Source organism: Pseudorca crassidens, chromosome 4, assembly GCF_039906515.1.
Source record: "Pseudorca crassidens isolate mPseCra1 chromosome 4, mPseCra1.hap1, whole genome shotgun sequence".
In the NCBI taxonomy this organism is placed as follows: Eukaryota; Metazoa; Chordata; class Mammalia; order Artiodactyla; family Delphinidae; genus Pseudorca; species Pseudorca crassidens.
Genome location: NC_090299.1, coordinates 4,164,799 through 4,287,935, shown reverse-complemented (window position 1 = coordinate 4,287,935; position 123,137 = coordinate 4,164,799). Strand labels below are relative to the sequence as shown.

General features: G+C 52.9%; 3 protein-coding genes and 2 long non-coding RNA genes across 7 annotated transcripts; 1 reads left to right on the top strand and 4 right to left on the bottom strand.

The window, feature by feature from the left end:
- Window positions 1–2,559: 2,559 nt before the first annotated feature.
- Window positions 2,560–5,541, bottom strand: CFAP184 (cilia and flagella associated protein 184). Its single transcript, XM_067735028.1, has one exon. The coding sequence runs from the start codon at window positions 5,446–5,448 to the stop codon at window positions 3,814–3,816; it is 1,635 nt and encodes a 544-aa protein (XP_067591129.1). The 5' UTR covers window positions 5,449–5,541; the 3' UTR covers window positions 2,560–3,813.
- A 494-nt stretch (window positions 5,542–6,035) lies between these two features.
- Window positions 6,036–21,236, top strand: TADA2B (transcriptional adaptor 2B). Of its 2 annotated transcripts, XM_067735024.1 has the most exons (3): window positions 6,036–6,339; window positions 17,904–18,898; window positions 20,190–21,236. In XM_067735024.1, exons 1-2 carry the CDS (start codon window positions 6,070–6,072, stop codon window positions 18,894–18,896), a joined length of 1,263 nt encoding a protein of 420 aa, XP_067591125.1. In that variant the 5' UTR covers window positions 6,036–6,069; the 3' UTR covers window positions 18,897–18,898; window positions 20,190–21,236. The 2 variants fall into 2 exon arrangements, with proteins under 2 accessions (XP_067591125.1, XP_067591127.1); XM_067735026.1 differs by having other exon boundaries at window positions 6,055–6,339; window positions 17,904–21,236.
- Window positions 21,237–21,785: 549 nt separating this feature from the next.
- On the bottom strand, window positions 21,786–34,372 carry GRPEL1 (GrpE like 1, mitochondrial). The gene is made up of 4 exons (XM_067735027.1): window positions 34,223–34,372; window positions 32,063–32,225; window positions 30,637–30,718; window positions 21,786–23,869 (listed from the first exon to the last, which is right to left on the bottom strand). The coding sequence occupies exons 1-4, from the start codon at window positions 34,315–34,317 to the stop codon at window positions 23,523–23,525; spliced, it is 687 nt and encodes a 228-aa protein (XP_067591128.1). The 5' UTR covers window positions 34,318–34,372; the 3' UTR covers window positions 21,786–23,522.
- A 20,025-nt stretch (window positions 34,373–54,397) lies between these two features.
- On the bottom strand, window positions 54,398–56,910 carry LOC137223370 (uncharacterized). Its single transcript, XR_010942837.1, has 2 exons — window positions 54,780–56,910; window positions 54,398–54,556 (listed from the first exon to the last, which is right to left on the bottom strand). It is a non-coding gene; the product is annotated as an uncharacterized lncRNA (long non-coding RNA).
- A 1,159-nt stretch (window positions 56,911–58,069) lies between these two features.
- Window positions 58,070–65,333, bottom strand: LOC137223371 (uncharacterized). Of its 2 annotated transcripts, none has more exons than XR_010942838.1 (2): window positions 64,222–65,333; window positions 58,070–63,627 (listed from the first exon to the last, which is right to left on the bottom strand). It is a non-coding gene; the product is annotated as an uncharacterized lncRNA (long non-coding RNA). The 2 variants fall into 2 exon arrangements; XR_010942839.1 differs by having other exon boundaries at window positions 58,070–63,588.
- Window positions 65,334–123,137: the final 57,804 nt, after the last annotated feature.

Here is a 123,137-nt window from a genome sequence, read left to right as displayed (position 1 = left end):
GACCAGAGGAAGGGCGCGGCCAGCGGAGGGAACTTAGAGCTAAGGGAGTCCTCAGATGGGAAGCGGCGGAGGTACGCTCCTGGAGTCCTTTTCACTCATAGCATTTGCATGCTTCATCACTCTGACTTAAGACTTACCTGAAAGATTAAAACATAAACAGTACCAAATTGGGGTGCATTAACTCTTTTTATAGACAGGCATCCCTGTTGAGTGGCAAAAATCTAAATTATAGCTGCAGATGAACATGTATTTCCACTTATGTAGTACAAAATTTCCAATGTGATGTCACCAAAAAATGATTTTCATTTACCAATAAAAAAGCGTTTCTTTTTCAGATGCCTGGAGCTCTATCCAGATAGTGCCTGCTTCACTCCTGCCAACTGCTGCCCAAAACAAACAAAAAACCCTCTGTAACAGTGGACACGTCCGACTCAGACCAATGTTTTCAAAAAGGCTAGTTTACCCTGAACGTTCCTGGCCCAGTAGGCTGCTCTCTGGCATGTCCACATCTACGAGTTGAGTGTAAGTCACTGTGATTCTTGTTCCAAAGTTTGTTTATGCCAATGGTAGTAGTTACTGTATTTACATAATTTAATGTTATGTGAACCGATGGTGCAAAAAGAAATTGTTGTTTCTAAGAACACTAAAAGCTTTGAAAAGTCTCAATAAAGGCAGATCTCTTTAAAATGCTATTGAATTGGGTGTGGGTGACACAACTGGAAAATAGTTAACATCTGTTGGGTGTTTACTGTGTGTCAGGCACTACGTTAAGCCTTTATATAAAATATCTGTTTGATCCTCACAGTAACTCTGAAATGGGTACTGAGAAAACCAAGGTACAAAGAGGCTGAGCAACTTGCCTGATTTAGGAAGTGGTGTGGCCAGGATTTTGAAAGAAAATAATAATGGAGTCTGTGCTGAGATTATTTTACAAGAAATTTAAGTTTCTGAAATCCATAGACAATTCAAAATGGGTGCAGTCATTCGAGAATCAAAGAATCTACCCTTAAGGGAAGGCCTTGGCTGTCTACCTGAAGATTAGAAGCGGTTGTACATTTGTATTTCGAAATTAGAATAAAGTGTTGAAAACAAAAAAAACCCAGAAGGCTAGTTTCATGTAACACCTCATTCAAATTTTCTCGTGCCTGCATTTTTAGGCCCTGTACTTTATTTTATTTTATTTATTTTTGGCTGTGTTGGGTCTTCATTGCTGCGCGTGTAGGCTTTCTCTAGTTGCGGAGAGCGGGGGCTATTCTTCGTTGAGGTGCTTGCGGGCTCTAGAGCGCAGGCGCACGGGCTTAGTTGCTCCGCGGCATGTGGGATCTTCCCGGACCAGGGCTCGAACCCATGTCCCCTGCATTGGCAGGCAGATTCTTAACCACTGCGCCACCAGGGAAGCCCCAAGCCCTGTACTTTTTGACACAGAGATGAAAAAAAAACTTTAGCCTTTTAGTGTTCATAAAAATAATCTTAGTTTTAGGGATTTCTAGTCCAAACTCAGGCACTACTCTCTATAACTTTCCCCTCATGGAAGGCAGGGTCTCTGCTTGAATGGACAACTCTGTGCATGTCCTTCTTCCGTGGCTGCAAGCCTGCTCCCCTGTCATTTTCCTCAGTGGTTCTACTTCGTGAGAAATCCTCTTTTCTGCCTGTAGTTGTTTCTGAATCTGACGTAGAACTTGGTGCCTGACATATAATAGGCATTCAAGTAACCCTTATTTTCAGAAAATGAGACTGACATCATGCATTAATCCAACACATTTATTCAACATTGATTGTGTGCTTGGCACTGTGCTTGGCCATTAAGGAGGATGGTAAGCCAACAGTCCTTGTCTTCCGGGGCCTTTGTCTCGGGGGCACAGAGGATGAAGCAGACATTCACAAAGCGGTGGGTCAAAGGCTGGCATGGGGCTAAACGCAGGCTGCTGTGGGGTGCAGAGGGCTGTAAGACGGGGGAGAGGATGCTTTAGGGTCCTGGCTTCTATAATCAACAGATTATTTATCTAGTCAGTTGGAACATCTCCAGCACAGGTCATGTAATTTGAGAGACCATCGGCAGCTTTGCTGCTTAAAGCAAGGCCAGCCTCATCAGTCTGTTTTGTGTCTTTGTGCTCGCAGAGACCTGCTAGTCACTGGGTTGAAGGCTTATGAGGAAAGGTTTGGATCCACCTGGGTAACTGCCAGTGGTTCAGAGTCAGCTGAAAATACCTGTTCTCTCTAGTGAACCAAGGGGCTGGATACTGATAATGAAAGCTGCTCGCTTGGTGAAGGCACCGAGCCTGTTGCCAGTTTGACTTTCAAGCCTCCTCAGCCACAACAGAACCTAGTGCGCCTGTGTCGCTTTCAGTTTGAGACACCGGGAAAACCAAGTTCTATTTGTCAGTGATTCACTACTTCACTTTGGTCTTGATGAATAGGGTGGAGAGAAGACAGAAATTAGAGGTAGTAGAGGTTGAGGAGAAGGGAAGTAGGAAGGCAAAGCTTTTTACTCCCCTCCTTGTTACATTTGTGTGCTCTGATAAGTACAGTGTTATAAAAAAGTGTGTAAGTGTGCTGAAGGAATTTTAATCAACCTTTATTGGCTTTAAAGGGAACACACTTCAGAAAACAAAATCATGTCATCAAAAGATGAAAGTTATTGTGATTTTCTCACGACCAACTGAGTCATCTGCCTAGAGAAGGGTTTCTAAAGGTGTTTAGCACCAAAAAAGAGATCACCCTCCTTATGATCTTTCTTATTCTTAAGTTTAGCGATGGGAGAATACTGTTAATCCCAAATCTGGACATCTCAAAATTCAAGCTAAGGTTAAGAAGAAATAAAACCAAGCCCCTAGCTCCCCAAAGTGTCAAAGAAACCGGAAAACATTCATCACTGATTCCAGGTTAAGGAGATAGACCTATCAGGTGTTTCTTACATGAACTCAAGGAATGAGAGACATTTTAATATTTGATACAGAGTGAAATCATGTGCACAGTGAGGGTCCAAGATCTGAAAATATCTCGCTGAAAACAAAAGGCTTACAGACAGTCGGCAGTCACCAGTCTATATATTTTGCACCTGGCAAAATACACAATACAGTCACCACTCTGTCTTCACTGGAAGACAAAATTTCATTTTTTGGTACAGATCAATGCATTTCTTTCGTGGATCCAAGAAAACGTTTCATTAGAATTGAAGACTCGTTGAGCCAGAAACAAACATTCACAGTTAAGCAGACAGACTGAGCCTCCTTTCACTGGAAAAGGAGAGACGAAGGAACGTCAGCTCCTTTCCCTGGTTCTCATTCCTCCTGTTCCTGGGTATTTTTTTATTACCCCAGAAGCTAGTGCTACTTACATGCAAAACAATTTTAGACTAAGGGAATTAGTGAGGTTCGAACCGAGCCGGGAGACTCAGGACCACACAGTTCAATGCATTCAAGGGGCATTTCACACAGCTTAATGCACAGGAATGTTGTTGGCACCCTGCCCCTTTGTCGAACCCTGTCACACATGGAGGAAGGAGTTCTCCTCAGTGTCAGGACACTGAAATTATGGAATTGCTCAGATAGAAAAGGGCTTTTGACAGCTTTTTATGAGGAGTAAGTCATCCCTGTTCGTTCCTCTGTACCTGTTTTACTTAACCCTGTATGAACTGAGTGCTAACTCAATTTTGTGCGCAGCACTAATTGGGAAGCTGAAAAATTAAGAAGACAAAACACAGTTCCATCCCAGACATCATAGGCTGCCTTAAGAATGGCAAGAAATGGAGAATAAGCGTTAACAAAGGATGAAGTTTGCTGAGATCGAAGACGCTCTGCCGACTCTTTCCCGTCAAGGAGGCAGAAAGGCTTTGGCTTCCCTGATCTTCTGCTTCACGCCTCTGCAGGACAGAATAAGCCCAGCGTGATGGTGCTTCAGGGCTTCCAAGTGCTGGCTGAGTTCTTCAGTCCTGTCCACCTTCTCTTCCATGTCCCGAAGGAGTGCTTCCTTGCCCAGAAGCCCGCACTTCTGATTCAGCTTGATGTTGTCAGTCCGCAGGCTGTCCCGGGCTTGCTTAGTCTTGGTCAAGATGTCCCTCTTTAGGGCCACCTGAGCCTCAGTCTGCATAAGCTCTGACTTCTTACACGCATTTTCTATGTCCACAAAGTGTAACTTTTCCTTCACATGGGTTATGATTTGCACATGGTTGGTCACCTTGCTGCGCAGTTTCAAAAGCTCCTCATTTCTCTCCTCGACTTTCTCATGCAGGGTCTGGTTCTCAGTCTTAAGCTGTTCAAAATCTATCAGGAGCAGGCCCTCTGTCTGGTCCTCCTGGGCCCTCAGCTTGTTTTCAAAGTGCACCAAACTCTGCTTCAGCTGCACGTTCTCTAGCCTCACAGCGCTTATCGCCTTCTCCTTCTTATCCTCCAACGCCTGGATCCGCTCCACCTCTCGCAGAGCGGCCTGGCGACCACCCCTCATCCAGCAGCTGCCCATGGCCTGCATCACCACCTGCTTCTTGAGTGCCTGCAAGCGTCGCCATTCCTCCTCCACCCGGGAGAGCTTCTCTTCGCACTGCCGCTTCAGCTGGTCCAGCTCGCGGTGGTACCAGCGCAGGTCATCTGACTCCTGCTTCTTCAGATCCTCCAGCATGGCCAGATGGCGTAGGTACGCTTGCTGTTTCTCGGGGTCCTCAGGCTCCGCGCCCTTCTCGGGCACCTCGGCTGCATCCAGGCCCTTCTTGCGCAGCGCCTCGAGGATCCTGTGCTGCAGGTAGATGCTGTAACGCTGTTGGCGCTCTCGCTCCGCCGTCAGGGAGCGGAACTGTGCCAGGAGCTCGGCGCGCAGCTGCTGCTCCTGCTGCTTCTGCACCTCCTCAGTCCAGTCGCAGCTCTCAAGCTCGGGTCCCTCGTCCAAATCCCCCAGCTCGTCCTCGGTTTTGCCCAGGCCTCCTTGCACAAGCTGCTTCTCGCTCTCCTCGCTCTCTTCTCCTTCCTCCGCCAGCTGTCCTTCCCGCTCAGCCTCTCGGTCTGGCGCAGCCTCTTCCTTGCCGGCCGTGGCCTGCTGCAGACAGACCTGCGACAGGATTTCCTTCCTCCTCGGCTCCGCCGCCACCTCCGCCTCGTCCTCCTCCTTCCACTCCTCCTCTGGTTCCTCGGGGCCGCCTTCGGGCTCCGGCTTCGCTGGTTCCTCAGGCCCCGCCTCCGCCAGGTCCCGTGGCTCGGCCTCCGCCTCGGCCTCGGCCGGCCACTCCGGCTCTCCGGGCCCCTTCTCGCCAGCAACCTCGGTGGCCGCCGGCTGTTCCTGGGACTCGGCCGGCTCGGCGCCTTCCTCTGAAGCCTCTACTGCCTCCGCCTCCGGCTCCGCGGGTTCGGCCGCGGACTGGGGGCCAGAGCTGGTTTTGATCCCGGACAGCCGTGAGGCCAGGCTCTCCACAGCTCCAGCTTCCTTCTCGGGGTCCCCATTGTGGTCGGAGCGGTCGTCCATCTCCCTCCCGCCGGGCCGGCGCCACGGACCCCGGCTGTAGGCTGTTAAGTTTCCAGGGGCAACCAGGGGCGCGCGCGGTGGGCCCGGCGATTGGCTGGACGTCCTCCTGACGCCCTGCCCCTTTCCCCCGCCTCCTGGCAAGAGCAGGCCAATGGGAGGTCGCGAGCGGACGACGGGTAGCGTTGATTGGGGGAGGCCGTAGGCTCGCTCCAGGAGGGGCGTGGCGCGTGTGCCGCGCTTCCTTTCCGCCCTTTTCCCCGCGCCCGGCCTGGGGCGGGGCGTCGGGGAGACTCTGGGAGCGGCGGGCGGCCGGCGCTAAGGACGCGCAGGCGCAGCGCGGCGGGCCGGGCCCCCGCGCGGTGGCGCGCGCGGGGCGCCTGCGCGGTGCAGCGGGGCGACGGCGGCGGCGGCGGCGGCGGCGGCCGGGCCGGCCCGAGGGCGCCTGCGTGTTGAGGCGGGACACGGCCCGGCAGGCCGGCTCCGGCGGCGCCTGGGCGGGGCGGCGCGGTGGCGGCGGCCGCGGCGGCGGGCGACGGTTGCTGGAGCGCGGCGGCGGGCCCGGGCGGCGGCGCGCTGACGGCGGGCGCGGCGGCGGCGGGCGCGGGCGGCGGGCGGGGGAAGATGGCGGAGCTCGGTAAGAAGTACTGCGTGTACTGCCTGGCCGAGGTGAGCCCGCTGCGTTTCCGCTGCACCGAGTGCCAGGACATCGAGCTGTGCCCCGAGTGCTTCTCAGCCGGCGCCGAGATCGGCCACCACCGCCGCTACCACGGCTACCAGCTGGTGGACGGCGGGCGCTTCACGCTGTGGGGGCCCGAGGCCGAGGGCGGCTGGACCAGCCGCGAGGAGCAGCTTTTGCTGGATGCCATCGAGCAGTTCGGCTTCGGAAACTGGGTGAGCAGCGGGCCGGGAGGCCGGCGCACCTGCGGGTTCGGCGCGGCCGCGGAGGGCCGGGGGGACAGGGCCAGTTCACGCCCCAGACCCGGCGCAGAGAGGTTAAGCCACCCGCCCAAGGTCACACAGCAGGAAGTAGCGGAGCGGGGATTCGGACCGTGGCTGTCTTGACACCAGGGCCGTTTTCCCCGCCTTTGGGATTCCTTCCGTAGGTGTCTGCCGAATGCATCCCTTGGGCGAGACACCGGACGGAGTGGGAGTCGGGGGACACAGGCAGGTCCGCAGACTTGACAGCAGTAGGCGCCCGAGGAAGGAGTTGGTTTTGCCTGGAGGACAGTGGTGGTGAAGGCCAGACGAGCTCCTCACGGGCCCGCGGCCTCTCCCACCGCCTCGCAGGCGCTCACCTTGCCTTCATGGCCCCGCTCGCTTTGTGGCCTGTGTCCCCTGCCAGGCACTTGTTCATCCTGGCGTCTCTTCGACACCAGGACCTCGTGTGAGGAGGACTCAGTGGGTTCCGCCACAGGAACGTCCCGTCCTGGGTTTTGGTCTCTTCCTCTGTCAGGAGGTTTCTATAGGGACACTTATCTGAGAGGAAAAGGCGAGAGCTGGACTGGATTCGTTTACAGCGGGCTCCTTGAGAGAGAGAGACGTGGCGGTGCTTCTCTAGGTGGTCCCTGAGGAGCGCTCTTTTCACTCTGCAAGAGGAAGCTCTCATCCCTATTAGAAGGGAAAAAGCCTGGCTGTACTCTGGGCCGCAACCGCCAAGGATGTGCGGCCACCTCCAGGCATTGTGAGAAGTAGGGAGGAGAGACCCGACCCCAGCTCCCCATCTTTCCAGACCCTTCCACTTGATGGTCCCCTAGCTTCCCCGAACCAGTATTTCATCTTGCTGCCACTTCTCCAGCAGTACAGCCGGCCCTCAGTATCCATGGGGAATGCGTTTCAGAACCCTCCCAGGCCACCAGAGTCCTCCAGTACTCAGTCCCTTGTATAAAATGGCGAAGCGGGGTTGAACCCACGGGTACCAAGAGCCGACCGTACACCCCTCCTCCTGGGCTTACTGGAAGACATTCCACACTTCTCCCCACATTCCCAAACACACCCTGCCTTTATTTATGTTTGCTTTTCTTTCTGTAAAGTGAGCCAGTCTTCAGGGACCAGTACCCGTTCCACAGCCCTGGAATCTTTACTCTTCTCCCCAACTCCTTAGAGACACTGCTGTACAAATTCTCACCTAGGCACCAGCGTCATGATTGCCACCCGCCAAAACCTTCCTTCTCACTTTGTCCTGAAATGCCGTTTATTGATGTGTGTGGAGCATCTGCTCTGAGCGTGTTACAGAGAGGCTTCACGCGGGTCTTCAGGGGCTTACAGTGCTGTGAGCAGCTGGCCCCGAGCCTGGAGTTCTGCCCTGAGCTCCGGCCTTCGATCGCGAACCCGTCCCAGACATCCTCGTGCTTGTCTCCCGGACACCTCGACGTTCCCTGACCCAGATCTCACACCTCGAGCAGTTGCTCGGGCTGCACATGAAGAGCCATCCTCAGGGCCTTCTGGGTCCAGTTCAGCAGTAGGCCTGTCTTCAGAATATTTCCAGAATCTAACCTCTTGTCACAGCCTTAGTCCGGGCTGATGTTTACCTCTCGCCCGAGCACTTCGGGAGCCTCCTTACTGGCCTCTCTGCTTCATGCTTGTGCCCTGCAGCCCATTCCAGGCAACAGGATCAGAGTGATCTTTGAGGACACGTCACGTCACACCAGCTTTCAGTGGCGTCCAGTTCTCTGCCGATGAAACTTCAGGGCCTGCAGGCCTTATATTTCCTGCCTACTCCTGGGATCCCCGCTGCTATCCTCCTTGATCATTTTTTAGTTCTTCTGCTTAGAGAGTTCTTCCCCCAGATCATGGCTCGTGACTAGTCTTTCTTCCTGTATATCAGTGCCTTAGAGAGCCTTCCCTTCCCCACTTCATTCTTGCAGCTCTTATCTCTACAGTAGCAGCTCAGAATAGCTAGCGTGGACCGAGAGCCTAGCTGGGTGCCAGGCACCGTGCTGAGCTCTCCTGTGTTGCTTGTGAGATCTTCCCGGCAGCCCAGTGCAGCAGGTTTTAAACTGAATAGTTTGACTTCAGAGGCTGTGCTCCTAGCTGCACTGTCTACACTGCCTGCCCTGCAGCACTGTGGAAAATGCTCGAAAAACGAGCCGGGGACTAAAACATTTGTAGTGTATCGGAGGTTCTGGAAAGCAGGACTTTTCAAACTTTAACTTGCACATGAATCACCTGGGGAGCTTGTTAAAAATGCAGATTCCGGCTCCCGGCCGGCAGCAGGCTCCGCTGTTACGAGAGACAAAGCCGGGTGCTTCTCCCTGCCGAACCGGGGGTGGGTTTCTGGGGTAGGCTAACCAGGCCTGGAGGGCCACAGGCCACGCCGAGGCGCCGGCTCCAGTGTCTGTAGCTGTGCTCTCTGGGGCTGCTTTACCCTGAGCTTCACTGTGTGTCATCAGAAGCTCCTCTGCTGCTCTGAGATGTGTGTCGTTTCCAGGTGTGCGCTCGGTGTGCGCTCGTAAGCGGTGTGTCCCACGCTTGCCGTCGTTGGCAAGCGCCGGTTCTGGGTGACGCTCCTCCCAGCGGCCCTGTGGGGTTGCTCTTAGTTTACAGCTGAAGAGCAACGACTCTGAGAACTTAAAGTGCTCGTGCAGGATGCCCCAGCTTTCCACGCGGTGGAGCCAGGGTTTAGACAGGCCTGACCCCGGAGCCTGGGCCTTAGCCTCCCCGGGGTAACGAGCGACGTGAGGAGCCAGGTCTGGACCCGGCTCGGTGGGAGGTGAGTGGGTGGGACGGGGCGGGGTGCAGGAACCGGCTTTCACGGGCTGAGTGCGAAGTGTGGAGAAAGGCAGTGGGGACGGTGGCGCGGAGGCAGGTGACAGCCTTCATTCCGATTTCTCCGATGGTTCGTGTGAGCGCGGGGTCGTGGGGACTTTGTGGGGACAGGCTGCCGTGAAGCCCGGGCCATCTGCTCACGCCGTGTCCCAGCGCTGCGGGCCCGGCCGAGGGGTACTGGCAGTAAGGCCGGGAGGGTTTGGGGACGAGCCGCGGGGGCCCGGGGGACACACAGCTGTGACGGCGAGACCGGGGAAGGGCTGGCGGGTGGGCCCACAGGGTCTCATCACCGTGGGTATTGAGACCTCCTCCCCCAAGGGCAGCCGGTTGTGTTGTGGACGCTGTGCAGATTCAGAATGAGACACGGATCCTGCAGGAATGCAGATACAGATGTAAACACAAGGGTGAAATATTGTACGTTTGTTGATTGGTTGCTGGAGCACTGAACAGTTTGAGGGAGGCCCGGGCTCCTGCAGACGGTGGTCAGGAGGACTCTAGGGGGAGGTGGGGTTCAAGCTGGCCTTGAAGCTAGATTTCAAATTGAAAAAGGATGCGAAGCTCTCTGTGGACTCTGCGGGGGCTTGTGCTTGTGCACATACATTCGGCCTGATTATTGGAGGCAGGTGGAATGTCCTGAACAAGGAGTTTTACGCTTGTAGATGACAGTAGGCGTCCGGCAGCCTGGGTGATGCCGGATATGTAGGTGATCGCTGTGCTGTGCAGTCGTTGGTTCATTTGTTCATCTGGCACTTACTTGGGGCCCGTTTTTTTTTTTTTTTTTTTTTGCGGTACGCAGGCCTCTCACTGTTGTGGCCCCTCCCGTTGCGGAGCACAGGCTCCGGACGCGCAGGCTCAGCGGCCATGGCTCACGGCCCAGCCGCTCCGCGGCATGTGGGATCTTCCCGAACCGGGGCACGAACCCGCGTCCCCTGCATCGGCAGGCGGACTCTCAACCACTGCGCCACCAGGAAAGCCCTGGGGCCCGTTTTATGTCAGCCCCTGTGCTGGGTGCACAGAGTAGCCCCTGGGTGAGATCTGGAAATAGGTGTTTACAGACGTTCTCTGGGAGTCCTAATGCAGTGGGTCAGCAGAGCCTCGTTTGGGGACCATGAGAACTGTCACCTTCTCAACCAGGCGCAAGTCCCTTCTGTGTTGGTGGGAGCGGGCAAGTCCATCCCGTGAGCCTCCCGACGGCGGGGTTCTCAGTCGCCATTGCGGATGGCGAGGAGGCGGCGGGGGGAAGAGCCTGGATGGAGAAACCAGCCAGGATGGGCACGGTTATGCAGAGCAGTGTGACTGAGAGCGCCTGGTCGGCTTGTTAAACGCGGGTCCTGCCCCCCTCCCCCTCCGGGTTCTGAAGTCACAGGTCTGAGTCTTGGTGTGAGAATCTGCATTTCTCACCACTTCACCGGTGAAGCTGCCGCTGGCCCAGGGGCCCTCCTTAAACACCACTGATGTGGAGCACGGCCTGTGACTTCTAAAAACTTCTATTATTTTAAAAAAAGTATATATTTTTATTGTGGTGAAACATACATAATATAAACGTTGCCATTTTAACCAGTTGTAAGTGTCCAGTTCGGCGGCATTAGTACGTCCACGTTGGGCAGCCATCACCACCATCGTCCCCAGAACATCTTCACAGACAGAAACTCCGTCCCCTGTCTCCACCTCCCCCAGCCCCTCGTAGTTGCTATTCTACTTTGTGTCCCTGTGGGTTTGCCTGTTCTGGGGACCTCACGTAAGTGGGTTCACGTAATAATGTTTGTGCTTTTGTGACTGGCTTGTTTCACTTAGGATAATGTTCCCCAGGTTCGTCAGGGTTGTAGCAGGTGTCAGGACGTCCTTCCTCCTTAAGGCTGAATAATACTCCATTATGTGGACCGACCACCTTTTGCTTATCCAGTCTTCCTCGATGGGCACTTGGGTTGCTTCCACTTTTGGCTGTTGGGAATGATGCTGCAGTGAATGTAGGTGTGCAGTTATCTTTTGGAGTCCTTATTTTGGGTAGATACCAGGAGATGGAATTGCTGGATCTGTGTAGTCTTTTTGAGGACCTGCCGTGCTCTGTTTTTGCAGTGGGGCACACAGCTTTATCAGGCTATTTCACAGGTGGCCTGATTTGACCCGAGAGGCTTTAGTCCCCTTGAGGGCCAGTCCCCTGTGTGAGCTGGTGAATCCTGAATGAGTTTAGGGAGGCAGACAGGGAACCTGGAACTGGGGGGAGGCTTACAGAACTTTCCAGCTAAAAAACCTAGCAGACAGGATTAGTGGCCCCGGGAAACAGGGCCCCTGGAATGGCTGATGACCTGGAAGCACAGACGAGAGACCCGTGTTAGTCACCGACCTCTGCGGTCGGAGGCGGCCCTGACCTGGACAGCAGCGCATCCCGGAGGAGGGGTCGGGCTGGAAGGCAGGGGAAGGTCTGGGGCCTACGATGCGGGATGGGTGGCCCAGGGCGTCCTTCCAGCCCCCAGAGGCAGGTGGCTGTTCTCTTCAGTGTGAAAGGTGACCGGCCGGGGCTGGAGGAGGCAATGGCCGCGTCCAGGGCCCTGTGTGAGCGCGCAGGGGGCTGGCCTGGCCCGGGGTCCTCGCAGCCGGTCCAAGGAGAAGGGCACACATGCACGCGGGGGCGCAGAGGTCCAGGCGGGGCTGCAGGTCCGGGTCCGGGTCCGAAGCCAGCCCCCGGGACTGCCGGGTTGCTTCTGTCCCCTTGAGGCTTCTTCCCTTAAAGAGAAAGGAAGCTGGAGCGGGGCCTCTCTGGGGAGATGCAGCGCACGTCCGCCCTGGGCCTGGCCCCTGAGCCTCCGGAGCAAAGGCAGACGCTGCCGCCGAGAAAGGATGTGCACTCTCTAGGACGCTCTAGAGCAGAACCGCCAGCCTGCACAGGAAGGATGCTCTGTGACGCTAAAGACAGTCGTTCTGTTAAAGGCACTGGTTTGTGCACAAAGATTGGACTGAATTCTCTGCCCGGGAAGAAGTAGGTCATGCAGTGCCCTCACACATCCCGGAGGGGAGAGAGGGAGCCGCGGCCGCACTTCTGTGATGTGGTCCATCTGGAAGGGAGAGCTGGAGCCCGGCGGCGGGGCCTTGCGCTGCCTTTTGAACGTCTCAGAAAGCAGTTGACTGCATGGCCTGCTCTTGCTGTGCCCTGCGCCACCGGGTGGGTGAGTGCTGGCCGGTGCCCTGGGGGTAGCTTCACCTAGGGTTGTTCTCCCAGTCCGTAAAAGTCATGGTACCTCGTGGGAACTGCTAGGAGGATGAAACGAGGTGACAGATGTAAAGGGTCGTACGCTATTCATGATGATTTTTGTTTTATCCTGACCAAACCCTTTAAGAGGAGGAATTACAGATCAAGCAGCAGAAGTTGAGAGGATAAGGACCCCACGCTAGTGAGTAATTGAGCCAGAATCTGACCCTAGTTCTGGGGATCGTCAGAGCCTCCCTGGAGGAGATGATCTGGGTCTTGAGAATAAACACAGGTTGTGGAAGTGACGCTGACAGCTTCGCAGTAGTAACAATAGCCAACATCCCTGGGGGCACGCTGTGCCCGGCGCTGGGCCAAGCACTGTGCGTGCATCACCTCATTAACTCCCTCTTCTGTGCCGTGAAGGAGGTGGTAGCATTACCTCCGTAATTCAGACAGGGAGACTGAGGCACGGAGAAGTGACTCGTCTGAGTTGCTGAGCAGTGAAGGGGTGGAGCCAGGAGTGGGTCGCGAGGCCTGGCCCCAGCCTGCGCACGTGGAGGATGGTCGGCACTTGTCTGGAGGATGTCGGCACGGCAGCCCGGCGAGCAGACCTTCAGGTCAGGAGGGGCCGAGGCTGCCTCGGGTGAGAGCGGCCAGCACGGAGGGCAGAGACCCCGAGGCGGCGCCACTGGCGGGAGCGGGCCGGCCCGCAGTGCTGGCGGCTCTCTAGACGGTTCTTTCTCCCTTTCCCTGCTCAGGTGCTGGAGGCTGGCATGCGTGCGCCTGGAAAGGCCGGAGGGCGTGCAGAGCAGCCAGAGAGCCCGGTGGAGCTGTTGCCCACTGGGGCCTCCTTCCTCTCCTGGAGAGGCCACATCCTGGCCTGGGTCTAGTGACCTTGGAAAGTAGACTTCACGGGCCCAGTTCAGTGTCTGAGAGACACGTTTTCCTTTATTTTTCGGAGGACTTAAGGAAGCAGCATCCCTAACTCTCCTTACCTTTTTGCAAAGATGGGAGTCTTTTTTTCTAAGCGTTTAGCGTTAGACTTCGGGCTACTTGCGGTGTGTTACTGCGTGCTGCGGTGGGAGCGGAACCAACCGCAGGATACAGTTGTGTTCCTTGTTTAGTTCTAGTTGTACTTGAAGTGAACTTTCTCTTCAAATCTCTTTCCCCCAAACTCACTTTTGTTGCTCCTGCCTGCCCAGCCCTCTGTCTGTCCATCCATGCTTCTGTTCATCTGTCCTTCCATCCATCCATCTTCTGTCCATCTATCTATCCGTCTATCCATCCATCCGGATTAAGCAACAACTTTGACCTTGAACGTGTGAGGGAAAGAATTTCCCTCCCATTCACCCCCCTGCTGTCACATGGGACGCTGTCACTTGGTGATGGGACACTTCTCTCACGTGTGTGGGCTGGCCTTGTGTGACCACTGACACGTGAAGCTTGAAGGGGGTGACGAGCAGGGTGCTGGGCCTGTGGCAGGAGTGCCGTTGCTGTTTTTAACCATCATCTTTCTATGGTTTCGCTTCCCTGAACCTGTCTGCCTTCTGTGGACTCCCGTTAGAATCAGAGCTGGGTCATCGCTGTCACTTAGACTGTTCCATTATGACCCTCCCTGCTTGAGGGTCCTTGGAAACAAGGACCTTGCGTGCTTTCCCGGGCCTTTCTCAGTGCTCGTGAAGCCCACGTGGTGGCCCCTGGGGGGCGATTCTCTTCAGCAGCAGCTGGCGGCCAGTGTCTCTCCTGGCAGTGGCTGGCGTGATTGCTGGTGGGGGTTCCTGGGCTCCTGGTGACAGGGCGCTAGCCCCACGGCGCCCCACTGATCTGTGGCTTCATAAATAACCCCTCACCCGGGTCCGTCTGGAGCCAGAGACCCCCTTTGTTACCTGAAGAGGAGCTGGATAACTGAGGTGTCAGCGCAGGGCCCGCAGCTGTGTGGCCCTCTTGCCTGGCGAGGCCGGAAACTGCCTGGCCTCCACACAGCGCGGGAGTGTCTGCAGATTTGCAGAGCGAGGCGTGCAGCCACGGAAGCGTTGGGGCGTCGCCCCCTGGAACACAAGAGCCGTGTCCTTTTTTTTTTTTTTTTGGCGGTACGCAGGCCTCTCACTGCTGCGGCCCCTCCCGTTGCGGAGCACAGGCTCCGGACGCGCAGGCGCAGCGGCCACGGCTCACGGGCCCAGCCGCTCCGCGGCATGTGGGATCCTCCTGGACCGGGGCACGAACCCGTGTCCCCTGCATCAGCAGGCCGACTCTCAACCACTGCACCACCAGGGAGGCCCAAGAGCCGTGTCTTTTAAGGGCTCTGTATGTTTTTCCTTTACACATTTTGGATGAAAATCTTAGACCTGTGTAAACAGAGAATTGAGGCAGAATTTAACTTTACTTAAAGAATACTTGTAGTTTTACTCAAAAGAAGTGAAAACCCAGCACACAGAATCCCTCGCGAAGTGTGAGCATCTTGCATCTGCCCCGTGCAGGAAGCCAGCACTGGCCCAGAGCCATTAGCCCACGCACAGACAGGCCCGGGGTCCCACCAGCACCCCCGTTGAGGTAGCTGCCACGTCTCGTCCTCTCTGGGTCTGCACACTTCCTTCCGTGTCTCTGGGCCCGGGACGCCTGTGGGGAGTGCTGGCCCGGTGCTTGTGGGGCGTCTGTAGTTTGGGGTTGGCTGCCGGGCCCTGGCCTCACAGTGGTGAACAGAGCCGATCAGGGTCCCCTTTCCTGATGCTTCCCTCTGCTTGGGACTTTTCCTTAGTTTTAAAAATGGGCAGTACGTTCATAACTTGAAAACGCTAAGTCGTGAGAAGGTGTGCAGTGAAGTGGCCCACTGCCAACCCCACCCGATGCCCTGGGGGACGGGGCTGGAGTCGTGTGTCCTTAGAAGGTGTCTGATGCACCACAGGCGGAGAGCTTTCTGTCTCCCAGCCGTTTTGGCACGAGGGCACGAGGGCACGAGGGCAGCAGCGTGAACACACCCTTCTGCTGCGTGCGTTTTCAGCTGCCCCATGTGGGAGCGAACGCGGGTGAGGCCCCGGGAGCCCTCGCCGGGAGGACGCGCCGTGCATCCCTGGCCTGCGGCCCCCAGGCTTCCTTGCTGCCTCCACAGCCTCTGCTCTCTGTTCCCAGAGTGTTGGGATTGATGGAGAGAACCTCAGATCAATAAAAATACCTTGGTTTGGTCAGATGCAGCTTTACTGCCGAGAATCCTTCTGTTCTTTCAGGGTTTAAATTTTACCCTCAGTGTGGTGCTCTGAGCATCTGATGCTTTCTGGGAGGCAGGTCGCTGGGGTTCAGGGTGGACAGCGGACTTGCTGGAGGGCAGAGCTCTCACAGCAGGTCTGCACCGCACCAGGGACGGGGCCCAGATCTGGGGCCCAAGTTCCTACGCACGCAGCCTGGGTGGAAGCTGCGGTGAGGGGGAGAGGCTGAGGGGCACGGCTCCCCGAGCTGGCAGCTCAGACCAGGCACAGGCGGGCAGTCCCGCTCCCGACACGCTCACCAGGGTGACATGCTCCCGAAAGGGCGTGGGTCAGGGACAATGTCTTCCCAGCGTGTCCCAGGGGCTCCCGGGCCCCAGGGTGGGGTGGAGGAAGACCGTTACCATCCACGAGAGCCTCGCCGGCCGCTGAGGGGGGCTCTTGCTCCTTTACTGCGGGACTCAAGGCTCCGAGGAGGGCGGGGCCAGCCTGCGTCAGTGACAGTAGCTGTTGGGAATGGTTGTGACTTGCTTTTGTTTTGTTGTTTTTTGGACGAAATGCTTCCTGGGGAAGGATAATGACAGAGTTGATGCTAAGAGTGAGTGATTTTTTTGAGTGTCTTTTTTTTTTAATAAATTTATTTTATTTATTTTTGGCTGTGTTGGGTCTTCGTTGCTGCGCACGGGCTTTCTCTAGTTCCGGCAAGCGGGGGCTACTCTTTGTTGCCGTGTGCAGGCTTCTCATTGCAGTGGCTTCTCTTGTTGCGGAGCACGGGCTCTAGAGCGCAGGCTCTGTAGCCGTGGCTCGCGGGCTCAGTAGTTGTGGCTCGCGGGCTCTAGAGCGCAGGCTCAGTAGTTGTGGCGCACGGGCTTAGTTGCTCCGTGGCATGTGGGATCTTCCCGGACTAGGGCTCGAACCCATGTCCGCTGCACTGGCAGGCGGATTCCCAACCACTGTTCCACCAGGGAAGAAACCCGCTAAGAGTGATTTTTAAAGAAGAAAGCATGTAGTTTCTCCATGGGACAGAGTCTAGCTTTAGCTCTGGTCCTCCCTTTTCCCTGCATGGTGCTCAGAAAGAGGCCGTGCAGTTAGGTCCTGGTCCAGCCTTCTTTGTTCCGGTGCCTTTCAGCCCCGCCCTCTGCGCGGCACCTCCGGGAGGGCCGCTGGGTCTGGTCACTGTACCAGGGATCCTTCCTAATGCTTCCCTCCCCTCCCCTCCCCTCCGTGCCCAGTTTGTCAGCAGCGTCAGCCCGAGGGGGCCGGCTGTTTTCTTGGGTTCCAGTTTGGCCTTTCGGGGTGCAGGGAGCATCCCGATCTCGGGGGGCGGGGGGCGCGAGTTTCTGGGGCGGAAGGCAGCCTGTGCGAGGCCCCGGCGGCTGCCAGAGCCGGGAGGGCAGAGCGCGGGGTGAGCGAGGCCGGCGGGGTGCTGAGTGGCTGCCGGTGAATGAGTGCGCATTCTGGGCAGTTACTTTCTGAAGTGGCTTTGGCGGTTGACTTTGAGGAAGAGGCCTCTTGGCAGAAGGAAAAGATTGAGGGAGTTGTACGATTTCCTCCCATTAATAACCCTGTGTTCGCCGGCAGTTACCTTCTGTAGGAATGAACGCCTGCTTGCAGCCTGGGCGTTTCCAGCTGCCAGACCACGGGGGCTGTCCGAAGTGATGGCTCGCCTTCTCCTTTGAAAGGCTCTTTCCCACTCAACCCGACCGCCCCCTAGGAAAGGGACAGGCGGACCCTCGGGGCCGGGGTGTCAAAGACCGGGCCTCGGCCCTTTCTGTTGGGAGGCGGGCAGCGCGCTGGAGACCCGGGTGCGTCTGTTGTCCGGTGTGGGAATGGAGAGGTGGGCTGGGATGAGGCGGGCGCCCCAGAGCTCTGGCTGTGCGCCCGCGTCCTGTGAGCCCCTCAGCCAGACAGCCGCCCCGAGTGCGGGGCGAGCGGCGGGCAGATCGGCCCGTGCCAGGGGCCTCTGCTCGCCCTCTTAGGGAGCCCGGAGGAGAGTTGGGGTCTCAGACATGGGTTCCAGCCCCACTCTGCCGCCAGCTTGCACCGTGACCCCGTGCACGTTGGTGCCTCTCTGGGTCCTCACTTTCTCGCGGGCGGAATCCTCGAAGTTCCCTCTAGCGCTGACTTCCACGCGATCAGCCCAGCCCAAGAGAACGTGCAGGAGGAGTGTCTCCGGTGCGGGGGGACCATAATGATGCCATAGGAAGTAGTTCAGGTGAACCTTTGTGAAAGCGTTAAGGGAATCGCGCAAACCCTGAGTCTGACACTCTGACTTTGGAAATGACCTCTGACCTTTGCCCTTGTAGGAGGATATGGCTGCTCACGTTGGCGCTTCCCGGACTCCCCAGGAAGTGATGGAGCATTATGTAAGCATGTACATCCACGGAAACCTGGGGAAAGCCTGCATCCCCGACACCATCCCCAATCGGGTGACAGACCACACCTGCCCCAGTGGAGGCCCCCTGTCTCCCAGCCTCACCACCCCCTTGCCTCCCCTAGACATCTCGGTGGCCGAGCAGCAGCAGCTGGGCTACATGCCACTGCGGGACGACTACGAGATCGAGTACGACCAGGACGCCGAGACGCTCATCAGCGGGCTCTCGGTCAACTACGACGACGACGACGTGGAGATCGAGCTGAAGCGCGCGCACGTGGACATGTACGTGCGGAAGCTCAAGGAGCGGCAGCGGCGCAAGAACATCGCGCGCGACTACAACCTGGTGCCCGCCTTCCTGGGCAAGGACAAGAAGGAGAAGGAGAAGACGGCCAAGCGCAAGGTCACCAAGGAGGAGAAGGAGCTGCGGCTGAAGCTGCGGCCGCTCTACCAGTTCATGTCCTGCAAGGAGTTCGACGACCTCTTTGAAAACATGCACAAGGAGAAGATGCTGCGCGCCAAGATCCGGGAGCTGCAGCGGTACCGGCGCAACGGCATCACCAAGATGGAGGAATCGGCCGAGTACGAGGCGGCCCGGCACAAGCGGGAGAAGCGGAAGGAGAACAAGAACACGGCCGGCTCCAAGCGGGGGAAGGAGGACGGCAAGGACAGCGAATTCGCCGCCATCGAGAACCTGCCCGGCTTCGAGCTGCTGTCGGACCGCGAGAAGGTGCTCTGTAGCTCCGTGAACCTGAGCCCCGCTCGCTACGTGACCGTCAAGACCATCATCATCAAGGACCACCTCCAGAAGCGGCAGGGCATCCCCTCCAAAAGCCGCCTGCCCAGCTACCTGGACAAGGTCCTGAAGAAAAGGATTTTAAACTTCCTCACGGAGAGTGGTTGGATTTCCAGGGATGCTTCCTGAAGGCGAGTCCCTGTGAGACCTGGAGTGATGCTGAAAAGCTTGTGAGCCAAAATGACCCGGGGGGGTGGGGGGGTAGGGGAGGGGCGAGGAAACGCTTTTTTTCCCGTTGCTCTTTTTTAAACAAATTGAGTTCTCTTTTGGGGGATATAAATTCTTTTTATGGTCCTCTTCAGAAGCAATAGTAACACTTAGATCAGATCATGAGGGAGACAAGTATCTATTTTACCTTAGTCCTGAAAGTAATACTTTAAGATGACGATTTGCCTTTAAGTGTTCAGTTTGGAGAATTACGAGATTGGGTAATTTCCCTTTGTGAGTTTCTTCCCTTTGGTACGTGACTGTTGTGCTGTGGGCAGAGGGACGCCTTGCCCTGCCGGGCTGCCAGCTCTGCCCTGTGACCTGACACCCCGGCACAGCCCGGCACGTGGCACTTTAGATGGGGGCCGGGCAGGGCAGGTGGAAGAGAGGCCGGGGGAGGACAGGACAGGGCGTCCGTAGGGACTGGAGAGGAGGAATGTGGTGTGGAACAAGTTGGCCAAATGGAGCGTCCGTAGCTCCCGAATCCGACCGCCCCGGCTTGTTCCCGGGGGTGAGGGGGTCACCGTGGGAGGAGCAGCGGCCCTTGGCAGGCTCCCTTGGGTCTCGGGGGCACCGGGCCCAGCACGGACTGCCAGAATGCTGGGGCTGCTTTTTGCTGCTCTGAGAACTTGCATGCGTTGTACTTGGAAGAACTCGTTTTAGAAGGTTCACGGTTGAGAGTTCTCTGGGTTCTGGCGTTAGCTCCCCCCAGGGTTTTCACCCCGGTTGCAGGTACCTCTTTCGCTGCGACTCTGGCCCTGCATCTTACTTGGGGTGGTGTCAGGCGCTCACCTTGGCGAGGGCGAGGCCTGGGCACCGCTTCTCTGGGTCACCGTCTTGAACCACACTCAGAGGTGGCTTCTGCCCGGCCCTGTTTAGAGATGCTCCCAGGGGCGCTCTTTCGTGGACCTGGACGGTACCTTCCTTCCGGAACCTGAGGAGTCCCTCGTCTTCCCGCTGCTCAGGGCTCCTGTGTCCAAGGCCCTGCTTTAGAGTTGGTGGAGTGGCCAGAGCCCAGCAGTCAGTTCCTCCTGGGGCGCGTCCTGCCTCTCCTCCCTCATAGCTACCAAGACTGTTTACCTCCTGGAGTGTTTGGGCTTGAAGTTACATTAAAGTGAAGTCATTTGAAAGAAAAAGGAAGAAAACCTCATCATTTCCAAGAACGACTTAATTACGGTGCCTTTTCCTTTCTTTTTACGTTCTTCTGTCCTCTAGGGGTGAAATTTTCAGCATTAAGTAAGCCCTTAAGATACACTGTATATGGCTTTAGTTGTAAACTGCACGGCACGCTGGCAGAGAAGCGCTCCCTGTGGCCTAGCGAGGAGTCCAGGGCGTCTCTGTGAGCACGCGGTGGCGGGCCGTGCTGTTGCTCCCGGTGCCCCGCAGGACGACGGCTGGCGGAGAGCGGGTCCCGTCCACCACTGAGCAGAGACGGAGGCAGTGCTACGTTCCCGCAGGTGTTCAGCCAGTGGTTCTCACCTGGGGTTCCTGGACTGGCAGCATCAGCACCCCCTGGGAACCTGCTAGAAATTCAGGTGCTCAGGCCCCGCCCCAGTCCTCAGAAACTCTAGGGGTGGGGCCCGTGGAGCTGTGTTCTTACTGGCCTTCCAGGTGACCGGGATGCAGGCTGAAGTTTGAGAACTACTGGCTTTAGCTACTCTGATGTCATTGATTTTCTACATCAGATTCCTAGTTTGATGAGGTTTTAACTTTAGTCTTATTTTTATATAAAATGATTGCCAGACTTTCATTAAGCTTGAGAAGCAAAAGCTCCCTGTAAATGTGCGTGGCCCTGGCTGAGAGGTGTCAAGTGAAGAACTTTTGTGTTTAAGCAGGTTTTCAGTATGTGTATCTCTTTGATGGTATGAAGAATTTATCTAGGCTTGACTGTTTTGAAACAAACACCATAATGAATGTATAATTTATGTTAGAGTATTAACGCTTCGTTACAAGGGAAATGTAATTTTATGATTGGTTGCCTCTTATCCCATCAACTCCAGCTATTACTGTCACATTAGTCCTTACCCTGCTGTTAGCTCGGAGCCTTTAAATTTCTATATTTAATTCTCATGATAAATTAGTCACCATAATCCCATGGAGTTAATTAGGTCTTTTCAGAATTTAAACTCTTTGAGTCACAAAAGATAATCAGCTATTCAGAATGATGCTCTGGGTGGCCAACATTCCGAGAATGTATTAAAACCGAAACTCTGCCTACTGTTCTTATTTCCCTTTTACATATTAAACAGGTTGAGAACCAAATAGTGTCACTGCTTGCTTTTTACCGCCTGCCCCTGGAGCCTTAGCTTTTCAGTCTCGTAGATGGTATGAGCCAGCCTTCAAAATCAGGATGGGGGACAGCCCGTGACGTCTTAGTGCGGCACTTCCGTGTCATACCAGTCTTTCCTCCAGACTGTGGGGAGTTAAAATAGATTTCACTTAAGCAGAAACCCCTTTACACCACTCTCCTTCCCTGAAAGAAGCGGAACAGCCAGAGCTCTCGTGGAGCCAGGCTGGGAGAACCGATGGTGAGTAGACAGCGCTGCCTCTGTCACCTACACGTGCTATGAATCCAGGCCACGACTGCACAAACCCAGGAACTCGACAAGAGTGCAGCCCACGGGTCTTTAATTGCCAGTGTCAGTGTGTACAAAATTAAATGTTTTCCTGTTAGCGGTGATTGTGGATGAGTGAAACAGTAAACAAATAGCTGATCACCTTTAAGCGAGACCATCTCTAGGTTTAGCACCTTTTTGCAGGTGCAGCTCTAGGTGAAAAGGGATGGGATGGGACTGCACACGTTCCAAGAAATTAGTTTGAAAATTACTTCTTTATTCACCCTCATTTTACAGATGAGTCCAGGGAGGCGAAAGGCTGTGCTCACAGCCACAGTGTAAAGAGCAGGCGTAACTCTCGGCTGTTTCTCAATATGCTGTACTGTTGCCTTTAGTTTTGGGCTATGCTCTTGACCAAGTTATTTAAAGCAGCTTAAAAGAAAAGGGGGACGGGCTTCCCTGGTGGCGCAGTGGTTAAGAATCCGCCTGCCAATGTAGGGGACCAGGAAGATCCCACGTGCCGTGTACCAACTAAACCCGTGCGCCACAACTACTGAGCCCATGCGCCACAACTACTGAAGCCGGCGCGCCTAGAGCCTGAGCTCCGCAACAGGAGAAGCCACCGCAATGAGAAGGCCGCGCACCACAATGAAGAGCAGCCCCCGCTCGCCACAACTAGAGAAAGCCCGTGCGCAGCAACGAAGACACAACGCATCCAAAAATAAATAAATTTATAAAAGGGGGGGAAATTTCTTGAAATGGTATAAATTGGAATTTTAATTATGGGAATATCACCTACACCTTTCAAATCGACTACCCACCTTTCTTACGTAGTATTGACCTTTAATCCTAGAAGTACCTCTTAGAAGCAAAGCTAGTGGAAGGTTACTTTTTTTCCCCTCGTTTATAAGAATACCTCAGTCATTCAACTTTTCCCCTCAAGCGAGGAACGGAGGGTCCAGCGGCGAGTCACAGGGCCAGCGCTTGCCGGTCGTGTGTCCTTGCTGCTGCTTCCAAGTGTCCACGGTCCCCTTCCGGGACAGAAGCCAACACGTTTACGTGTGTCAGGCGCACAGCTGCAGGATTTGAGCAAAGACCCGGAAAGCTAAGCCACACTTCTCTGCTTAGTAAGGATCTCCTCCACCAAAGCACACAGCTAGCAGAGCGTAGGAAAATAAACAACAGGGCTTCAATCCTCTGAAATAAAATTTTAAATTTAACATTTTAAATGTTAAACGTACCAAGCACACAGTCCCTCAGATTTCTAAGGAAGTCCATCTTACTAGGGGGAAAGTACCTTCTGGTCATTAGTAACTAGTTGGGTATAGATTTAAACCTTTCTATAAAGAGATGAACAAAACAGGACGAAAGTAACTGAGTGTGTCAAATTCAGTTACTGGCAAAATAAGGAGGTGAGGACGTTAGGGTGTGCCCGCTGGTCTCTCACCTCCCAAAGCCAGAAGACGATCGCTCTTAGCAGCGAGACAGTAACTCATCATAAATGAACGCAAACGCGTTCTTCGCCAAGGGTGTCGTACAATTTCTCTTAGCAAGAAAAATGTTTAAACTCTTGCCTTGCCTTCACTGAGTGACGGGTGGTGGCTAAGCAGTCCAGGAACTCGCGTGCTACAGTGAGACGCAGAGGACGCAGTGCAGCCGGCGCAGCCAGCTAGCAAACAGCAGGACTCCTGAAGACCTTTTATTCATTTGAAATACTCTGACGTCACCAGAGTTTGAGCAGACACGGTGTTTTTCCTGATACCCTAGGGTCCGGTAGCATCCCGCCGGCCTGTCCTGTGAGCACGTGGAACTAGTAACCCCCGAATGTTCATTAACACAACTGTGCAACTGGCTTACTTCCTGTCCAGCCACTGGTCACTAAAGCCTGGCAACAAGGTTTAGGAAAAGGTCACGCGCACCCGCAGCTGAGGAAAGATGAAGTGGCCTGAGTCAGCGAGTGATCGTAACAAAGCCCCGGAGCCCGTGGGGGCCGCTAAGCCGCCTTCACCACCCCAACCAGGGCGGGTCTCAGGGTGCGCCCGTGCAGCTTGTACCCCACTTTGTTAACGAGCGCCACCGTGCCTGGCTCCTTGCCCTCAACCGGCGTGTGGAACAAGGCCTCGTGCTCGTAGGGGTCGAACTTGGCCCCCGCGGGGTTCAGCCGGAGTAAGCCGTGCTTCCTGAACACCTTCTGGATCTGGACCTCAGTCATCACGAGCCCCTCGTAGAGGTTCTTCAGGTGCGGGTTATCGTCTCTGATCTCCTCCTTCGGGACGCACTGCGTCGCCTTCTCCAGAATGTCCGCCACCTCCAGCAAGTCCTTGCAGAGGCCCTGAATGCCTACACGCGGTTAAAGAAGGACAGCATTTGCATTCTGTGCCAACTGCGCGGGCAACTCAACACTGTAAGCCCCGTTTGCGCCACACACGGTCTATTTAATGACACCGTCTCAAATCACTAGTTTGCCCTAGAACTTCCATGGCTGGATTAAAAAACAGACAAACTTTCTGGGGTTTAGACAAAAGCCAATGAGGTATAAAGACCAGCAGCTGAAAACCTGCAGAACCACCATCAGTCCTGCTCCAGGCTAAGAGGACGTGCAACCCCCGCAGACGGCAGAGCCAGGAAGGGGCGCAGGTGGCTGCCTCAGCTAAAGAACACGGGGCCTGGGGCCACATCCCTGGCTGTCACGGAACTGCCCATGTGATCTGGTTAACCTCTCTGGGTCTCAGCTTCTTTGGTTATAAAACAGGGATAACAGTACCTAACACAGTGAGGTTATGAGGACAAAACCACACACACTCAGAGCACCTAGAACACTTAAGGACTCAATACACACGTTAGCAATTATTTGGCACCGTGGGGTAAAAGTTACCGGGACACACCCCAAGCCTTAACCTTTATCTAACAGAAGAAATAACGTGTTAAAAAACTTCGCACAGATACAAACGTTTGTGGTTCCAAGACAATGCTTCAGCTGCTGAACGAAGGAGGTCAGGGCGGATGAGAGGCGCACACGGCTCAGCTCCCCCGGCCCGCCCCACCCTGGCCCCGGCAGCGCAGCGACCGTGAGGCTCTAGCACGGCCCACTCAAGTCTTCTCGGGTCTTGAAGGCTGTGCGTCTCGAAGGAGGCAGCGCTCGTTTTAGGCTTTACTCTTTCACACAGGGTTTTCACCCCACTGCTTTAAAATGAAATTAAAATTCCACCTATCTGATAAAGATGGGAGCGTCTATTAAGGATTAACCCTGTGCTAGTTCCCGTATGGTCTCTGAGACACGCAAGAAACGGTCACACAAGTGGCAAGTACAATCACAGTGATACTTACACAAGGCGCACTCGTGAGTGCTGAGAAGAGATTAACCTAAGGGACGTGGTTCAGCAGGGTAGGCAGAGGAGGGTTCTGGGAACTGAGGCCTGGAGAGTCGGGAGGGAGCCACACGTTGGAGGAACTGAGGACGGCCAGCCTACCAGGAAGATGCAGACCCAGAGTAGCTGAAGGTTCCAGATGGTGCAGTGGAATGGGTAGAGGTCTGCTGTGGCCACTCTGCCTAGGGTGTGGAGCAGGGATGCAAGAGCTGAAGCTGGCCTGGGCCACAGCGGAGGCAGCAGAGACAAGTGGATGAAGCAGAGTCCAAGCATCACCACTCACCGGATAGGAGGGGAGTGAGCTTGAGGGAGGAGAGGACAGTTCACATGCCTGGCCTAGACACCTGGGCGGGCAACAGTATCATTTACTCAAATGAGGAAGACAGGAAGCACAGGCAGAGGGGAGAATCCAGTTTAAAACACCCCTGAGACGTCCAGGTAAAGACATACAGGGCTAGAACGCAGAAGAAATGTCTGAACTGGAAAGAGAACCTGCGCGTGGATGCCATTCAGACCCGTGGGAGGGCAAGTCAGTAGGGGGGACGGCGAGAGGAGGGGGGAGGGCTGCTCCGAGCCCTGAAGAACCCAGACACGTGGAGGGCGACAGACACGCAGCCAGCGCAGGCCATGACCCGGAAGAGGAGGAGCAACAGGAGGTGAGGTGACCGCATCCAGGAACGAAGAGTTCCTAGAAGAGGTGAAGCGCCGCTGTTAAGGGGCCCGCGAGGGAAGGGTGGGGCCCGCCATGGCAGCCTCTTGCTGGGTGCCGCCTTTATGAGCTCTGGGAGCACCAGTGCCAGGGGCTGCCCACACGCGGAGGTGAGACTGAAAACAGAGCCCCCTCCTCGCGGCTGTGTGATCCACGCCACTGCCGCCGACTCTGTCAACTCAGCAGCGCGTGCAGGACGTCTGAGTGGAAGGGGTGCTCCCGCGGCTGGGACAGGTCCGGCCTTCGCAGCTGTGGGCTCTGTGGGCACGCACAGAAGCAGGGCCAGGGTCTGGGCGGCTCCCACGGCAGGTCCAGGCGCACGACTACTCCGGTCCTGGTACCTGACCTCAGTGGATCTGTGCTGGTGGTTTTGTGCACACAGCACCTGAGGGACCCCAGGGCCAACTGCCTGCGTTCCCACGGTGCAGGCGGGGCCGAAGGCAGTTGACAACAGCGCACTTTGTGAGCCCGCACAACAGGTGACAGATGGCATCACAGAGCACACTCCCTGGTAGATGGCTCTGGTGGAGGGATACTGGGTGGCTCCCCTTCCAGCAGGAGCGCTCCAATCCTGCCTGCCCCACAAGGCAGCTCAGAAACGGATCTGGGGGCCTCTATTCCAACAACTAGGGAGCAGGACCTGCCCCCAACAGGGCTGTGACAACCACAGAGCAGAGAGGAGGCCCCGCTCAAATCCAGTGCAGACTCTGGTCACCACACCACCAGTCACACCTCCTATCAAGGGGATAATGGCCAGGATATGATGAGGAAAGAGGTGGCAGGCATCCACACTAAAAACAGGCCTTGGGCCTTCCCTGGTGGTGCAGTGGTTAAGAATCCGCCTGCCAATGCAGAGGACATGGGTTCGAGCCCTGGTCTGGGAAGATCCCACATGCCAAGGAGCAACTAAGCCCATGCGCCACAACTACTGAGCCCACGTGCCACAACTACTGAGCCCACACGCCTAGAGCCCATGCTCCACAACAAGAGAAGCCACCACAACGAGAAGCCCGTGCACTGCAACAAAGAGTAGCCCCCACTCGCCACAACTAGAGAAAGCCCGTGCGCAGCAACAAAGACCCAATGCAGCCAAAAATAAATAAAATAAAATAAAATAAAAAACTCACTACAAACAAAAGTCCAGGACCAGATGGCTTCACAGATGAATTCTACCAAACACACAAAGAACCTATAGCAATTCTCAAACTCTTCCAAAAGACTGAAGAGGAAGGACACTATGAAGCCACCATCACCCTGACGCCAAAACCAGACAAAGACACCACCAAGGAAGAAAATTACAGGCCAGTATCTTTGATGAATACAGATGCAAAAATTCTCAACAAAATGTCAGCAAACCGAATCCAACAACACGGAAAAAAGGATCATATACCACGACCAAGTTGGATTCACCCCAGGGTCATAAGAATGGTTCAACATATGCAAATCAATCAATGCAATACAGCACATCAACAGAAGAGAAGACAAAAACCACATGATCATCTCAGTAGATGCAGAAAAAGCATCTGATAAAATCCAACAACCATTCATGATAAAAACTCTTATGAAAGTGGGTACAGAGAAAACACCTCAACATTTAAAGCTATTACGACAAACACACAGCCAACATAACACTCAATGGTGAAAAGCTGAAAGCCTTCCCGCTAAAATCTGGAACAAGACAAGGATGCTCACTCTCACCACTTCTATTCAACATAGTACTGGAAGTCCTAGCCACAGGAATCACACAAGAAAAAGAAATAAAAGGTATCCAAAATGGTAGGGAAGAGGTAGAATTGTCATTATATGCAGATGACATGATACTATATTTTGAAAACCCTCCACACAAAAACTACTAGAACTGATAAAGGAATTCAGCAAGGTAGCAGGATACGAGATTAACATACAGAAACTGGTTACATTTCTTTACACTAACAATGAAATATCAGAAAAGGAAAGTAAAAAAAACAATACCTCTTAAATCCCATCAAATAATACTTAGGAATAAACCTGACAAGGAGGTGAAAGACTTACATGCTGAGAACTATAAACCATTAGTAAAGGAAACTGAAGATGATTCAAAGAAATGGAAAGATACCCCGTGCTCTTGGACTGGAAGAATTAACATTGTTAAAATGGCCATACTACCCAAAGCAATCTACAGATTCAATGTGATCCCTATCAAACTACCCATGACATTTTCCACAGAACTAGAACAAATAATCCTAAAATTTATATGGAACCACAAGACTCAGAACTGCCAAAGCAATCCTGAGGAAGAAGAACAAAGCTGGAGGCATAACCCTCCCAGACTTCAGACAATACTACAAAGCTACAGTAATCAAAACAGCATGGTACTGGCTCAACGACAAACATATAGATCAATGGAACAGAATAGAGAGCCCAGCAATAAACCCACACACCTACAGTCAACTAATCTTTGACAAAGGAGGCAAGAATATTCAATGGAGAAAAGACAGTCTGTTTAGCAAGTGGTGTTAGGAGAGTTGGACAGCCACAGGTCAATCAATGAAGTTAGAACACACCCTCTCACCATACACACAAATAAACTCAAAATGGCTTAAATAAAGACCTAAATAGAAGACAAGACACTGTAAAACCCCTACAAGAGAACAAAGGCAAAACATCTTCTGACATAAATTCTACCAATGTTTTCTCATGTCAGTCTCCCAAGGCAACAGAGATAAAAGCAAAAATAAACAAATGGGCCCTATCAAACTTACAAGCTTTAGCACAGCAAAGGAAACTAAAAACAAAACAAAAAGACAACATACAGACTGGGAGAAAATACTTGCAAATGATGCAACCTACAAGGGCTTAATTTCCAAAATATACAAACAGCTCATAAAACTCAATAACAAAAAACCAAACAACTCAATCAAAAAATGGGCAGAAGACCAAAATAGACATTTCTCCAAAGAAGACATACAGATGGCCAATAAGCACACAAAAAGATGCTCAACATCGCTAATTATTAGAGAAATGCAAATCAAAACTCCAATGAGGTACCACCTCACACCAGTCAGAATGGCCACCATTAAAAAGTCTACAAATAACCAATGCTGGAGAGGGTGTGGAGAAAAGGGAACCCTCCTATACTGTTGGTGGGAATGTAAATTGGTACAGCTACTATGGAGAACAGTATGGAGGTTCCTCAAAAAACTAAAACTAGAATTACCATATGACCCAGCAATCCCCCTCCTGGGCATACATCCAGACAAAACCATAATTCAAAAAGATACATGCACTGCTATGTTCACAGCTGCACTACTTACAATAGCCAAGACATGGAAACATGGAAATGTTCAATGACATGAATGGATAAAGAAGATGTGGTATATATGTATATTCAATGGGATATGACTCAGCCATAAAAAAAAGAATGAAATTATGCCATTTGCAGCAACACAGATGCAACTGGAGATTATCATACCAAGTGAAGTAAGTCAGAAAGAGGAAGACAAATACCATATGATATCACTTATATGTGGAATCTAAAGTATGGCAAAAATAAACCTATCTATGAAACAGAAACAGAATCAGACACAGAGAACAGACTTGTGGTGGACAAGGCAGGGGGGTGGGGAAGGGATGGAGTGGGAGTTTGGGATGAGCAGATGCAAACTATTATATATGGAATGGATAAACAACAAGATCCTACTGTAGAGCACAGGGAATTACATTCAATATCCTGTGATAAACCATAATGGAAAAGAATATAAAAAAGGGAGGGCTTCCCTGGTGGCGCAGTGGTTGAAGAGTCTGCCTGCCAATGCGGGGGACGGGTTCGAGTCCTGGTCTGGGAAGATCCCACATGCCGCGGAGCGACTGGGCCCGTAAGCCACAACTACTAAGCCTGCGCGTCTGGAGCCTGTGCTCCGCAACAAGAGAGGCCACGACAGTGAGGGGCCCGCACACCACAGTGAAGAGTGGCCCCCGCCTGCCGCAACTGGAGAAGGCCTTCGTACAGAAACGAGGACCCAACACAGCCAAAAATAAATAAATAAATTTATATATATATTAAAAAAAGAATATAAAAAAGGGAATATAGGGCTTCCCTGGTGGCGCAGTGGTTGAGAGTCCGCCTGCCGATGCAGGGTACACGGGTTCGTGACCCAGTCCGGGAAGATCCCACATGCCGCGGAGCGGTTGGGCCCGTGAGCCATGGCCGCTGAGCCTGCGCGTCCGGAGCCTGTGCTCCGCAACAGGAGAGGCCACAACAATGAGGGGCCTGCGTACCGCAAAAAAAAAAAAAAAAAAAGGGAATATATACATGTATAACTGAATCACTTTGCTGTACAACAGAAATTAACACAACATTGTACATCAACTATACTTCAATAAAATTAAAATAAAAAAAAAGAGAGATTTGTTCTCTGTGTTGAACTCGGATCTTATCAAGTTTCCACTGTGAGCACTCAAGGTCTTGCTGTGAACCTGAGGTTCTGCATCTACAACAGGGGGACTGAAAGCTCCGTCCCCATAGGTACTCAAATGGTAGCCTTTTGGGTAATCAACACAACACATCTGGGGTTGGGAGACGGGCCTCAGTGCCAGCGCCATTACCAGGTTTGTGCTGAATGGCAAGTCATTTCAACCTCACTGATCTCAACCGTAAAAACGGGAAGGACGATAACAGAAACATACAAAGGTGACAATGCAAACAGAATCTGAGGAGGTCCTAAGTGAGACCCGTGTTAGGGCTGCTCCAGCTAAGGAGCCGAACCTCATAGAGCCGACCTGCTAGTTACCTGCAGGCTCACACCGAGGTCTCTGTGGAAGAGCAAAGCACACGCTCCTCATTGAAGGAATCACGCTCACCACTCCGAGTGCGAGTCCTAAGGGCAATTTTGCTCCTTCTAGACAACGGCTGACCCATCTCCAACACTGGAGGGAGTGAAGCAGCAGGCTCCCCACCTCCTCACGGGGCTGGCCCCTTTGCCTGGCACTCTGATACCCCCTCCCTTGCCCCGTGTTTCCCTCGGTCAATGTCATGTAACGTTGAAAGTTACCATATAGTTTCGCCTCCTCCACCAATTTTTGGCTCCTCTGCCGCAAGTTCTCCGTATCTGCTAAAGCTCGCTTATACTTTTCCTTAAAAAAAAGAAAGGGAGAAAGAAAGACTGATTCACGTGAATTAAATATGGAACAAATTCATAGGAAAGCGTATCTGATGTAACAAACTCCAAGTCAAAACACAAACAACAGCTATCATCACGTTTGAAATTTTGGGTTACAGACAGCTGCTGCTTAATAAACACAAACACATTAACCCGTGTCACTGTTTCCAGCAAGTGGGGAACAGATGGCCCGGTGTCGCGTATTCACATAGCCCCCAAGGGCATTCTCACTCAGTGTGCAGCTGGGGAAGGACAAGGAGAGGCTTCTCATTTCTCATGGTTCCGATGGCTCTCCTCCAGGGAGGACCATTCATTCATTCCTCAGCAGAATCTCCAACTTAAGGGAATCCTAGAAGCCCGGTTAGGGGCTGACCCGTTCAGTTCCCACACCCTGAAGAGACGTCTAGGAGAACAAGGAACCTGAGTGGACAGCTTTGGCCTCTACGCCACAGAAGAGGAAAAACCCCATCAATGAACCTCTGGTATTGTTAACACTGACCAGGTATGATTCAGTTGAAACATTTACTGTGCACTAATCATCTGAATTCTGGCATCTTCCTCATTTTGCACCAACTTTTCCTGTAATCTCATCCGTCTCCTGGAATTTCTATTTTTCGTGTGCACCAGGTTACCGTGTTCAGCCTTCAGGCGATTCCAGAGCCGTGGTTAAGAGCAAGGGCTCCCAGGCTCAGGCCCTCGCCCTGCCACTCAGTGGCCAGGTGACCTTGGCAAGTTTACCAAACCGTCCTGGACCTCAGTTTCCTCATCTGTAAACAGGGATATTAACGGCTGACTCACAGGGTTGTTGTGAGAATTAATATAAATAAAGGGGTGAGAACGGCCCCAGCACACAGTATTTGATATTATCATTCTTAAATGCTCACAGAGCTCGATTTGTGCCACTCATGCTTTTCCACATGGGGTCATAATCCGTATTACTAATCAGTTCACAGAACTCCTACCTCCCTAGGAGAGCGCCACGTGGCCGTACCTCTGCCCCCCACCCTTGTCCTTCCCTAAGACCAGCTTAAAGGGCCCTACTGAATAGTCCTCACCTGTAAAGACCATTTTAAGCCTCAATTCAATATAATCTAGGTAGCACATAGAGATGACCCTCATGACAACCAGAGCCACACAGGCTTTGGGTTCTATCCCTTCTCCGGTAGTAACTTGTTATAGGACCCAGCCGTAGTCCTTGGACAACGATGGGATTTGTCTGGGCTCCGTCTCTGTTGTCACGGAGGCTGGCCAGACGTCCTCGGAAAAGACTCACCTGGAGTTTGAACGACCACGCTCCCCCCAGAGCCCGCAACCTTACCATGGTCTCCTTTAGCTGCTCTTCCAGCTTGACCTTCTCTTCCATCAGTGTCTTCTCTGCAGAGGGCAGATCTGTCTTCTGTTCATTCTGACCCATGTCCTCTTCCAAGTTCTGGCCATTGTTCTTCTGTTTTGTAGCTGTGCACAGCAGCCGAGGAGAGGACCTAAAGACAAGTCCACACGCTAGAAATTAAGATGTTTGTTTTGCTTCTTAAAGTCAGATGTATGACTTAAGAAATCAGAATTTAAAACTATGTGCTACTGACCCATGGGGGAGAAAAGATTTATTTCAGATCCAATAAAGGCATATGACGTATAGAAGCTATTTGTTGATATAAAGTCTTCTGCAACAAATGCCTAAACTAACATGTCAGTGTACCAAGGCTATGGTATTAACCTCCTCTTCTTCCCACTTTAAACATCTCCTTCTGAGATATGGTCACCCAGGCCCACCACACAGCAATGCAGTAGCTACTACTGGAGGTGAGGCCCAGTGCTGATGCTCATTACAAAGCTGGAGGGGCAGAGATCTTGCCCACACGGTACTTCGGGCATGCAAAAAAGATATCTACACACAAAGAACCGTAATGTGGGGTTTGAAAGTGATAAAAGAGGAACCATGCACTTTGGGAGGCTCAGAGTAGAATATTTCTAGCTTTGGGTAAATGGAAGGCAATGAAAGGGTTTGTGCAGCGAGGCTTTGAAGGATAAGTAAGAGTTCACATACAGAGTCAGGAATGGATGAGACAGACGCACTTCAGGAAGAGGGAAGGACTGGAGGTTGGAAAGCATGCGGATGGTATGTACAGGGGAAATACAAAGAGCTCTAAAACTAATGCTGCAAGGGACTTAAAGTATTACCCAATCTGATCCCCACATGAAAAAGGTTAAGTGATAAACTCAAGGCCGCAAAGCCATTAAGGAATGATACACATCTCTGCACCAGGTCCAGTGGAACTCTTAATTATGCCACAGTCCAACCTGAAAATAAACCACATGCGATTTCTTCCCAGATTAAAACAAACTGCCTCAATGAACAGGAAAGCTAGGAGTACACAGAGCATATGTACAAGGATGTTTACAGCAACTGGAAACAGATCGCTGTCAGAAGGAGACGGCTGAACAAGCTGTTTCTGCCGACCCCCTCCTGGAGCGCCAGAGGCTCCCGCAGCAGCCAGAGCGAGTCTCGCTTTGCTTTGCAGGGAGGGAGACGGAGGCTCCGGGGGCTCAGTTACCCCGAAAGCTACGCATACAATTCAGCTCTCTAAACTCCCCAACTTGAGCCTCTTGCCACAAACCCAGTTCTCAGAGCAGAAATCCACGCGTCTTGGCAATTAATTCCAGATACAAAAATCACAAATTACTCGAGCAAAGAGGCCTTTTCACTCGGGCTTTCCAGGGGGGGCTTGTTCCCACACAGTTCTACACCACGTATCGGGCTGGAATCGCCGCTGCATCCCGCGCGCTACCGTAGTCCACGCTGCCCGGCCCGGTCTCCCCATCACTCAAGCAGCTCCTGCGGGGAAAACCCAGCTCCTGCTCTGCGCAGCTTCTACCCAATCTGTCTTCTACCAGATAACCTGGTTCTGGGAAGCTCCTCCAACGCAGACGGTGCTAAGCACTCGCTAAACTAACTTATGAGGCTAGACTTTGAAAAAGCAGAAACCGCCGCTTTAAAAAAAAACACGAAACAAGAAAAGCCAAGGTGAGGGCACTGCCTCGTGACCCCCGCCGCGGAGTCACCGCTCTTGTATAAATAAGCCGCTGTCGCCACCGTGGGGCAGGCACCGCTGCCCTTCTGACCTCAGGCTCCTGGGCACGCGGAGGTGGACGAGGACTCGGGCCGAGAGGAAGGAGCCAGCGCGCCGCCGCCCCGCGCCCCGGGGACCCGCACACGCGGCCGCCTCGCGCCGGCCTGGGCTCGCGGGAGGCTCAGCGCGGCCTCGGGCTCGCGCGGGGCGCCGTCCCACCCTCCCCGGGTCCGCCGCGCGGGCATCACGGGCAGCGAGGCCGCAGGGCAACCCCGCGGTGTCCGCACCCCGCGTGGGGGAACCGCCGCCCACAGCGCCCGGGCCGGAGCCGGGCAGGACTCGGGTCGGAGCGGACGGGGGCGGCACGCACACCGCGCCCTTCCTCAGCCCGGGCAGCCGGCGCCCCTTACCTGAGAGACAACGCCAAAGCCGGAAGGCTGTGCCGCGCCACCCTCACGCACCGAGCCGCCATAACTGCTGCGGGGTCTGCGCGCGCACGGGGCATGCGCGGAGGCGGCTGACCCCTCCCCTCGGCCACCAGGACACTCGCGCAGACTCTGTGCTTCCTTCCCCCGCCCAACTACTTCCCCTCAGCCAATCCACCACCGCTTCTCCTCTGATAGACAGATCGTACTCACCACTAATTGCCGGTCTTGGAGTAGCACTCTCCCCTCCCCCGGTGGGCGGGGTCTGAGGCCTTCCAGAGCCCGAGAAGGTGAGGAGGTGAAAGGTGAAGGAAACCGTGGGAGGAGACTCTCCGCGGAGGGGCGTGGTCAAAGGAAGAACCAATAGGGAGGGAGCATGGGGGTGGGACGCCGGAAGTACGGACTTGGGAGAGCAGAGGGGCGGCAGTCGGTTTTCCCGCGTGGTTGTACGTTGCACGTCTCAGGCCGCCCTTTCCTCTGGGAGTCGGCGATGCGCCGGGGCTGGCATTTGTCCTGTTCTACCTTGCAGCGCGAGCTCCTGGGACCGTGCCGGGCACCGGGCGCTCAGTGTGGACTAACTGCAAATAGGCCAAGGACAAAAGCACGTCCACGGGCAACCGCAGGACTTTAAAAAAGTCGGTTAAAATAGTGTTAGGGGGGCTTCCCTGCTGGCGCAGTGGTTGAGAGTCCGCCTGCCGATGCAGGGGACGCGGGTTCGTGCCCCGGTCCGGGAGGATCCCACACGCCGCGGAGCGGCTGGGCCCGTGAGCCATGGCCGCTGAGCCTGCGCGTCCGGAGCCTGTGCTCCGCAACGGGAGAGGCCACAACAGTGAGAGGCCCACGTACCGCAAAAAAAAAAAACAGTGTTAGGGGAGCACCACCCGTCCTGCCTGCGGCTCCGCGGCGGCGGCGGAGGAGGGGGAAGGGGCGAGGGCTGGTGGCCGGAGGGGACTCCGTCGCTACCTGTCAGTTCTATTAACGCGAAAACCAAAACCCAGGAAGCAGATGTGACACAGCACGGCGGCGTTGGTGCTGGGTGAGGGGAATTGGGTGTGTGTTGTTTTCTCTTTGCCCTCTTCTTTCACCTTCAGTTTTATCAGAGTAAAACACGAAGCATAACAAGAACGGCACCGAGGAAGGCTCAGGGGACACAGCCAAAGCTCATAAATACAAATGTTTTCGTTAATCTATCAAAGGTCAGTGCTACCGTATCACGTGCCACGAAGGAGCCGAGGTGCTGGAAGAGGAGGTGTCCTGGGCTGGAGCCCGTGGTGTCCCAAGTGTGGTGCTGCCTGCATGTCATATTTGGGTTTTTTTGGGGTTTTCTGTAAATTAATTAATTAATTTTTGGCTGTCTTGGGTCTTCATTGCTGCGCGCGGGTTTTCTCTAGTTGCGGCGAGCGGGGGCTACTCTTCGTTGTGATACGCAGGCTTCTCATTGGGGTGGCTTCTTTTGTTGCGGAGCACCGGCTCTAGGCGCGCGGGCTTCAGCAGTTGAGGCACGCCGGCTTCAGTAGTTGTGGCTCGTGGGCTCTAGAGCGCAGGCTCAGTAGTTGTGGCGCACGGGCTTAGTTGCACCACGGCGTGTAGGCTCTTCCCGGACCAGGGCTCAAACCCCTGTCCCCTGCATTGGCAGGCGGATTCTTAACCACTGCGCCACCAGGGAAGCCCCGAAGTTTTCTGTAACAAAATGTAAATCATGTCAGGGGGAGGGATAAATTAGGAGTTTGGGATTAACATACGGACACTACTATGTGTAAAACAGATAGCCTAAAAGGGCCTACTGTAGAGCGCAGGGAACTCTGCTCAATATTCTGTAATAATCTATATGGGAAAAGACTCTGAAAAAGAATGAATATAGATATATGTATAACTGAATCACGTTGCTGTACACCTGAAACTAACACAACATTGTAAATCAACTATACTACAAAAAAATTTTTTTTTGATTTAAAACATGTCATGTTTCTCATTGGCGGTGACCTTGGGCAAGTCATTTAATTGGTCTCAGCATTGATTCCCTCCCTGTAGACCTGGGATTATATCATTCATTGTGAGGTTTAAAAGAGGTACAACTATTCATTTCCTAACTCTTAGGGCTCAAGGGAATCAGATGGGAATCCTGCCGTAAATAGCTCACAGTGCAGCATGGGGACGATCAACAGTGGTAGCCGCTGTGTCCTGAGACAGAGCCAGGCAATGGCTGTTGCAGTGGCGATGTTTCTGCGACACTGAATCCCTGGTCCCTGCAGGACAGCCGAGAGGCCAGGCCCCAGATCTATTACGTCCAAAACGGCAGATTTTCCGGAACAGAGGCCCGTCTGTGCTGCCACCTCGTGGCAGCATTGGGAACTACGCCCTTGGGCGCCTGCTCAGGTAGTTCCGTGAAGTCTGGAACTTCTTTGTCACCACATTGCAAGTCATCAGCACGCAGAGATGAAGCTGCCTGTGTGGGAAGACTCCTGCATCAGCCCTTGGAACGAATTTCTAGCCAAGAGAGTGGGTGGCCCAGACAGGGGGTGCAGGAAGAGCAAGCTAAACAGCCCATGGTGCCCCCAAAAAGGATGGGGCTGTGTTTAAAAGAAAATGTCTTCAGGAGAAGGTTGTGCAGAAGCAACAGCATGTGGGCTGTGGGTGTGATGCTCATGACAGCTGAGTGCCCACAAGTGCCAGGCTCCGCGCAGGTGTCCTCTCCTGGACCAGCCTGCCCTGCGGTGATGGGGAGACGGGGGATGGGCCAGGCTCGTCACACACTTGGAAAAAGGCAGAGCTCTTGCCTGTTTTTCCCGACTAATCCCAGCCCATGTGACCATCAGGGCCAGAACCCTCATCAGAATGTTGGCTGCTGCCATAAGGTGCGTCGTCACCTTTTATTATTATTATTATTGTCCCTCGGCTGGAGCATGGAATTTCATCCTTTAACTCTGAAATAAGCAAATTAAAGAATATATATATGGCTATGATGGGTGTGGTGCACAGAATTCTAAAGATGGGCCCAAGATACCCATCCTCTGGTTATTCAGTCAAACACTAATCTAGGTGCTGCTGTGAAGGCTTTGCAGATGTAGTTGGCGTGTCAAGTCAGTGACCTTCATGGAGAGTATCTGGTGGGCTTGACCTTGGTGAGCCCTTTCAAAGCAGAGAGTTTCCTCCAGGAGGCCAAGGCAGAGAGCTTCACAGCAAGAGGAAGACTCGAATCACTGCTGCTGGTGCGAAGACGGACGGGGGAGTGAGAAGGTGGCCTCAGGGAGCAGACGGCGGCCCCCCTCCAGCCACCAGCGAGGACGTGGGGGCCTCAGATCTGCTGTCTCAGGGCACTGGACTCCACAGGCCACAGCCCAGCCCGGCCTTTTGAGGGGCATTACTTCTCTCCTCTCCACTTTATCTGTATTTGGGATATCAGTACACAGAATGGAGTAACCATAAACCTTGTTCCCATTCCCTTCATGGGGTCTTATTCTTGGCCCACTTTTGTTTGTTTGTTCATTTGTTTCCGTGCTACAGGAGACCCCCACCAAATAAAAACCTCTACCTGGAGGAAACAGGGGCTCCCCGGTTAAGAGACTTTGCTGGAAGAGGGACCTGAAACCGGCAGATTTCACCGACATTCCTCCCAAGCACATGGGCGCCAAACTGAAATGCATGTCCTTGGTAAGAAAATGCCACCAGAAGGGGCCACAGACGTTCAAGCTGAAATAGCTTTCTGCAGAAGGAGCCAAATCAGTTGCACGAGGAACGAGCAAACACGTTAACTGGCAGCCGCTTCCCCGAGAGCATCTGAAGGCCAACGGCAGCCGCCTGGAACTAGTGGCCTCTAGGTACGGCTCAGGCGCAGCCCTCGGCACCATCAGTTCCTCCCACAGAGACGCTGGAAGGACAGGGAAGGAGAGAGCAGCGGCAAACTCCCCCATCCCGAGGAGAGTGTCTTCAAGAGCCCTTGGACGTCAGAGAGAGTCTGAATCCGAGGCTGACTAAATCGTTCATCACAAGCCCACTGTGATTGGAGTGCTCCTGCGTGTCGGTCGAATCAGCCATTGGCCAGAAGAAAGGTCAGAAGGGTGCAAAGCCTGCGGGTTGGCGGGAGGGACAGTTTCTCATTATAAAAATAATGGATGCCCATCCTAGAAATGTTACAAAATGTAAATGGGAGGAGAGTGTAGGACTATCAGCCTTTCCCTCCTGAGTTCCTCTTTCTCATCCCTGTTGGGACCTTGGGCACCTGCACTCTGTCTCCCCTTGACCCTGACCTTGGATTGATTACAAACCCAGAACTAGAGCCAGAGGCATCTTGAGGTGACAACCATGACCCTGTGATGAGCAGAGACGATTGGGTCCCTTGCCTGTATCACGGGGCTAATGACACTTCTTGTGAAAAGCCCGGGCTTCCCACGAGCAGGGCTCGAGGGCAGAGGGGCTCCCAGGAGCTGTGGCTGAACCCGACTTGCCTAGGAACCTCCTTCCCCTGCCACCGGTGGCCTCGGGTGCCTGTCTGGAAACATGGACACGGATGCAGGGTGCACACAGGGCAGCCATGGAAGCAGCGGGCACACCTGCCCCTGCTCTTAACCCTAAGCCCTCCTGGATCAGGAACCAAAGCAAACCAGAAGCGTTTATGTCCCCCATCTGCAAAAGTCCAGGTGGCTCTGTGGCTTCAGGTCCTCAGGGGCCCAGGCTCCTTCCTGCTCGCAGCTCTGCCCTCCCCAGGGCAGGGCCTTCGCCCTCACGGTGAGGATGGATCTCTGGTCCTGACAGCAATATCTCAAACAGCAGGCTGGCAGAGATGAGGGGAGGGAAAGGCCGCACTGCAGGAGTCTTCTAAGGAGGTTGCCAGGATGCCAGGTACCATATCAGCTCATTCCCTATTGGCCTTAGTCACATGGCCACACCTAGCTGCAAGGGAGTCTGGGAAGGAGGTCTTTGTTCCTAGTGATCCCTTCCCAGCTTAAAATTCTAGTCCCGCAGAGGACAAAGGATGCTTGGGGACACCAGCAACAGCTCCACCTGGGCTCTTCCGTGACCCTCCACTCCCTCTGGGTATGGGGGACCCCCTCCCTGACATCCCAGGGATTGGAGCAAACCCCTCCTACGAGCCAGGGCCATGCTCTCGCCAGGCCGCGAGGGTGGGTTCTCCACCCACTCATTCAACACCCCCGAGTTCTAGGCTATGCACCCCACTGATGGATAAACTGAGGCCCAGAGAGGTGAAGTCCATAGCCAATGCGTGCTGGACCCAGGGTTTGAGCCCGGGTCTGTCCCGGGCCCACACCCCACCCCTAATCCTTCAACCCCGCTTGACCACAGCCCCCATCTCTGGCCCAAACCCCTGGGGTCCTCCCACTCTCACCCCCGACACCCCGTCTGTCAGCAGGTCCTGTTGCTCGGCCTTGGGGACAGGTTCACCTCCAGCCCCTGCCAACACCCGCCCCCGGTGGTGCCACCCAGTCTATTCTGTTCTGGTCCTCGCTGTACAGAGCACTCCCAGCCCACACAGTCCCGGCTACAAGGCCAGCCCCACGCTGGGACCCACCTGCCCTCTCCTCTGTGCCCTCTGACGTCCACTAGCTCATAGCAGGCACGGTGGCCACCATTAGCCCCTGGGGTGCCTTTGTGCCAGTTAGAAAGAGGTGCTCTCCGTGAGGACATGGCTTGCAGGGCTTGGCGGGGGAGCCCAGCCCCGAGCTCATGCCCCTTTTGTCCTCAGCGGGCCATGGAAGGGGCTGCAGGCTGTGACACTGGGTCACTATGTGCCTGGCCAGCCAGCCTGGTTCTTCCAGCATTTGCTCCCCCTGTCCACATCCCCCTGCCCCACCAGTCCATCCGTTGCAGATCTGTCTTGCTTATTCGTCTCGTCCTCCGTGGGCCTCTCCTGACCAGAACGTAAGCTCCATGAGGGCAGGAGGGGTCTGTTTTATGTGCTGCGGATCTCAGCAGCTCATGACAGCCCCTGGGGCTCAGTGCAAGCGCCCGTAGGTGAATGGATGTATGAATTAGGGCTTCATGAAGTCTGGGGAGAAAACCTCCCTTTCATGACCACGTGAGAATTGTTTCCCTCTCCATGATATGATTAAAGTTATAGCTGCTTCACGGACTTGACTGCGTTTTCCTGAGGTGTGAAGCCCCGGAAAACACTTTCTCTAAGGTGAGTTTTCAAAACTGAAGATTTTCCTTTCAACAGAGACAAGGCCAGCGTTCCAAGGCAGTAGAAAAGCCGATCGGAGCCTGGCTGGGGCTGGGACCCCAGGGAGAAGCCCGTCCACTCCCGCCGGCTTCCCTGCCCTCCTGCTGGGCCTCGGCCCATCTGCCCAGCTTCATATTCTACAGATGGCCGGTTCTGAGTTTCATTTCTGAACAAGAAGCGTCTTGAGTACAAAGCAAACATGCTTCGGTCCAGATACTGTTTCTCAAAAATTGGGTTCAAAAAACATGCACAATGCTTTAAAGTGTTTTTTGAGGAGGATTTTCTGCTGGTGGGGGGTGGCGGTGACAGCTGGGGGAAGGGAACCTCATTTGCATGTTCTCTGTCCCATGTTGAGGACCTACTGTGTGCCAGGGCCTCTTCCAGTGCATCAGAAACCTTCACTCATTGAATCCTGTGGCCCCTGTGGTTGTTTTCTCTTGTTTTGTAATAAACAATTACAACTGGCTTTTTTTGTTTTGTTTGAACTTCCCAGCATGTGTTTCAATTCCCTTCTTTTTGTGACAGACTGGGCAGAAGGCTGTGCCTGAGACCCAGGCTTTTATAGATGCCCATCCTTTTGGCAACTGTGGTTGGTCCAAGGACTGGCCATGTGACCCAGGCAGGGCCAATCAGATCCTTCCCTGGCAATGCTATATGGAAACTGGAGGAAGCTCTCTCACTGGCAGGGTTCGCATGCTGGGAGACAGATCTGGACCCTGTGATCCCTGCCCCCCACCCCAGAGGGAACCAGCAGAGACAAGTAGAGAGGGGAGGTGGGGAGACTGAAGTCTGAGGGCCTGAGTCCCTGTTCCAGTGTCCAAATCTTCACTTCTGGCATCCTTTTCCTCACTCCTGAGGTATTTCAGCATCCGTCCCAGCCTTGAGAACCAACTACGAATTAGCCCCGTTTGCTTAAGCTGGTTTGAGTTGGTCTTCTGTCCCTTAGAACCCATGGTCCTCACTAACATTCATGTTGACAGTCACTTCCAAGGCCGTAACCCCAATGGACAGAGCAGGGGGTGCACCCAGGATCCAGATGCCAATCTCGCTCGCTCTGGACCTCGTGCTCTTTCCAGCACACACTGTCTCTCGTGTAATTACATCATGACAACCTCAGTGTGACAGCTCCGTCATAGCCCTGCGAAGGTTTTCTAGATGAAGAACCCGAGGCTTGGAGCCAGACGACGCACAGTTGTGGGGCAGAGGTTGGGCTGCCCCCCCGCACGGTGCCACCCCCTGCCCCATGCTACGCATAACGCCAGCAGGAGGACCTCAGCAGGCGTGTGAGTGGCCGAGCGTGATGTGCAGTGACAGAGATCAGGACACCCACAAACCTGCCCCGAGTGATGACACTGCCTGCGATCTACTTCCACTGAAATTCTCACCATCGTCTTATTGGTGTGATGATGGTAACTTCAGCAACAACAATGGCACTCATGAGAAGAGGGGCCTCTGTGCCCTCTCCTGCTTACGTCACCTACCAGCCACGTGCTGGGCCCTGGGCAGGGAATCCTTGGGCTCAGCCCGAAGCAGCTCTGCAAGGCGGGGCTTCATCCGTCCTGCAGACGAGGGATGGAGTGTCAGAGGGATGGGTGGGAAGAGGTGGCGGGGAGAACTACGTCCCTCTGACCCAGTGCTCAGGGCAGGAGAAGGACCCACCACATCAGGGGCAGGGTAAAATCCTCTGCATTATCAAAGACATTTTCTGTTTTGATTGCACAAGTGGTCAATGAATACCTTCTTGTGAAAATCCAAACAACGCAGAATGAAAGTCTGCATGCCTGAAATGTTCAACTACTTTTAAAGGTCGTCATGTATTCTTCCAGATACATTCCTAGCCATGTACATATGTGTGTATGTGGGTAGGTGGTAGGTAGATAGATATATAGGTAAACGCATAGAATTTTTTTTCCGTCTTCACTGCGTCTCTTTGTTTTATTTATTTATTTATTTATTTTAACATCTTTATTGGAGTATAATTGCTTTACAATATTGTGTTAGTTTCTGCTGTATAACAAAGTGAATCAGCTAAACATATACATATATTCCCATATCTCTTCCCTCTTGCGTCTCCCTCCCTCCCTCCCTCCCTATCCCACCCCTCTAGGTGGTCACAAAGCACCGAGCTGATCTCCCTGTGCTATGCGGCTGCTTCCCACTAGCTAATAGATTTGGTTTTATAAAGATGGGTTCCTCATGTTATTTCTATGTTCTCCACTTGCCTTTTTTTTTTTTTTTTTTTTAATAAAAAGACTGATTTCCATGCCGGTAAATATATTCTTTACTGGTAACTGCTGATCATGTAACCATTTCCCTAATGATGAATATATTGTATTTAGGTTGTTTCTTTTTTTTTTCATCATCAAAGCCACATGTTTTGGTTATACTTACTCTTTTTCTCTTTCAGGTGAACTTTAGGGTCAGCTTCTTAGTCCGGTGAACTGGAATATTTAGGTTGAAATGTATAGATCAATTGCGGGAGAACTGGCATCTTTATAATATTAAATTGCCTCTTCCAGAAAAATGATACAATCATGTTGTTCAGATCCCCTTAAATTTTTCTTTAGGAAGGGTTTTGTTGTTTTCTCGCGCATATATTGTGGGAGAGTTTTCCTTTTGCTGCTTGTGTGAAAGGGCTGTTCTGTGCAAATGGGCCACTGGTGTGTAGGGAGCCTATGGTGTTCCTATGTTGACCTCATGTTACGTAAATGGATTGAAGATGGCCCCATATTGGCCCTGGGTTACTTACTTCGTCACGGCAGCCTGGACTGTTAGTTCAAAGCCTGCTGGCCCCAAGCTCAAATTTTACACATCCAGTCACTTAAAATATACGCCAAATAAGCATATTTTTGCCATTTGGTGCCTGCGTCCTTTGCACATGTGAAATTTGCCAGCAAAGGGGCCTGTGAAAGATTCCAGGTGGCTGTGTCTCTTCAGAGCCCTCTGGCCCAGAGACGCCCCACACGATGCTGAGTGACGCCAGTGATTCCCCCAGGAGGTCCTGTGCCCTCCTCCCTCTCTGGCTGGTGGCCCTGGGCTGCAGTCTCCGGAAGGTTTCACACTGTGAGGGACTCCCCTGCCCGCCCCCCATCCAGCCATGACGAAAGGCAGCCCAAATGATTCTCATCCCACTCTCCTGCCACCTTGAGGTCAGATCATTTTCCTTGCACTGAGATCCTCACTCACTACAACTTACTGAATGGTTATTTCAAGTTGTTTTCAGTTGATTAGCGTTATTTTTCAAGTAACTGTATAGTCAGCTATGACTTCTCTATATCTTTCTTTCTGTTATTTACGTCTCATTTTGTTACCGGGGCCAAGCTTGTATTGCTTGCCGTGAGACAGGCCAATAGATGGAGTTGTTGTGACAAAGAATAGTGACTTTATTCAGAAGTCAGCTGACGGAGAAGACGGTGGGCTCGTGCCCCAGAGAACCATCTTGTGTGAATTAGAGTTCAGGCTCCTTTTATACTAAAAGAAGAGGGAGCAAAGTCAAACACTTCCTGGTTCCCGTCAGCCTCTGGAGGGGATGTGTTCATTTCTTCCCCCTGCAGTCATTCACAGGTGGGCCCGGTCAGGATGTTTCCTGTGAGCTGAACAAAGGTATTTTAGCTTAATGCTCATTATCTGGGAAGCAGGATTCCCAGAAATGGACAATTATGTGTAATTTAAGCTTATTGGCAACATCCCTTTATTGATTAACATATAATAGAGTACAGAAAGGTTCTTCCCTATTACAGAAGGAGGACCAGTGTTGGCGTCCCAGGAACAGAGGCATTTAACCTTTATTTTTAAGGTGGACACTCTTTACATCTGGTCAATGTGCCCTCTTCCTCAGTAATTAAACAGATGGACAATGTATGTTTGACAGGCCACAAACAGGCTGAGTTAGCATGAAATCCAAGGTGACCCACGGATGAGCCAGAATGACTTCCCCGGACCTCACCATGGGAATATTTCTTTTATCACGACCATGCGGCGGTGAGGGGGATTCTGTGCTCACGGCCCGTGTCGAGGGGCGGGGGCTCCAGGAGCCCAGGGACAAGGGCCTGCCGTCGGGCAGTGGCACCATCTGGGCCGTGTGGCCTCCCCGGCGGCTTTGCACAGTCTTCGCACCAGACCGGCTGCGGCCCCGCTGACTGCCTCGAGGCCCCCAGGCGTGGCCTCTGGGCCAGGTGGTTCCCCTGTGGGCACCCTCAGCCCTCCCGCCAGCACCCAGACTGGGGCCAGCCGGTGGTGGCGCTCAGGGGCAGGCTCAGGGTGACCGGAAGGAACAGAAGAGCAGGTGGGTGAAGGCGGTGATGGGGCCTTTGGTTTGTGCAGCTGTGTTTGCTGCTCCCGCCTCTGGGCACCTTGGCCTCTCCCTTGTCTCTGCTCGGTCACGCCTGTCACCACCCGCCCACCTGGTCCCTCCCAGGCTGCAGAGGAGCCTCTGGTTTCTCTCACTCGCCTCGATGGCTCCGATGCTCACTTCGCATTGGGCGCTCCACACAGGGGCCCCTCCTGAGTGTGTGTGTGTGTGTATTTGTGTGTGTGTGTATCTGTGTGTACCTCTGTGTGTCTTGTCTGTGTGCGTCTTGTCTGTGTGTGTGTGTCCTGGCTCTGGTAGCCTTAATCCTGATGTTATCTTACTTTTCAAATATAACAGACGTCTGACTTCCCCTGTGATTTTTGCTGCCCGTTATTCAACCCAGGATCCTTTACCTAACAGCACTCCCGCTGGCTTTTATCCCAACTGAATTCAATCTGTGCTCATTGTAAACTGGTTGTGTGGAAATCCTCAAGTCCACCCCAAGCCAGTCTGGAGTCACCCAGGTGGTTACCACGTTACCCCCACCTCCTTGAAGGATCAAAGCTGCGTCAAGCTGAGCAGAGATGCCAGGAGGAGCCTCAGAGGTCAGTCCTCACATCCTTCCCTCCAGGGGACACGGTGAGTTTCCCAGAGTCTCAGAGTAGAAATCCCCGGGGAACTGTTTGGTTCCTACTAATGTATTAGACAATCAGGTAAGACCCAAGTGCACAGACCTAAAGATTTTTGACAGTTAAACATCTGGGATGAGCAATTCCACTCCTAGGTATTCACCGGAAAGAACTGAAAGCTGGAACTCAAAGAGATATTTGCATAGTCATGTTAATAACAGCGTTACTCCCAATAGCCAAAAGGTGGAAACAGCCCAAATGTTCATTGGCAAATAAATGGCTAAACAAAATGTGTTATGTATATACAACGGAATGTTATTCAGCCTTGAAAAGGAAGAAAATTCTGACACATGCTACAACAGAGATGAAACTTGAAAACATTATGCTAAGTGAAATAAGCCAGACACAAAAGGACAAATACTGTGTGATTCCACTTACAGGAAATATCTGGGATAGGCAAATCCATAGAGACAGAAATAGAATAGTGGTTCCCAGGGGCTGAGAGGGGAGAGAGAATGGAGAGTGGTTATTTAACAGGGACAGGGTTTCTGTTTCGAAAAGTTCTGGAGATGGACGGTGGTGATGGTTACACCACAAAGTGAATTCACTTAATGCCACTGAACTGTGTACTTGAAAATGGTTAAAATGGAAAATTTTGTTATCTATATTTTACCACAATCAAAAACAATTAATAATGTAAGAAAAAAAAAAACCTAGGATGGGTTTGGAAACATTTTACTAGACATGGGCATGGACATGCTTGGGAAAATCCTGGCAGAGTGTCCGGAGGAATGGAAGCAAATTAAACCCCTTTGAGACCTCCTGCTTAGTCAATTTCAATTTCTTCTAAGTAGCAAAACATACAAGACCAACAACCTAAATGCTTTTCACAAAAACAGGATTGATAAATTTTATGGCCCATTTACATTGTAAATCTTCAATTAAGATGAGAAATAAACCAGCCTTGAACAGGTGTTATGAATTAAATTGTGTGTCTCTCTCTCTCTCTCTCTCTCCCCCCCCACCTCAAAATTTATATGTTGAAGTCTTAATCCTCAGTGCTTCAGGATGTGACCTTATTTGGAAACAGGGTCTTAACAGAGTAATCAAGTTAAAACGAGGTCATCAGGGTGGGCTGTAATCCAATATGACTGATGTTCTTATAAAAAGGGGAAATTTGGACACAGACACACAGGGAGATGTCATGTGAAGACGAAAGCAGAAATTGGGGTGATACTTCTGCAAGCCAAGGAACACCAAACATTGCCAGCAAACCCCAGAAGCTGGGAGAGGGAGGCAGAGAACAGATTTTCCCTCGAGCTTGGAAGGCACCACCCTGATGACACCTTGACCTTGGATTTCTGGCCTCCAGAACTGTGAAGCACTCAATTTCTATTGTTTAAGCCAGCCCATCTGTTATGATACTTTGTTATGGCAGCCCTGGGGAGCTAATACAGGTGGCTTAAAACAACAGAAATGTATTCTTCCCTCCGTGACTGTGTTCAAATTTCCCTCTTCTTAAAGGACACCAGTCAAATGGGATCAGGGCCCACCTCGCTCCATCTTAACTAATTCGTCTGCAAAGACCTCATTCCCAAGTAAGGTCACATTGACGGGCATGGGGTGGGGGCAGGGTTAGGACTTCAACGTATCTTTGGAGGGGACAGAATTCAACCCATGACAGTCTGCCCTCTGGCTGCCCAAAATTCACGTCCTTCCCACATGCAAAATGTGTTCACACTATCCCAATATCCCCCCAAGTCTAAACCATTCCTGCATCAATTCTAAGTCCAAAATCTCATCTAAATACCATCAAGTCAAAGTCCCAGGGCTTCCCTGGTGGCGCAGTGGTTGGGAGTCCGCCTGCCGATGCAGGGGACACGGGTTCGTGCCCCGGTCCGGGAGGATCCCACATGCCGCGGAGCGGCTGGGCCCATGAGCCATGGCCGCTGAGCCTGCACGTCCGGAGCCTGTGCTGCGCAACGGGAGAGGCCACAACAGAGAGAAGCCCGCGTACCGCAAAAAACAAAACAAAACAAAAAGTCCCAAATCTGTGCTCCTCTCTGTGTCCCAGACCTGGCACGGAGGTGGTGCTCAGGGACTGGGTACCTCCACACCCATTCATTCACTCACTCACTGTTCACTGCACACCTACTGTGGGCTGCTCCTGGGGATCCCGAGATAAATCAGACAGAATCCCTGAGTCTGATGGGGAAAATTAACACATGAATACATAATCTGAATAAAATGTAACACTTGGCTTCTTCTGTCACAATGCTTCTCACACTGTTTTATAACTGTTTACCTGAAGCAATCTAAAAAATGCACACGATTACATTTTGTAAAACAAAGCAAAATGGTTTCCGCTGAGTTTTTGTTTCTTCTTCCTGGGATTTTACATCTCTTAGAACTGGAAAGTGTTTTTCATTAAAAGCTTGTGGTTTGGGCACAAACTGAGCAAAAATAATTTTTAAAGTGTCTGTAGGATCTGTAATGATGTTACCTCTCATTCCCGATATTGGTCATTTATGTCGTCTTTTTTTTTTCTTTCTTTTACTGATTAGTTTAACTAGAGGTTATAAATTTTATCAACCTTTTCAAAGAACCAACTTTTGATTTTCTCTATTGCTTTCTGTTTTCTATTTCATTGATTTCTACTCTGATTTTTATTTTTATTCCTTTTCTTCTGTTTATTTTGGGTTTCAGCTTTCCTATATTTCTCGTTTCTTATGGTAGAAGCTGAGGTCAATATTTCACTTTCCTTCCTTTCTTTAAAAGATTAAAAAACAGTTTTATTGAATATAATTCACATACCATACAATTCACTCTTTTAAAGTATACGATTCAGTGGTTTTAGTATATTCATAGATACGTATACAACATTCACCACAATTAGTTTTCAGACATTTTCATCGCTGCGAAGAGAAACCTGTGCCCATCAGCTGTCATTCTTCCCGCTCCCGGCAAATGATAATCTACTTTCTGTCTCTGTAAAGTTTCCTATTCGGGACATTGCCTAAAATGGAATCATATAATATGAAGTCTTTTGTGACTGGTTTCTTTCACTTAGCAGAATGTTTTAAAGGTTCATCTGTATTGTAGCATGTATCTGTATTGCATTCTTTTATTTAAAACAATTTTTTAAAGCCCCTTTTTTTTAAAAAAATGTTTATTTTATTTTATTATTATTTATTTATTTACTTTCGGCTGTACCGTGTGTCATGTGGGATCTTAGTTCCCCGACCAGGGATCGAACTCCTGCCGTGGAAGCGCAGAGTCTTACCCACTGGACCGCCAGGGAAGTCCCAGTATTGCATTCTTTTATATGGCTGAATAATATTCCAGAATATTCCAAACAAAAGGTGGAGGAAGGAGGAATTTGATCTCTGTGCTTGAGCTGAGACGTCCATCTTCTCCTGCCCTCAGGCACCCGCTCCTGGGTCTCCAGCTCTTGGATTCAGACCAGGACTTACACCTGACACCCACCTGGCTCTCAGGCCTTTGGCCTTGGACTGAATTACACCATCGGCTTTCCTGGGTCTCCAGCTTGCAGACAGCAGACTGTGGGTCTTCTCAGCCTCCATGACCCCGTAAGCTCAGTCCTATAATAAACCTCCTCTTATGTAAATCTCTCTCTATCCCCGGTTCTGTTCCTTTGGAGAGCCCTGACTAGCAGCAACTCAGACCTCTGCTTCTGGGCTCTGAGCCAGTGACAGGTGGCTGTCCTAGTCCATGGAGTCTGGCAGCAGAGACCGAGCACACTTCTCCTGGCCCGATGAAGGATGTCTGCCCACGCTGGGGAGGCCTGGGGCCCGCTGTCAGGAGACCCACTGGCCCGCAGATAGAAGCCACATTCTCCAAAATCAACTTCCTCAGCAACAGAGGTTTCCCATGTTGGTTTCCTATCTGCCATGTCATTTTCCTGACATCTTTTCTTGTTGAAAACATAGGAGAGGAGCCACTGGCTGGGCCCCTGGGAACATCTGATCCCGTGGTTCCTTTTTGCCGCCCACAGGTGGGTCCCTGCTGCCACCGGGATGAAGCTCACATCCCTAGGATGGCCGTCCTCAACTCCCTGCGTGCCCCTCCAGACCCCATCAGCACCGTGAGCTGACGTCTTGCAGACCCTCTGGTCTCTACAGCCTCAGCCCGGAGCATCCCTTCCTCTCCTGAACACCCCACCCCAAGTTCCCTGCGCCTGGCTGATAGCTTTCTTTTGACTCAGGTCCCAACCGGGCCGTCACCTCCTCCAGGAAGCCTCGCCCAGATTGCCCAGGCTGCTTTGGGATTCTGCTCTGTGTCTTCCTCCGTCGGGGCCCTGGCCACACAGAGGCGTGTGCGTGTGTGGGCGTCTTCCTCCGTCGGGGCCCTGGCCACACAGAGGTGCGTGCGTGTGTGGGCGTCTTTGCTCTTGTCTTGGCCGAGGCTGTGGGTCCAGCTTGACTCCTCTCAGGGCATTGAGCTGAACAGAAGGAGCTGTCTTTCCTCCCGTCCTTCTCCCATCACTGCCCCCTACTGGTCCCTTCCTTCCTCCGGGATAATGACAGAGCTGCAAGCGGCCTCCTTCCGTGCCGCTGACACCCCGTCTCGGAGTCCAGCCTTCTCTCCGGGCTGCCCCCACCTTCCGTTCCACACCAGCTGTGATTTACCAGCTAGGTCTGGCCATTTGCCGGGTCCTGTCTAGAAGCAAGCGGTTTGCTTCGAGGTGATAAACGTGGCTCAATGGGCAGGTGATAAATGTGGCCCAATGGGCCTCGGCCCAGCTGTGGTTCCCGGGTCAGTCCCGAGCCTCCTGGCTGCCTCCCCCACTGCCACTCCCAACTCTGCCAAGAGTTCAGCCCAGAGGGATGATTTAAATAAGTGGCCCCCAATTTTTCTTTGTTCCTGGAAATATCTTACACACGCTATTTATGTTTTGAAAAATCCATGCAACAAGTGATGTTAAGTACACTCCTTAGGTGGGAAAACTGGACTTCCTTCTGCCGGTGCATTTCTATTCCTGCCAGCAGGGGAGGCATCTGGGCTGACGAACGTCCGCCACGAGAATGACTGCAGGCGTCTGGAATTTGTCTTCAGAGAGCGGAGGGGGGAGCAGGCATTCTGGTTGCTTTGTGCAGCCGGGGAAGTATTATTATATATTTGTACCTCTGGGCTCATGAGGGTCTTGAGTGAACAACGTGACAATATGCCCTCAGAACAGCCCTCCCTGCAGGATCCCGAGCCTGGGCAGAGGACGTGCCCCTGGGTCACAAAGCCACCTCAGCAGGAATGCCTGTATGGCAGGAGCAGGACACCTGATCGTCAGGCAGAGAAAAGCAGCTAAGTATCTCCTGCAGCTCTGAGAGGGAACATTCTGTATTCCATCGCAACGCAGGTTATGATTTTCACAAAGGCAACATACAGGGTAATTTACGTGGCAGAATTCTAACTTGCAGAAAATCGCGGAGTACAGTGGAGGGCCTTTGTTTTGGGAGCTGCTTGGGGCGTGGAGCAGTGGGCGGCGCCTGTAAGCCCTGCGCCGGGCTGTGGCCCGTGTGCCGGCCTGACTTGGAGCTCCCGGTACCCGCTTCTCTTTGCCGGGTCCGCTTTGGGCTTCCGGTACCAACCGTCCACGTACACCAGCGCCTGGGAACTGGCCCATCCCAGGGCCGACGCCTGTTCAACAAACACAACGGGTATCCGCCCTGTGCCGGGCACGGCTGTGGGTATCAGTACTGGAGGAGGTGGTGAGATGCCCCGCACCTGCTCTCAAAGTGCCCCAGGTGAGACAGTCAGAAAAGCACTGTATAAGTCAGAACCCTTCCCTAGGACCTTCTCTGCGGAGTCACCTGCCACGCGCAGTGCCAGCTCTTTTTGCGGGTTCATTCCACCCCCCCCCCCCGGCCCCTGGACTACAAGCTCCTTGAGGCCAAGGACTCTGTCTTGTGCTCTGTGTATCCCCAACATCCAGCACGGGGCCAGGCACCTGGAAGGTATAGGTGCACGAGTGTCACGTTGAACTAACTTAATAAAAGCTGGCTTCCACGCAGTCAGGGGCGGGACGAGGTGGGCTGCCCACTGCAGCCAGTGCAGACTTCCGCTGGCTGCGTGTGTGCCCAGTGGAGGTGCTGAAAAGTCTTGAGGAAACGGCAGGGAGGGGAGCTGGGGCAGGGGCCGCCCTGCGCCTCCCCTCTGCCCTCTCGGTGACCCAGACGGGTTCCTTCCCCTCGCTGCCACTGTAGGGTGCACCCCGGGCTCCGTTACCTGTAGGAACTTCTCTGGGGATGTCTGAGGTAGGGCGAGGGTGTGAGTGTTGGAGTTTGATGGACTCAAGTTTTAGCTCACCCCCACCCCTCCCTGGCTAGTAATCCCCCGCCGCTGAGCGTCCACTTCTTCCCCTAGAAACACAGGGGAAGCAGAACCAGCCCCACAGGATGCTGTGCAGGTTCAGGGAGATGAAAGGTCTCAGCACTGCACGGGGCTCAGAGCAAGTGCTCGAGACAGAACAGCAGTCACTGTTATTGATATTGGCCCTGAAGGGCAGCGTACTGGGGTGAAGACGTGGCCACATGCTCCAGAAATGTGCACCCCCTGAGAAGCCCAGGAGCTGGCCTCTGATCCGGACCCTGCAGCTGGCCTCTCTGGGGAGGCAGTAGAGGGAGAGAAGGCTGGCTTGGTTAGTTTATTTGAAACAGGCTCTGTCCCTTCCTGTGTGGCCTTGGACAAGTTGCTGAATCACTCTGAGCCTCAGGGTCCTCATCTGTAAGAGGGCGTGACCTTGAGGCTAGATAGAGGAGGGCGGATGGTGGGCAGTGACCTGTGAGGGACACTGCTCCCCGTGGTGGAGGGAGATGGGGCTTTTCTAAAGGCTGGGTCTCTTCTTTGGGAAGTTCACTTCCCTGATCTTCCCAGGGCTGAGGCTGAGTGGCCCCCAGAAAGTGAGAACGTTGGGCTTTCTGCCTCGGTAGGCACTGGGTCTGGGCAGGCCCTTTGCAGGTCAGTTAGGAATGAGTTTAGCTGCAAGTCTGAAAACCTGACCAGCAGGGACTTGAACAGATAGGCGTTTATGTTCCTCCTGTAAGGAACAGAACAAGAAGTCTGGAGGGAGTGGCCCCTGGCATGATTTCGGCTGCTGCCTCGTGCTGCCAGGGATGAGGCTGCTGTGGCTCCAGACATCACATCCACATCCCAGGCAGGAAGATGGAGGACAGGAAGACCTTTTCCCTCCATGGTCTTTGCTTTTGGGGTCGAGAAGGGAAGCTCCTCCATGAGAGTCCCCTTATATCTCATTGGTCACCACCGGGTCATACATGCCCACTCTTTAAGCAATTGCAGGCCGGAGGAATGTGATGCCAGGACTGGTGTGGACCGATCATGACTCACCCCTTTCTCGGGTGGACCTGCCTTTTCTGAGATCCTGAAGGCTCCAGGTGCTGCCTGCAGCCTGGTGGTGGCCGGGGTGGAGAGGCAGTGCCAAGTCGGGCACACGTGGCCTTACCCAGGCAGGAGCCGCCCCTGTCCCTTGTAAAGATGGAGAAAAGAGGATAGGTGACACAGTCCCGTGTGCAAGGTCACACCTGGTGGGGACTTGCCCCAAGCCACCAGTGTCCACACCTGATCATGTTCCCCTGGCAGATGCTGGAGCCGAGACTCTGGCAGGGAGTGCCCCCCGCGAGAAGTTACTTAGGCAGGGTTACATCCAGCTGGGTGCCTGGGAGCCGTCTCCATCGGAGGCATCCCTGGCTTGCATGCCTCCAGCGACCGGGAGCTCTCCACCAGTCCAGGCCAGGCGGCTCTGGCCAGGCACTGTGAGAACAGGGAGAACCTCTCAGTCCCTGAGGAGGCCGGAAAACAAACAATGGAAACTCATCCAGGAAAGTTTTATGCACATCTGCACTCCGGCCACGGTGTCTAGAGAAAGAGCCTATAAAAATGTAGCCTTCAAGCCAGGCCCAGGGGTCAGGGGGTGGACTTGTCCAGCCCCTGGCTTTCAAGTTGTTAAGCAGATCTCTGCAGCCCTCCCCCCACCTCAGGTTTGCCCTTGTGCCCATGGCTGTAAGAGATGAACCAGATCCAAGTGGGTCTTCAGATGCCTCCCGCTCTGTCTCTCTGTCTCTGTGTCTCGCCCCTCTTCTCTCTCCTCTCTCACTAAAGCTAAAAGAGTACTTAACAAAAAACACCTTGAGAATTTCCAGAGCCAGCACGGAGCTGCCAAAAAAACTGCAGAGTCTGGAAAACAAAGAGTTGGCAATGATCCTTTGGCCCGACCAAGGAGGGTCTGAAGAAAGATTCACCCTCAACCTCCTTCCAAACTCCCCGCCAAAGACAGAACCCCGTCCCCAGGAGGGTCCAAAGTAGGGGCACCAGGGCCGATCTCAGTGGGGTGCCTCTGTGTAGAGGCTGGTGGGCGTTCCCCCAGGTGGATGAGAAAGGGGATACTGCTCCGTTGCGGGGGAGAATATGAACACCAGAGGAGACTGTCATCTTTTCCAGACCCTGGGCCAGCGTGTGTGCTGGTCTGCAAGGTCTGGTTGAAGAGCAGAAACGGCCTCTGGTGGGGAGGACAGCAGCGGCCACAGGATGCAGGATTGCCTGGACCAGTGGCAGAGCCCTGGCTGCTCACAGTGAAGCCAGGGGCCCTGGGCCCTGTGGGTCCTGCAGGCTGGGAGGAGTCACCTCCCTCCCCACCCACCTCCTGCACCGGTAGGTGGGCTAAGGGCGCCTGCCCTGGAGTGGGACACCGCTGTGAGCCGAGCCTCCCCTGCCACTGGCTCCCTGAGCCCTGCGTCTGCATCTCCAACCTGGCTCATGGTTCCCAGCCCGGCTGAGTTTTGCTGCCGTAACAAGCGGCTCCCCCATCCCAGGAGCTTGAAGCAAAGACTTGTCTCCTGCTCAAATCCCACGGCCCTCAGGGGCCAGATGAGGGCCCTGCAAGACCCTCATCTCTCACCTATAAGCCAATTGCCGTTAACTGTGAACATACCCCTTTTTAAGCGGTTTTGGGTTCAAAGCCAATTTGGAGACCCAAACATTCAGCTCACTGCTTAATTCAACATTAAATTTTATGATTCTGTTTCGCCCTATGTGTTCACCATTGTATTTAAGTACCTTTTATTTTTTAATTGCAACAATAAAAGGGTCAGGATAAAATAAAAAAAAAAGACGTCTTTCTCATCCCTTGTCTGAGGTTGGGGTCCTCAAAAGCCGTCCTTGAGATAAAGCTTTGCGTGCAGGCAGTTTACCTGGGAGATGACAGCAGGAAGTGTCAGTGGGGGAAGGCGAGAGGGAGGGAAGGAGCCATATGAGGCTGCTTTATTTGGGGGCAGACGAACCCTGTGGACAGTGGACTCAATCCCACAGGGCCCTGGGAGAAGGTATAGAACCGCCCACCCAAAGGCAAGGTTACTGTCGGTAGTCTTGTCCATCATGGGCCCTGGAGGTGGGTTGCCCAGCACTTTCACCCACCTGCAAAGAAACCCAGGCCAAGCACCCAGAGACAGAGCCGGGGTCCTGGAAGGAAGCCCAAGCACCAGTGACACCGAGGATGGGCACCAACCCCGTCTGCTCTGCTCCGGAACCCAGGCCGACTGGGACCCCGCTCCCTGAAGAGCTGCCGGTGGTTCTGCAGGACAAGGGGATGAGATGTCCTGTACTGGTGCTGAAGCTTCCGCCAGAGGTGATGGGGGCTACTGCTGCTCAGATTCTATTGGCTGAAGACTGGGACCTGCCCCCGAGTTCTCCTGGGTGGGGATGACAGTCCTCACCTGGGGTGGGGGGAGGATTCTATCAAGTGTGATAGCAAGCGAGCAAAGCATGTAGCTTAAGGGACTATGCCACGTAGGCGCCAGGTGAATGTGAATTTCTTCATTTTGCATTAATTCAGCAAATTAATTCTGAGCCCCTCTGGGGGATCAGGCACGGAGCTGGTGCCAGTCCCTGCCCTCCATGAGTTCGGACTGGCAAGGACAGCTACATTGGCACGTCATCGCAGTGCTGGGGGAAAGCTGGGTCTGGGGTCTGTACCCTGGAATCCCGCAGGGTAGAGTCACGATAAACATCCTGGGGGGGGATGTTGGGGAGGGGCTTTGAAGGAGGGCTAAGAGCTCTTCCAGTGGAGAAGACATCTAAATAAAAACGTCATCCTTCCTCAGGAAGTAAAATGCGTCCCAACTCATGGATGCCCAGAACTTTGTGGTTTACAACAGTATTTCTTATATGTAATTTCATTTATATGTTGAAATGATTATTTGTGGTTAATATTATTATGCCCATTTTATGGATGAGTAAAACTGAGGCTCAAGGTTAAGTCAATTTCCCAGGGTGACGTCATTAGAGGGTGACTCAGGATTTGAGCCTGGGTCTCGTATTCTATGACAAGTATCTCCTAGAGGGGTGTCTCTGCCCCTCAGTAAATGTGTGACTTTGCACAGGCCATTTTTCTCTTCTCCGTTCCTTATGTGCAAATGGGGACAGGCCCCCAGGGTTGTGCATCTCAAGATGAGAAGGTGAGCCTGGACCAGAAGGCCCTCTGCAGACATCCCAGGCTGCTGTGGTCATGCCTGTTTTTGCTCAGCTGCCCTAACAAAATACCACAGACGGGGGGGCTCAGACAGCACAGGCTTATTTCTCACAGTTCTGGAGACAACAAGTCCAAGATCAGGGTGCCAGCATGGTCGGGCTCCTGGTGGGTTTCTTTTCCTGACCTGAGGATGGCCACCTCCTCCCTGTGTCCTCACAAAGAGAGTGCTGGTGTCTCCTCCTCTTAGGAGGGCACTAACCCCATCAGGGGCTCCACCCTTATGACCTCGTGACCTAATCACCCCAAAGGCCCACCTCCAAATACCATCTCATGCTCGGGGGCAGTGGGGAAGGGAGGGGGTTAGGGCTTCATCATATGAATTTTGGGGGGACACATTCAGTCCACAGGAGACCCCCCTTCTTTCCGGGCTCAGTACCAAGTGCCAAGAAAGCCCTCTCTTGCTTTTGTTTGTTTACCGGAAACACATGCTATTTTTGTTTTTCCTGCTGGTGGGAAGCAATGGGTGATCTTTTCTTTACCGGTGATGGCTTAAGGGGCAGAGGCAAGGCTGGAGCCTGCTGTGGGCTTGTGCAGTGCAGCTTCTATGGTCACCAGGAAGTCTCCAGAATGGTCCACCTGAGTGTGTCCACTTTTGTTCAGCCTCACGGCCACTGTCCTGGTGGTCTAGGTGGCTTCTACCGGCCTCAGCCTCACCTCTCTCCTCGAACCCACCTTCCGTGCGGTATCCAGAGGCATCTTTCTAAAAGGCAGATCTGACCCTGGCAACCAGCTGCCTCAACCCTGCCATGACGCCTCACTGCCTTTAGGGTAAAATACCTCCGCTTCACACAGTCTCAGGGGCCCAGCGTCTGGTCCTCATTTTCCTCTGTGAGATCACCTCTCCTCTGCCCAATTCCCTAAACACCAGGCCAATGGAATGGATTTTGGCTCGGGCCCCTGGCTGCACTCCAGCTGAGAGCTTGTCTCCTCCCTCCCCCCTCTGCTTCTCTGACTCAGGCCCCAGCCACCTGGCAGCCTCCCCAGCCCCTCCCACCCAGGCTGGGTCAGGGCCCTCCATGCTGGGGCTCCTGAGTGTCCTGGGCTCCCACCCGCCCCGCCCCGGGAGAGGCAGGTCAGCACCACGCAGGCATCTGGAGCTGGGCTGCCTCCGTTCACATCCCAACTCCTCCGCAGCCTGGAGACCTGGCAGGTTTCTCCCATGCCCATCCTCTGCTTCTGCTTCCTTCCAGCGCCACCCCCACACCCGATGGGGAGCTTGTGAGGATTAAGTGATCCTCGGACGTCCCCTGCGGTAGCTCCAGGCGTGTCCGCAGTATGAGCTGGGCTGGCTCTGTGGGCAATCAAGGAAGCTCGCAGGCAGTCTGTCCTCTGATCGTACAGACACGGGCTCCCTGAAGGCAAAGCTGTGATTCGTCCACCCAATGGGTTGGCCAGAGCCAGGGCTCGGACTGCATGTGCTGAAGGGTCAGAAACCATGCTGTCCGCTTGCTGCCTGGCCCTTGGAGTGTGGAATTCCTGTAAAGGTGTCAAGACACCTTGGCTCCTTTCCACGCTCCCGTGACTCAGATTTGATGACTACTTTATTTTGCCTAAAAGACTGGCAATTAGAGATTTATGTGCAAAGCCCCTGCTGGGTCAATACCAGGCTGGCAACTGCCCCCTTAATCTTCCCCTCCTCCCCCCCTTCATCCCTCCTTCCCTTTCCTCCCCCCCATCTGCTCTCCTCCTCTCCCCTCTTCCCTCCCCACTCCCTCCCTCCCATCCTTCCGTATTTATTTAAGTCCCTGATTTTGATGTGAGGTACTCAGGGTTCAGGGGTGAACGAGCTACCCGCCTGCCCTTCTGTTACGGTCTTTACGGGTTATTCCAATTCTCTCCAAAGCAGGCACCGAAGGTGCTGTGATGACACAGGCGTGAAAGGAGCACGGAGGTCAGGAGTTCGGGAAGGTGAGAGGCAGCCAGGTGACAGGAAAAGGTCTGGCTCCTGGAATTGTGAAGTGCAGGTGCTGGGCTGCCCCTGGGCTCACATTCCTTTCTAGCTGGACGATGACTGAAATCTTATCACCACCCCTCCCCCATCTCTAACATGGGCTAATCCTTCCTCCCAGGTCGTTTTGGAGACCAAATAAAACAGTGGCTGTATCAGGTCTCTGTAAATAACAAAGGCTGCACCCATTTTTGATTTATGGAATTCTACCTTCCCAAGTCAATGAGATTTTCTTGTTTAAACTTTCTTTTTTTAATTGCAAAACTAAAACATGTGGATTGAAAAAAGTTGAGCCACATGCAAGCTGGTAAACAAAGTGGAAAAGGTTTCTCTCCACATCCCAAGATTCACCATCGTTAACGTTGTTTGTTCATGCGGTAAACGCAGAAACATCTAGAAAGTATGAAGGCTCAGCCACAGAAGTCGTGTTGGCCTAACTGCTGCATGTTCCTGGCGTGTTCCAGACGCTCTCCGGGCCTCGGCTTTGCCAAGTTTACACTGGGGAGGAGAACCGTCTCTACCTTTTGTGCGGGGATTGAATGATCCTTACTAGGCACAGCTTTGTCACAGGCAGTGTCAGCTTGTTCCACAACTGTGGTTTCAAAGCACTGAGACGCATTTACCGAGCAGACGTGATTCTCGACTAGCATTTTGCAAAGGCCCAAAACATCGTGAATCCTGTTATGATTCCAAGAGCGATTTTCATGGCAAACAAGTTGCGCTGGGATTCCCTATTTTGTTTGCTGAAGTTACTTAATGCCTCCCACTCAGTGTGTTTCAAGTCCTGCTTTCCAGGTTTTTAAAAAAGTTGTGATAAAATACACATAACATAAACCCATCTCAACCATTAAGTGTGCAGTTCAGTGACATCAAGTGCATTCACGTGACACAGGCGTGAAAGGAGCACGGAGGTCAGAGGTCAGGGAGGTGTGAGGCAGCCAGGTGACAAGAAAAGCTCTGGCTCCTGGAATTGTGAAGTGCAGCTGCTGGGCTGCCCCTGGGCTCACGTTCCTTTCTAGCTGGATGATGACGGCTCAGCCACAGAAGCCGTGCTGGCCTCGCTGCTGCATGTTCTTGGCGTGATGGTGCGGCCGTCACCACCATCCATCCCCAGAAGGTTTCCATCTTCCCAAACTCTGTCCCCATGAAACTCCCCGTCCCCCCGCCCCCAGCCCCTGGTCCCCAACATTCTACTTTCTGTCTCCAGGAATTTGACTGCTCTGGGAATTTATATAAGCGGAATCATATAAGTGAATTTATCTTTTGTGATTGACATTTCACTGGGAATAATGTCCTCAATGTTCATCCATGTTGTAGCCTGTGTCAGAACATCCTTCCTTTTTAAGATTGAATGTTATTCTGCTGTGGGGCGGACCACATTTGCTTATCCACTCATCCATCCGGGGACACCAGGGCTGCTTCCACCTCTTGGCTGTTGTGAGCAACGCTGCTGTGGACATGGGTGTGCAAGCATCTGTCCTAGTCCCTGCTTTCGGTTCTTTGGGCTGTAAACCCACCCAGGCTTGTAGCACTTTCCAGGTCTGGCGCCAGGTGTCGGGGGCAAAGAGCTGAGGAGATTGAGGTTTCTGTTGTCAGGGAGCCGTGGTCCGGAGAGGGGAAGCGGAAGTGGACAGGTAATGCCACTGGGTGGGAGACGCCAGCCAGTCCTCTGAACAGCACTTTGACTTTCTAGCGTCCTCTCACCTCTGTTGTTTCATCACTTACTCACAGGTGCTGAGAAGCAGCTATGAACATCAGCTCCATTTTATAGCTGGGAAACCGAGTCGTGGGAAGATACAATGCCTTGGCTGGGATCACCTGGTTAGGCGCGAAGCTAGCGCCAGAAATCAGGTAAATGGAGCCCAATTCACCAAGCTGTTCTCGAAAACAATGTCCCCCACGCAGCTAGTTGTAGAATTTTTGGCTACACTTGCAGGTGACAGAAACCCAGCTCACGCTGGCTCCAGCGGGGGAGTTGATGGCTCAGGTAATTAGCAAGGCCAGGTGTCGGGCTGGCCCGGGCTCTGCTGAACCCGGGGGCGGCAGGGCTGTGTGCGCTTCTCTCTCCACCTCCTGGGTCTGCCTTCCACTGGGCCTCGACTTTATTGAGCAGTTCTTCCGGGCAGCTGGGGAAGCTGACTGCCCGCAATCCAGGTTTCCGTGGTTCCCAGAACTCAGATCCCACAGTAAGAGAGAGCTTCCCCAGCCCTCCTGGCCCAGGGGGCCAATCTTTGGAGACCTTCCAGGGCTAGTTTGGTTCCCAGGCCTGGGCTCGAGCTAGGCATGTGTCAGGAAGATAGATTTTGGATGGGCAGGTCCGGCAGACCTCACGCGTAAGGGAGGAGAGGCAGGCAGGCTGGCAAGGCACGGAGTCCTCACAGGGCGGGGAGGGCTTTTTTGTTTTTTTTTTTGCGGTACGCGGGCCTCTCACTGTTGTGGCCTCTCCCGTTGCGGAGCACAGGCTCCGGACGCGCAGGCTCAGCGGCCATGGCTCACGGGCCCAGCCGCTCCGCGGCATGTGGGATCTTCCCGGACCGGGGCACGAACCCGCGTCCCCTGCATCGGCAGGCGGACTCTCAACCACTGCGCCACCAGGGAAGCCCTATTTAATTTCTTTTAATGTGTATTTTTTTCAAAGTTGGATTTTTATTTTGATGGTTTCTAGCTTCTTTCAATGACTACTTTACTGAGTTGTAGATTCTTTTTTTTGGCTGCACTTGTGGGATATTAGTTCCCTGACCAGGGATTGAACCCAGGTCCCTGGCAGTGGAAGCGTGGAGTCCTAACCACTGGACTGCCAGGGAATTCCCAGGGAATCGTTTTTAGTATAAATATATCCCAAACAATGTATGGGACATACTTACTACTAAAAATCATGCGTTGCTTAATCTGAAATTCAAATCTCGCTGAAGGTCCTGTATTTTTATTTGCTAAAACTGAAAGCCTGCCAAGGAGACAAAGAGGCCCATGAGAGAGAGAGATTCAGCGTGGGGAATAAAACAAGGGCTGGGTGGGGATCAGCTACTTCTGGGCCACAGCTGTGTTCCTGATGATTTATGTTTGGGTTACTTTATTCCTATCTAGCAAATTGGTCCTACAGATCTCATTTTATTTTCCGTTTGTTTATTCATTCATTCAACCAAGACACCTACTGCATGAGGGCCGTAGCGTAGTAAAGGCAGATGCAGAGCCCCACAGGTGCTAAGAGAACAGCTACAGTAACAGCATCCTCCCCTGACATGTCCTTCACTGGTTTCCTCTAAAACACCAGCCCCATGAGACCAGGGGTCCTGCGTGTCTCGGTCACTGCTGTATCACCAGTGCCCAGAGCAGGGCCTAAGGACAGAGCAAAGCTTTCAATCAGTATATTTGTTAGGTGAATGACTCTGAAAGTGGGCCCCAAGCATTAACAATCATGTGAAACTCAGCATGGCAATGGGGGCATGTCTTTAAATTCAAAGCACCCCTTTCCTGGGTCATTTCATAGGAAATACTTGCAGGAAAATGGGTTTCTGCTAGATTTGCACCTTTCAACGACTGTCCAGGAAAACAGCTCAATTTCATTGCTGTGCCTGGGCATTCCGGAATCTCTTCCAGGCAAGTGTGTTATCCTGGGGACCCCTGTAAGCTTTATATCTCCCGGGTTCTCCCCACCTTCCTTCCCCTCCCCTGCTTCCCTGGTCTCCATGTGGCCTCCACCTGCGAGCTGGGGGCTGGGATGCTGAGGGCAAGCCCTCGCCGCAACTTTGGGTGGTGCCTCCCCATGTGTATGGTGCATTCAGCATAGAAAAGGTAACAGGGACCAAGGCCCCGGCCCTGACGGGGCGCATGAGGACAACACAAGACTGCCTGATTCTCCTGGCAATGCAAACGTCACCTTGAAGTGCGTGCGTGCGTGCGTACGTGCGTGTGTGTATGCACACATGAGAGGGACCGTTTGTGGGGAAGTGAGAATTTGGCAGTAACTCAGCCAAGTGGGATTTTTATGGTGTGTCTCCTGCTTTGGGGCCCTGCCTGCACCTTCTGCAGACCAGCAAGTTTCCGTCCAGGCTCATTTCCCTCCATCTGGTCCACACCTCCTTCCAGACCCAAGTCTAGAAAACAGACCTTCTGGAGACTAAGTTAAAACCAAGAGGTTTCCAGCCAGCAGCCAGCCTGGGGCCACGGGAAGAGCTTTTATTTGGGAGGTGTGGCTGTTTATCTCTCAGAAAAGTGGACGAGCTAAATCTCCCTTTAGAGGAACCAAAAGATCCTCACGACCCCCATGCCGGAGAGACAGAGGCACATCCGTCTGTCCAGCACCCCTGAGTTTTGGGAACTCCCCCACGCTTCCGGGTGGCTCCAGTGGGACTGTCAGGGAGGGGCCGTGACCTCCCTGCCACAGGGTGGGCACAAGACCTCAACAGGCAGGTCAGATGATTGGGCCAAAGCTGAACGCGGGACTGAAGCAGAGTCCAGTATCCCTGTCCTAAGATTGAGGTTCAGAGAGGTTAAGTGACCTGCCTTAAGACACACAGCTGGACCAGAACCAGAGAGGCCCCCAAGGCTGTGGCACCTACAAGGGCGGGGCAGGAGGCTGAACCCTGACACCACCAGCAGGGAGGGAGTGATGGTGGAGTTCTGACTCTGACCTGAGAAGGGCCCTGGGGTGGGAGATGGGTGGGCCACAGTGGGACCCCCAAACACAACCAGAGCTTTCTGACAGAGACAGAGGCAGCCAGACAGCTCCTCCACCGGCCCGTGGAGGGTCTTGGCTGTGTTGGGACGGCTGGAACAGAGTTACTGCCTGGGGAGTCTGCTGGAGTCACGGGCCAGGACCACGGCGCCTGCACGAGGAAAGGAGCCCAGAGAGGCGGCGCAGCTGGAGGAGGCATGAGGGCCCCTGCGCTGCCCTGAGGGAGGGGGAGGGAGAGAAGGCCGGTTGTGTGTCGGGGCCGCAGCAGGGCCACTGGGCCAGAGCCGGGATGGTCCTGGCAGGGTGGGTGTGGGCTGTGGTGGGCGTGCCAGCATGTGGAGAAGAGGGTGTGTATGAATATGCGAGTATGCACATGTGTGAGTGTGTACACGTGCATATGTGTGCGTACACACGTGTGGGAATGTGTGGTGTGTGTACACAAGTGCACATGTGAGCACGTACCTGTGAGTATGTGTGTACACGTGCACGTGAATGTGTACGTGTGCACACACATGTGTGGGAATGTCTGCAGTGTGTACACATGCATATGTGAGAGTGTGTGTACACGTGCACATGTGAGCGTGTACCTGTGTGTACACGTGCACTTGAGCGTGTATGACTGCATGCACGCACACACGTGTGTGCAATGCACATGTGAGCGTGCACACGTGCACGTGTGAGCATGTACCTGTGCGTATACGTGTACACATACACACGTATGCATAGTGTATGTGTACACATGCACGTGTGTGCAAGTTGTGTGTAAACGTGTGTCCTCTCAGGGCTGGGGCACGTGGAGGCGGCAGAGGTAGAGGCACCGCTGGTGGGGCTGCAGGGCAGATGCCAGGGAAGGGATGACGGCAGATGAGGGAAACTGAGGCAGGTTGACTTGGGGGTGGTGAGGGGGGTCGGAACAGGGCCCTGCAGGGAGAAGGCCGGGCTCAGGTCCCCGGGCCAGGCCGCTCCGCTCCCTCTGCCGGTGGCCGGTGGTCACGGGCGGTCCCACCGGGGCCGGGAAGAAAGCTGAGCTGCCCCTGCAGCAGCCCCTGCAGATCTCCCAGGCCGGTGGCTTCTGAGGCGGAGGTTTAGGCAAACGCCGCAGAATTAAAACCTGGGAGGATGTTAAGAAAACCACCCAAACAACCCACACCCACAGCCCTCCAGTCTAAGGCGGCTTTAACACGTGCCCGCCGCCGCACAGGGAAAGGAGTTGACTCGGGAATTCCCAGCAAAGGACTGTTCCCAGCCCCAAGTGCAGGGCCAACAGCGCCTCCCTGGGCCTGTCCTACCAACCTCCCCCCTGCCCGCCCCTCCTCCGGGCCTGGGCTGGGCACCCAGGACAAGGACGCCAGGGAAAAGCCAGGAGGGTAACTGGGGCAAGGAGGACGGAAGGGCCCGGGGTGGGGGGCTGCGCGAGGGGGCCTGGGCCAGGCTGCTATGGGAATGTGCTCATGGCCCCAAACCACCAGCTTAGCAAGGTCACGGGCTTTGGGGCACCTGCACGCTGGCTCAGACCCCGCCAGCCCGCTCCTCCCATGGACCAGTGGGAGGTGGCTTTGCTGTGTGGCATGCTGCCCTCTCCTCCTGCCCCATGGCCTTCTCAGCTCTCTTCCGGACCATTGCCCAGCCCCTCCCTGGGCTCCTGCCTCCATTCTGAACCTTCCCGCCCACCCTCCACACAGCTGGAAGACGATGAGTTGCTTACCCAACGATGAGTCCCTTCCCTCTTTACATCAGGCAGAACCCTGATTTTGTGTGGGGGCAGCATTGTGTCCGGATAAAATGCAGATTCCCCAGGGTCTGTTGCAGTTTGGGTGGCCATGGGACTCAGTGCTGGCCGTGAGATGTGTGTGCAAGTTCCTGGGTGGGGCTTCTCTACCCTCCTGCCTGGAATGGCAAGGCGATGCCTGGTATTCTGGCAGCCATCTTGTGACCATAAGGAGAGACACTAACCCAAGGATCCTAGAGACAGAAAGAGTCTGGGTCCCTGAACAAGTTCTGGAGCTTCCCGACGATCCCTGGACTGCTGCTATCTAGCCTGCTTGTTATCTGAGAAAAGGTGATGGGAGAGAGCCTTACAGTGAAGGAAACAGCCTGTTCCAAGGGATGGAGATAAGAACATAGCTGGAGAGTCCAACTATGGAACGCATCCCCAGGTCTTCCGGGCTCTTTGCCTGAGGCAGTCTGCCCTGTTTCCTCTGGCCCTTGCTGTCCCTCCCAGGATGAACCCAGGAGAGACCAGCCTCACCCGCCTCCTGTTCCCGGCCCTCACCTCCAACTTCAGCCCCTCTGTGTCCTTGAGGGCCCCTTCACCTCCATGATGGCCCTGACCCCCCTCTGAGTCCTTTCTTCTCCCCCCAACTGGAGGCAAAGCCTCTGCCACCCCAGGCTGCTGCCCAACTGTGCCGGGCTCTCAGTCCCAGGGCACAGGCTCCTGGACCCAGGACACGGCAGCTGCACAGAGAGGGGGGTTGAGCATTTATAACGTGGCAGCAGGGTTCACAGACTCCCAGCAACCCAGGCGGCCCACGGACTCCTACTGGCCAGGGGCTGTGATCCAGGCAGGTGGGGGTGATGGTTTGCTGCACCTCTCCAGACTGCATGGCTGTTCAAACACCTGATGACTGAAATACCGTGCCCAGCACCACCTCCCTGGGCAGCCTTCTTGCGTGTCTCATTGCTGCACACAGACAGGATTGTCTTGATTCTCCCGGTTTGGAGGGACACCACGGCAGCCACAGGTGCGTGTGTGCACACGTGCGTGCTCTGCCTACGAGGCTGGGATTGTCAGGCCCTGCCCCTGCCGCCCACACCCTCGTCTCCCACCGCTGCACTGCTGGGCTTTTTGCTCATAGGACCCTTGGCTCCAGGACCTGGCCTTCCTGGACGCCGGAGGGGCTTCGCAGCTCTGGCCCCTGAGACGTGCAGGCGCCCTTATCTTTCCTCCTGGGTCCGCTGTGGGGACCCGGCTGTTCCTCCAGTGCTGTATCTGAGAGCGTCTACCACTCCTCTGGCGATGCACCTGCTACTCCTTGGTGTCCCAGGCGGGGCCTCCCAGGAAGCTGACTCCGAGGTGGTGTTATTGTGCGGGGTTGTATCAGGGAGTGCCCTTGGGAACCAAGCCCCGGGAAAGGGAGGGGAGGGAAGCAGGGTTCGGCAGAAGTCCAGCTGAGCTCAGGCCCAGGGGCAGCCCTGTCTAGCCTGATGGAGGGCTCTAGAGCTAAAAGGCCCTTCAGAGTCGTTAAATGTTGGGTCAGAATGGTCAGGGCCTTCTATTCCAGCCTGGACCATCCTTGAATGTGGGCTGCCCTGCAAGGGCGTGGCCTTGGGCACAGAGCCGGGCAGCCGGGGACTTTCCTGAGGGGGCGGGGATTGAAGGCTGGCTCCCTCCTTCCTTGACGGGGAGTCTGGGGGGTGACCCTAGAGGGTCAGTTCCCCCGATGTGGTTCTTGAAATCTTACCCTCTGGCGAAAGCAGGAAGTCCTTGCCCGCCCCCGCCCCGCCATCCCCCCAACCAGTGCCCTTCCGAGGGCCTGTCCTCCTCCCAGGGAGCCTCCCGAGTGCCCACGGGTACAGTCAGCTTCCCACGCAGCCCAGCCCTGCCTTGGAGCTCTGGCTGTGGAAAGGAGGCTGCCGTTACAAGCAGCTGAACGGAATCCTGGCCGAAGCGGACTCTGGTGCCCAGAAGCGGATGCCATGAGTAACACCACTGAAAATGTGGACCTGGTTGAATGGAAAAGGGCGGGAGGGGACGTTAGTGCAGACTCGTCGCAGGTTGGAAAGCTGGTGACCCATGCGATGCGGTGGAGAAATATTTTATCTGAGGGTCCTCTGCTCTGCTTTGGACAAAGGCCATGTGCTGTCTGGCCGCAGCGTGAGGAGGGTGGAGGGAAAGTTTCAGAATGTTGGCATGGGCCGGTTCCTCGGGGCTTTGGGAAAGTCCCTCAAGAGACATGTGAGCTGAGACTAGAGCCAGCCCATCTATGAGGAGGGATGCAGGAGGATCAGTGAGTATGAGGCTGTGCCCGCCATGTATGGTGACCAGTTCAGGCCTCCCAGAGGTGAAAGGGTCAGTGCTTTTCTACCGCAAACTGAAAGTGATGTGGGCAGACCTGGGGGTGGGGCACGAGTGTAGCAGGAAATGGGCCGGATACCCCAATCCTCCTGCCAGCACGTACTCTTGAGAGAACAACCCAGTACTAATCCGGCTGAGGGCGGTGTTTCTCTCTGGAGCTTGGTGTCTTGAATGACCTCAAGATGAAGACAGCTGGGCTAAGGCTGGGGCCCTGGGCAGAGCACAGGGTGGACACACTAGAGTCTTCATGCTTTGAGCCTAAGCGAGACTGTGGACGTGTGCACATGGAATGGACTGGACGCTTTCTAGGTTTTTGAGGGGATTCTGTTACTAAAGCAGGCTTAGATCTGTCTGGGCTCGAGGCTATTGAACCCCTAAGGCTGTCCCTGGGCTCCCCAACCAAGTTGCACCAGAAACAGGTGGGCTATGAAGGGGTTGGCCCCCAGGAATGACGGCATTCTCTCCAATGACCATCTCAGAGGTGGCCATGGAGACCCAGGGACCAGCAGATTCCCTCCCCACAGAGCACTGAGCCACGGCTGTGGAGAATCGTGGGCAACAGAACATCTCCCAGGTGCAGTACGAGAGTGGCCATTGGCTCCCCAAGGAAGGATCACTGCTCAGGCTCGACAGTTGCCAGGGACTCTGTGGGTTTCCCGTTCTGCCGTGGTCCAGCTGGGCTGTTATCGTGATGATCACGTCCTACGTGCTCTGGTTACACTGAGCATCTGGTAGTGCAGCTTCCCTACTGAGCCCATGTTCTTTCCTGCCTTCATTCCTTTTCTGTGGTTACTCTATCGGCCTGGAAAGACTTATTTCCTTTTCATGCTTATCCTTCAAGGCTCAGTCCACATGTCACCTCCTCCCAGAAGTCTTCTCTAACTGCTCAGGGCTTCCTCTGAGCTCACCTGGGTATCCTTCTAACCAAGCACTGATTGTACCATGTCATTATGTATCGCTCAGTTATGGTTACAATAATGCTGCATAACAAATTATCCCCCAGTTAGGTGGTTTATTACAGAAAGTACTGATTTTCTCACTCCTGGGTCTTCAGGATGGCTGCAGCAAGTCTGGCCAAGGCTGTGGGTCAGTGGGGCTTGGTTCCCAGCCTTGGGCTGGTTTCAGGTTTCCTAACATGTCTCATTCTGGGGGCCAGGCTTGTGGCAGATCACCAGAGCATAAGAGGCCAAGTCTCACAACACAGGTGCATTTAAAGCTTCTGTTTGCCTCCCATCCTCTAACATGCCATGGCCCCAAGCCAAACCTGGTAGGGCAGAGAAGTATCCTCCACACATGCTGCTGGTGTGTTGGCTCCTCCACTGGACCGTGAGCTTCTCATGGCCTGTGCCTGAGTCTCACGTGGTCCCAGCGCCAGTGAAGAGTGGGTGCCCAGAGTCCTTGAAGCGCTGACCCCACCCCCTGCGGCCACCTGCTTGCCTGCTGCTGCCCTCACCAGCTGCCGGGTCTGTCCACACAAGTCCTCCTTCCATTGAGGATGTTTTCAATTAATGAATGTCTCCTATTTATTTATTTTTTTTTTGCGGTACACGGGCCTCTCACTGTTGTGGCCTCCCCCGTTGCGGAGCACAGGCTCCGGACGCGCAGGCTCAGCGGCCATGGCTCATGGGCCCAGCCACTCCGCGGCACGTGGGATCTTCCCGGACCGGGGCACGAACCCGCGTCCCCTGCATCGGCAGGCGGACTCTCAACCACTGCGCCACCAGGGAAGCCCTTCCTCACTTATCTTATTGATGATGTTAGTTCCTTCTGATCCAGGAAGTAAATTCATTCTCCTGATGGGGACAGAGTCACAGAGTCTGAGTTCTTGGCCTCGGGTACACAGTGGCATCATGTACCCAGCAGGTGCGTTTTTAAAGTTGGCCGGAAGGTGGACTGGGGTTTGGGGTGGCATCCGGGCCAAGCAGGCTGCCGGGCAGGCGTGGGCAGCGGCCCTGGCGGCAGTGCTGGCACGTAGTAGGTGCTCCTTTCCCCCCCTCTGCTGGGGGCACCCCCTCCGGATCAGAGCCCCTCACAGGCCTGCTTTCTTCCTTTTCCTTCTCTGCACCCACCCTGTCTGTTCACGGCCTCCCAGGCTTCTCTCCCCGTTGCACGCTGTGTGCCTTCCGTCTGAGTGCATTGTTTCTCCTGAATGGCGAGAGGCTCTGGGAATGAGGTTGCCAAAAATGCAGGCTTGAAACCGGAGATGTTTTTCCAAGAGGAAAAAGAATTTTAAAATCCTGGCCTTGGGACTTCCCTGGTGGCGCAGTGGTTAAGTATCCGCCTGCCAATGCAGGGAACATGGGTTCAAGCCCTGGTCCGGGAAGATCCCACGTGCTGTGGAGCAAATAAGCCCGCGTGCCGCAACTACTGAGCCCGCGCTCCGCAACAAGAGAAGCCACCACAATGAGAAGCCCGCACACCGCAACGAAGAGTAGCCCCCGCTCGCCGCAACTAGAGAAAGTCCACACGCAGCAATGAAGACCCAACGCAGCCAAAAATAAATAGATAAATGAAAAAAAATCTTTTTGGCCTAAGTTTTGTTCCAGGGAGAAAGGGAACCCCAAATCTTCCTTTGGGACGTAGCTTCTTCCAGCTCCCCATCTTGAGATGAATTTAAAAGAGAGAACCATGGAGGGTTGAAAGGACTCTGTTTTGACCTGCAGCTTTGCCTCCTGGCTGCTCACCTCTGTGCCTAAGCTCGTCCTTCTCTCCTTTCTGGGAAAGGCCTTTCCCTGCCCTAAACCACTCTGGCTCTTACTTACCCTTCAGGGCTCAGCACAAATGCCTCCTCCTCCACGAAGCCTCCCTGGTCATTCTGTGCTCACACAGTGAGGGGCAGGTGAGTGGACTGGACTCAGAATCAGACAGCCCTGGGCTCGGGTCCAGGACCTGTCAGCTGTGTGAGCTTGAGCGAGTCTCCCAGTAACCCTGGGCCTCAATTTCCCACCTATACAATGAGGATGGTAAGGGCAGCACTTACCTTAGGGGGTGACTGAGAGAATCAAATAGCATCTATCCCCAGAGTGCCTGGTCCCTGCAGATGGCAGGAATTGCTGTCTCTTCATCACTGTCCCTGAGTTTCTGCAAAAGCCTCATAACTCCCATGCCCTGTGCACGTTGTTCAGGCCGGGAAGAGGCTGGCAGAGAGCTCAGCTTGGCGTTTCCCGGCAGAAGCAGTACAGCTTCTGGACTCTGCCTCCCAGGCCAGGGTCCAAGAGCTACCCCTCGTTGCCCTGAGACCCCGACAAGGTTCCACCTTTCTCCCTCAGTGCTCCTGCGTTGCTCTAAGATGTCTTCAACTGCCTTTATTACACACAAACAAGCATCATCATCTGGCAAAGGCTTTGTTTAAATTAATGTTGCATAAAAAGATGGAATATCACTTATTGGCCTTGGCAGCCGTGTGATGAGACAGCCTTAAAGCTAGTGACCTGGTCACTGGCTCTTAAGAGTTACAGAAACATTTTGCTGATCGGTGTAGAGGTTTCTCCCTTCCTGGAGCAGCACAGACGATTTTGGCAGGATCAGACCTGGAGCGCAAACTCTCTTCTAATGCATGGGGTTGCAGCAGGATGTGATTGAAAGAGCCTAGGTTTGGTGCCTGTCAATTCTCGCTGTGCCCCTACCCAGCTGGCCAGCGTGGGCAGGTCGCTTCCCGATTTGCACCCCAGACCTTTCATCTGGAAAAGAGATTAATCTCTCCCTCAGAAGGGAGCTGTGTGGATTCGCTGAGATGGTGTGGGGACCTGACTGGCTCTGGAGGAGCTCAGAGGATGCCAGAGGCCCCTCCCCAAGGACCCTAAGTCCAGGCAAATTCCCTGAAATGTCAATTCCAGTAGGCGACCCTTTTGGTCAAAATCTCATGACCTTAAGAATAAACTCAATATTCTTCTGCTCGGTGTTCAAGTCCTTCCAGGATCTGCCCCCTGCTGTTTTCCTGCCCTCTGACCTCCCAGGTTCCCACCTGAGAGTGGGTGGTTAACCTTCGGAACTCCACCTTCTCTCATCTCCACCTCCGAGCAAACTCCCTCATTTCTGTCTCAACGCCATTGCTCGTTGGCAGACAGGCCTGTGTTAAGCCTCTCCTCTGTATCATCAGGGTTCTAAGCTGTAAGTAACCGAAATCAAATCTGGCCGATTTAAGCAGAAAAAGAATTTGCTGCAAAGGAGAGTAAGGCACCACGGAATTGCTCGACAACGAGGTGGGGAGGCAGCTGGGGCGCATTCAACGGAAAGTAATAGCAAACTCGGCTCAGAATCACTAAAACAACAAAGAAATTCACAGTTCCCTGTAACAAGCAGAAATCCAAAGGCAGGGCAGCTCCAGGGGTGGTTAATTCAGGGGCTCCTTGATGGACGCTAAGACCCAGATCTTTCCATTTCTCTGCTCTGCTGGGCGTTCCTGGTGGTCACAAGGTGGCTGGAGAATCACATCTGGACACAATGACGCGCAGACGAAGAGGAGAGGTACTCTCCCCTCTGCGTCCTTCCTGGAATTAAGGGAATCTCCCGGCATCCCTTGGGGCAGCCCTCTCCTCAATCTCATTGGCCAGATGGACATTACGTGCCTATGTCCCAACCAATCATTGGCAGGCATGTGGACCAATCAGGAGGCTTGTCCGTAGCAGGTGGGAGTGCGAATTGGTGCCACCCCTTTGGAAACAGGCTTGGCAGGATCTGCTAAAGGTGGGCCTTCAGTGCCTCAGGACCAGCAGTTCCGCCCGCACAGAAGGAGCCACGCAGCAGAGTGTTCTCAGCAGCTCCTTGTTCCCTCGCAGAGCCTGGGAACCAGCCCGGTGCACGTCACCCGGAGACTGGACGAGTCAGCTACGGAAGAGTCATCCGGTGGAATGCCACACGGCCGGCAAAATGAACAGCCGCAGGTGTGTGCGACGAAACAGATGATCTTAATTAACCATATGCTATTGCGAGAGAAGGTACGTTTAAAAGATTATAGAGTCGATAAGCGCCATAACTTACAAATCTAAAAACAAAATAGGGAGCTTTTGGCAATGATGCCGACCTATCTGTGAAGGAAAGCAAGGGAGTGACGCAGCCGGATCTGGACAGGGTTACCTTGGGTTGGAGGTGGGGCAAGCCGTTTGGCCCTGATGTTTTTTTTTTAAAGAATTATTTAATTAATTTATTTATTTTTGGCTGTGTTGGGTCTTCATTGCGGTGCGCGGGATTCTCATTGTAGTGGCTTCTCTTGCTGTGGAGCACGGGCTCTAGGCGGGTGGGCTTCAGTAGTTGTGGCTCGCAGGCTCTAGAGCACAGGCTCAGTAGTCGTGGCGCACGGGCTTAGTTGCTCCGCGGCACGTGGGTTCTTCCCAGACCAGGGCTTGAACCCGTGTTCCCTGCATTGGCAGGCAGATTCTTTTTTTTTTTTTTAATTAATTAATTTATTTGTTTTTGGCTGCATTGGGTCTTCGTTGCTGTGCGTGGGCTTTCTCTAGTAGCGGCGAGTGGGGGCTACTCTTCACTGCAGTGTGCGGGCTCCTCATTGCGGTGGCTTCTCTTGTTGCAGAGCACGGGCTCAAGGCATGCGGGATTCATTAGTTGTGGCACGCGGGCTCAGTAGTTGAGGCTCAGGGGCTCTAGAGCGCAGGCTCAGTAGTTGTGGCGCACTGGCTTAGTTGCTCCGTGGCATGTGGGATCTCCCCGGACCAGGGCTCGAACCCGTGTCCCCTGCACTGGCAGGCGGATTCTTAACCACTGCGCCACCAGGAAAGTCCAGCCCTGCTGGCCTCTATTTCCAAGGAGGATAAGTGACATGGGATAGAGATGGTGTCTGTGGATGCTACCTCTGTCCCTCCATTCTGGGTGGGGCCAGACCTTCAGAGCTCCCCTCCTTGATGGCTCCGGGTCTCCGAGCTCCACACCTTTGAGGCGTGGCAACTCCTTCTTGCCTCTCTCCTCTGGGTCATCTCTAACAGGCCTCCCTGCTGGGCCTCAGCTCCGTCTGCCGTGCTCTCCCACACAGCACCCTCCAGCTCTGCAGGACCCCTCTGCCTGGAAGGGGCTCCCTTCCTTCGTTTGACAAACCCCTACTCTCTCTCAAGGCCCAGCTCAAAGGTCATGTTCTCTTTGACATCATCACTGACTGCGCAAAGCCCTGAAGGAGGGTGGAGCAAACCCTGGAGTACTGATGGGAGTGGACTCCTGGTAGAGGGCACAGCAGATACAAAGGCCCTGAGGCAGGAGTGTGCCAGCAGTGTTTCTGGAACAGCAAGGAGGCCAGTGTGGCTGGAGCGGAGGAGGCGTGGGGGAGTAAGAGAGAGGGGCTGAGAGGGTGAGGTCTGGGTAGTGTCAGCTGTGGGTTTTATTTTTTAATTTTTATTTTACGTTGGACTATAGTTGACTTACAATGTCATGTTAGTTTCAGGTGCACAGCAGAGTGATTCCGTTTTACGTATACATGTATCCATTCTTTTTCAAATTCTTTTCCTCTTTAGGTTATCACAGAATATCGAGCAGAGTTCCCTGTGCTCTACAGTAGGTCCTTGTTGGTTGTCCATTTCAAATACAGCGGTGTGTGCATGTCAGTCCCAATAGGTTTTGGTGTTCTGTAAGGACGTGGCTTGCACACTGCCTGTGATGGGAGGGAAAGGTCAGACTTTGGGTTTCAAGGGAACCTCTGGCTGCTGAGGCGAGAGCAGACTGTCGGGGGCAGTTAGGAGGTGAGGACGAAGTAAAGTCCTGGGTGTGGCAATCACGGCCTTGCAGGTGCTGGGCTGCAGTGTCACCTCCTGCCCTGTCCCTCCCTGTCCCCCAGTTTCTTCCCAAACACACACATGTACGCCCCAGTGACACCCACCCAGTGGGTCCCTTTGTCTTACTTTCCTTCCTGATCTAACTACCTGGTGAACTTCTGCATTTGAGACCCCAGGTGGGTGTCCCTTCCCAGGGAAGCCTCTCTGAGCTCCTCTGTGTCCCGATGGCATCCTCACCATTCCCTCCTCTCAGTGTTCCAGAACCTCCCCACCCCCACTGTGTACCATGACACCAGTGACCCTTGACTGAGCAACTCCTATGGCTAGGTCCCATTCGACCCTAAAATAGTCCCACCACTGTCCCCATTTTACATACGGGAGAACTGAGGCTGAGAGAGAGGGTTAGGCCACCTGCTGAAAAGCACACAGCCCACAGGTGGCCAGGGCACTGGGCACGATGTGTGTGTTGCCTCTGCTAGGCTGGTGGTCTCGGCGGGCAGGGGCCTGGCCCCATTCACTTCTGGGGGCCCAGGCGCGTCCACCGGCAGCCACCATGGGCCATCTCCAGCCTGGTTCCGTGCCAGGTGGGCAGCCTGCCTCTGGGTCTCAGGCTTGGGAGCACTTCCTGCCTGCGAAATCTCATTCTTGCTGTGCTGGCAAAGATGGAGCCCGGCTCTTGCTTCCATGTGTGGGGCTGACTCTTTAGCTCTTAGCACTTTCCAGCGATCTGTTCGTTTTCTTCGTTTGTCTTGTTTTCTGTCTCTCGCCCTAGAACAGTGCTCCTCAGCTCTAGCGCTCTTGCTGTTTGGGGCTGCGTCACCCTCTGTGGGGCGCCTGCCCGGTCCGTTAGACGATGTTGAGTAGCATCTGTGTCCTCCCCCCACCCGAGGCCCGGAGCAGCCCCACCCCCAGACTTGTGAATACCAGACACATCTCAACATTGTCAAGTGGCCTCTGGGGGAAGAAACCCACCCCTGTTAAGAACCACTGCCTGGAACGTCAGCTGCGTGAGGGCAGAAAGTTTGGTCCATATGTTCACTCTGGTGTCCACCCCTGACCCCCCTGCCCGCCCAGGATGGGGCCTGGGACACGGGAGGCCTGAATAAATACTTGTTGAGCGTCACTGAGCCGCTCACGCGCGGGCACGGCCAGGTCTCTGCAGGGGGTGGTGTCGCCCCATTTCTCAGGTGCGGAAATGGCTGTCAGGAGAGTCGAGCACCTGCCAAAGGTGAGCGTGAGACAGGAGGTGCCAGGAACAGGGCACACCGTCAGGTCACAGTGTCTTTGGTGTCCCAGTGCAGGGACAGCCTTCAGCTGGCCAGAGCCAGGCCCGGAGGGGCCACAGGGAAAGGGGAGTGCATCGAAGGGGCCAGTGACTGCATCTTCTCTTGGCTCTCGTGTGGACCGATGGTAGCAGATGGCAAAGTGCAGCAAAATTAATGGGAAAAAACCAACCAGAATCTCATCCAGCCACGGAAAGGACCTCCTGCCATGTGTGACAACACGGCTGGACCTTGAGGGCACCATGCAAGTGAGATGAGTCAGACAGAGACAGACGGGTACTGCCTGGTATCACTTATACGTGGAATCTTAAAAAAAAGTCAAATTCATAGAAACGGAGAGTAGAAAAGTCGTTGCCAGGGCAATAGGGCTTGGGGGGTGGGGCAAGAGGGGACGAGGGAGAGGTTAGTGAGAGGTTACAAACTTTCAGCTGTAGGAGGAATAAGGGGTGAGGATCTAACATAAAACACGGTAACTATGGTTGATAACATTGTATTGTATAATTGAACTTTGCTAAGAGAGTAGAACTTAAATGTTCTCAGCAAAAAAAAAAAAAAAGGAAAAAAGAAGAAAGAAAGAAAGGCAAACATGATAAATGTGTGATGTGACGGCTGTGCTAATTAACTAGATAGGAGGAATCGTCCCACTCTGAATCCGTATATCAAATCACCATGACATACACTTTAAATATCTTACACATTTGTCAGTTGTCCCTCAATAAAGCTGGAAAAGCCCACATCAACCGGAGGTTTTGGGGGAAGGCTGGTGTGGAAGCCCGGGTCGGGGTGGGGGGGGACCCTGACCTTGGAAGGCAGGGCCTGGGATGTGTCAACCCGCCTGTCTTGGCACAAAGCCCCCCGCCCGCCTGTCTCGATGCGCTGGGCTTCTCTGCGAAAGCCGCTTGCTTGGATGCCGAAGGGGCTGGTGGGCCTGGGGACCAGGTGCTAATTGATGGGCTCTGGGAGATGGGTTACTGTCAATCTGAGTGGACTCGGGGCCTGATTTGAAAGTCACATCCTGACTAAACAGAACATTAATCTGAATTTCATGTTTAGTTACTCTTGCACCCAGCTGGGTCTGTGCCAGGCAGGGCGGGGCTGCGTAGACTTCGCTGGGAGGACGCCACCCACCTGTCCGCCCTGCCCCCATCGCAGACCCGATGGAGGGAAACGGCTTCCCTCTTTCTTGGATAGTTGAGCTGCAGGTGAGCCGCAGGGCAGAACAGCAGAGACTGGGGCCAGCCTCCCCCAGCAAAGGTAAAGTGGGGACTTTTGAAAATGGGGTGTCCCAAGCCACATCATCATCGCTGTGTTTCAGAGCAGCCAGGAGGCCCCGGCCTTGGACCAGGGATGTGGGTTCTGGGAAGAGAGAGGAAGTGGGCACCAGCTGGGCCTGGCAGCAGAGCTGGGAAGTGGACTTGTGGGCCACCTGTGCTTGACCTCGTGAGGAAGGGGTGGGAAATGCCAATCGGAGGAGGCTTGCAGACCTGCCCCTGCCGCCCTCAGGGCTGGCACATCTGCTGCCATCACTGCCAAACTCTGACGTGGCCCCGGCTCTGCTGTCCCGGAGCTGCTTCTCGCTGCCACGGACTGGGTTGTGCTCAGGCCTCCACCTCCAGCCTCATCCTCCGTTCCCCCTCCCCCCAGCCCCTCATAGGGCAGCCAGGCCCCTCCCTCCCTCAGTAACCTTCGGTGGCTTCCTATTGCCCGAGAGGCATTAATGCACCTGGGGGGTTGGGGGCGGGGTCACATTCTGGCTCAGCGTATTAGCCAAGCGGCCTCGGGCAAGTTTCTTAGCCTCTGTGTGCCTCAGTCTCCTCAGCTGTACGTGGGGATAAGAGCAGCCCCCAGGGTGATGTGAGGCCCTAGGGCAGTGCGGGCGTGACCTGGGCCTGTCCGCCTGCCCCGCCTCCCCCTCTGGACAGGACCAGGGACCCCGCCAAGGCCCTTCCCCATGCTCAGCACCTGCTCTTCCGCCCGGTCTGCCCGAGATCTGTCAGGGGCTCTCCTTCCAGGCAGCGTCTGGCCCTGGATCAACCGCTCCAGGGCTGGACTCTCACCTGATGGCTCTCACAGGCTGTGGGCTCCCTGGGGACGGGGCTGGGCCATATTCATCTCCACCGTCTCTGCTGCTAAGCGCAGAGCCTGGCCCGAGCTGGGCCTTGGGGGAGGTTCGGGGGCTGCAGGCCCCTCCACTGTTTGCTGAGTCTCTCTACTTGTCCCCTCCAGCCTGGCTTGTCCCTGCCCCCCATCTTCAGGGGGCACCCACTGAAAGGGGGTAATTTCTGAGCCTCCTGAAGCCCACTGACACGCCAGCCCTGGAGCTGGGGCCTCTGGTGGGGTTGCTGGCGACGGGTGGTGGGCCGTCTGTCTCTATTTATCTCTGCCGAGGCAGCCCCTTCCTGGGCTCCAGCACCTTATTTACAGCCAACTTGAGGGGCTTGTGAAATCCTTTCTGGATCCGGCTCCATTTATCAGTCCCTTCTGACGGGGTGATCACGGCCTCATCACTCCCCTGTCCTCGGCTTCCTCGCCTCCCTTTCCCAGCCTTTCCAGGGAGGAGGGCAAGGAAAGGTATCTTTATTTATTTATTTTTTTTGCGGTACGCAGGTCTCTCACTGTTGTGGCCTCTCCCGTTACGGAGCACAGGCTCCGGAGGCGCAGGCTCAGCGGCCATGGCTCACGGGCCCAGTCGCTCCGCGGCATGTGGGATCTTCCCGGACCGGAGCACGAACCCGTGTCCCCTGCATCTGCAGGTGGACTCTCAACCACTGCGCCACCAGGGAAGCCCAAAGGTATCCTTATTAATGGCCGTAACGACAGTGCCTTCTCGAGGGCTCACCGTGCACCTTTTACACATCCTCTGTCCCATCCCCCAGCTGTTCTTCAGGGCACAAACATGACCACCTCCATTTACAGCCCAGAAACAGAGAGGTTGAGGGGCCACCTGGTGTCACACAGTGAGAAGTTGGTGGGGCTGGGATTGGAACCTGGCAGCCTGGCTCCAGAGTCTATACTCTGTGGCCTCCACATCACTGCTCGGCACCTGCAGCATTGTTACCAGAAAGAGGCCACGGCGAGGTGACTGGGGCAAAGTTGTTTGCCCAGCCAGTGAGTCAGTCAACAGGTGTTTCTGAGACCTGGGCACTGGGGACACAGACGATAAACGTCGAAAACGTTTTGTATGTATTTGCTCATTTAATTTGCTGAAGTAAAATGCATGGAAGTTAGGCGCTCTTGTTATTACTCTTTCCCAGTACGGTTTATCCCGGGGTATTGAATATAGCTCCCTGTGCTACACGGTAGGACCTTGTTTATCCATTCTCTGTGTAATAGTTTGCAGCTGCTAATCCCAAACTCCCACTCCATCCCTCTGCCCTCGGCAACCACAAGTCTGTTCTCTATGTCTGTGAGTCTGTTTCTGTTTTGTAGATAAGTTCATTTGTGTCATATTTTAGATTCCACGTATCAGTGATATCATATGGTATTGTCTTTCTCTGCCTGGCTTACTTCACTTAGTATGATAATCTCTAGCTGCATCCATGTTGCTGAAAATGGCATTATTTCTTTCTTTTTCATGGCTGAGTAGTATTCCACTGTATATATGTACCACATCTTCTTTACCCATTCATCTGTCGATGGACATTTAGGTTGTTTCTGTGTCTTGGCTGTTGTGAATAGTGCTGCTATGAGCATAGGGGTGGGTGTATCTTTTTTTTTTTTTTTTTTGCGGTACGCGGGCCTCTCACTGCTGTGGCCTCTCCCGCCGCGGAGCACAGGCTCCGGACGCGCAGGCCCAGCGGCCATGGCTCACGGGCCCAGCCGCTCCGCGGCATGTGGGATCCTCCCAGACCGGGGCACAAACCCGCGCCCCCTGCATCGGCAGGCGGACTCCCAACCACTGCACCACCAGGGAAGCCTGGGTGTATCTTTTTGAATTATAGTTTTGTCTGGATATATGCCCAGGAGTGGGATTGCTGCGTCATATGGTAATTCTATTTTTAGTTTTCTGAGGAACCTCCATACTGTTTTCCAGTGGCTGCACCAACTTACATTCCCACCAACCGTGTAGGAGGGTTCCCTTTTCTCCACACCCTCTCCAGCATTTGTTATTTGTAGACTTTTTAATGATGGCCGTTCTGACTGTTGTGAGGTGGTAAGTTAGGTGCTGTTATTAACCTCATTTTACAAATGAGGAACAGGCACAGGGGCTTTAAGTGACTTGCTTAAGGTCACACAGCAAATAAGTGGGGAAGACAGAGTTGGAGCCCAGCTGTGTCCTGCCTTGGAGGTGTTCATGGTCTAGTCCGTCCATCACCATGCAGGGCCACGGGATCGCCGGGGAACACTGAGGAGTCTGAACCCAGGTGGGAATCTGGCAGGCCGATGCGTGGAGGGGCGGCCATCCTGGAGGGGAGAGGGGAAGGTCTACGTGGGGAGGCCTGAGGGTGCCCTGTCTCCACCCGCCACCCACTCACCTGCAGACATGCCCTGTGGTTACTGCGCTGAGAGCTGGGCACACGGCCTGAACGGAGTTGGCTCCTGCCCTTTGGGGGCTCTTCCGGGACCAGGGCAGTGGGAAGGGCAGGCCCACTGCCAGTGAGTGAGGCTGAGCCCTGGAGGAGCATGGGGCATGGAGTCCTCCTCTCCTCTGAGGCCCACCGGATCTCCAGGTGGGGTGGGCCAGGAAGCCAGGTACCCCTTCTGTTGGGGACGTAAGGGCTTTGGTGGTGGACCTGGCGCCGAGGCCCAGGGGCAGCCGAGCCCCTCCCACCCTGCTCGCTGCAGCCACTGCGAAGTCGCCACCCTCCTGACTCATCTGGTAGCATTTAGACCTGCCTCTGGAGGCCTCGTTTCACCAAACCATTTAAAAGTCAGTGTGAAGCTCATGTGGCGTTTGCACTTGCCTCCTCTTGCTACGCCTTGGGCCTCTGGGCTGAAGAGAAAGGCCAGGAAGCAGAGTTCATGGTGGGGAGGTTGTGACTGTGCGGGGGGTAGTGGGGGGTCTGCGGCCGTGGAGGGTAGAGAGTTTGGGACTTCTGCCACCCAGGTGCTTTGTGACTCTGGGTTCATGACTTAACCTCTCTGGGCTTCAGGGCTAGAGGTTGGAGAAACCCATGGGTGTGGGGGAAGCTGTTGTCCCACTGAACAAAAACATCCAACTGCTTTGTGCCCAAGAACCTGTTAGCTTTTGTCCAGCAGGGTCCCATTAATGGAACATTCCTGTCTACCCTGTTCTTTGCTACCACTCACCCTTCCCTAGCTCAGCCCCTTGGCACTGGATGGCGTTGTCCTAAGTGCCATACACATTCCACTGGGTACACAGGACACTGGGCCCAAGAGGACAGCTTCAGGGGCACAAGGGAACTTTTCGGGGTGATGGAAATGCTCTCCATTCTGATTGTGCTGGTGGTTAGACGAAGGCTCAGGACTGTACACCAAAACGGGGGGATTTAACTGTATGTGCATTATATCGCAAAAGGATTTTTCCATAAAAGCCTGGCACATAGTTATTAGATTTATTTCTAGGTAGTTAATATTTTGTGTGGATATTCTACGTGGTATATTTTTAAAATTACATTTTCTGTTTGTTGTTGGTGTACAGAAATAGGATTGAGTCTTCTCTATGAAGCTTACGTCCAAAAAGCTTTCTGGATTCTCTTAGCATTTCTAATAATTGGATGGTAGGTCTCTTTTGTGTTCTTTATGTAGATATGTTGTTTGTGAATGAGAGTCGTTACTACTTTCTTATACTTGTATTTATTTTCCTCGCCTTAACTGGAGCAGCAGTGAGAATGCACTTCTGAAGTTTTCTCCCAGGAAAGATTACGTTTGTTTTAGGTTTTGGTAGATATACTTCTCAAGTGAAGAAAATGTCTTTCCATTTCTCATTTACTAAATGTTTTTTTGTTTTACTTAACGTCATGGTTGTTGGGTTTTATCAGAATCTTTTTATGCATTGTTGAGATGATCATGTTTCCCTTTAATCTGATCATGTGGTGAAGCGCACTTAAGAATTTCGGATGTTACGTCGTCTTTGCATGACCAGGATGAACCCATCTTGGTCATGGTGTGTTTACACTTTACTTTTACCTTTATTTTGTGCATAAGGCTGGATTCTGCTTGCTAATGTTTTGTTTAGGATTTTTCCATCTTTGTTTATGAGTGAAATCAGCTAAATTTTTCTTTCTCACGCATTTTGTCTCTGGTTTTGGCATCCGTGTTATACCAGTCTCACAGAATGGGAGAGTTTGGATAAGACTGGAATGATCTGTTCCTTGAAAGTTTGGTACCATTCAAGCTTGGTGCTTTCTTTATGAGAAACTACTGATTCAGTTATCCTATTTTTAAAAAATTTTATTTATTTTATTTTTGGCTGTGTTGGGTCTTCATTGTTGTGTGCGGGCTTTCTCTAGTTGCAGTGAGCGGGGGCTACTCTTCGTTGCGGTGCGTGGGCTTCTCATTGCAGTGGCTTCTCTTGTTGCGGAGCACGGGCTCTAGGCGCCCAGGCTTAGCAGTTGTGGCTCACGGGCTCTAGAGCGCAGGCTCAGTAGTTGTGGCGCAGGGGCTTAGTTGCTCCGTGGCTTGTGGGATCTTCCCGGACCAGAGCTTGAACCCGTGTCCACTGTATTGGCAGGTGGGTTCTTAACCACTGTGCCACCGGGGAAGCCCCAGTTATCCTACTTTAAATCATAGGGCTCTTCAAATTTTAATTTTTTTCCTCAGTAAGTTCAGTTGTCATAATTCTTGTTAGGAATTTGTCTATTTTATTTTATTTTATTTATTTTAATTAATTAATTTATTTTTGGCTGCATTGGGTCTTCGTTGCTGCGCATGGGCTTTCTCTAGCTGTGGCGAGTGGGGGCTACTCTTTGTAGCGGTGCACGGGCTCTAGGTGTGTGGGCTTCAGTAGTTGTGGCATGTGGGCTCAGTAGTTGTGGCTCGCAGGCTCTGGAGTGCAGGCTCAGTAGTTGTGGTGCACAGGCTTAGTTGCTCCGCGGCACGTGGGATCTTCCCAGACCAGGACTCGAACCCGTGTTCCCTGCACTGGCAGGCGGATTCTTAACCATTGTGCCATCAGGGAAGTCCTGTCTATTTTATTTTAAATTTAAAATGTATTGTCATGAAGATTCTTATCATATTGTTTTATTAGTATTTTAATCTCGAATATATCTATAGTCGTATCCACTTAATTCCAAATATTGTTTATTTATGTGTTTTTTTCTTGATCATTCTTGCCAGAGATTAGTGTATGTATTTCATTAGCCTTCCCAAATAATGGACGTTCGTTATTTATATTTTTCTTTGTTTTCTGTTTCACTCATTTATCCTCTTCCTTCTACTTTTCTGGGGTTTATTCAGCTGTTGCTTTTATGTCTTAAGTGAGATGCTTAGAGCTCCTTGGTTTTCAGTCATTCTGTTAAGGCTACACATTCCCCTGCAGGAACAACTTTAGCTGTTCTCTACAAGTTTTGACACGTAGCATTTTCATTACCATGTGATTCTGGGAATTAAAAACATCTGTATGTTTTTTACTGGACTCATGATGAACTTTGTTTTCTGGAAGAGAGGAAATGGTGGGACATGATGTTATTAGAGCAGGTGATACAGGTCCTGCCAGGGTCCTTAAGAGGCGTTTTTTGTTTATTTCGCCTCTTAGTTTGTTTTAATGCAACACTTAGGGAGGAGCAAGGTGCAGAACTAACGCTTTACATCGTTTACCTACATTTCAGAAACACCAAAACAATTCTCTGATTTCCCCATGGACACATAGTAGTGAGAGTGTAGGCTAGCTGTCCGTGTGCCAACTTCGCTGTAATTGTTGCCCTGGGAGAGGAGGGAGGACAGGCCCCAGGGACGTGAAGGAGGCCTGTGTCTGCAGTGTTTTGTTTCTTATAATAAAAAGACCTCAAGCAATGACAGTAAGAACTGTAAGAAACTATAAGAATTTAAGAAACTATAAGAACTTTCTTAAACTGTAAGAAAAATCTATCATTTGTGAGTTCTGAATGATGAATACCCAGGTGTGTGCCACCTTGCTCTGCCTGGGATTGAAAGTTTTCACAACTAGAACTTTGTGGGCATTAAAGGGAAAAGAAAGAAAAGAGATCAAGACGATGCCAGAGAGTAGCTCCTAAAATGCACATTGTGGGGTCTGAGCAGCTGCAGAGGAGGCCGCTACCCACCTTTTCGGCAGCTGAATTAAAACAAGTCTTTGGGAAGTGATTCATCACCGTTTCTCAAGAGCCTTCCTCTTTGGTTTAGGGATTCCACTTTGGGGAATTAAGGGAGGAGAAAGAATTTGGACAAAGAAATAAAGAGGTGAGAAGATGTTTATGAAAATCATTTACAATAGTAAAAATTTGGAAACAATAGATGATAATAAATAAGTTATATATTTATGTGCTAGAAGATTTTATATCGTTTTCATAAAAATGGGGCTGATGAAAGATTTTCATAATATAGGAAAATGCTTATGGTTACATTTTAAGTGAAAAAAGCAAAATTATTTATACCATATGATACGTGTGTGGGAAGAAAAATAAATTCAAAATACCCAGAATGTTATCAGGGACGTCTCCAGCTGGTTTTTATTTCCCAAAGTGTAAGAGTTTAGATCTGATTTAAGGACAGAAAAACTGTGCCACAGGGCAGCCTGGTAACGGAGCAGCGAGCGGTAGCTCGCTTCCGGCCAGGTGAGCTCTAAGTGCTCTGTGTGTGTTGATCTCGTTTGAGCCATCCCTGTTGGTCGGCACTGTGATTGTCCGCACTTACAGATGAGGACACAGAGGCCCGGAGGAGTTCAGTGATTCGCCTATAGGTCACACACCTGTAAGTGGCAGAGCTGGGGCCCCAGCCCAGTGTCAAGGAGAGAGAGAGCTGTCAGGTGACCTGCCCCCACGTTGGAGCCCAGATTCTCCTGGACTGGCCACTCCCTGCACGCGCTAGGGTCTGCCTGTCGTGTTACTTTGTCTGGGCTGCGGCGCCCAGATATTTGGTCAAACACCAGTCCAGGTGTCACCGTGAAGGTATTTTTCAGATGAAAGTAACATTTAAGTCAGTGGACTTGCAGTAAAGCCGACGACACTCTGTGGCGTGGGTGGGCCTCGCCCAATCAGGGGAAGGCTTTCGTGAGAAAAGGACGGAAGTCCCCAAGGAAGAGGGAGGTCTGCCAGCAGACGGCCTTCAGCTCTTCCCAGGGTCTCCAGCTCGTTGGCCTGCCCTGCAGGTTTTGGATTTGCCAGCCCTCGCCATGACACGAGCCAATTCCTTAAAATAAATCTCTCTCTGTGCACACACACGCACATTCACTCTGCTGGTTCTCTGTCTCTGGAGAGCCCTGACGGCTACAGAGCCCTTCAAGGGCCAGGTCGGAGAACCTCCTGCCACCTCATTTAGGACCTGAGTCCTGCATGGCCCCCTGGATGAGTGACCTCTGCACACCAAGGGCCTGGCTTCCACACCAGAGGGACGTGTGGGCAGTCCTGTGTTAGCTGCACGTCCAGAGAGGGAGCTGCTGCTCTCTGCTGCTTGTGGATGATTCTCCACTCCTGGCAGGAAATCCCCTCTCAGTATTGGAAAGTCATTTCCTACTTTCAAACTGCGCGTTCATCTGTCAGCTTTTCTGCCTGTCTTACCCCACAGATCAGCCCCGAAATGGAATTTCTCAGGGCTGCACGTCCCTCAGCTCTGGCCCATCTTACCCACTCTAGCAATCCAGATTGGGTTCCTTTACTCTCCCCTCATAAATCAAAACCCCCGCTATGAATCATAGCTGTCTCTCAGAGCGGTCTTTTCACTTCTCTCTTGTGGGTAACAATGCTTATCCCCTTTTCCTACCCCAGATGGAGACTGACCATCTTCATTTGTGTACAGGGAGACGAGAATTACTGTGCCGTGAGTGCAGGCGGGGCCCTGGAGGATTTGGGAGCTCCGTGGTGCGGGAGTCTGTCTCCCAACACCCATTCCCAGTGTCCTTGGCCAGTTGGAGTTGAGCGCTCTGTCTAGCCAAGGCTGGGCCTCCAGGTGCCGTAGATGATGAAAGATGCTACCTATGCTTCCAGCCCCCTCAGCCGCACTGCGCCCACCCTGACACGTGCCAGCCTTGCTGTTTCTTCCTCTTAGCTAGCTCTGGTCTCTGTGGCATCCTCCCTCCGACCCTGCCCAGGCCTGGACATCCACCGTCTCATACCTGAATCCTCAGAGCCTTCTGTTTCCTCGTTGGCCTCATACACCCCAGTGTGTCTTTCACACTTTAGCAAGAGCAAGTCCGCTTACGGGGAAATCTGACTCTGCCATGTCTGTTCAAACCCCACTGCAGTCGTGAGGCCCTGTCCTGACCTGCCTCTGGAGGCCTGCCTGGCACACTCACCCATGCGCCCCTGCTCCAGCCGGGTCCCGCCCCGGGGGTTCTGAGGGTGAAGCCCGTCTCTCTTGCCTCTGGGCCTTTGCGCGTGACGCTTCCTTTCCTGGTTCAGGTTTCAGCTTATAATAAAATAGTAGCAATAATGACAGTGGCCTTGGTGGGTTAATATATTCGGCCTGTGAGGAAAGAGAGACAACTCTTACCTCACCCCTGGGGCACCCCTTCCACATGAGCCACAGCCAGGCCACTGGGTTTCGGAGAAGTAGCTCCTGTCCCTTGAAAGGGCCCAGGTGCACTGATTGTCACCCAGCACGTGTGTCCACACCGGCTCGTAGGGCAGGTGTTCGCTCCTCTGTGTGGACTGGCTCAGAGAGGCTGAGTAACCTGCCCAGGGCACACAGCCGTGGGGGCAGAGCCCCAGACACGCTGTGCCGGGGATGCAGGCCTGGGGCCGGGCTCTCCACCTGCCGTCTCCCCCGCTCCTGGCCCTAACGCACGTCCCCCAGCTCGGCGCCTGGGGAAGCAGGCAGTTCTGGGCGGTACCGTTGTCCAGAATCATGGGAGCCCCTCATGGGGCGTGGCAGTGGACACGGCGTGTCCCTGTTGCAAAGGCTCATGTCACGTCCACGGTCACAGTCTGCTCACGGGTGGGGGCTGCTGCCCTGGGAGGCATTCTGGACCTTTCGGGAGCCAGTCAGGATGCCTGACTACGGTGGGGAGGGCAGCTTCTCCAGTGGGGGAAGAACCTTGGAACTCTGCTGGCATGTCGGGGAGAGGCCAGTCAGCATGGCAGGAGCAGTGTGTGTGCACAGGGGCCTCCACGCACCATGTGTCACCCGCCACGTGCCGTGCTCAGCCTGGCTCTCTGCACCCGCTGGGACCCCAGTCCCCTGCTGGCTGGCCCCCTCCTAACAGCACCCACTGCCTTGGACCTGCCAGTGTAAGCAGTTCAAGTTCAAGTGTGTCCACTGCGAATGCCAGCACACAGTAGGAGGCAGGGTTGTTGAAGGGATGGGCGAGTGGATGATTCTTCATGCTCTGACCTGCGGTTTGGCATGAGAATTAGGCTTAACTGCGGAGACCCCGTGTGTGCTGGGTTGGTGGCCGGTGCCAAAGATAACAAAGCCGGACACTGGCCACAGTGGCAAGGACAGATTTCAACCAGTGATAACTGTCACAGTAGGGAAGAGTCCAGTGTGTCCCGAGCTTCACTTGGATTTGTGCAGAGGTGACTGGGCGTCTTAGAGGGAGTAGGGAGATGGGGGCTTGGTGGAGTTGGGGAGCTGAAAGTTACAACGAGTGGAACAGGGCATGGGTCCATGTGGCACCCATCTGGGTTTGCTGACTGTGCTTCTGGAGTTAGGTCCTCCCCTCCCACGGAGGCCGGGACACAGGCCCACCTCAGGTATGGGCTGGAAAAGACAATCAGTTCTTGTCAGCCTTCAGCTTCCCAAGCAGGCTCTTCAAGGGGGCCTGGGGTCCTCCTAGGGAGGCTGCCTTGAGCTGTTAGAAACTACAGTGGTGTTTGGTCAAGTCTTTGCCGGCCCAGGTTGAGGCCTGAGAAAGGGCTCTGTGGAGGCTGTCTCGAGTTGGGTCGAGGAGGGCATCTTTGTCACCAGCCAGGTGGGGATTTGGGATTCTCGTGGGGGTGAGCCTCCATGGAGGAGGGGGCTTCTGTCCACAGCAGAGCCCGTCTTTGTCTCCATCTGCAGAGACCTGTGTACTGGACCAAATGCAAAAGATGAAATCCCAAGAGGATAAAGACTCCTGCTATGGGCTGAATTGTGTCCCACAAGTTCACAGGTTGAAGCCACAACCCCCAGTGTGACTGTATTTGGAGATGGGGGCTTTAAGGAGCTGATTAAGGTTCAATGAGGCCATGAGGGTGGGGCCCCGACCCTCTGGGGTTAGTGTCCTTAGGAAAAGGGACACCCGAGCTCACTCCCTCTCCACCATGTGAGGTCACAGCGAGAAGACGGACGTCTGCTCCCCAGGAAGAGGGCCCTCGCCAGAAACCGCCCCTGACAACACCTTGATCTTGGACCTCTGGCCTCTGGAACTGTGAGAAAATATATCTCTGTTATTTAAACCACTTGATCTGTGGTATTTCGTTACGTGACAGGCTGAGCTGACTCAGACAGTGACTAATGACAGACTGACAGGAAGGAGAAAGAACATGAAATTGGCCAAACCCAGAGGCTTCAGCTGTGTTTTCTCCTGACAAGGAAGACCCTGCAGAACATTCGCTTTTGCTAAATAACAGTGTCCATCTCCAGATGCGGCTTCACACTGTTTTGAGCCAGTAAAGGACAAGGGAAAACTGCAGTGGCCGAGATCGATGTCCTGGCGCGAGGCCCCGGATCTGCCCCGCAGGCCGAGTTCTGGCCACGTCCGTGAGCCCGAGAGCTGCAGGGAGAAGCTGCTGGGAGCCAGCGGGGCGGGGCTGGCGGGACTGGCCCCCCTCTTGGCCACACGATTCTGTGGGCCTCCCCCAAAGGCGGCTTGAGCAGCGCCGTCGACAGATGAAGTCAGCTTGTCACACACCATGCAGAGTGGGGACACCTCTGAGACAGGTTTTCGGGTCGCCTTGGAGAGAGGGTCCATTGAGCTGTGCGTTCTGTCATCTGTCCCGGTGGCATCAGCTTTGGGAAAGTTAGACCCGCTGGATGCTGGATGCTGGATGTGCTATGATTTCTCTGGGGTGCGGGGCCCCCAGCAGAGGGGGCCGCAGCCCCTCTTCTGTGGCCCTGTGTTCACCGGGGCCCCAGAGGGTGCGTCCGTGTCCTAGAGCTGTTGGAACAACTTGCCGCAAACTAAGGGCCTTAACATAACAGAGTTTTGCTCTCACAGTCCAGGAGGCCAGGAGTCTGACACCAAGGTTGTTCCAGGGTGGCTCCTCTGGTGACGTCGATCGGGGGTCTGTTCCGGGCCCCTCTCCCAGCTCCCAGCCGCTTCCAGCAGTCCTCGGGGTGGCGTGGCTCTCCCTCTGTCCTCACACGGTCTCCTCCGTGTGTCCCTGTGTTTCCAGTCTCCCTCCTTTCTCGTATGAGGACACAGGTCATTGGATTAGGGCCCACCTTAAATCCAGGATGGTCTCGTTTCAAGAGCCTGAATTACATCTGCTGTTTCCAAATGAGGCCATAATCGCAGGTTCTGGGGGTGAGGATGTGGGTGTATCTTTCTGGGGCCCCCATTTAACCCCTCTCCAGAGGGGAGTGACTGGACAGGGGCTAATGAGGGCACCGTTCGCAGGGATGTGTTGGGGTCAGGGGACCTGCAGGGCCCTCCCTGCTTCGGTAACCACATCTGAACCCCAGGGATAAGGAGATGCGTCGACACCCTTACACCGGGGTGGCCTCCAGACCCGCGGGCCTGGCTGGCAAGTACCTGGATGATGAGCCAGACGCATGAAGGCTGGAGGGCTGGTCCGTGCGTGGCAGCAGGTGAGGGGGACCCACCAGGCAAGAAGGGGCAGGAGGTGGGGCAGGTTGCTCTGGACCCAGAGGGAACCGCCTGGGCAGGGTCAGACGTGAGAAGCCAAGAACCGGTTGCTCCGAGCTCAGCACGGGTGAGCTTGGCCAGGCCAGTGTCTCTCCGCCCGCTGCCGTCCTCGTGGTGGCTGATGGCCTGCAGGCAGGTGGGCAACCACAGGCCTTTCTGAGGCTGGACGCAGGTGGCCAGGGGAGAGGGCAACTGGGAGCAGCTTCTGATGGGCAGCAGGAGATAACCTTGCTCAGCTCCCGGGATCACGATCAGCCAGGGAGCCCTGGCCCGGAGAGCAGGGGCCGGGTCAAGTTCCCACTGCGGTCGAGAACCCAGCTCCCTGCTCCTGGCCTGGGTCTTCTGCAAAACGGAGTCGGGACGTGTTTCTCCAGGCCCTTCTCACAACAAGGAACCTGGTGTCGCGTTCAGCTAGCCTGTCCCTTCCCACCAGGGTTTCATCTAAAAACTGCAGAAGCGGTGCATCCGCCGTGAGGACGTGAGCGTCGGCGGGTACAGGGGGACCCTCCCCGGCCGCGGCCCCGAGGTGACCGCCCCACAGCTTGGTGGGGACTTTCAGATTCGCTGTGATTTGTTCAGTACATGTATGAACGTGGAACTGTGTTCCAGAAGCAGAACGTGGTGCCTCCTGTTCACCTGCTGTCCGTGCTCGCTCTGTCCTGGGCCTTTGCCCTGTGGGTGGGAGGCCACCTCATTCCGCAGTGGCCCGGAGCTGGCTGGGTCTGGGTCTGACTGTCCCCTGTGCACGTCATGAGGCTGATGCTCAGAGACACGTCGGCGTTTCCCAGCGTCCTGGCTGACGAACATCGCCGCAGCCGTGCCGTGGTGCCTGCCCGCTACCGCCTGCCCGCCGGTTCTCAACCGCGTGTCTTGCTAGAAGTGGAACGGATTGCTGGGTCAAAACAGTCACGTGTTTAAAGCTTTGATGGAGATCCAAAAATCGCCCGCCAGTTAGGGTTGCGCCACACTTTCACGGCTCTGAGTGTTGGCAACTTTTACAATTCTCATTGTCTGAGGAGTGAAGGCTCTTAATACAGCCCAGGACACTCGTGATACGGCGTGAATCTCCTTTTCTACTTCAACCCCTTGGTTCCTCTGCTCCGTCCGGAGGGGCCCCGGGTTGGGCTTGTCCTCACTTCATGGCCCGTGATCCCCTATCCCCATTCCCCACTCTCGCTTTCCTGCCCACCTTTCCCCCAGAGGACTGTTGTAAGTGTTTAATGCACTTACACACTTCATTTTTATAAAGTGTGCACAGATTTTTTCTGGGCATGGATTTTGAGTAAACTTTTAATTGAAAAATCACACATAGAAAATCCACATAGAAAGGTACACAGATCCTAAGTGTAGAGCTGGAAGGATTTTCACAATATTTACTAAACCTGTGTGATCACCACCCAGGTCAAGAAACAGAATGACACCGTCCCCCAAAGCCCCTTTGTTCCCCTCCATATTCTACAGGGGCTGGGCTGTGGGTTGCTTCTGGTTTGCTGGGGCTTCTGGTGAGCACACATGTGTGCGTGTGAGTTGAATTCACACCAGCGAAGTTGTGATGCATGGCTCACGTGGTTTCACTAAGTTCTGTGTTTTAATTAATTAATTTATAAGTTATTTTATTTATTTATTTTTGGTTGCGTTGCGTCTTCGCTGCTGCACGCGGGCTTTCTCTAGTTGCGGCGAGCGGGGGCTTCTCACTGCGGTGGCTTCTCTTGTTGCGGAGCTCGGGCTCTAGGCACGTGGGCTCAGTAGTCATGGTGCACGGGCTTAGTTGCTCCGCGGCACGTGGGATCTTCCCAGACCAGGGCTCGAACCCGTGTCCCCTGCATTGGCAGACAGATTCTTAACCACTGCGCCACCAGGGAAGTCCCAAGTTGTGTGTTTTTAAAGCTTTGTCCCTATTACTCTGTTCATTGAGGAAATAAACAAAGTAACCAAAGGAGAAAAGTGAAGTCTGTTTGCTTGGAGCTGGCTGAACAGGGGGTCGGCCACTGTCACTTGTGTTTGGTGGAGACCCAGAGGCAGGCAGAGGCGTGGGTGAGCTTCCCAGTGGAGAAAAGGGGGCTCAGGGTGCCTGATGGGGCTGGAGGCCTGGAGGGCTGGGAGGGTCTAGAAGGGGGGGCATTCTTTGTGACTGGTCAGGGGGCAGGCGGGGCCTTCTGCGGTTGGTCCTGAGTCGGAGGCAGGACGACGATTAGGGAGGCCGTCAGTATTGATCGAGTCCTGGCTGATTGTCCAGCGGTGGCTGTTTGGCCTCCTGGCTTGTCACTAGAGACAGCAGTCTGCCCTCCTGCAGGTCCGACTCCCAGCAGGCTGGCTCCCGGGGCTGGCGGCTGCGGCCCGAGGGTCAGGGCCCTGCTCTCGCACGTGCTCTGGCCCTCGTCCACATGTGCATTCCCAGTGTTTCCTCTGCTCCCCCTCAGTCTGCATTGTGCTCTGTGGCCTAAGCCGCCACGGAGCCCTCGGAGGCCCGCAGGTCTCCCCCAGCTCCCAGCACCCCGGCAGTGCTGAGGGAGGAGGCTCGCACCGTCCCCTCATGAGCCGTGTGGGGACTTCTTGGGCCCACATGACCAGGGATGGATTGCTGGTCACACACAGATTAGCTCCCTTGTCTACTTCCAACCATCCAGAGGTTCTGGTGGCTTCAGTGAGCATCTGTACACCGGGTGGCCCACCACCTGGGTCCAGGTGCTGCCCAGGGTGTCTCCCCTTGCCCCAGAGTCAGAGCTGGGGCTCCAAGAGGAGGCCAGAGACCAGAAGAATTTAGGGACAGGGACAGACACATGGTACACCCCAGGCCTCACCTGGCGGGAAGGAGCCCCTCCCACAGCAGATGTGCTGACTTGGCCCTAAGGTCAACTTCATACCCGGAATTACGTACACCCACGTCGCAGCTGCATCTAGCGCTTGGTTTAGCCAGCGTCAAGGGGGCGGGGTTGGGATTTGCAGTGCCAAAGTGGACACCGTGGAGGGCGGCCAGGCTCGAGCCACCTCCCTGGTCCCCTTACCAAGACAGATGTCCACAGGCAAGGGCAGCAGCAGAAGCAGCGACTGGGGAGGGGCGGGGACTGCGGGGGAGGGGCGGGGACTGCGGGGGAGGGGCGCAGCACTGTGCAGCCCCCAGGGAGACGCAGGGAGAGGCGGGGAAGCCACAGTGCTTGAGTAGAAAGGCCAGGGCGGCTCTGGGCCCCGAGAAGCCCAGGAAGAGCAGGCCGAGGAGCACAGGTGGGCGCGGGCAGCGTGAGGGGGACCGAGACCCTTGTTGCCGGGCACCCGTACCCGGCCTCGTCCTCGGCTCCCCGGGAGGCGGAGGGCTGCCCTGCCTGTCGGCTGACTCTCTGGTCCACGTTTCTTGCCATCAAAGGTCCGGGGTGGGGGGGCGGTTTCTTTGGACCTGCCCTCCCTCCCCCGCCTGGACCAGCGCCCAGGAAGGCAGCTTTCCTCTGCAGGCTTCTTCTCCTTGGGGGGCTGCTTCCAGGCCGGGCGGCAGCGGGGGGCCAGCCGCTCTCCCCAGGTCATTCCTCCTTGCCAGCGTCATCAGCTGTCCGTAGCCGAGCTGATATATTGCTTCCTGTCTGCTCACTCCTGCGCCTCTTTCTCAGTTGGCTCAGCACCAGGACAGGGAAGTGGGGCGCCACTTGTTGGGTCCCCAACACCCAGCAGCCTCCCGGAAGGTGCTGAGTCTTAACTAGACTCGAAGGGAATAGGAAGGCATCAAAGGAGTCCGCCGCCCCGACTGGTATTTTTATTTTGAAACATTTAGAACCTCTAGAAACATGGGAAGAATAGAACAATGTAACTGTGTGCTCTTCCCTAGAGCTAGTGATGGTTAATACTGGACCACAGCTGCCTTCACGCTCTCTCCACACACACACACACACACACACATGCACACACGCACGCACTCACATGCACACACACGCATGCACGCGCACGCACACACACGCAGACACACACACACACGCAGACACACACACACACACGCAGACACACGCATCTCCTACCCCCTAACATCCTGCACACACTTTCTTGTTTGCGGAGCGATCTGAGAGCAAGTTGCAGACATATGACACTTCACTCCGGAATCCTTTAGTCCACATCTCCTAGAAGCAAGGATGTCTTCCTACACAGCCACAGCACGATTGTATTAGCCAGGGTTCTCCAGACAAACAGGAGCAATTGGAAGGGGGTCTCTCTATCTCTCTCTATCATCTCTCTCTCCCTCTCTCTCTCTCTCTCTCTCTCTCTCTCTCTCTCTATCTATCTGTCTCTCTATCATCTCTCTCTCTCTCTCTATCTAACATGATTTTTTTATAGGGAACTGGCTCCTGTGATTATGGGGACTGGCAAGTCCAGAGTCTGCAGTGTGGGTGCAGTGCGGGTGCAGTGTGGGTGCAGTGTGGGTGCAGTGTGGGCCCACAGGCTGCAGACCTAGGAGGGTCAGTGGTGCAGATGGAGCCTGAAGGCCATCTGCTGGAGAATCCCCTGGTCCTTGGGGAGACCTGCTTTTGTTCTATTCAGGCCTTCAACTGATTGCATGCAGCCCACCCCCATTATGCAGGGCAACGTACTTTACCCCAAACTGAACGATGTAAGTGTTAATCTTATCCCAAAACACTCTCCAAGCTGACACCTAAAATTAACCATCACAACAGTGATCACCCTCCAGAAGTTTAACATTGATACAGTATCATTTTCTAGAATAAATCCATATTCAGATTTCCCCACTCAATAATATTCTTTTTTAAAAAAATTTTATTATTATTTACTTAATTTATTTTTGGATGTATTGGATCTTTGTTGCTGTGCGCGGGCTTTCTCTAGTTGCGGCGAGCAGGGGCTACTCTTCGTTGCAGTGCACGGGCTTCTCATTGCAGTGGCTTCTCTTGTTGGGAGCATGGGCTCTAGGCGCGCAAGCTTCAGTAGTTGTGGCACGTGGGCTCAGTAGTTGTGGCTCGCGGGCTCTAGAGCGCAGACTCAGTAGTTGTGGCTCACGGGCTCGGTAGTTGTGGCTTGCGGGCTCTAGAGTGCAGGCTCAGTAGTTGTGGCTCACGGGCTCAGTAGTTGTGGCTTGCGGGCTCTAGAGCGCAGACTCAGTAGTTGTGGCGCACGGGCTTAGTTGCTCCGCGGCCTGTGGGATATTCCCAGACTAGGGCTCGAACCCGTGTCCCCTGCATTGGCAGGCAGATTCTTAACCACTGCACCACCAGGGAAGCCCCCCAGTAATATTCTTTATGGCTCTTTTTTTAAGCCAGGATCCAGTCAGAGATCACAGGTTGTGTTTAGTCGCCACGCCTCCTGCTCTGCTTTAACCTAGCACAGCCCCACCCCCATAAAAGGTTTATAACTTGATGCTTTAGAAGAATTCAGGCCACTTATTTTGCAGAGTATCTCTCGCTTTGAATTAGCTGACTTTTTCCTCACTGTAGATTCAGGTCAAACATTTGTTGTGTCTTTCCCGGTACGTCATGCCGGGAGGCACATGAAGTCATTTTGTCCCCTTTGGTCACCTGGTTAAGGTGGGCTCTACCTGGTTTCTCCAGTATAAAGATGCCTTTCCCTTGGCAATTCATCGGTAACCCAGCAGGTAACGTTCTGAGACTGTGGGGATAGTTCATGACCCAGCATCCCTTCACCAGTGGCTTCAGCATCCATCCGTGGTCCTTGCCTGAATCAATGAGTACAATGATGGCCAAAAAGCGGTGATTTTCTAGTTGTATTTTCTGTCTCCATTTAATCGTGTCCATTCTTCTGAACAGAGTGTTCCCTCCCCCACTCCACACCTCATGTATATATTCCTTTTCCCCCTGCAGTGTACCGTCCCCATGAATTTTGGATTCTCTGTTACTCTTTATCATACCAGCAAGATGTTGCAGACCCACTGTGTACCGTCTTTGCCCGAGACCTGGAGTTAGCCATTTTTCCTAGGAGCTTTACTTCCTTTCAGAGGGTGGTTTTTAGAAATCAGTGTCTTGGTATTAGCTGAACTCATTTATCAAAAGGTTTCGAGCTGCAATGATTGATCTGTTATTGACTGATTCCTCCTTTCTCACAGGAGAGCCCTGGAATGAGACACATGGATTTAGTTATTCTCAACAGCTACTTCTAGCAGGCTGAAACCCCCAAGGAATAACCCTTCTCTTCCCCCAGGGAGTCTTTCTGAAAGCAGATCCCCCTTGTCCTGGCAGAGACGTTGCTGGATTAAACACAGTCTAATCCCTCATTGGTCCCCGTCGGCTCCTCCCTCTGGTGTCCCCAGCAAGCAGAGACTGTCCTGGGTTAGGCCACAGCTTTCAAGAGCTACCTCCATGCCTGGGGCCCCTGCAGGCTTCCAAAGACTCCCACCTTGTCTCTGTCCCTGGGAGGGTCACCTCCCCTTAATTGGGGGTCAGGGTTTATGTGAGCCAAGTTTTCTGGAAACTCTTAGGAGGTACAATTTTCTGTCAAAGTAGGTCAAACTGGTCTTGTTTCCAAGTTCTAGGACCCTCTCCCTGACTCACCTGGGCCAGTGAAAGCTTTTTACCAGGGAAAGAACTAAGAACAGGAAGGAGGAGGGTTTGAAGTGAGGAATTTGCTGTGCTGCGTCGCTCAAGCCACTCACGTGTTTGTGTTCCTAGACGCAACGTAAGGAAGCATAAAGGTTTCAAGTCAGAAATATTTGTGTCCAGAGCATTACTTTGCTGCCCACTGGCTGTGCAAGCCTGGGCAGTCTGTCCATGCCCCCGGAGCCTCAGTTTCCCCATCTCATAGCGATGACAGTTGTGCTCACGCTGCAGGCTCAGCGTGAGCGTTAAAAGTGCGAATAATTGGGAAAGTGCTTACCCAGAATCTGGCACGTAGAGCGTAGTTAATGAATAGTGCTATAAGTATTACTAAATGGAGTGACTAATATGAACTAATATGAAAGTGCTCTATACTTAGAAAGGGTTGATAATTTAAACATAAAAGCCAGGGTCCTTATGATCTACGACCAAGGCTGGCACATAGGAACACCTAACTCCCAGCCCTCAGGGAGACCTCACTTGGGGCCTGGCCCCTGCCCACTGTCGCTTCCTCATGGAGAGAGCATGGGGAACTTCTGTTTCCTAGAAGCGTTAGGGGGACGATCCCTCCCACGAAGGAGAACCAGAAAATGGGGCAATACTAACAATGGGGCAGGGTCTCCGGGGAGATGCAGACTCGGGGAGGGGAGCGCGGCATCCGGGGCCACGGTTATCCCGGAACACGCTTTGTGAGATGTCGAGTGTTGCCTCGACAGCTTCACGCGGTGCCGGGACAGGAGCGGGGGTCCAGGGCTCTAGCCGGCTGAGTAACGCCCCCGCCCCCCCCCCCCGCAAAGACATCAGGTCTCAGTCTCTGGAACCTGTGAGTGTTACCTTCCATGGCAGAGTGGCTTTAAAGATGTGAGTAAGGATCTTGAGGTGGGGAGATTGTTCTGGATTATCTGACTGGGCCCTAAGTGCTAACACTTGCCTTATAAGAGGCAGGCAGAGGGAGAAGACAGAGACAGAAGGTGAGGCCGTGTGGCCACTGAAGGATGATGCCACACTGATGGCTTGGAAGGGGCCATGAGCCACGGGGTGTGGGAAGATGTCAGAGGCTGGAAAAGGCAAGGATTCTCCCCAGAGCCTCCAGAGGGAGCACAACCCTGTCAACACCTTGACTTTTCCCAGAGAAACTGATTTCAGACTTCTGGCCTCGAGAATTGTAAGAAAATAGATGTATGTTGTCTTGAGCCACCAAATTTGTATGTAATCTGTTACAGATGCCACAGGAAATGAGTACAGGGACCCTCCAAGGCCACCTGACCTGGTCAACCCACCTCGTTTTGAGTTAGGACCCCAAAGGGCTGCACCTTATAAGTGAGGGCGAACAGGAGTAGACAGACCCTTGCAGGACTTCACTTCACACCAACTTCACATAATCCTAATCCCTGAAATTGTGCTGAGCTCATCTGGGATAGCTGCTGCCCCAGACAACCAGCGTACACATGTAAATCCTTTCTGGACAGAGATGATATCATCCTAAACCTCAATTAGGTAAATACAGTGTTTAGACACAATAACAGATTACCAGGCACGCAAGGAGACAAGGCAGCATGACAAAAGCTACAGAAACAACAGAGTGAAGAAGACGCATGGGGAATTCAGATAGAGTGGTTATCAGATACGAGCTTTAAAATAACTATGTTTCCTGCATTCAGAGGGATAAAAAACAGGATTGAGGATGTCAGTGACGATCTGGAAACTATAAAAAGGAGCTCACTGGGGGCTCCCCTGGTGGCGCAGCGGTTGAGAGTCCGCCTGCCAATGCAGGGGACGTGGGTTCGTGCCCCGGTCCGGGAAGATCCCACATGCCGTGGAGCGGCTGGGACCGTGAGCCATGGCTGCTGAGCCTGCGCGTCCGGAGCCTGTGCTCTGCAACGGGAGAGGCCGCAGCAGTGAGAGGCCCGCATGCCACAAAAAAAAAAAAAAAAAAAAAAAGGAGCTCACTGGAAATTGTAGAACTCAAAAGTATACTCAATGAAGTTGGGAACCCAGTGGATGGGTTTAACAGCAGATTGGCCACAGCTGAAGAGAGAATTGGTGACATAAGAAGGCTTGAAAGAAAATAACCAGAATGAAGCAGAGAGTCAAAGGATAGAAAATAGAAGAGAGAAAGAAACAGAGGCTAAGATACGATTAGAAGTCTATCATACGTGTAACTGAAATTCCAGGAGAAAAGGAAAGAAATGGGGTAGAAGCAATATTTGAAGAGATAATGGCTGAGAACTGATGGAAGACTATATTAGTTTGCTTGGGCCGACATACCAAAATGCCATATTTGGAGGAGGGCGTTGCTTAAGCAACAGAACTTTATTTTATCATGGTTCTGGAGGCTGGAAGTCCAAGACCAGCGTGTTGGCGGGGGCGGTTTCTCCTGAGGCCTCTCTTGTTGGTTTGCAGACAGCCGCCTTCTCACTGTGGCTTCACATGGCCTTTCCTCTGTATGTGTCTGTATCAAACTGTCCTATTTTCATAAGAACAACAGTCATACTAGATGAGGGCCACCCTGACAGCCTCCTTGTGACTTCATCACCTCTTCAAAGATCCTGTCTCCAAATACAGTCATATTTGGAGGTACCAGCGATTAGAGCTTTAACAGAGGAATTGTTTTTTGGGTGGGGGACGCACAGTTCAGCCATAACAAAGACAGTACACCATAGATTGAGGAATCTCTGTGAACCTCAAGCAGGATAAATAAAAGGAAACCACATCTCTCTACCCCATGGTAAAAACTTCCAAAAACTACAGGTAAAGAGGAACTCTTAAACACCCAGCTGTAAAAGACAGCTCTCCTTCCAAGGAGCAATGGTTAGAGCCTCAGCTGACTTGTCAACAAGCCATGAGACAGCGAACGGTATCCCTGACGAGCTGGCAGCAGTAAACAGCAACCTAGACTTTTATCCCAAGAGAGAACGTCCTCCCAATTTCAGGGCAAGGTCACTGCCGCAGTCTGGGTCCAGTCAGGAGCTGAAAACCACACAGTGCGTCAAACAGAGAAGCTGAATGTAAAGAACAGTTAAACTCGGATGAAAGAGTGCCCACAGGTGTAGGGAAACTCTGTATGGTAGCTTAGGGCTGAGAGAGAAACCAGGAAGAAGAAATTGGAAGGGCCCCTCTCCCGCCAGGGCGGCCTTGGAGGGGGTGTGGCTCAGCCTACCCTACAGCAGGGAACTCGGCTGGGTTTCCTAACCTAGAGCCGGTCTGGGGCCTTTGGGCGAGCAGGCAGCAGTTAGGACACAGTGATAACACAGACGGTGTGGCCGCACAGAGAAGGTGGCGTCTGGGGCGCAGGTGAGCTGCATGGGGGCTGCAGAGGGAGCAGAGGCTTGGTGGGGAACCTCAGGGGTGTGTAGGGAGGAAGTCGGTGGCTTCCCAGGGATTAGGGCGGTGGGGAGGAGGGGGCGGTGGAGAGAGGATTACAAGGGGCACCAGGGAACATTTGGGCTGATGGATTTATTTTCCTGATTATGGTGATGGTTTCACGAGCTGTACAGGGTCAAAACGTATCAGATTTTATACCTTAAATAAGTTTATCATCTGTCAGTGATACTGCAACAAGGCTGTTAAAGTATATAGTGTCTTGGGATGCTGGTTTAGATAGAAATCTATAAAGAAGAGAAATGTTTTTTTTTTTAACATCTTTATTGGGGTATAATTGCTTTACAATGGTGTGTCAGTTTCTGCTTTATAACAAAGTGAATCAGTTATACATATGTTCCCGTATCTCTTCCCCCTTGCGTCTCCCTCCCTCTCACCCTCCCTATCCCACCCCTCTAGGTGGTCACAAAGCACCGAGCCGATATCCCTGTGCCATGCGGCTGCTTCCCACTAGCTGTCTTCCTTACGTTTGTTAGTGTATATATGTCCATGCCTCTCTCTCGCCCTGTCACAGCTCACCCTTCCCCCTCCCCATAACCTCAAGTCCGTTCTCCAGTAGGTCTGTGTCTTTATTCCTGTCTTACCCCTAGGTTCTTCATGACATTTTTTTCTTAAATTCCATATATATGTGTTAGCATACGGTATTTGTCTTTCTCTTTCTGACTTACTTTGCTCTGTATGACAGACTCTAGGTCCATCCACCTCATTACAAATAGCTCAATTTCGCTTCTTTTTATGGCTGAGTAATATTCCATTGTATATATGTGCCACATCTTCTTTATCCATTCATCCGATGATGGGCACTTAGGTTGTTTCCATCTCCGGGCTATTGTAAATAGAGCTGCAATGAACATTTTGGTACATGACTCTTTTTGAATTTTGGTTTTCTCAGGGTATATGCCCAGTAGTGGGATTGCTGGGTCATATGGTAGTTGTATTTGTAGTTTTTTAAGGAACCTCCATACTGTTCTCCATAGTGGCTGAACCAATTCACATTCCCACCAGCAGTGCAAGAGTGTTCCCTTTTCTCCACACCCTCTCCAGCATTTATTGTTTGTAGATTTTTTGATGATGGCCATTCTGACTGGTGTGAGATGATATCTCATTGTAGTTTTGATTTGCATTTCTCTAATGATTAATGATGTTGAGCATCCTTTCATGTGTTTGTTGGCAGTCTGTATATCTTCTTTGGAGAAATGTCTATTTAGGTCTTCTGCCCATTTTTGGATTGGGTTGTTTGTTTTTTTGTTATTGAGCTGCATGAGCTGCTTGTAAATTTTGGAAATTAATCCTTTGCCAGTTGCTTCATTTGCAAATATTTTCTCCCATTCTGAGGGTTGTCCTTTGGTCTTATTTATGGTTTCCTTTGCTGTGCAAAAACTTTGAAGTTTCATTAGGTCCCATTTGTTTATTTTTGTTTTTATTTCCATTAAGAGAAGTGTTTTAAAAAAATTTTTTTTTGGCCGTGTGCTTGCGAGATGCTAGCCCCCCGACCAGGAATCGAACCTGGCCCCCCAGAAGAGGAAGCACAGAGTCCCAACCACTGGACCGCCTGGGAGTTCACAGCGTGTTACCTTTTGATAGGGGTTATATCGGGAGGGGGGCCTGGCTCAAGGAGGGGCGCTGGAGGTCTTGGCAATGACCCATTTCTTGATCTGCGTGGTGGTTACATGAGTGTTGTTCACTTTGTGATAAATTTTTGACAAATTATTCAACTCATGATAAATTATTCTTCAAAAAAGGGAAGTAAGGATATGGTGTTGGAGAAGAGATGTCTGTTCAGTTCCCTTCTCAGCTGCTTCTGGAGTGGGGGGCCCGAGGGTGGCAAGGGACCCCCGTCAGGACATCCTCCATCCCCCGGATCAGACACAGGCATTGGGAAGAGTGTGGCCGAGAACAGAACGGGGAGCAGCAGGATTACCCTCCTCCAAGCTGAGGGCCAGTGGAAGTGAGGGTCTCAGCGCCATGGAGGGTCACGTGGAGAAGTATGTCTGTGCCTGCACAGGGCTGGTGGGCAAGCCCCCCGAATGGGCAGTGGTGTCTGAGGTCAGTGGTGCTGGCCCTGGTGAGGGGGTTGCCCAGTCAGGTGGGCGCATTCAGTGCTGGGAATGATGCGAAGGGGGCCAGTGAGAAGGAGGGGACCTTCTAACGCTGCTTGATGTCCCCGAGTTTCAGTTTCCTCATCTTTAAATTGGGGGTGACAAATAGTACAGCACAGATAGGTGACCATGTGTCCTGTTGCCTGAGACAGTCCTGCTGTGTGCATGCTATCACGGCATAACTACTGAGAATAATTACGCTCCCTTTCATCTCAGCGGTGTCCCTGCTGGGTTTGGACAAGAAATTTCACCGTCATCCTAATCATAGGGGCTTTGTGAAGATAGCAATGTAACGTGTGTGTTTTGCAGGACACTTGCATACAGTTTGTGCTCAGTTCATGTAGGCTTCTGAACCATCTACCTGCCACCTGGCCCAACCCCGGAGAGCAGCCCTATACTCCTAACCCCGTGCTCTTTCTTTTCACAGATAACTACCGAACCATGAGACATTTTCATTGAGGGAAATGAGGCTGGCCAGTGAACTTGCGTGAACACTTGCGTTTTAAGAACTTAAAGCATCTTAAACATCCCAAGAGGAAGCACTCATTCGCCTGCTCGTGCGGGCACCCAACCGTCCATTTACCCAACAAACATCTTCATTCAAACTTTATCTAACAAAACCCATTTATTTTAGCATCTATCCACGCATCCATCCATCTAAAAAACAGCCATCTACCATAACATCCATTCAACAAATACCTGCCTGTCATAACATCCATTCATCCATCTACCTATCTTGTTTATACATCTACCCAACAGATACCCATCCATTCTAATATCTACCCACCCATCTACCTATCCACCCACCCACTCATCCACTCATGCATCTATCCACCCACCCATCAGTCCATCCATCCATCCATCCACCATCCACCCACCCACCCACCATTCATCCATCCATTCTTCCACCCACCCACCCAATTCTCGGACCCTTTTCTTGTTAATCTATGTTTTTTACCCTGTGATCTCATCTAGTCTCAAAGCACTGACATGAACATGGACTATCACATATCCATCTCCATCCTCATTTGCCTCCCTCAGCTCAAATCTTGTATGTCCGGCTGCCTACATGATTTCCGACCTTGGGAGTATAATTGATGCTCAAACTTAACATTTCCAAACGCAGACTTCTGCCCTTTCCCACATACTGCTCCTCCCTCTTTTTTTCACATCTTAGTTGCTGGTGACTCCATCCTTCCCGTGCTTGGACAGGACATCTTGGGGCTCATCCTTGAATCTTATCTTCCTCCTATGCCCCGTCTTCAATGTGTCAGCACAGCCTGTTCACTCTACCAACCAAATCTATCCAGAATCCCTCTTCTAGTCTCTCCTCTTCTTGCCACTTCCATCCTGATTCAAGCCTCCACCCTCTGACACCTGGATTATTGAATTATCGGGTCTCCCTGCCTCCCCCCTGCATCCCCCTAAGTCTGTTTTCAACTCAGCATCCAGGCACCCTGGGAGATCAAGTTGCCCCGCGGTCAGAGGCCTCCAGCTGGTTCCTGCTTCACTCAGACGCCACCCCCGCTCCTTCTCCTGCTCACGTGCTCCCTCCACGCCGGCCTCCACACTGTCTCTAGAAACCACCAGAAATGCTCCTGCCTCAGGGCCTTTGCACTTGCTGTGCTCTCTGCTTAGAACGCTCTTTTCCCAGATATCCGCGTGGCTGCTTCTCTCTCCTCTTTGAGGCTTTTGGCAAATGTCCTTTCTTAGTGAGGATAGTGCCTTTTGGAATGTTTAAAACTGCATCTTGTGGTCCTAAAGAAAGTAGAGCCTGAGGCTAGGATTGCGGTGTTTGTGCTTCATTTGGGAGGTGCCAGTCCAGGCTGGTGGGGATGAGGGGAAAGGGAACCAGCGAGGATGGGGGAAGGGACCACCGTGTCACGGGTTTCACAGTGAACCGTGACGGTGCACAGGAGGCTGCTTGGTGCACAGGAATTCTCCAGGACGTTTGCAGGAAGGGGTCGTGTTTTGGAGGAGTCCACAGGTGAGAGCACAGAGGTGGGATGGGTCTGCCTACCTTTTCTCTCCATCCTGTTTCTCACAGGTTAAGGTTCACGCCCCCAGGGAGTTCATCCACTCACAGGTCTGTGTTGTTTCATCCAGCCCTCCCTGGCCATTCAGGGACCCAGATCCCAGGCTCAGGTGTGATGTTTTCTTCCAGTCTGAAAGTGCCTGGGCCCTGGCACAGGTGGGTGCCAACAGAGAGGGGGGCAGGAGACGGGCCAGTGATTGGAGCGGTGCCCAAAGTCTGTGGTCAGACCCCCGCTGCACCCCCGTCTCCCTTTCCTGCCTTTGTTTTTTCCCTTGGAACATAGTGTCTGACACACGATAGAGTTTTGTTTATTTCTCTGTTTATGGTCTCCCTCCCTCCACTAGAAAAGAAGCTCAAGGAGGCAGGGATTCCTGCCGTGTGCCGCTTGCCCCCAGCAGTCAGAGAAGCATCGCTCCGTGATAGGCACTCAGTAAATGTTTGTTCAACGAAAGAATGAAAGAAGATTCTCTCTCATTGACCCAAAGAAGAGTCTCTTTGGAGTGGCGGTTTTAATGACGTTGGATTACATTTTTTCTCTATGCGTCTTAAATGCTTTCTGGATTCTGGGCAGTGGATAATATCTATTTCACCACGTCTTTACGGAGGCTGTGTCTCGGACGCTGTGTTTTAGAATCTACTTTTAGACAAAGCATACAAGGCTTCGTTCGAGTTAGAGGGCAGAATGTCAATGTTGAAGTCTAGGCGTCGTGAAGTAAACACTGGTGTGTGTGTGTGGAGGTGGGAGGGAGCAAACGTCTGGAAGGATCCACACCTACTTGTTCACAGTGGCTGGGCGGGGGGGGAGGGCACACTTACTCTTACGTGCTTACGTGTGTCTGAGCGCTGAGGCTCTTCTTCAGCAGGAATGCACTCCTACATTCAACAATTTATTTCTAAATTTAAGAAAGAAGTCCAACTTGAGGCTCTGGGAGAATGACCGGCAGTCTGAGTTCAGCTCAGGCCCCGGGGGTCAGAGGAACCCTGGGCAGCATGGCCAGGCTGGCCCCTCCTGGGGAGCGCTGGCCCTCTGGGGCCCTGGGTGTCCTGGCCCGGGGAGGCTGGCTGGAGTGGAGCTCTGGTTCCTTCTAGAACGGGCATCTTGTGGAATGCCGCGTGTAGACAGCTCAGGACGCCTGCTCTGTGGGGGCTGGCGTGTTTACTGAGCTGTCACTGTGAGGGTGGAGGGTGTGACCTTGGGCAAGTCACTTCGCTCACTCGTTCATTCATTCGTTCATTCGTCATCCCCTGGAGGGCTACTTCACACTGGGCCCCGGGTGTGAGGAATAAGACGTGGCCACTGCCCTCAGGGAGCCCACAGGCTAGTGGAGAAGACCACACACACACTGACATCCTTCATTCCATGTGGGTGACATGTAAGCCCTGCTGGAGCGGGGAGGGGCCCAGAGTCCTGCACTCAGAGATCAGGGCAGGCTTCCTGGAGGAGGTGGCTCCGGAGCTGTCTTCGAGGCCTTAGCCAGGCAGATGGGGGAGAAGGGGAGTGGGGTGGAGCAATTTAGGAGGTGCTCCAGAGGCAGAGGGGAGGCTGTGAGTAAGGGGCAGCTTCATCTCTTCCCCGGGTGGGAGGAGTGCGGAGGGTAAACAGACCAAACAAGGAGAAGCTGGCCCTTGGTGGGGCTCAGGACACGGAGTCCCATCCCCTGATGGGAGGGTTGGGGCTTGATCTTGCCCCTTGGACGGCCTTGATGATGTAGGCCCTCCGCCTTCATCCCTTGGAACTGCTAGCGCTGGACACAGATCTTAACGGGCTGGGCTGCCCTGTAAGCTGCGCCGCGTGAACCTTGCTCAACCCCAGGAGGCGGCATTGTGCGTCCTTGAGCTGCCTCACACCCAGTGCCAACCCCAGGGAGATCTAGGGCTCCGATTCTCCATGAGGAGGAGCCAGGGCACCACAGTGACCCGTGAGAGGGCTTCGGGGGCAAGGGGCGGGGGCGACGGCTGAACCAAGGGATGGAGGGATGGGTCCACCCATAGGTCTACAAGACATTTGGAGATTTTCTCCAAGTTTGGCCAGATCCTTGGATAAGTGGCAGGCCCAGGTACTAGAACCAATGTAAATGTTTTAAACACTCTTAACACATGCAGAAAAAATCAGAAAACAACCACAAAGCACCCACGTACCCACCATTGACACTGTTTACAGTCTTAGACTTCTTTCTCTCCACACCCGCCCGTGGACCTGAGCGCTGCCGACAAAGCGTGGGTGCCGATCCCTCCTGCCCCTCCTCCCATCCCCAGAAGCAGCCCCTGTTCCCTGGGTGATGCTGCCATTCGCAGGGAGGCTTGGCACTTGCAACGAAGGGCATTTTAGCTGTAGTGATACATGCCGTCGCCCATATTTACATAGAGGGCCGCACAGTTATCCCCTTAGCAACTCGCGCAGCTCACTGCACACCATGTTTCTGGAGATGTATCTGTGTTGATACACATGGATCTAGTTCATTTCAATTGTGATCTCCTGTCTGAATGAGCGTTCCCGGCTCCCACGAGGAGGGACCGCGAGCTAGCTTCCGTTTTCACCTTGTTCCGCACTGTACGAGCTTCCCGCTGCTGCGTAACATATGGCCCTGCACTCAGCAGCCTAAAACCACGCACACTCGTTATCTCCCGGTTCTGAGGGCCAGGGGGTTGCACGGGGTGAGCTGGGTCTCCCCTCAGGGCCCCCGAGTGACCCCTCCTCCAGACCTCTTGTGACGTGAGGATAGTACCTTTTCCTTATTGTTTAAGCCATTTGCGGGTGAGATTTAAGAATCTGCTGTCAAAGGCAACCTTAATTCCTAAAGACTCTGGGGTTCCGAGGGAGTGGGAGGCGCAGCCCAGGGCACCCGGCCGGCAGCGCAGGGCCCAAGTTTGGACTCCAGCCTCGGGATCCTGCACGCCCTGCTAAGCAGGCACTGCTAAGGGGCGGTGCCCTGGTGTCCTGCTATCACGAGGTCCACAGGCTGGGGGCCTACACCACGTTCCGGAGGCCACAAGTCCAAGATCAAGGTATCAGCGGGGGTGGTTCCTTCTGAGGCCGAAAGGGCGCCTCCGTCCCAGGCCTCTGCCCTGGCTTCTGGGGTTTGCTGGTGATCTTTGGTTTCTAGAAGCGTCACCCCAATCTCTGACTGCATCGTCACATGGCCTCCTCCCTGCGTGCCTGTCTGTGTCCAAATGTCCCTTTATAAGAAGGACACCAGTCGGTGTTGGATTAGGTCCATCCAACTCCAGCATGACTTCATCTTAATTAATTACTCTTACAATGGAACTTATTATTTCCAAATAAGGTCACGTTCTGAGGCACAGGGTTTAGGACTTCAGTGTATGAATTCCGGGAGGACGCAATTCAAACCATCCCAGGCAGTTAGCGTTGTTAACCTCGCCGCTTCGATAGAAGTTGTTCCCCCCATGTCAGTCTCCCAGGCAGATTGGAAACTGGGATATCCATGGTCCTGTGACCACAGCGCTCAGATGAGCCGTGGGGGAGAGCAGTGTGGTCCCGGCTCCGGCCCTGATGTTAGCTCTGTGCCGGGCGGCTTGTTTCTCAGACACGCAGTTTCCTTATCTGGTAAAATGGGGCTACCCGTTGTCTCCTCGCCAAGGGGTGACCCACATGTCCGCTCCCCGTGAATGGGCTTTGTAACCTGAAAAGTGCTGGCCGAGGGTAACTTATCCTGGGTTGGAAGCCACCGTGGTGCTTGGGGGACAGGTCCTGATCCCGGGGAAGGAGAGGCCCAGAGCCACGAGGATAGACTTAGCTGATGTTGACGATTTCACCAGGGTGCCAAGAGGGGCTGAAAACGGGACTCCAGAGAATTAATGTTTCCGGTTAATCGCTGGCGCGTCTCACTGCTCTGAACGGTTGAAAATTAACTGCATGAGAGATGATTAGGAAAGCAGGGAGCAAAGCCCAGATTCTACCTAAGAATAAATTCTCTGAGATTTCCCTGGTCAGGACAGATCCTCCAAGGCTTGCAGAAGGGAGAAGTGTGGTCTTCCCGCCCAGCAGACCAGAAATAACTCACGTGAATGCCGTTCTATGAACATGCGCGCTGTGGCCACCTGAGCAGGCTTTCTCCAGGGCTTCCTTCATCTATAAATCATGAAGCACAAAGCACATTTAAATCGCCCCGAGGTTTGAACACATCTAGGGCAGCTCGGTGGAGTCCGAGCATGGGCTTCCGCATGTCCAGGAGCTAATAGTGTGAGGGATTTGGGGCCGGGGAGAATTGAGCGATATTGAGCCTGTTCAGAGATGTCATATCCTGTTCTGCTCCTCTCAGCTTACGCCTGGCATGAGGGTGTTAGATCTGAAAGCTTCTCTCTTCCCGACTGCCTGCTGTGCGTTCCCTCACGTTCACACGTGCATGGACAGGTCTGGGTTCCAAACTCAGATCTGCCATGTGACCCTGGACCAGTCACTCCGCCCTCTCACTTCTCACCTGGGAAGTGGGGACGTGTGGACCACACCTTCCAGGGCCGTTAGGAGATGATTCCAGACAAAGTGGACGGATGCCAGGCCCAGAGCTGGTGCCCAGAAAGGGCCCCCCTCCCGAGAACGCCGGCAACCCAGCTCTGGAGAACAGACGTTCGAATTCCTCTGGGTGCCGTGCACCGTTCTCTCCCTGAAACTTGCTCTCGGGCAGCGCCACCACTTGGGAAAACAGTTTGCCGTTCTCCAGGGAAGTCAAGGTGCTCGTCTCCGCGGATGCAGCAGATCCACCCTGACGTTCCGTGGGCAGGGATGTAGGACAGGGATGCACGGACAGCCCGGGGGGATGGTGCTGTGTCTACACAGTGGAAGTGGATGCAGACGGTGCTGTGTTCACACGACGGGGCCCTGGGTGAGTCTCCTGCAGCGGGAAGGCATGCTCGGTGACAGGGTGAACCTGGCAAACGTGGTGAGCAAAAGAAGCTAGCCTCTGTGTGCCTCCATTTATGCGATGTCATGACAGCTGAGCTCTGGGTCCAGGTGCACATGGGTTGTGGGGGCAGAACCACACAGCACGGCAAGGCTGCCGTGACATCACAGTCGGATCCTGGCTACCTCGGGAAAGACCCAGGGGCCTCTGGGACCACCATGTTCTGCTTCTTGCCCTGGGTTGTGGTCGCTTGGGTGAGAGTCCTGGTGAAGCTGGAGATTTCCGTTTCATGTGCTCTTGTGTGTGTGTATTAGACTGTGCTGTGGATTTAATTGTGGTTCCCGCACCCCCCCCCACCCCAACCAATCATATGCTGGAGTCCTAACCCCCAGGATCTCAGCACGTGACCTTATGTGGAGACAAGGTCTCTACAGATGATCAAATTGAAGTGAGGTCGTTAGGATGGGTCCTAATCCAACATGACCGTGTCCTTTTAAAAGTGGGGACATTCGGATGTGGGGTCACACATACACACAGAAAGCCATGTGATGACGAAGGAAGAAATCTATAGGCCAAGGAGCACCAGGGATGGCCAGCAAAGCCCCAGAAACTAGGAGAGAGTCCTAGAGCAGATCCTCCCTCCGGCTCAGAAGGACCCAGCCTGTTGACACCTGACCCCAAACTTCTGACCTCCAGACCCAGGAGACAACACCTTGCTGCTGTTTAAGCCCCTCGATCTGCAATACTTCGTGACAGCAGCCCTGGGAAGCTAAATACTGCGCAGGAGAGGGGTTAAGACAAACAGGCTTGTGTTCAGGTCTTGGGCCGGGTGCTTCAACTTATATAAATTAGGCTGAACCATGCAACCTGTGCCCCAATTCCTTGGGTCACTCTCACCACCTCTTTGGGTGGGAGAGGCCCCAAACAGACCTTTGTTCTCCACAGAAGGGCCATTGTGGGTTTAGAGAGGAGCCCTCATTGGTGGTTCCTGGTTCGGGGTGACCCACTCCCCTGGGATTCTGACCTGGGGGAGCAGAGGGTGCTCGGGTGCCACTCCCCAGAGAAATAAGGCATGTCTGCTTACCATCCATGGTGTCAGGAGAGGTATCAGACATCGTTCCCAATAAGGGCCTTTTATGGAGTGCTGGGAATGAGGCGCCCTGGCTGCCCTCCCAGATCCCACTCTCTGGCTGTGCTGCTTTTGGTGAGTTCCTCTGTAGGACATTCCCCGGGGCCACCATAACAAAGGACCACTGACTGAACAACAGAAACTTATTTCCCCACAGTTCTGGGGGCCACAAGTCTCAAATCAAGGTGAAGGTAGGTTGGTTCATTCTGAGGCCTCTCTCCTTGCCTGTAGACGGTCATCTTCTCCCTGTGTCCTCACATGGTCATCCCTGTGTGTCTGTGTCCTAGTCTCTCCCTATAAGGACACCAGTCCTGTGGGATCAGGGCCCACCCGTATGATCTCATTTACCTTAATCACCTCTTTCAGGGCACTCTCTCCAAATACAGTCACATTCTGAGGTGCTGGGGTCTTAGGACTTCACCATGTGGATTTGGGAGGGACCCAGTTGAGCCGATAACATCCCTTACAACTGTAAAATGACAGTAAGAATTATATCCGTCTCTTATGATGCCACGAGGCCCAGCAGCCGCCCTTGCACCTCTAGTGCCTGGACCTTCCCGTGTGCAGGCCATCGTCTGTTTGCCACCCTCGGACCCCCTCAATCCCCCTTCCCAGCCCTGCTGCAGCCCCAGAAGCTGACCTCTATGGATGTGCCCGTCCAGGCAGTCGTGTTCGGCCAATGGGGTTCACCAGCGGGAGGCTGGAAGGCCCGGTGAGAGAGAGGCTGGAGTATTTCCTCCTGCTTTCCTACCTGCCTGCACTTGGTCCTCGAAGAGGCTGTGCTCTCCTGTCCGGAGGCCCCACTCGTGGCTACCGATGTCACTGTGTCCACAGTCAGGCCTAGGAGTGGGACACTGCCTGCTGTTGACCCTGGAGAGCTACATCTTCCTGTGGAGATCCCTCAACCCCAGCCTGTGCCTGTGTGAAAGCCCCTTCACTGACCCATTGTCATCACCTCTCTGAGTGAGGCACCCAGGCAGCACCCCTGGGTCTTTCCTGAATGCACGGATGATTCCGGATTACCCAGTGCCCAGCGTAGAGAGGAGGTGTTTGGAGGATGTTCCCTGAGTCAAATGTGTGATTTTCAAAGGGCCCGAAACCCTTGGATTAAAGCATTTTAAAAGTGCAAAGTTATATGATTATTCATATATTATTCATCCACGGAGCCTTGGAATTTCTGCAGCGTAAGCTCCCTGGCATTCTGGGGCCTCGTTTGTTTTCTGTAATGAAAGCTGATGCCCTTCCGTGTCCCAGCCTGTGTTTTCTTTACCTGTGTTTTCCGTATCACTGCATTGAATGGGGAGGGTGGGGAGAGAGGCTGTCTGAGGGTAAGAAAGCCTGGAAACCCAGGGGAAGGGTGGTGAGTCCAGGTGCTGTGGTGGGCCGGGCTGTGGTCAGCTACTCCTGGCAGGGCCCTGGGGCTGACACTCCTTGGAGGAGAGGTCTGGGTGAGTAATTTAGGGATGGCACGGAACCACCCACCAACCCCCTTGCTGAACAGCCACCAGGGGGCGCTTCCTGAAGGGCAACGTGTGTCGGACCCACTGGGACTCCCGCGACCTGGGGAATAGTATCTGAAGCCCTTCACTACTCTGCCTGGGCTTGCCTCTCCAGCCTCGGGCCCACTGCTGGCAGCCCCGCCCCGAATGATTCATAGCTTCCTAAATCTGTCATCCCGTGTCACACCTCCATGCCTTTGCCCATGCTGTGCACTCTGGCTGGGATGCCCTCGCTTGCGATCAAAATAATCTCAATACAAAGAAAAATGTCAAGGGTAAGGAGAGAAGAGCTCGCTCCTTGGTGATGAGTGAGAGCGTCTGCAAGGAGAGCATGCATTCCAGAGCAGTAGAAAATGCTGGACTCTTTCTGGCAGGGGCCCCGCCCCCTTCTTCCCCTGGACCCAGCTGCCCCTGTGGTGGTCCAGACACTTGGTGGGGACCTCTGGCTGTGGAGTCAGGTGGGATTCAGTCCAAGCCCAGCCACTTGCCAGCAATGGGAGCCCAAACAGTTCCCTCCAGGAGCCTCAGTTTCTTCATCTGGGAAATGGGGTAATGATGCTTGTCCTACAAGATGGAGGGAGGTGACTCATGTAAAGAGCTGGCACATGGGCTGGCCCGTAGGACTCACTCCACAGATGGTCCTGGCTGTGATCTAGGGCTGGTATTGAGGGGCAGAGCTGGACCCCAGTCCCTGTCTTGGGCTGAGTTTGGATTTGGGGGCTTGTTTTACAAAGTCACGATAGTAGGTCCTTGAACTGCAGGCTGGGCCGTGGACTAATGAAGAGCCACTTGGCATAGATTTCAGGCTCCTCACGTCCCCCCAGACCTGTGACAGGGCTGAGCTTGCAGGTGGGGAGCAGCGAGCCTCACGTTAAACCGAGGTCTCGAAGCATCTGTCGAGCCTGTTCTGTGCCGGCTGCTGGGATAACTCCCATGCTCTGCCCCAGGTGGCTCCCACTCCAGCGGGGGAGGCTGATGTGCAAAAGACAGTGACAACCGCGAGTGCTGGGATCTGCAGGAGGCTGCAGGAGGGCAGGGGGTCGCCACTCTTCTGAGGGGTGGGTGGTCAGGACAGGCTTCTTGGAGGAGGTGGTACTGAATGAGCATCAGTTTTAAAAGCTAAGCAAGAAGGAATTAACCGCAGTGAAGGGACTGGGGAATGTGTGCATAGGAACCAGGCAGCAACGTGTGGGTCACGGGAGGGGAGTGGTGGGAACTGCAAGCAGCTTGGTGTCGGGCCAGTCCCTGCCTTTTACCCGCGCGACTTCTGGGTGGGCCAGCCAGAGGGAGGGTGGCGCTCTCCAGGTGGGAGGGGATGCGTCCCGAGGCTGCTCTTGGTCAGCTCAGGCCTGAGACTTGAAGCTACACCTCCTGACGTCTCTACACCAGGGCCCCAAGCTCAAACTTCAGAGAAAAGATGGTGCCTTGGTCAGCTCAGGCTGCCAAAACAGGGCATTGCAGACCAGGGGGCTTAAAAAGCAGACATTTATTTCTCACCGTTCTGGAAGTTGGGGAGTACAAGGTCAAGGTCTAAGATTACTAGAAGTTCCAGTGTCTGGCAGGGGCTGCCTTCTCACGGTATCGTCACATGGCCGCGGGAGAGAGGAAGGGCCATGTCGCTTCCTCTTCTTCTTTTTTTAAAAGAATTTATTTTTATTTTTGGCTGCATCAGGTCTTAGTTGCGGCATGCGGGATCTTTTGTTGTGGTGCACGGGCTTAGTTGCCCCGCGGCATGTGGGATCTTAGTTCCCCGACCAGGGATCAAACCTGTGTCCCCTGCATTGGAAGGCGGATTCTTAACCACTGCGCCACCAGGGAAGTCCCTCTTCCTCTTCTTATAAGGACACGAACTCCATCCTGTGGGCCCCACTCTCATGACCTCATGTAACCTAATCACCTCCCCAAGGCCCCACCTCCAAATACCCTCAGCGTATGAATTTTGGGGGGAAAATGATTTAGTCCGTAACGAGGGGAAGACCCGGCTTCTGGCCTCAGAGCACTGTGACACTGGCTTTACTGTGTATTTGAAATTTGCTGATTTTACCAAATGTGATCAGCTGCTGTTAACTCATGCCCTCAAACCCCCATCCCACCTTGCCTGTCACCCTGCACGGATGAGAGGGACTGTACACTGCAAAAGATCTGTGCTTTGGAGAGGATGCAACACTCTCTAAATGCACATTATTGTTATTTTTATTAAAGGCAACAGAGCAAAACCACCTGTTCAAAAGAGCTTAATTTAGTTAGATCAAGCATAAGTGCTCCTTGAGTTGAAAACTCATTCTCCTTTGCAATATTTTCTTTTGGGTATAAATCAAGAGAAGGGCTTTTAGAATATTTTTAGTACAAATGTGTTTCCATCACACCGTCACTCACCTGTCGGCACACTTACCTATCAGGATCTCCATGTGATTACGGAAATTGACTTTTGTTTCGACGGCCCTGCAAATCTTTCTCTAGTCAAACCACATCTGATTTCGGCGATTTGAAAAGGAAGCTGGGAAAATCACCCACAACTTGGCACGGAAAATCAGGTGTCCTGCAGGATGGTGGAAGGTTCCATTGGCAGACCTGACCTCTCCGTGGGATTGGAAGTCACTCTGTAGTTTCGCCGGTGGGTGGGAGCTCCTAGGAAAGTTCCCTCCCCCAGATGGCTCCTCCCATTGTACGTGTGCTACCGATTCCACCCTTGAACATACAACCCTCAAATCCTCCTGTTAAAGTGAAATGCCCCGGGAGGCACAACACCTTAAACCAAGACGGATGAACCACGCAGCTGCTGACGATCCCCTAGCAGACATCACTCATCGATCAGGCACAGGGTCCTGTTAAGCCTTGATGGCACGGGGCAGCTCCAGGCAGACGCTCCCATTGGATCACAGTCAGCATGTGGGTGGAGACTGTTAGCTGTCCCGGCCTGAATCCACGGTGGGGAATGAAGATGAGGAAGATGGGGAAGAGGATGAAGGTGGTGGTGGTAATTTATTATGTTTTATTTTATTTTATTTTATTTTTATTACGGTACGCGGGCCTCTCACTGTTGTGGCCTCTCCCGTCGCGGAGCACAGGCCCCGGACGCGCAGGCCCAGCGGCCACGTCTCACGGGCCCAGCTGCTCCGCGGCACTTGGGATCCTCCCGGACCGGGGCACGAACCCGCATCCCCTGCATCGGCAGGCGGACCCTCAACCACTGCGCCACCAGGGAAGCCCTTTATTATGTTTTTTAAAAAATTGTGGTAAAATACATATAAAATTTACCATCTTAAACATTTTTAAGTGTATAGTTGAAAATGGTAAGCACGTTCACGTTGTTGTGAGATCATCACCCCCATCTATTTCCAGAACTCTTTTCATCTTGCAAAACTGAAACTGTATCCAGTGAACAACTCCCCGCACCCCTTCCCCAGCCCCTGGTGACCACGTTTACAGTGTCCGTCCCTGTGGACTTGGCTGTTCCAAGTCCCGCATGCAAGTGGACTCCTACAGTATCTGTCTTTGTGCGACTGGCTCGTGTGCCCAAGCACACGTCCTCCAGGTTCACTCCAGGGTGCAGCCTGCATCAGCATTTCCTTCCTTCTTAAGCCTGAATAATATTCCATCGTATGAACAGACCACATTTTGCTTACCCATCCATCGTTCGACGGACACTTGGTCCGTCATGGCTTTGTACTTTGTTTATGCCCCTTACAAAGCCCCCCTCAGTCTCATTTAGTCCCACGACAGCCCTGGTGGGCAGATACAGGAGTAGCAGTTTTTGGTTTTGATGCTATTGAATAGTCAGGGCCCCAGAAATTCACAATTTGGGGCTCGCCGCACCCTTCTCCTCCTCCTGGGGCTCCTGAGGGGGCTGAGCCCACTTCACCGTCTCAACATGAATGTCCAGCACCGGAACGTGGGGTTCCCGTGAGTGCCGGGGCAGTGGACGTGTCTGGGGTCGAAACCGCTGTGAGACCTTCTCCTTCTGATTCTAAGTCGCGGACTCACCATACTCACCATCCACTCCAGTGGATGCCGCTGGAGAAGGCGGACATGGGAAGCCCCGTCCCGAGCCTTTACCCACCCGCCACCTGGACGGCAGAAACAGCAGGCAGATTTGCACAATGTTTGATGTCCGGGCCCTGCCCACCTGTCCATGTGACCCTGTCTCCTGCCTGGACCTTGACTAATGGGGGGTGCGGTTAAGGAGGGGCTGAACAGAGGAAAATGCCCCTTCGCATGCCATGGACATGGCAGGCAGACGAGACTTGTCGTTGAGAGACTGGGGTGGAGATTTGGACGTTCAGTGACCTCCTCCTGAGTCACCCAGGGGGTAGGCGACGGACTGGTGGTGGAAATCATCCAGTCCTCAGCGCGGATGAACTTATCCCCGAGCAGGGCACGGGGCTGCAGGGCACGGGCGGCTGGTTGGCCAGAGAAGGAGGAAGGTATGGGTAGGCTCTGGGCAATTAGGGGAGAGCAAGGAGCAGGGGGTGGCTGGGTTGGGGGGGGGTGAAGGTGGCTGATAATATGCAATATTCCCCCCCCACCGAGGATATCCGACCCTAATCCCCAGAACCTGTGATGATGTTGCCTCACATGGCAAAAGGGACTTTGCAGGTATGAAGAAAAGGATCTTGAGATGGAGAGATTGTCCTGGATTATCCAGGTGGCCTAAGGTAATCGCCAGGGTCCTTCTGAGAGGCAGGCAAGAGGTCTGAGAAGGAGATGTGATGCTGAGTGAGAGGTCAGACAGAGACAGATGGGAAGATGCCAGGCTGCTGGCTTTGAAGAGGGAGGAGGGGGCCACGAGCCAAGGGATGTGGGTGCCTCTAGAAGCTGGAAAAGCTGAGGAAATGGATTCTCCTCTAGAGCTTTCAGAAGGAGCCCACCTTGCCAACACCTTGATTCTGGACTTCTGGTCTCCAGAACTGTGAGAGAATAAAATTTGTTCTTTTAAGCCCCAAGTTTCTGGTACTTTGACCTGACCACTTATAAGGTAGTTCCTGATCACCACCCTGTGTCTGACTGCGGGAGTCGCTCTCACCTGCCAAGTCAGCGTGGCTCTTGCCTCTGTGATATCTGGACTTTGGACCTTCTCCAGAGTCAGGCAAACAACGCAGACCAACAGCAAAGGCAAGCTGTGACTCTCGGCAAAGGTGCAGAGTTTCATGAAGTCCTGCAGGTGAGGTCAGGGAACTGCTTCGGTCACAAGCACGTGGCGAAGGAGAGCCTGGTGCTACTAGAAGCAAGTGACAGAAGAACAGGGAATCGGCCCGATGTTCCCAAAAGGACACTCTGATGTGGTGAAGCCCTCCACTATGCTGGAGAAGGGACCCACTTTCGCCGTTCTATTGGGGTTCTCCAGAGAAACAGAACAAGTAGAATATATATTGTATCTTATGATAAATCTCATTCCAGGTGTTGGCGCACACATTTATGGAGGCTGAGAAGCCCTGCAACCTGCTGTCTGCTGCTGGAGACTCAGGAAAACTGGTGGTGTCGTTTGAAGGCCTGGGCACCAGAGAGCGGAGGTGTAGATTCTGGTCCGGGTCTGAAGGCATGAGAACCGGGCCACTGAGGGCAGATCCGTGTCCCAGCTCAAGCAGCCAGACAGAGAGCAAATTCCCCCTCCCTCCACCTGTAGCTCTATTCAGGCCCTCAGTGGATGGGGTGAGGCCCACCTGTATCCAGGGGGACCATCTACCTTCATCCATTGCTGCAAATGCTAATTTCTTCTGGAAACACCCTCACAGAGACACCCAGAAGTAATGTTCTGCCCGCTCTCTGGGTGTCAAGTGGGCGAGCCATAACAAAAAAACCAAAGTGAAGGATGTTGTATTTCGCTATCACAGAACTTTCTTAGAAAAAAATCACAGCGGAAAATACCCCAGTGCAAGCTTTGACTTCTACTTGACTGGTCCTAAAAATCAGCCCTTTAGTCCAATTATATCTACAGTTTTGTTACATAGAGGGCAGAATCAGTTCATGTTCGTAATTCTCGGTTCCATTTGTAAAAACGTTTCATGGAAGTGAAGTATACAGCCTGCAAAGGGCAGGTATCGTGAGGAAACAGCTCTGTGGTTTCTCTGGCTGAACACACCTGTGTCCCCGCGCCCAGCCAAGAAGGAGAGCTGTCTGCTCCAGGAGCCCCCCTGAGCTTCTTTGTTCTTTCCTTTGTAACTTACGTGCCCGCCCCCGCCCTTCACCAGACATGCTGATTTCTGTTCTCATTCTCAGTGGCCTTTGTCCTGCACCGGTTTTGCTGTGAGGACAGAGCCTCTTGCTCTGAAGCGGTAAGGAGCTCCCAGTGAAGACGGGCAGGCCGCGGATCACGGATGCAGTATCCGATTTTCTAGAAAAGACAATACCATCCCTGGAGCAGCTCTGACCGTCTCAGGGAGGAAGCTCCAACTGACGAATCAGAGGGACAAGGAGGTTGAGACTCAAACACGTTTCTGGTTCTCCCAGATGGGGCCAGTGCTGTGTCAGGGCTGGCGGTGCAGACACGCATTGGGCATGGACCCTGTCTGAGTTTCCTGGTGCTGCCGTAACAGTTGACCACAGACTGCACGTGTGAAAACAACAGGAAGCTATTCTCTCACAGTTGAGGGGCCAGAGGCCAAGGTCGAGGGGTGGGCAGGGTTGGTTCCTTCTGGAGGCTCTGAAGGGAACCTGCCCCAGGCCTCTCTCCTGGCTTCTGGTGGTTGCTGGCAACCTGCGGCTTTTCTCGGCTTGTAGGCACGTCGCTGCGATCTCTGCCTCTGTCTCCACGTGGCCGTCCCCTTCTTTCTGTCTCTTATAAGGAGATGGGTGGTTAGATTTAGAACCACAAGGATGATCTCACCTCCAGATCCTTAAATAATTCCATCTGCAAAGATCCTGTTTCCAAATAAGGTCACATGGACAGGTTCTGGGGGGTAGGATTTGGACGGATCTTCTTGGGGGACAGAAGTCAACTCACTACAGACCTTCACCCCCTAGACCAGCCCCCAAGGTCTGGGGGGGTGGGGAAGACAGGGACCCCAATGTCAGGCCAAGTCAAGGAGGTGTGGCCCCTGAGTGGGACCCCGTGCTGGAGGAGGACGAAGTTCAGGACGGGCGGGACACGAGAGCAGGTCCTGAAGGGCAGATGGGAACTGGGGGAGGCGGCCGGGCGAGGCCGCTGCAGGGTGGGAGGGGTGTGAGCAAAGGTACAGAGGAGCAAGGGGAGGTCGTCCCGCAGAGGGTGGAGGCCAGCTCCCAGGGTGAAGGCTTTCGGGCTGCCTCTGTGGTGCTCTGCTGGATCAGAACAGGGGCAAGTGTGAGGACCAAGGTGGAGGTGAAGGGCGTGGGAGTGAGGGCCGGGCTGCGGGCTGCGAGAGTTCAAACCTTGACTCTGACGGTTATCGGGTTACTTTGCACAACACTCCCGCTGGGAGCCTCACTCTCCCCATCTGTAAATTGGGGGTGAGGGTCACAGGGCCCACCTCACGGGGCCCTTGTGAGGGATGAGAGGCGAGGTAAGATAAGCAGTGGCCTTTTCGTCTCCGTTAGCTACTTGTACTATAATTCACCCCGTGTGCCCAGCAGCCAGCAGAGGCCACATGGGGGAAACGCTCAAGAAATGGTGGTTAAACAAGGGAAGGATGAAAGCCCGAAGCACTTTTCTTTCTTTTTAAAAAAACAGCTTTACTGAGGTGCAATGTCCACATCGTAAAATCCACCATTTTAAGTGTACCATCCGGCGACTTCCAGTACGTTCCTAGATTTGTGCAGTCATCCCTCAATCCAGCTTTGGAGCAATGCCACCACCCCAGCCTGTGCCCATTTGCAGTCAGTCCCCATCCCCACCCCAGCCCCAGGCGACCACTGGTCTGCTTTCTGTTCCTACAAGTTGGCCTCGTCTGCACATCTGAAATAAATGGAATCATACACTATGTCATATTTGGAGTTGGGCTTTTTTGCACTTGGCATGATGTTTCCGAGGTTTGTCCATGGTGTAGCAGGCCTCAGCTATCCGTTCATTCCCTTTCATTGATAAAGATGCATCTGCCATATCTTGTTTATCCACCGCTCATTTGATGGACGTTTGGGTCGTTTCTAGTTTGGGGCTATTATGGGTGATGTTGCTGTGAATTTTCATGTATATTCTCTGTGGGGGTGGGTGTTTTATTTCTCTCGGTTGGATTCTTAGGAGTGAAATTGCTCCTTAGGAGTGAAAAACCCCCATTTTCCAGATGAGGAGAGTGAGGCTCCGGGGCATTGAGTGTGTTATGCAAAGTCCATGTTAACTTTTAAAGAAACGGTCAGCTTTTTCTCCCCCAAGGTGGCTGTGCCGTTGTACATTCCCTCCCCAGCAATGTGTGCAGCTCTAGTTTCCCCGTGTCTTTTTCATGTCTGTCTTTTTTATGATGGTCACTTTAGTGGGTATGTAGCAGGATCTCCTTGTGGTTTTAATGTGCATTTCCCTAATGACTAATGGTGTTGAGTGTTTTCTTATGTGCTTATTATCCATTTGCATATCTCCTTTGGTGGAATGTCTATTCAATTCTTCTGTCCGTGTTTAAATTGCTTTTTATTTTTTGGGGGGGTCTTCTCTAGTTTTAAGAGTCCATATGTTCTGGATCCAAGGCTATCCTTTACCCCCCCATTGAATTCTCTTGGCACCTTTGCCAAAAATCAATTACCTAATGTAAGGCTTTATTTCTGGACTCTTAATTCTGTTCCATTCATTTATACATCTGTCCTTCCATGAACGCCCCAATGTGTTAACTACTGAGGCTTACTAGGAAGTCTGAAAGGTAGAATAAGTCTTCCAACTTTGTTCTTTTTGAAAATAGTTTTGGCAATTTTAGGTCTTTTTGCGTTTTCATATAAAATTAAGATCAGCTTATGAATTTCCATTAAAAAGTCTAATGAGATTTTGACAGGGATTGCATGGGATTTATTGATCAATTTGTGGAGAATTACCGTCTTGACAATATTGAGTCTTCCAATCCATGAACATGGAATATCTCTCCACGTATTTAGAGCGTGTTCAGTTTCTCCCTCTCGGCAATGTTTGGTAGATTTCAGTGTAGGTATTGCAGTTCTTTTGTGAAATTTATTCTTTTTGATGTTATTATAGATGGAATTGTTTTCTTAATTTCTTTTTTGGATTGTTAGTTGCTAGTACGTAGAAATACAATTGTTTTTTGTATATTGATCTTGTACTGTGCATCCTCGCTAACCTTGTTTGTTAGTTCTCATAGAGTTTTTATGGATCTGTGGGGATTTTCTACATAAAGGATCGTGTCATCTGTGAATAAAGATAGTTTAATGTTTTCATTTTGACTCTGGACGCTTTTGATTATTTGTTTTATTGCTCTGGTTAGAACCTCCAGTAAAATACTGAATAAACATGGTACAGGCAGATGTCCTTGCCCTAGTCCAGATCTTTGAGGGGAAAGCATTCAGGTCTTTTGTTGTTGTTCGTTTGTTTTCATCATTAAGTATAATATTGGCCGTGGACTTCTGTAGATGTCCTTTATCAGGCTGGAGAATTCCCTTTTATTTCTACTTTGTTGAGAGTTTTTATCATCAGTGGGTACTGAATTTTTTCAAATGCTTTTTCTGTACGATAATCATGTGATTTTTTTCCTTTATTCTGTTGATACGCTGTATTACATTAATTGATATTTGGTTGTAAACTAACCTTGTATTCCTAGGATAAATCCCACTGGGTCATGGTGTAGAATCCTTTTTGCATGTTGCTGGATTCAGTTTGTTGCTATTTGATTAAGGGTTTTGGTATCAGTTTAATAAGGGATAAATTGAGGAGTAAATGAATTGAAAAGTGTTCCCTCCTCTATTTTCTGAAAGAGTTTGTGAAGGATTGATAATTTCTTCTTTAAATATTTGGTAGAATTCACCAGTGAAGCTGTGTGCGTCTGGGCTTTTCTTGTAGGAAGATTTAAAATTATTAACTCAGGTTCTTTGTTGCAGGTCTATTCAGATTTTGAATTTCATTTTGAGTCAGTTTTGGTAATTTGTGTATTTCTAGGAATGTGTCCATTTATCTAAGTAGTATAATTTGTTGGCATTAATTTCTCTATTATCGGTCATGCTTGATTTTGGGAATTTGTGCCTCTTTTTCTCTTTTGTTTTCCTTTGTTCATCTGGCTAAAACTTTGTCAATTTTTGTTAATTTTTTAAAGAACCAGCTTTTAGTTTCATTGATTTTCTCTATTGCTTTTCTGTTTTCTTTTTTTAAAAAAAATTATTATTTTTATTAGTTATTTGTTTATTTATGGCTGCATTGGGTCTTTATTGCTGCCCATGGGCTTTCTTTAGTTGTGGCGAGCGGGGGCTACTCTTCATTGTGATGCGCAGGCTTCTCATTGCAGTGGCTTCTCTTGTCGCAGAGCACAGACTGTAGGTACACAGGCTCAGTAGTTGTGGCGCATGGGTTTAGTTGCTCTGCAGCACATGGGATCTTCCTGGACCAGGGCTCGAACCCGTGTCCCCTGCATTGGCAGGCAGATTCTTAACCACTGTGCCACCAGGGAAGTCCCCTAGTCTAATTCACATTTAATGGAATTTATATATATATGTCATTTCACTGGCCATTTTGCTGTTTTCTTTATTTCTCCTGTGGGTTTTGTTGTTGCTATTGTTGTTGTCTGGTTCTTCTCTTCTTCCTTTATTGTTTTCTTTTGTGTCAAAGAAATATTTTTAATGTCCCATTTTAATCCCTTTAAAAAAATAATATATTTTAAATTATTTTCTTAGCGGTTGCTCTAGAGACGGCAAAATACATTTTAATTTGTCACAATCTACTTCAGATTAATACTAACTTACTTCCAATCAAATGTGGAAACCTTGCTCTAATGTAGTTTCAATTTTCCCCCTCTTTGTGGTATGATTATCACATATATATTACATTTTTAAAGTTATAAACAAAACAACAAGAGTTGTGATTGTTATGAATGTCTTTTAAAGAATTTAAGAGTATTTGTAGAGTATTTGATATTAACCCTCATATTTACCATTTCTGGTGCTTTTTATTTCTTCTTATCGATTTCATTTACCATCTGGTGTCATTTCTTTTCAGCCTGAGGGACTTCCTTCAGTATTTCTTGTAAGGCAAGTCTGTTAGCAGTGAATTCCGTCGCTCTTTGTTTATCTGGGAATATCTTGATTTCATCTACCTCTTTTGGAGGATAGTCTTGCTGGGTATAGAATTCTTAGTGGCCCTTCTTTTTCATTTAGCATTTTGAATGTGTCATTCCACAGTGTCCTGTTTTTCTTCCTGTTGATCATATTGTTCCTCAATACCTAGTAAGTTGGTCTTCTCTTTCATGTTTTCTCTTTGTCTTTCAACAGGTTATGATGTGCCTAGGTGCACATCTCTTTGTATTTAACCTACTTGGGGTTTCTTGAGCTTCTTGGATGTTTAAGGATTTTCATCAATCTTCAAAGCTTTTTGGGTATGACTTCTCAGGTGTTTTTTCAGCCCCATTCTCTCTCTCCTATCCACTAGGACCCACAGTACACACAGGTGTGCTTGAAGCTGTTCTGTGGGTCTCTGAGGCTCTGTTTGTTTTTCATCAATGTTTTCTTTCTTCTGTTCTTCATATTGATAATTTGCATTACTCTACACGTTCACTGATTCTCCTGCTATCTCAGATCTGCCCTTGGTTCTTTTACATGATTTCTCCTCCTTGTTGAGACTCTTCACTTGTTGACTGATTATTGCCATACTTCCCTTTAATTCTCTGATCATATTTCTGATAGCTGCTTTGAAGCCTTTCACTACCAAATCCAATTTCTGGAGACCTCTAAGGACTGCCCACCCCCAGATATTGGTCACATTTTCCTGTTTCTTTGCATTTCTTATAGTATTTTTGTTGGTGTTGAAAACTGACCATCTTAGGTTATATACTGTAGCAGCTCTGAATTTTGATTTCCTCCAGAAGGTCGTTGCTATTTTTTGCTTGTTCATTTGTTTGTTTGTTTAGTAACATGTCTGGGTTAAATCTGGGAAATTCATCTCCCTTGCTGTGTGCAGTTGCTGCTGCGGGTTTTTTTTTTTTTTAAGTTTCTAATTTTTATTTTTAAGTCCGGCTTTTGAGCCCCTGTTTCTGCATAGCCTAGAGGTCAGCCGGTTTTTGATCAGACGTCATTCTGAAACACCTTGATCTAGTAAGCCTTTATCTATCTATCTGACACAGGTCAAAGACCTGTGTGTGGAGAGAAGAGGAACACATTCAAAATTTAGGCATTTTCAAGTCTGCCCGGCTTTCCCTTTTCTCTAGGCCTTGGATGTTTCCTGTGTGCCTATACATGGCCTTAGGGTCAGCTAGGAGTCTGTGGCTGGCTTGCGCCCTTTCCAGAGTCACATAGCCTCAGTCGTTCTACACAACCTCCAGGATGGTGATTGCCATAGACAATGCTGTTGGGCGTGGCCATCACCGACTGTTCCAAACAGTGTGATTCCCCTTCCCCCGGGGCACGGCAGCTGCTGGCCCTCAGGGCCTGCCCCACCTTGCAGGATCTCTGAGTCTCCCCAGCTGGGACGGTGGTATGGGAGCAGCCCTGGGCCAGAAAGCTGCAGACTCAGTGTTTGTACCTGAAGTTCAGCCGTTTTCAAGCATAAACACTTCTCCCATGGTTGCATGCTCTTGGCTGACTTCCAGAGTGTGGAAATGGTTGTTTTTATCAATTTGTGCAGTTTCATAATTGACTTTTGGAGAGAGGATTTGCCACCTTCTTCACTTGGCTGTAAGTACAAGTTCTGCCTCCCTGAAGTGCATTTTCGACTAGGAATGTTGGGGCACAGTTCAGGGCCCTTGGAAGGATGTGGGAAGGGGAGAAGTGACGGGATATGAGGGTATAAAGGTTGGCTTGAGTGGTGAGACCTCATTTAGCAGAGGAGGAGAAGAGTAGTATCCACAGGGAAAGGGATTTTCCCAAGTTGTCAAAGCTCAGCCCTTGGAGTGCTGACACAGGACCTGGGTCTCCTGACTCCCAGTCCAATGCTTTTCCCTTCCAGCAAATTGCTGTTCCTTTTAGCAGTTGTAGTTTAGAAGTCGGAATGTCTAGGGGTTTTCAGTGTAAGGCCCATCCATCCCTCCATCCCTCCATCCCTCTACCCAATATGGATCGAGTGCCTACTCTGTGCCCAGCTGGGTGCTGGATAGTGAGGA

Coding starts and splice junctions, on each gene's coding strand:
- CFAP184 (XM_067735028.1), bottom strand. CDS start 5,448: ATGGACGACCGCTCCGACCACAATGGGGACCCCGAGAAGGAAGCTGGA.
- TADA2B (XM_067735024.1), top strand. CDS start 6,070: ATGGCGGAGCTCGGTAAGAAGTACTGCGTGTACTGCCTGGCCGAGGTG. Junction 6,340..17,903: donor AGTTCGGCTTCGGAAACTGG/GTGAGCAGCGGG, acceptor TTGCCCTTGTAG/GAGGATATGGCTGCTCACGT.
- GRPEL1 (XM_067735027.1), bottom strand. CDS start 34,317: ATGCCCCGTGCGCGCGCAGACCCCGCAGCAGTTATGGCGGCTCGGTGC. Junction 32,226..34,222: donor GCTTTGGCGTTGTCTCTCAG/GTAAGGGGCGCC, acceptor ACTTGTCTTTAG/GTCCTCTCCTCGGCTGCTGT. Junction 23,870..30,636: donor GGAGGAGGCGAAACTATATG/GTAACTTTCAAC, acceptor AACCGCGTGTAG/GCATTCAGGGCCTCTGCAAG.